The 144,179-nt window shown below is 36.2% G+C and overlaps 1 protein-coding gene across 1 annotated transcript; it reads right to left on the bottom strand.

The window, feature by feature from the left end:
- Positions 1 to 56,107: 56,107 nt before the first annotated feature.
- rtn4r (reticulon 4 receptor) lies at positions 56,108 to 97,421 on the bottom strand. Its single transcript, XM_088618217.1, has 2 exons — positions 96,750 to 97,421; positions 56,108 to 58,194 (listed from the first exon to the last, which is right to left on the bottom strand). Exons 1-2 carry the CDS (start codon positions 96,769 to 96,771, stop codon positions 56,777 to 56,779), a joined length of 1,440 nt encoding a protein of 479 aa, XP_088474343.1. The 5' UTR covers positions 96,772 to 97,421; the 3' UTR covers positions 56,108 to 56,776.
- Between the last annotated feature and the right edge of the window lie 46,758 nt (positions 97,422 to 144,179).

The raw sequence follows: 144,179 nt of genomic DNA, 5'->3' as shown, positions 1-144,179 counted from the left end.
GAATTTGGAAAAGTATTTAATACATGTATTCTTTATTAAAATAATAACCCTTACAAAGCATTTTCTTTTATAATACCATTGGCTATAGATAGTGGAAAGTTAGAGAGACTGGCAGTGTGAATAAACAGTGAACAGAACAGGGCAAGCACAACAAACACAAGTATCCACACACACACAAAGCATGCATACACTCTGGGATTCGGACACCGGAATTACAGTACAACAACAGGATGTAATAACCATAGTCCAGTTCTTTGCAGTAATGCACTCAAGCCTGAAGTCCCACAGTGACCTGTGTACATATTCCTGGGAGCTCTGAAGCTAAAGTGTTTGTCAATGCACTTTGCAAAAGGATGTATTAAAAATGCAGTAGGCGGGTAATGTGCAAAATTTTTCAAAACATATAAAACTGTGTAAGAAACATCACAAAAATGATCATAAGGGACCAGTTATAAGAATGCATAACAGTAAATGGAAAATAACAGCATTGCAATCTTGTACAAGGATGTCAGAAAGCCACTTTTAATTGAGAATACATAATTTCCTTCTTTATTCATATCAAAATAATAAACTTTGCATTTTCATGTTAGGAATAACTCTTTATCATTTTTGGTGCATTCAAATGTGTCAATTTTCCTTAAATTTAGTTTACTGTGTTTTATATTCTCTGATCTGATATTTTTTCTTACTTAAATATCTATAATTTTTTTCATTTTATAATTTGCCCCAAAACAAAACTTTGAATTTAAGTTTTGCTTAATGGTAATATTAAGACCATAAAAATTAAGTAACATTTTTAAAAATTTTTTTTTTATTTTAATATTTTCAAGTGATCTGATTTTTTTTTTGCTTTATTCTCATTTTCTTTTGCATTGACTTTTAAATTCTAAAATTGGGTTTGATATACAGCTTCTTGTGGCCTCGGGACATCTCTTTACAGTAAAACCTAAGAAAATAGCATTGACTGCTATTAGAGCAACATGAATCTGTTATTGCATCAACACTAATGTTATTTTACAGGGCAGGAAATTACATTTGTTTCTTCTCAAGACACAGTTCTCGTAATCCTGACACTTTTAAACTTAATTTACGTGTGGGTGAAGAATTGTCTGTGTCGAGGGTGGAAAGATTAATCATAAATGCAAAAACTGCCATAAACCTCAAAGGTCCAGTTTAAGCTATTGTTGTAATTCGTGGTGTTCTTCTTCCGGCTGTTTTTTGGAATAGAAAGAAATCCATACACCCTAAGCAATTATTCTGGAAATTTAGCTATGATTCACTGCTGGGTATTTTGATCGTAACAAAACATTCTATTACTACATTCTGCCAGACAAAATATAAAAAATGTTTTTTTAATGGAATTCTGCTCACTCTTTTGGAACAAAGAGTGAACCTCTGGATCATTATGTGACCATTTTCTGTAGAATAGTCTGTGCTTTCAAAAAGCATCTTAAAACTGAGATTGTTCACTTTTTATTATTCTTGCTTAGGAATAGCAGCTGCAAAGCATATAATACAAAACATAGCTGAATATTGCCAGCTCCTTGGTTACCAGTAGAAAGCCACTTCCTCTTTGTTTCTGAAGAGTATATTGCCTGAAAATATCAGAGCATTTATCATTTTTGCTACTACTACTTTTTATATCAAGGATATATTAACTTGTTGGAGAATCAGAAAACATCCACTAAATTGACTCAATAATTTCAGTCATTCAATGATGAATAAGTATCTCGGAAAATACAGAGTTAGTTTGTGAGATCCAGAATGATCTGTAATGTAACACACTGCTTTTCATTTAATAAATATTACATTAATAAATATTTAAATGGGTGTTCATTATTTCACTGATTACTCATATCAATCATTTATGAGAAGGATTATATTTTTGCAACTATGTTAGAACAAGAGAATAACCAGCAGTAAGTCACATTCTTTGTGAGGCTTCATCATCTTGAAGATAGTGAACCAATTGGCACTCCCATGTAAGTCAAGGAAGAAGGGTTTCATCAGAGCACTGCTTGTAATCAATGGAAACCATCAGAGAGTCAAGCCTGATAAAAATGGCACAGCCAGCTGTGATTGGTTTCCCAAAATGATGGAGCTCAATTTGCAGATTGACACCTACTGTACATTGGATGAGTATTAATCAACTAGGGTTTTCCTGACATTTTGTGAAAACAGTGACCCATATGACCTGTCAGCAACCTATGAGCTTGCAAAGATGTCATTGAGAGTTGCGCTTCTCTTCCAATTGGAGCAAGCTCTACAGTGAGGCACTGTGAATCACCATGCTGAATGATGAAGGTCTCTGACAGAGGAGTGTGACTGCTGGTTCCCTGTCTTCTTCTGCAGTGCAGGTGTTATACTCCAGCAGCAGCCTTGAGACTTAGACAAGTGGCAGTTTCACATTGGGTGGTACTGTATGTACTGTACTTAAAATCGTTGATTTAAACTTTCAAAAAACTAGGAAACAAAATTGCATCAATTTAAGAAATGTAAAAGATTATATATGGTATGGAATTTAATCTTCAAAATTTACAGTAGAGACATTGACTCCATTTAGAGTCTTGTAATTATAATGTAGTAGTAATTATAATGAATTCTGAATAGCAGGGTAAATATTTCCTAGACAGCCATAGCACACAGGTGTAACTGCTTACCCCTGTGGGCGAGTCACAAAAAAGGGCTCCTGCATTAAAGGTTACTGCTGAATAATGAGATATTGTGTTGTCCCAAATCAAGTGGACACATGGTGGTAGCTACTGTAGCTGGTTGCGAGGTCCTGCTCCAGGCTAGACCTTGGACAGAATTCTGTTTTTACATATAGGCTCACTCTCTGACTCTGTACTTTTAGGCAAAAACATTAGACAACAGTTGTGGCAGTCACATGGTTCTGTTAACAGCTAGCCTAACTGTTTCAGTGGAGAGTGCTGGTACTGATTGTGTCGCTGTCCTGGGAGATGCTACTTATCATGAACAACTTCATCTCACTACATTCCAACACTCAAAGATCATTAGATGTTCTCTGGCTGGGCCAACAGAGATGGTCCTCAATGAAGAATCTACCAGAACAGTTAATTTCGTGGATTATTAATAAGCATTGCCGCTATTAATATACTGTCATGAGTGGTGTGTTTAGGTGTGTCTCTTTCCTGTCTTGACCTCTTTGTGTGGGTTTGTGTCTCTCCCACTTACCTTAGCTGTATCACAACTGGCAACCCAGCAGGTGAGCCAGGCCAGTACCTGGATGGGAGACCTCCTGGGAAAGCTAAGGTTGCTGCTGGAAGAGGTTTGAGGGGGATCAGTAAGGAAAGTTCACCTTGCGGTCTTTGTGGATCCTAATAATTGGCTTCATCACTATGGCTGTCATCGCATCATCCAGGTGGAGGCTTCACTTTGGTGGTGGAGGGGAGTCCCCATTATCTGTTTAGTGCTTTGACAGGAGTGTCCAGAAAGGCACTATTCAGCATACAGAATTTTTAAGACATTACATGATACTGTATGTAAGAAATTATTATTATTGTTTTATAATTGTTATTATTATTATACGAGATGTAGATTCCCACCCACTGACATTTTCAGGTCATTATTAGACGACATGTTTGATACCTGTTGGTTAGCAGATCTGCAGTCAGAAAATCCATTCTGTGGGTGTCTAGAGACCACCATGCCACTATATAAGACTTGGTTGTATTCATATACAGTGATTATCTTTAGAATGAAGTACACTCAGGCTGGAAGATGGCAATCCTAAAACTGTATCTAATTGGATACCACGCCAAACCTTGGTTTTGCAAAAATATCTTTGATTAGCCTCTTTCCTCCCTCTTGTTTTATTTGGCTTTGTGTTTTTCTGTGGGTGTGGAGGTGGTGGTCTCTGTATTTCTTTTTAAGCGTTTTTGGGGAAAAAAGGACATGAAGGTCATGAAGAACATGGCGCTCTCCTTGGCTTGAGTTAAATGGGCAGTCAGTTTTCCTTCCTGATACCTATTAATGAAGAGACAGGTGCAATGTTCACGCTCTGCTTGTCATTCAGCCTTTTAAGGCATGCTTGCTGCTTGGCATGTGTCTCTGGACTTTAATAATGTGAAAAAGAGGCTTAACCTTCAAATGCTTGAGGTTTCATATGGCTTAGAGATCAGTGTTTACAGTTGCATGCAGCTGATGTTCTGAAGGGCTTCTGTTTAAAATTGCTGTTAATGCAATCTCACTTAAAAGGGAGAAGTATACAGTATTACTGAAGGCAGTTACTATCCCCTGCTCTTCAAAGGACAGCAAATATGTCCTTTACATACTAATAATCAAGCATGAGAGAAAGCATGTGTTTTAGCATGTTGTTTTAGCAAACCTCTCTCTAAACTACAAGTGTCAGTTTCTGCTATTTATTTTTACACTGGGTTCCATGGAAATTGATTTCTTAAAAATAATCAGCATTTCATCTGTGGCTCTACTTGCTCTGTTATTCTTTCCCCAGTAAAATGTTGAATATGACCAGCATCGTTTCAAATAAGTAGTCATTGTCATTGAAGACATGAAAGGTATTTTACATGGATTACATTTAAATTACTGCCATTATCACATTCTTTCAGAGAGTGGTGGACAGCAGGCGTCCTCTCTATCTGTAATTCAAACTCCTACCACCCCAGTCTGAAAATTTAATATTGTTAAAGGGTTCATGGGAGGAAAATGTAAAATGATTGACATCTTTCCAGCACGTACTGAAACCTATGACTTAATTGTCTACCATCCAAGCAACCTCATCGTTCAGGTTTTTGTTTTGTGAGGTGTTTTTTTGAAGTATTGTGATCGTCCCTCGTTTTACAAAGAGTATTATATTTTCAGGAATCTGATTTCACTAAAAGACTCCAAAATCATTGTTGAAGGCTGTCATTTTTCATTTTGTCCACTCTCTTAGTGTAGTGATCTTTATAGCTTTTAAAATTATTATTAAAAAAAAAATTCTCTCAGTACATAAACACCGTGTTTTGCTTTGTTTCCACCATCAGATCTATGAAACGTTTATGTCATTCTTCAGCTTTGGTTCAGTGCTTTGACACTTCTACTGTAAAGTGCACCGAGGCTAGAAGAGGCTTTTCTTGTGTCAATATGTAATGAAAGTGTGACTGATGGACAACACGGTGAAAACTAGAAATAGGACAGTCTCAGTCTTAAAAAAAAATTAAGAATGACATTTTTTAAGTATTTCGAAGGTTTGAAGCATGAAATTGAAGCTGCAAATATTGCACCGCATTACATGTTTGTAATATTCCATGATAAACAATTTTCACGTAATTTTGTGAGTGCACAGTCGATGAAACACACTAAGAATGTTTTAATTATTTTGTGAAATTATAAAATCATTAATAAATGTAAGTTGTGATTTATTTACGGATCAAGTGGTTTAAAGAATCAAAACACTTTTACTATTATTAATGGTAGAAAAACATTTTTTGCATCATGCCTGCTTAAATGATACATGAACATAAAATTTTATTAAACTTTTATAAGGTTAAGATTTTGTGTATTTTATCCCCTAGAGCTTCTGTCAGTAATTGAAAGAAATCTCGATACACTCATCAGACATGGGTCATGTACTTGCAAAAGCAGAGGGTTGATTTAATCTTTTCTCTGTTTTGTAATTAAATGGCTGATTATCCTTCAGATCCCTTGTTGAAACTTTTCACTGCTTATGCTGTTGATTTCTATTTTTTTAAGGAGTAACACCCTTTGGGTGCTGTAAAGTCCATTAAACGTTCCTGCCTTAAGCTAATGTTAATCAGCTGAAATATTAATGAAAAAACAAAGTTGTACTATTTAAACAAAGCTTTGATGTTTGTATTCATATGTCTGAATAATATTGAGAAACCCCAGTGATTCACAGGAATGTTTAAACTAATTGTTTTTCACTGACCTCATTTTACATTTTATTAAATTGACAGTTATAGCAAATTTTAATTTAGCTTCAAAAACGTTTACTGTAAACTGTCATTAGCTGGTGAATATTCACAAGGACCAATTAGAACTAAGAACGGTGTTTAGTTGAGGGTGACTTCAGGTCTAGTATTCAGTGTTTGTTTCTGTCAGTACTGAAGTTCAATGAAGAACTGGTTAAGCAAAGAATTTCTTAACAGAATAAAAAAAGCTAAAACCAAAATCATTAATTAATTAATTAAAGCTCATCAATTATATATTTTTTTGTGTTAATTTTAATTCTCCCTTGCTGTGGGTCTGTCCAAAACAGTTTATATAAGGTTGATCAGGCCTCATACTTTTATTTTAACTTGTTTAGCCTGTTTTATACAGGAACTTATAAGTGCTTAGGCTGAAGGACAATGATGAATATCACACAATTGACTATTGTAGTAAAAACAAGTGAAATTGCATGTATTATGTGTTGTAATGGATTAATAAAGTCTTAACTGACAATTATTACCTGATTTTAACCAGTCTTTGCACTGTGAATGCATATTGTTAAACTATAAAAACAATGATAGAAAGCTAATTAGGCAGTGTCCAATCTATTCCAGCTTCCAACTACTGTATGATGCCTAGAAAGGACTGGCTTTGGTAATGTGTTTGACTATCATGCTTATCCCCAGTTAACTCTTCTCCAAAGTAGAATGACAGGATAATGTACCCTCACGCTGGAAAGAATAACCAGTGTCCCATGGAGGGTTGTAAGTTTAAATCGCATTTCCGCTAGTTGTGCTGACATTGAAGTGGATTGCAGCCACCGTCTGGACACCGTTTTCCTCATTAACGAGTTGACCTTCCCGAAATTGCCTCTGACCTCTCCATGCCACAATCACCACTGTGTCCTCCTGCCCATGCCAGCCACTGCTGCTTGTCAATAGAACTGCAGCCAGCACTCAGAGTCAGAATGTACATTTGCTGATGTCTTGCTGTGCACCAGCAGGCTTACTGGCAAGGAAAAAATAAACAGTCACAGTTTGGAATGCTGCCATTTTTTTTTTCAGAAGCACAAATTCCTCTGCAGGGCTTATTCAAATCAACTCATGGCTTTTATGACACTGTGCTATCGTGGGGTGCATTTTTAAGCACGTTTTAAGCATTTAGCTCTTATTGCACTGACGGACATTTAATGGAAATAAGAAACACATTTTCTCAAAAGAAGAAATTGCAATAAATAAATAAATGAGGACACTATAGGATCCTTACAAAATTCTGATGGTGAGACAAGTCATTCTTTTTAACTTTTTTTATAACTTAGAATCTGCAGTGGCAGAAGAACAGCCCAAGGTTTAAATCACCTAACATCTGCCCTGGTGAATATACAGTATGTACTGTGGCACACACCAGATATTGCTTGCAGTTACTTTATGACTGGAAATCTTCAAGCCCCTGCCAAGACTGTTTTACGCTAAGTTGTTCTTCTCGTAACAACTGGTCTGGATTGTGAAATGGTGAAGTCAGAAAGGGTGAAAGACTCATTCATTAGTGCTATCACGGGTATTTCACTGATGGATGTGAAATGGATGTGGTCGCTAAGAACACAATAACAAGGCTATTAAAGACATTTCCACTCTGTATCTCTTAGTTGCAGTAGAATCTAATTTCATACTTACATCAGTAACTATGGAATAGTTATGGAAATAAATGTTAGACAAATGGATGCATGATTACTCAGTAACAAATAATAATCATCATTGATAGAAACCATTCTTTTTTCAAAGATTCTTCTCTGTTTGCTCTACTCTTGAAAGAAGAGTATGTGTAGCAGCTTAGCAAACATTTTTTTTATCTGGAGTACTAATCTATTTGTAATATAGAATATGTATTTTACTTTCATTGATTAAGCTAACTAAACTGAAAGGTGAGCTTTCTGGGGAAGGTTCCTCGTACCCAGTTAAATACCCCCCAAAAGTAAACATTTACAGTATGTTTAAATGTAAGCCATGTACTCAATAATTTATAGATGACAGACAGTACTAGCACTTAGCAAATGATGGACAACATATGTATATTGTGAAAGCTTACTAGATACCTTTTTGTCATTAATAAATAATACATACCATACATTTTTACTAATAAGGCATGTTTTAGTCATGTACTGTAGAATGAATTTACTTGCAGTCAACAAACTAAGATTCAGTAATAAAGTAAAGTAAATTATCTTATCCAAAAAAAGAATGAAGCTAATAAGTTAATAATGTGAAGCAGCTAAATTGCATTTCAATTTACTAGTCATTTCCATTTTTGAGCATTTACTAGAGGGCTGTTAATTTGAAAGGATACCGGATGGATTATCTATACTATTCAGCTATCTATAACTGGGATGGATGGACTGTTCTTATCCTCAAATCAAGTTCCTACTGCCGATCTAAGTAATTGTTTCTCCATTGTATTTATATGAGGGATGTTGGTAAGCTGTGAGGTTTAGATAGTACTAGTAGGTATTGTTCAGATGTTATCACCTTTCTATTAAAATAGACCATTAAGGCAGCAGAGCTTTAAGAAAGTATTAATTTAAGGAGCGCCAAGTGACCATTGAATTGAAAAATAGTGTCTCACTCTTAGAATATTATGTATAGCAAGTCAGTTTTTGATAAGGCGAGCTGCAGGGTTTTAATAATTTGTTTTGATTGGTACTTTTGGTAACCCCCTTGAGAAGTATAACAAGTGTCAAATTATCTCCACTTTGTCACATAAATGATTAAAGGCTTGATGTGATTCAAGACAGGGCATGAAGGCTAATTGCTTTTCAATAACAATTAACCTCACACAATATCACTGAGGATGAGTACAGCCATTTTTGCAATTACTTTTTTGTCCACACTTCCAAAATAAGTTTAGTGTTTTTGTTTGCTACTTAATTAGTGTCTTCCTGGTCCCCGCTGTAGTATTAGAGTGTGCAGTACAGGTACAGTACATCCTAGTAGAATACTAGAGTACAGTTTATAAAGTATTTCCACTGGACATAAAGAAGCAAACCTAGGGCCAAACATTTTAATTAGTATAGCCAGCTGTTGAGCTCCACAGTTTTAAGGAATAAGGTGTACCTAACAAAAAATATAGTCTATGCTCTAGTAGAAAACTGTAAGAGAGAAAATCATTTTATACAACAGAACTGCTGTTTAAATAGGAGAAAAAAAACAGGATCTTAATAGTTCTAAATACAGTAAAGGCCTTCTATAGGGAATTTAATAATGTCAACTTTTCCAAAACTGGCTGCTGTTTTTAAGCAAAAATAATGAAAATATTTTGGTCAGATTTCCCTAACCCAGATGCTTTTCTTGCCATTACAATCCAATTTTTAGTTTTGTAATTGTACAAATTTAATTTTTTTTTTTTTACAATTTTTCCATTCCCTTGTTAAATTCCCAATGGCATTCCATGGTCATTGATAAATTAAAAGTCAGCACCCAGATTCCATTTTTCTGACATGATGATGATTGTTTGTTAAAAATAAATAGCTGGCATGACACTAAAAATAAAAAAAAAACAAGATATTGGTTTCATTTTGCTTTCTCTCACGTACCAGAGCTTAGGCCTCTTGCAATAATTCTTTTTCCATGTATATTCCTCCCCACAGCTATTCATGTATCCAAGTATATTCCTGCCATTTGAAAACCACATTGGACCAGTAAAGCAATATTGTTTTGGCCCTTTGCTTACAAGAACAATCTGTTCCTACTGCTTGTGATGTCTGAGCTCCGCTCATCGCCACTTTAGGTCTGGAACTCACTCAAACAAAGCAGAATTATTTATGAGAACTCTGAAATTTGGATGTAACATTTCCTTCTAATATAAGAAGAAGCGCTCACACTGCACCATTCGAACAGAAGTGTGCTCAAGTGAATCATTAAAAGGGCCATAAAATTTAGCAGTTCTACTGTCTTTACTAGCACTTGTAAAGGTTCATGGCTTTATCGCTGTAGAGAAAATGCAATGTTTTCTTTAAAATGCAAAATACGGGCTTAAGTGAGCCTCCTCCTTTTCTCTTTTTCTTCTTTAAGGTGTTTTCTTAAAAGTCATGTATAATATAATGTGCTTATAAATTGCAGGAACCTAGACAATAACATCCGCAGTATGCAACTCGCTATAAAGCACTTGACTCATTTAATACAGTTAATTTTTTATTATTAAATTTCCCCAGAGGTTTATCTTTTGATAGCTTTTTTGTATTGTCATATTTGTGAAACGTTTATGAAGCCCTCTAAAAGAACATGCTGACCGACAAAAGGAAAAAGGTGATTGTATTGAAGTGTAATTTCACCAAATGGATTATTTTTCTTTGCGATATATGTATTCTAATTATAGTTTGAAGTCATCAATGGAGTATTGACTTAATTATCTTTTTTGTGGGAGACAAATTAAAATTAGTCAAGTCAAATATAGAAACTGAAGGCTAGTGTTGAGAGACATACAGTAAAAGATACTATTACATCTGGTATTGCCATGACTCTGTGTTCTTTAATTTAGGAAGGGATTGGAGATTCCCTTTCATACTCAACACAGGAACTAAAATTAATTGTGCAAAGGTATTTTGCCTTTAGCTGTGCATGTAGAACAGTGGTACTAAGTATGTTACCGAAGTAATGTCACCCCCTTAAAATCTAGACAAATTCTCAAATGTTGAATGTCAAATCTAGGAGAATGTCAAATTCACCTGAGGCATACTCAGTGATTTGGTGTAGAGCGATTGCCTGTGAGGGCAGAGACCTCAAGGCCAACCCAGAACATGCTCGAAGAACTATAGAGCTCAGCTGGCCAGTGAACTACCCAGCAGGAGTAGGAAATTCCTTCAGAGAAAAAGGGTCTGGTCCTTCCTATTTGACAAGGTACAACTATGACCCACTAAGACCAGTACACTGGAAACCACTAATCATCAGATAATATTATGCACAGTGATGCTGAGAAAAGAGCTATGACATAAATGCAGTCACTTTATATGATGGACATGGTAAACTTAGAACTGAAAAAAAATCCTGAAATGTTGATCAATGTTCTTTGAAAAACATTGCTTTTGCTTGTTCAGTCATGAAAAGAGGACTAAAAATAATTAAATTAGCATCTGAGTTTTCTTGTTTAGAAGTTTTAGGCTAATGCTGTAGCCTCTCCTGAAGGGATAAAACACCCAGAAGGGAAAGAAAAGCTGCACTTTAATTATTAGCACCATTCATTGTGCTTCATAAATTCCTCTTTTTATTCAAGATGAAATAATGTTGCACTGGCGTGTTGTGAAAGCCTTGACTTAAAGAACATTTTGAAAATGAAATGAAAAGGCCATAAATACAGGAAGAGAGGCACACAGCAAAGAATCTAGCTCTACTTTGTGCATTTATTTGTACCCTAAATACATATCAGACGTGTCAGAGGGAATAATTAAAATTGTTTTTTAATTAATTTATAGTTTCACATGTTTAAATTCAAAGTTGTCCTATAAAGCAACGTAAACATATCCTCTGTCATCAAGCCATCATCAAAGGGGCAGATATTACTGTACAGTACATGAGTGTCTTAAGAAATTAAAATAAATACATTTTTAAAAGGGCAGAGGTAACAATTCTGAATATGTCCTTCTTTTGTTGCTTCCGTGCTATTGATCCTAACACATAGTTAAGCCACAGTATGAACCCAATGAATTGTCTTCCATAATGTGAATGTTGATTCATACATACTGCAAGTAACGATGTCAAAAGAAGTACCTCATATTTCCAGTTTTGACTTTAGCTGCAATTTAATTAGAACTTATGAGCAATTTCATCTGAAAGCCAGGAAACTAACTAGGATTTGCTTAAGCTGGGAATCTACTGCCCCACAGCACTCTAAGCACATAAGAGATAAGTGGATTTGTGCAATGCAACTGTCAGCATTAAATGCTAGTGGACATGCTTAGAAGAAAATAATAATGAGAAAAGTGGCATTCACAAGTTGGGAAATGGGGGATTTTTATTAGCATCCTGGAAAAAAATGCCTTCTTCGTGAAATGTAATGTTCCTATCCACATACAAAATAGATATGAGGAGTACTTTATATCCACACACAGCATTCTAAATTAGTTTTTATTTTTGACAGAGTTAGTAGGCCTATTGATTTAAGGTGGTCTGTCAGAGGATTCAACAGGGCAAATTCATAGATTGCACCAGAACTCCAACCTACTGTATCTGCATTTTTAACTCATTGAATTTCCCCTCATTGAAGCCTTTTAATAGAACTTTTAACCTTGACAATCCAGCGAGGCATTGACACAGCAGAAAGTTCCTTTCTAAAATTTCATATCAAAATTCTGGTTCTTCTGTGGACCCTATATTGACACACACAGCATCTCAGACAGGGCTGCTAGCATTACCTTTTTGGAACAAGAGAGGAGAGAAATTGTATCCTCACACTTCATGCCCTCACAGCCAGGACCAAAGGGCATAAATAAAGGTGCCACAGATTTCAGGACCTAGACCAAGAGGAATTTAAAACAATGAACAGGGGTGAGGCTAACAGACGACCAAGACATGTTGTGGATGCTGAGTCAAAGAAAGGGCTTTTAACAGGAGTCTTAATGGGGGTTCTTAGATCATAAAGCTACTAATAGCTAATACAAAGCTCTAAATGGCCTTTTCCCATCTCTAGCTTGTAGCTCATCCCTTGTACCAAGGTTATAACCTCCACTCCACACTAGTTCCATAGGTTGCGAACTTTCCTCAGTGCTCTTCAAATTCTTCTTCACAGCTAAACATAATGGAAAAAACAATCTTGATGTTTTTTGTTTTTCCTCCATTTACATGCATTCATTTGCCTTTGAAAAACTGATTTACCGTACCTGACCCAAGAAATAATTCCAGTTATTTTTAGCTTCGTGCAAATCCTTGTACTAAAGCATAAACCCTTGATTTGAAATCTCCCTTTCACTTAATTATTAAAAGTTTAATTTCCTCACTGCAACTGTCATATCACTTGCATTTCGACCTCTCGCCAAAGTATACAGGGAAAGGATAAAATTAGGAGATGAAATGCTTTTTTTATCCCACACACATGGTGACGTTTTGACAGCATTGTTTTCTCAGCTGAGACGAAGGCGGAAGCACAAAAAAGAGTGGGCGATTTGTTAACGGCTTTTATACACAGACAGAAAAGGATGCGCTCCAAGGCTATTTCTGGTGGGGAATAAGGCAGATTAATATGGATTATTTTAACCATGTTTTAAAGCACTTTAATCTACATTTACCTCCTGCCCCTGATTCTGTAAACCGGGAAGGCATCGTAGCGTAAATACCAGATACTTTCATTGTGTGTTACAGTGTTTCTCAAGCGGAAGGGTGTGATGAGATGAAGTCGTTATGTAACCTTTCAGTTTCTATCTCTGGTGCATTAAGAACTCCTCATCACTGCTCCACTGCTCCTTTTTACCTTCCCTTGGGGACCCTGTTCATTTATCCTGTGATTTTCTTTGTTGTCAAAACCCTACACAGTAGATGGATCCCAGAATTACATTTTGGTTAAAAAAAACCTGAATCATGACTTCTGCTGTATTGTGATTTGCCATGACTGCGAAGTTCATTAAAAGAAAATAATCCCCTTAACAAAACAATGGTTATCCCCTTAGATCCCCTTAGACCCAGTTAGATATTTCCAGATTCCTCGGCTAGAATCCTTTTTCTAACACTTTACAGTTTTTAATACAACATACTGTATATGTACGCAGCAAAAATGAAATGAAAGGTACAATATGGGACCTAGAAGGTGGCCCTGCATTAATTATTCCTTCTTGGTATTAATTTCTTGTTAAATGTCTCCTATCCTACTCCTTTCCACAATAAGGATGTACATTTGTGTAGAGTGATATACTATATATAATCATATCATATAGTATAGAATAGAATAATATATCATAATATTCTATCTGTATTATTGAAGGTTTAGACCAAGTGAGCAGAAAACTATTAAACACACATTTATTAGAAATTATATCAAGTGCCAATATCTAATAATAACTATCTATTGCAATAATGTTGCCGTTAACATACTTTGAAGAGATCAAATGGAGACACAATCCAAATAAATTATATTGCTCCAGTTTAAAATATTTAGTTTGTATTAACCTTGAATCTTGTGAATACATACAGTAGATTTACAGTATATGCAGTCTAGCAGCACATTACAAAACATACTGTATGCAACAATGTGATTGAATGGCTATAACTAGTAAAATCCCCATTGATATCAGATTACTGCCAAGTGGGTCCAGTTGAAGGAATAACCCTGACATAAACAAGAACATAGTGCGTAATTCTGCCAGAGACCCATCTATGACAATAAAATAAGAATCATCGTTACGTGTGCGTTCCTTATATAACTGTGTGGATGTTAGTGACCTGCAATGAAAATGTGTGTATATGCACGGTTTATTAGAAAAATGCATAATTTATAAAGATGAAAGAGAATATTAGACTCAAGAGCTCTCATCATAAAGAAGTCTCAGTGAAGTAATTTTAACTATAAATCACTACTATTGTTGACATTTATTCCGAATCACATTGCAGTTTTTTTTGCATTGTTCCAGCTCATCCAAGATTAAAAAATCTTTCATCTCATGCAACTACCAAGTGCCTTTCTCCACTTTTGCAATTCATTTTTCTTAAGGGCCTTTTTCATCTCTACCTCCAGGTTCAAAAACACCCCTATGCATAGAGTTGCTTCTGAGAAATGCATTACATATTCCCCAAAGTAATAAGCAACAGAGCTTTACAGTACAGTGTGTGTAGGAAGATTGCAGCAGATGGACTTGGGTTGCTCTGCAAGAACACAAGAGATGCATAAAACAAGTCCATATATAGAGGCAAGGACTACTGTTCTTTTTTAAAAGCATCATTTTTTACTATTTTACATAAAAGCATCAAATCTATATTGCCATGCTGTTGTGTAATGCATTTAAAATTCAATTAGAATAACAGGATGCAAAGTAGAGAGGGGAAGATTCCCATTTCAATTACTGGCATGTCTAGCTCTAATTATCTTTGTGACTACTTTGTTTACAGCCTGTGAATAAATGTTGTGATACATTTCAAAGAGGCCTAAAATAAGCTTTCTTGTTTGCACCACCATTGATTCTCCTGGAGGAAGGGAGCTCTGGAGTCTATCCAGAAATATTCTCCATTAGGAAATGAAACAAGTCTATTTGCACGTTTCTGTGCACAAATGTATGGTATATTGATTTCACATATACTGTACATGCATTTACAGCACAAATGCTTGTATGTATAGTATACACTGTAACAATGTGAGTTTACTTAATTTAGCAATTGTAAGAAAGACGTTTATTGTTAGTCACTCCTTTATGCTGCTCCAGAGCTGTTGTTAAGCCAGGTATTGGCTTTGTTTGCACTTGAGATTTGTTGAGGAAGCTGTGATGGGTTGAAACAGTTTGAAATGCAGATTCTTCTGAAATCTAAATCAGTCTGAGATGTTCATAGAAGAATTGTTTGTTTATTTGAGTTAAATACCCAGCATACTGTTTATTATCTTTCCAGTACAGCATATCTATTGTACCTAAAGGGGTATTGAAAAGGCGAGGCCCAGTGACACATTTGTTGTATCTTTGCAGCCCTGGACCTGGTGGGGTTTTATTTCCATGAAGTACATGTATTTATGCTCTCCCCATGGTTATGTGGGTTTCCTCTGGGTGCTCAAGTTTCCACCCATACTCCAAAAACATACTGGTAGGTTAATTGGGTTGTGGGAAAATTGGCGCTGGTGTGAGTGTGTGTCTGTGTCTGAAATAGATTTAAAAAACCTAAAATAAATTTCTGGAAATGCCTTGAAAAAAAATGTAGCAAGACTCAGAATTGTTACAAAGAACTTAATACACCCTTGAAATGAAATTGCTCAATAATTTTAAATAATTTATTGGCATTTCGTAGGGTAAACAATAGGCATAGAGATATAAAAAACAGGCCTATTTGACAGTGACAAATTCTTAAAGACATTTTATTTGCTGTAGGAGCATGGTTATATTACATGGTTACATTGGTGAAAAGAAAGCAAAAGTTTTGTTCTCGTGCTCAGGAATAAATATAAATTGCATCTCAACCAGCAATGCTGTATTGTGACCCAATACAAAATGTGGAAATGAAGATGTGTCCAGTAGATATGATGGCTATATAAGTGTATTAGCAGCTAATCCCACCTACAGCTATAAAGGTGACTTACAGTGTATATGACTTTCTTTTAAAACTACAGTTAACTGAAACAAATTTAGACGTGTCATAATACGCCACAAGAACTTTGAGCTGAAGGCTCAAAGCAAGGAAGGGTGTGAATTTGAATGACAGTCAACAGGAAAGCTGCACAAATGTTATATGTACTGTAAACAGCTCAGTAGCGTTTGCAATAAGACCTTCACATGCTACTGTACATATAAATGGGTTTAATATACCTGTTTTGCTTAAGAGACCAGAGAGGACATATTTCAGGAATTTCTACATTAGTATTATTAATTTGGGGAGTATAATACATGAATAACATTATCACAGTCCCTTGAAGAGTAACATAAAACAGAACTGAGGAAATGGCAGCTGAGTTATGCAAGCATGGTTATGTCCTGGGTAAATTCCCAACAAGATGACACTCGGAAATATTTAAACACATACTTTACTTGTATGTGGGGGAGTCTTGTTGTGATTGGGTAAGTGAATAGAGTATGTGTAGCAGGTAAAAAGAATTTGACATTTAAAGCCTTCTTGCTCTTGAAGCCTTTTCACTTCTACATAAATTATTTATGTGACCTCTATGCTAAATGTTAAGGTCAGACTGGCCACTTGCACTGTCAGATTTGTTATTTCGAATTCAAAGTGGTGGTGCTTTCTCTTGGAAGAGAAAAGGAGGGAGAAAAAAGCAGGAATAACCTGGGTAGTGTATGCATCTACTGTATAGAGCTTTGAAGCTGAAACAATATTAAAAAATAACTGCTGATAAGGTTAAAACAAATTATACACACAGTAGTATGTTAGTTTCAGAAGATGTTAAAATTGTCTTCAAAAATACAAAACTTTTACATTCATGTTTTATTTACATTTTGTCTATTTCTGTACAAAGATTTTCAAGCAAAAAATCAGTTTCTCAATTTTATTTTACAATTCCAGTTAGGTCTAGTCTCTCTGTTTTGTTTTGTTTTTTGTAAGAAATTAATTTGAATTTAGTAAAGTAAGCTTTTTTTGTGTTAGGATAATTTAATAAGAACCAAATAATTTGTTTAGTGTAGCCAATTTCCAAAAACAAATATTTGCATTCCATCTGTTTTGCTAAGCCAGATTATCCAGCTTTGAAGTTTTAGCATCAGGGTTAGGTTTTATTGTAGACAGACAGTGGTTTATCAGTACTTGTGCAGTATTTTTGCACCATTCATTTCTCAACATGCTGGTGTGTATGGGTATCATAGCCAGTGTAACTGTTGGAATGTAGTTCATGAGTTCAGCTATTTCTTTTTTTGGCTTTGTTGCAATTTGACACATCCATTAAGCAACTGTCTATAATAAAAGCTTCCTTTATTTTCTTGATCTGCCAGAGTGTGTATTAAATTACATGAGAACAAAAGAAGAAACAAATCTTCTCAGGCCTTGCTGTGTGTAACTGCATGTGTAAACTTAAATTTACGGATCTTTTAAAATTTAGATGGGTTTTTGAATGCATGTGAAAGGATTTCAGGCACTTCTGACTGTAGAGTGAGAAAGAGAGTTTGAAAAGGAACTGGTTAGAGTAACAATTGCTTGTTTTATGTTCTGTTCTTTTAGAGTACACAAAATGTCAGATAATGAGGGACATTAGCACGTCAGCACTCCAGAAATAGAACTAGACTTACTTTTTAGCTTTGACGTTTTACAAAAATAAAAGCTCTTTCTATTCCAGAAACGCCCCACACCTGGGCTAAAACTCCTTCTTGACGTTTAAACTCTTCTCTCATTTGACAAGTCTTTCTGTAAGCAAGAGATTAGAGCACCTGCCTGTTGTGACGAGCAACCCTAATCTGTCACAGGGTCTTTTGCAGAATAATTTTGAAGTCCCTAACCAAAAACAAACACCTTTATAGATAGAAATCAAATGAATTTGTCCATTAGTTTAAAAGCAAGACTTAATCTGTTTTCATGAGGCAGATGAATGTTGCTACATTAAAGTGACTATGTAAGATCCTGATCATTAGGCTGCCTTAGGTATTTAGGTACTTGTACTGTATGTATTTTTGTTTTTTACAGATTTCCCATGCAGATATGACAGAGTTCTGGAAACACCATTTAAATTTAATTGAAAGGTACAATAAATCATCTTATGTTTCCCTAACCAAGCCAAATAATAATATTCAAGACATGCAATAAATATCTTGTGAATGTGTTTCTAACAACTAATTTATTACTTTGGCCTTAGAAATAAAAAAAAAAACTTTTATAATGGATTATAATTCCATCTCATCGTTGACATCTATGAGGAATATTAATTTCTGAGTTTTGAAGTTTGGTGAATAAAAAACTAGGTTTATATCTGGGATTAAAGGGTCCTTGTCATCTGTGCATGAATTCAACTGTTTCAAATCCAGTATTATTTCTATGAGTAGATTTTACTTAATAGCTTGGGAAATTCTGAGTTTGCTAGTTTTCCTCAAAATGGTTGGCCTCTGATGTTTGAATTGTAAAGCACTTTTCTATCTTTCCTTATAAATTATTCCTGATCTTAGGCTATGATTTCTGAGATGCACTTAGTAGAATGTCCCAGTTCCAGTAATAGACACTTAATATATAATGGCTTTTTGCATGTTTCTGAGGCATTTTTAATAAAGATGCTAAACTGAAATACTATATACCATTGAAAAATTTAAGTTGAAGACATGACAGCTCTTTAAAGCTTTTTAGATTCTCCAGCTTAAATGATGAATTTGTTTTAAATACAGTATAAATTACAAGGTGTTTATAAATCATGAACGTGGTAAATGATGGATATTTTCTGTTGAAAGGTGCAGAACAGTAATCCAGTGTTCTCAAACACTCCTGAAATCAACCACTTCTAATGCAGTATTGTACTTCATAACATTTTTCCATTCAGGTCATTTGACATGCCAGTTAACCCTTCCACCAAAAATAGTTTTGTTCAGCATTTCTCACATTTAAGAGACTGTAGACTTAGCTACTGTTAGGATGCATGCAGATAGGTTGGGAAGCTGGAATTTAAAGTGGAATTGCTAATAGATGAGATTGTTACCCACCATAGCACCTGTATTGTGTTAGTCCTTAATCCATATCTTGTGAGAATGTCTCCCTCTGACATTCTGAATAGAGTTTGCTTTTCCCAATACTCTGGGTATCATTGTCTTTTGGCATCTGGATATTTTTTTTCCTCTCTCCTTTGAAAATGTCCACTTGTGTTTGTGTAAGAAGTGTTCACATAAACTGCTTGTGCTGCACAGCAGCTTTGTCTAAGAATCTCAGCTCTTTGTATTTGCTTTGCAGTCATGCAAACTAGAATACAAGTTGAGTGCTGCTCACGAGGAGTTTTATACTGTAAGTTCCATGTGAAGATCACAAAGCTCCTCACTTCTATTCCAACATCATTTTCATGCATTGGCAGACATTTAGCATTTAGCAAGTGTAAATGTACAAATCTTTTAAACGTTATACAGTATGTGTGTTTGTATGCATGTACTGTATAAGGCCTATAGATACTTCTGACTGTGGTTTGTGAATTAACTACACGTCTCTTATTTCTTAGATGCTTCTAATAACATGGGACCCTTTTGTGAATGAGGTTTTTTGAGCTGTAATGGATTACACAATAAGTCAGAAGTATAAAAACATGAAATATTGAGTATTGCTTCTGTGGTTAAGTTATCATCTGTAATATCAATTTCTATTGACAGTATCAGCCTGTTCTGCAGACATTTTACTTTAATTTCAGAGTGTTTTGTGCGTCTTTGAAGTCTCCAAAAACAAGTGATTCAGAATTTAAAGCTTACACACATACTTAATATGGACTAGATGGTGTCTAAATGTATAAAGGTAACAAAGAAAACGGTCCTACCTCCATTAATCATGCTGACAAAACTCCACCTTTTGCTGAAGAGAATGAGAAAGAATTGACAATATGATAACCATGTACATTACCTTCAACGTTTCTTGCTATCTTATCTAACACTTTTTATGAATAAGCACTAAAGATGTGAATTAATGCCATGCCATCTCTTCAAAAAACGAAATTGCTTTCAAGATGTTAGAGTTCACCATAAATTCTGTTTTCAAACTTTTTCAAAACTATTTCTCGTTATTGCAAGGCCAGAGGCAAAGTAATTTTACATTTCATATTTGTATTCACCTTTTATTTAGTATTTTTCACTCATGGCGAATGAATAAAAGAATTACTCTTCCTCTAATATTTGAAATGCAATGTTTTTTTTTTCCAATTCATTCAGACCAAAGTCGTTACAAAAACAAATTGGTGTGTAAAGGCATGAACTGACAAATGACAACAGGGACAAAAATAGTGTTCAGCTATTTTTTAGTGTGTCCTTTTTGATGGAAAAATGATGTTTTGCAATTATGCTTATTAGAGACAGAAAAGGATTGAAATAATCAGTTACAAAATCTAATTAAAAGAGCAGGCTATTTTTCTAGCAAAGAAAAACACAGATGCTTCTGTTTGGAGTTACTGTACTGTTCATCAAGTTTTCTGAACTGTTCATTAAGTTTTCTGAACAATTAGTATTTAAGTTTGGTATTAAATTGGTATTTAAGTTTATAATGCCATGTGAGGCAACCTGAGAAAACCAATCTCTTGTTTGGTTCCAATAATGTCTTTGTCTTTTTCACTTGGTTATTAGTTATTTTTATCAATATTTAACTATTAATACATTTTATAAAATTTATCATAATGGAGCAACAAAGTGCAATATCATTGTGTTAAAAGCACAATATCGACAAATTACCTCCCAACACACACAGTACAAAGAGCTTTAGAGGTCTAGAAAATTAAATAAACGAACCTACAGTGCCCAATTAAGTGTAAAGTTTTCACTGAAGCTAGATTTCTATCTTTGACTTGAAAGAAAGATTTGAGTCGTGCTTTAATTAAGGCAGATGTAAACCTGTTGATTCTACTAGTTAAAGCTGATGAATGGTTCTAGTCAAAGATAATTGGCTTGAACATCTGTTACCTTATTTCCTCTAATTATTGATGCAACACCCACAATTATTTGGTCTTTTTTCACATTGAAAAATAGACACTTTTTGGGCTTTCGGAACAGTTCATATTTTTCTAAAACATTTTACAAGAGCATTTGTACTGTACATGTATGTGTCTCCTCGATTCTGTCAATTGGATACATAGCCTTTGGTTCAGTTTCTCACTCATGTCTCAGTCTCACCTTCTAATGCGACAAACCCAGAATATTTTGCTGCCAAAGGCCCTGACATCTGGTTTTGTTATAAATAAAGCTGAGTGTGTTCATAAGTTCTAAATCTATGGACTGTTTGCACCAAGGCCTTAACTTAATCTGGCACACAGCAATTCTGACGCTGGAGAACTTAGTAGGATACATTGCATGTAATGCTTGGTTTAGAAATATTCAACAACTTGATTTATTTTATTAATAATAACATTTAGTGACATTATAAGAAGACGCGTATAAGAAAGGCCACAGACGAGAAGTCATTTGACACATTACATTTCTCTGGTTTCTTATTAAGGGATCATATGGAATCTGCTTCAACAGTATGACTGGGCAGCTTCACTACTGACACCCAGCACTCTGTGTAAATTTGACTCAGTGCACTGCTTTGCAGTTTTCACTTCTTGCCTTTTTTTAAAAAAAGGAGAACTGCAGACCCAGTTTCTCAGACTGCTTATTAAATCTCAGTAACAAAATAAATTCATTGACAGTATAGAAAAAACTTACGCATTTCGAATGCAGCACAAAAGCGTGAACTTTGTGAAACTACTGTACTGTACAAGTCGCCATGTTGTCTAAAACTTGCACCCGAGTTCCCACAAATCGCAACATGATGAGGCCCTTCCTGCTCACTCGTCACTTAAATAACCAATGTAATGCAATGTAGCAGCAAATAAATACAGTTTGAGCAGCAGACATTTCACGGCAGATGATCTGCATGTAGTGTTAACGAGTAAGTTAACAGCAAAACTGTCTCGAAGAACAAGAGCAATATTTCTATTGGATTCAAAGACATGTATTCACAAGCCTGCTTGTTTACAATGTCATAGGTCCGCGTACTGTACGTCACCGTAAGTTTCGTTGCCTCATTCTGAATTGCAGAACATGGCGCTGCGCATACCTGGAAATGTCATCTATTGTGTGGTGAAAATTGGATGTTTTAACAAATTACTGTGTACTGTACATCTTACTATTATTATGGTTTGAAATGCTGATTCTTTCTAACCCCAAAATATGAAAACAGCGTTAGCAGTTCCCCTTTAATTACTGATCATAAATTGATCAAATTATTTCACTTTATCAGTTCTTTTAAGGATTTTGAATGCTTGCATCGGTTTCCCTTTAAATCAGTGTTGAAGACATTAGTTTCTTTGAATTTATTTATGCATTCGTTTTAAACATGGACATGTTCCATTCTTGTTTTAGAGTTCATTTTTTATGTACGTTATATTTTATATAGTAGTGAGCATTTTTAATATGTGTGTGTAATCTGGTAGGAACGAGTGACCTTCCTTTCTCCTTAAATAATATTCAGGCTCCAGATTATTTTATTTGACACAGGGCTAAAATTAATAATAAAAGGTTCTTTCAGTACTTTACTAATTCAAGAAACAGTAAAGTTTTTAAGTAAAATGTGTCCAAAATAATAATGGGAAGCCTTTAGAAGATGAAAGAGAAAAGGCTAATGTAATTTTACTCAGGTGTTTAACAAGGAGGAGATCAACACTATACCTTAGGCCATATAAGGACAATGTTCTTTTTCAAATAGTAAGTATAGTAGCATTAAGAAGATAGAAGTGTTACAGGGAATAAAAGCATTTAAGAATAAAAAGATATCCTGGCCTGATATTCTTCCAACTGTGCTTAAGAAAGAAAAATTAAGCAATCTGTTGACCGTATCACAATGTCTACCCATGTCTTGAAAAGTGCTAATGTAGTGCCCACTAAAGGTTTGTCATAACGGAAACAAGTTATTATAGAAATACTGGCAACCATAAACAGAACTCAACTTGAGGATCACTTGTTAGGTAAAAGGTTTCTCGAAAATCAGCTACAGACTTAGGAAAGGCAGGTCTTGTTTAACTCACTTGTTAGTTCACTGAACAAGCAAAAACAGAAACAGACAGACACAGAGCACATGATTTTATATATTTACATTTTAAGAAGGCTTTTGATAAAGTTTTTCATAAAAGATTAATTCTTAAATTCCATGTAGTAGGCCTTCAAGCTAATGCATGTATTTGGCTTGAGAACTGGTTAATGGGTAGAAGAGTACAGATACATGATGAATGTTCTGATTGGAGGCGATAAAATTAGTGCTGTGCTACTGTACATACATCTGAAGTAGGACCACTGCTCTTTCTAATTTATAGCAATGGGCTTAATTAGCAGTTTATTGATTTTGTGATTAGAAAACATGATAGAAGCAACAATGAAAATGTACAAAAAAAGATTTAAATAGAATTCAAAATAGGGCAAACATCTGGCAGTTGATGTTTTATATATTGATAGCAGGTAGCGGTAGCAGGTAGCAAAACCTGTCATTCAAGACAGGGGCAGTACCCATGGATTAGAAAATCTCCAATATGGTGCACACTACAAGAGTGCCAAAACTTAATCAAAATAATTATAAACTACAGTAAGTCTTGTTTTTTAACACAGCAAGGTTATGGCAACTATAAACAGAACTAAACTAGACGATCACATGTACTGTATGGCAATAGGATTCTCCAGGATAGAATGATACTGTATAAACACAAAATGGAAAACACTTGAACGATTACATGTGTAAAAGACTTACAGTATTTTTTTATGCTGGCACGTTATTGACTAGAAATTCTGAGAAATTTGTTCTTCTTCTTAAGCTGCGAAACTGGGTATAAAGAGTCTCTGCGACTACCAACAGATTTGAGCTACTGAATGGCCTCCTTTTGCTCACAACCTTCCTTCTGTTCTTATTCCAAATTCTGCATCTCAACCATAAAAGAAGCAGTATGATTATTTTTGGATTATTTACAGACGTTTTGGTCACCCTGTTCTAGCATAGCTTAAAAGTAATCTTTCCAAAACAGGTGTCTTTTTTTTTACTTTATAAAAAATCTTACTGCATATGTAAAATCCTGATGTTCCTGTAGCAGAGCACATTCGGCACATATCTCAGTATAGGTTCTTTGTTGCTACTTACCTCTCCACTTCAGTGAGATTTTTGAGCTCATACATTAAAGGAAATCCTGACCACTTGTCTTGAACTTTATTTGTTCTTCTTCTTGAGCTGTAATACTGGGTACAAAAGGTCTCTGCACACAACTTTCCTACTGCTCATGGTTGAGAACACTGCCTTAGCTGAGTAGCAGAAATGCCATGAAGTGACATTTCTAAGCTTTAATAGCTTATACAGAGAAAGCTGTTTAATGCCTCATGAGTAGCACACATACTGCACACCACAGTGACTATGTGGTTTAAAGCCCCATCTTTTATCTCAGAGGTAGTTGCTGAATTCTCAGAGTCTTTTTAATAAAAAAAGTAATACAAATGTTTTGTTTTTTTCAAATTACATTAAGCTCACTGTAACTAAACCATAACTACACCTATTCAACACCTGGCTAAGATTCAAATATACCTGCCATAGACATTCAATTCAATTTATTTTAATATAGTGCCTTTCACAACAAGGTTGCCCCAGAATATAGAAGGTGATGTGCTCAAAAATGTATAACGTGAACATTACTGTAAAGAGAGCGGACCTTTGTTGTTTTAGAATTGTGTCAGGAAATTAAGATAATGTGGTTTACCCACAAATAAAAAATGAAAAAATGAATAAAATTTTACAACTATTTCCTTTTGTGTTTCCAGTAACATTAATTCACATTTTTACATTATGAATATCTGTGCATTTTGCAAAATGGCCTTAGGACAGCCAAACTAGAGTGAAAAGAGTTGCAATTATGTTCAGTGAGCTTATTTTGGTTTTAAGAAAATGTATTGCTGTATTAAACCCATAATATAATATTATACCTACTGAAGAACACCCCAGAGGACATTGTTTTAGAACACAAGATTGTATTAATTGAGAATGTAAGAAACAGAATGAAAGTTTTTGTGAGCTAATGTGAGGTGACTACAAATACTGCACCCCTGACTGAAACAGATGAATAGCCTCAATTTAGGCAACAGCAGGAACGTTGTATTCCTCAAACTGTCCTTTTTTGGAAGGTTACACAAAAAGGATGATATCCAGGCCATCTTGTTCGACTCACATTTGACTTACTGTTTCTGTTTCTTTTCTTTTTATGTACTGTATAAGTGACAAGTGACAAGTGTTAAGACTTTTCCCCATGACAATGACTGGCACTATGGGGACACCATGTTGTATTGTAGAAATATTTACTACAGTACAACATAGTATCAGAAATATTAACCACGATATTGTACAGTATGGGATGTAATAATTAAAATAACAGGAAATGACAACAAAATAAAGGCATAAGTATGGTATAAACATACTATGGAAAAGTATACCACTAATAATCTTTAAGAATGGTAAGCTCTGACCCTCTTTAAAGTGGAGTCCCATGCCAAAGTTAAGCCAAATCATGGAGCCATCTCATACACTACTACAGAAAACGCATATTCATTTACTGCAGAAAAGGTTGACAGGTACATGTTTTATTCATACCAATTCCAGTTGGGGACTTGCAATCACAAAGGGCACTCTCTCTGCTTTCCCTATGAAGTAAGCCTGGAAATATGACAAAGAGTGGATAGAGAAAATTTTTCCCATACCAATCCAGCTGTACACTGTGCCTTTCCCCCAAAAAAGCTTTGAATTAAATATTAATGCAGAAGACTTGTAACACATCAATCCACAATGAGATTTGTTTCCAGTTTAGATTGGAAACCAGCTGGGGTCAGTGTACAATGAAGGCAGTTGCATAATGGACGCATGTACTCTCATCATGTCTTCACATCTAACAGAATAGATATGTATTGTTTGAACTCCATGTTCAAAATGTGTTTTGGAATGAAAGCATTTTATATACTGAGTGAAGAATTTCTCCTCACTTGGAGTATTTTTTCCATCTTCCAGTCTTCTACATACAGTATTTGTTTTGTCCCTTCTTTTAATTTTAGTTTTTTTTAGGTAATTAATTTATCTATCCTTCAACTTAATTTGATCTGGATGTAGTATTCCTGTAAGTCAAAAGAATACAAGTCTTTGAAGAACAGTTAAACCCTATTTTTTTTAATTTTCACATTTTTTAAATCAATACATACCATTCTGTCCATGTACCATTGTATGATATGCTTTTAAAGATGCTAAAAAAACATCAATTATCCCAGTAATCTCAGCAAACAGAGAGCAGAAATGATCAAATTTAACACACCTTAGCATCAAAAGCTTATAGTAAATGAGTCAACCAAGTTTTCAGCTGTTATCTGCACATTCCTAGTGATAGGTTTCATACCTTTTAAGTGATTCACATAACTCAGAACTTTGAAAATCCATGTCGTTTTTCCATGCTTTTGCAGCAGTTTGTCCGTCTGTAGTCCTTTATTACTGTACATCTTTATTTGAAATGCTCTATTATTCACAGTATTCCCCCGATTACACATCAATGTCCAGAGGCTTCCTTCCTGTAAAGACACTAGAAGGTGATCGTTTGTTGCAGGAACTGAAAAGGCACACAGATGGTGTACAGTATTCTAAATGACATCTAGAAATTAGCGCTGCCAGTTGCACATAAAGAAGAAACTAGTAAAGTGACTTGCTGTATTATGGTATGCAATGACAAAACATGGGAAATGAAATCTAACTGGACTTCAGAGTTGACAGATTTGAAGTGTCAAACGTTTTACATTATTGAGGCATGCTTTTACTGCAGCTCTGTCTTTTCAAGCCAAAGCATTACTGCTAGGTGCCCCTGGTGTACAGTAAGTACTGTACTGTGAGGAACTATTGACAGTGCTGTAATGCAGTACTTTGTTATTCCGTAACTTACAGTTATTAAACAAGGCGTGGTATAAGACAATAAGTGAGGAATAAGCATGAGGAAATTCCATCCAGGAAATGTGTATGCATGCACCGAGTGGAGCGTTTTAATTGTCAATTAGAGAGACGAGCAGAGTAGATGAATTTTTAATCACTCGCATACTGTGGATGAACAGGCACGGCCTGTAAATGTGGGCTGGAATCCGTTCTTAATTATCCCTCAGCTCAACCACCACTCCTGTGCACGAGCCTTTAAATTTTTAGAAAAATAATAGCCAGTTGCAAGATTATTGCAGGGAAAGTCATGCTTGATTTGAGGATGGGCTCTCAGAGGGATCAGGATAAAACCTATGTTTTAGCGGTAGGGACTCAGATAAGTTTGCTCGTGTAAAACTTCCCCACTCTTCACTTTTACTCTTAATATTGCCATCTTAAAAGATGGTCTAAAGGCTCTTTATTTTATTGATTTACTTCACAGTTATCTTAATAATTTTACTTTTACTTTTGTTTTTCCAATTTGTGGTAAAACTTTGACAAACATTTAGTCAACACATAACTAAATTTAACTGAGTATTACTCTAATTCACTATTTTAATGTATCATTTGTTTTCATTATTCAAGAAAAAATGGTTAGTTTATCAGTTTGTTTTCTAACTATGTTATACCTAAATGCTATTTAACCTTAGCATTCTGCTACAGTCACTACACCAGTTGTAAAAAGATCAGAGAAACCACACCTCCTCAAGGTAGTTGTCATGAAACCATCTGTTTTGTTTCACACTTTGATCCTAAAGCACAAGCCGTATCAGATTATGGTGGCATAGCCTTTAGGGATCTGTGCTAGATTTCATGTGCTTATTAGATACCACTGGACAGGAATCTAATGTTTTTATGTCTTTTCCAAAGTATGGCACCTTCTACAGCACAACAGGCTTGGAAAGTCTGGAGAAAGTGGAAGTAGCCAGCAGCCGGAGCACCCTGCAAAACACAAGTGACAACAAACTGAAGCTCAGCAGATGTGAGCCTGGCCTGTACCTGGATGGCAGACCTCCTGGGAGAGCCAAGGTTGCTGCTGGAAGAGGTGTTAGTGGGGCCAGTAGAGGGTGCTCACCCTGCAATCTGTGTGGGTCCTAATGCCCCAGTATAGTGACGGATACACTATACTGTAAAAAGGCACTGTCCTTGGGATGAGATGTAGAGTCCCCATGACCTGTAGAGTTATTTGAGTGGAGTATGTAGAAAAGCACCACTGCATGCAAGGGAGATCCCTAAGGGGATTCGAGTTGCTGATGTAAGTGATATTGGTACTATTATTATTATTATTATTATTATTATTATTATTATTATTATTATTATTATTATTATTATGCCACCTACTGGTCTACCAATATCACTTACATCAGCAACTTGAATAACCTCAGGGATCTCCCTTTTTATAAGATCAGATGTTCAAAATAATTCTCTTGAAGTAACTCTACTGTTCTTCTCAACTATAGGAGGGGCACCAGTACAGTAGTATTACTATATAGCTATTGATTGAACTTGTCATTTGTTATGAGAAGTTTAAACCAAGAAACATACTCACCTTAGCCAGGGAAGATGTACTGTAGTTATTTGAGTGAGGAAATATAATTTTAAAAGTATGTCGTAAGTCATTCTTTTCATTTGTGTGGCGTAGTGAAGTGGAGGCAAAGTAAACTTACCTTGGACAAGGAAAGGAAAACAAAATCCTGAAACTTTAACTGGTGACTAAAGCCTTTTGATACAGCTAATAAAAGTATTGCAGCAGAATCAACGCTCTGAAGAGTATTCCATAATAACATTTTCAAGTGCCTCATACCATGAGTATGTACTCATCAAGAAGACGAATGGCAGAATAATATTAAGTATAAGTACAAAGAAATCTATGTAGAACTATATTGTGCAGATAGTATTACCAGCATGTGCAATCAAACTAATAAAATGAAAATAAGGAAACAATAATGCTGTGAGTAGAAAGATAAATCCCACATAGATGGAATAGAGAAAAAATACCTGAATATATTTTCACTCCAGTTCTGACCCCACTCTGTTATAACCTCCACTCTAGCATGTAAATGAAGTCCTGCTGACCTCCAGTCAGCAAGCTGCCTGAGAAAAACAACCAATGTTAGCATACCCCAGACATACTAACATGCATCTCCTTCTGTATGGATGAACCATTTCTCCATTTCGAATGGAATTTCTTAAAGTCTGGAATCTTATACTTGATCTTACAGGGTAGCCCATCATTATCGTGCAGTGACACATCACAGAAACAACAGTTTGTTTAATTCTGTATTATTATGGACTGTTAACAAATGCCTTTTTAAAAGTTTTTACACCACATATTAAAGTGCTTAAGTAAGGCATTCACAAAATCCTAGAATAATTATAAGAACTCTGTAGTTTGATCACTCTGTAGTTTGAGCAGCCATATCAGCATGGTCATTATTAAATTAGTGTTGGGAAGAAAGGTTCTTTCTCTGTATAGCGTAGGTACAGGATCTCTGGAACAATATTGGCTTTACAAAACTTTTAATTCTTGTCACCTCTCCTACCTCCATTTGGTAGCAAGTGATTTCACAAATTCTCTGCTAAGCACAGAAAACCTGCCTCTGGTCAATTTTCTTTATGCAAGGCTTTCCTTCATGCAAGAACACTCCCTGAAACATATTCTCTTCAATTGCATTTTGCCACCGTGTAGAATAACTTCCTTTCTGGCTTACACTTGCACTGAACACCAGTATTTGTTGACAAGCCTAGTATGTACTGTATCTATGATTATGCTATTGTATTTTTGTAATTCTCAAGGAATAGCTTAGACAACTCCTGACACGTAATGTCAAGATTATTGATGAACTAATGAGAATACATCAGCTTTCTTATACTGTACCCACATAAAACCTGCCAGTGTTGCACTGTCATAGAAAAAATCTTCAGACACCAAATTATAATGCATATTCAGAACTGAATAAGCTTTCCAAAGTTCTCCACTGTTCTGAAACTTAATGTAGCCTATCTACTGTCTAACATTTGACCTATTTTTCAGAAATAAATGTCAAGAGCTTCCATGCTCTCTTTTAGTTGTAATCTTTTTTCCAGATGTATTATAGTGAGAACATAACATGTCTAGCAAGATCCAGCATCTTTCATGACATCGCAGACTCCAGCCTAAGCATTGCCATACTATTGTATAATACTTGGAAACATTTTTTTCAACCTATCACAGTACCACTATTTTACCCCATTATCACTGAAATGTAATTACAAGCACTGCTACCAAGCACTTGACTTTCCCAGCTACAGTATATGAACAATTTGGAGGCTAAACAATAAACTGTTTGTGATTCTCGCAGTAGACAGATCAATGAGCTCAACATGGGCAACAAAATATTCACAGGACCCTCGAAACCAGCTAATTGTGCCAGGTTAGATACTGTAAACAGTGGTAATATTCCACACTGCTAAGGAAAAGGTGTGTTCTTCAGGTATGTGGGGATATTGGAGATAAAGGAGGAATACAAGGCAAAGGAAGACACTGCACTTGCAAAGGAGGTAACAGCACTTGGTACAGAAGTTGGTAACAGGTAAGGGGTAAAGATATGGAAATCAAGGCAGTGAATTCCAGGAGCACAGTTACATGTTACTGGTATTCGATTAAAATATAAAAAGTCTTACATTCTTACTTTTGCTGCAAAATACTAATTATATTCTATAAATGAAAAATTTCCATTTATAGATTCCCAAATACAGTAAATGTCACTCAACACACAGGCCAATCACAATATATCTTAATTTACACAAAAGAATAACAAAACAAAACAGAACTGTTAACTGTTTTTGTTTAATTGTTTTAGTGAAAGGTGAGGAGCGTTTTAAGCCTAAAGTTTGAATCTTTTTTTACATAACAGATGATTGCAACACAAGAATTATATCTGCGTTTTTATAATCCAGCAGGGATTTCGTACAGGTGTTAAACCACATGCACACATTTTTCTGTGAAATAATTAAAGAAACGCCATTAGCAAATCATTTCAAACAGATAAAGTCTATCATGCCACAGCCTTTGTGAACTGCCAAACTGAGATAATTATATGCTTGAAAATTGAATGGATTTCAGGGCAGGTGTTAATGCTTTTGAAACTGATCACTTATTGTTAGTCACTCCACCGAAGGAGGATTTACAGCTACATTAAAAGCCTTAATTAAGTCTTTGTTCCAGTTGTGCACCCATCCATATAAGGACATTTTCAGGAAAGAGTTACTCTTTTTGAAGTCCTGATCTTGCAAAAACAGTCATCTGCGAAAGAACTTTGGTCAGAGATGCATGGCTCATGACCTTAACACTCTCGTTTCTTCCTTGCTTTATCGAAAGAATTTGTCGGAAGACTTTGTCGGAACATAACAAGATTACTCCAAAACGGAGTCTAAAAAGAGTGTTTTTTACATCACTCCAAACATCAGTTTACAAACCCCACTCTACTGCCAGGAGAGTCCAACAAGTAAATGCATACATTGTGCAAACTCCTGCATTTAATCACTATGCATTTAGTGAACACAGGTGAGCCATTAAGCGTTTTGAAGTTGGCTCTGAAGCGGCCTCTAGTGGCAACTCCAACCCCCCCCCACCACCACCCTTGAATCACTGCAACTTTTGTAGGGCCATCTGCCACATTCTACATCTTTTCCCAATACTGAAAATCTTCACTACATACGAGATTTTAAAATCCTAAGTTCCTGCTGCTGAAACTGCATTGATCTAAATTCATATTGACAATTGTTTCATGCATTTAATCAAAGTGGAACCGCATTACATTATGAACTCTGTTATCAACAGATGTTTGTATTTAGTGTATATGTGCGAAAGATACAGTAAACCAGCCAAAATGGAAAAGCAAATGTGCAGGATCAGCAGGTTTTAAAATGCTTGCTGCTTGTATTCTGTAGCTTTTTGAGTGTGTAACAAGTCGAGGGTAGTAGCTTTGTGTGAAGTGTGTGTCATGCATGTATTTTTAACATATTTAGAGTTGTAATGAGCGTGTGCACATTTTGTGATGGGCTGGCATTCTGTCCAGGGTGCATCTTATCATGCATTCGTTGTCCTTCAGGTACTGTAAGACTCCAGCTCAACGTGACTGAGCAAATATTAAAAATGAATGGATGTAAGGTTATTACACATTATACGTACGCCAGCAGTCATATCACTCTGCAACTCACAACTGGCCACCCACTGAAGCTAGGCAAGTGTGAGCCTGGTCAGTACCTGGATGGGAGACCCCCTGGGAAAAACTAAGGTTGCTGCTGGAAGAGGTGTTAGTGGGGCCAGCAGGGGGCGCTCACCCTGTGGTCCATGTAGGTCCTAGTATAGGCCCCAGTATAGTGAGGGGGACACTATACTGTAAACAGGCACTGTCTTTCGGATGAGACATAAAACCCAGGTCCTGACTCTCTGTGGTCATTAAAAAAAATCCCAGGCCGTATCTCAAAAAGAGTAGGGGTGTTACCCTGGCGTCCTGGCCAAATTTCCAATTGGCCCTTGCAAATCATAGCCTCCTAATAATCCCCTATCTATGAATTGGCTTCATTACTCTGCTCTCCTCCCCACTGATAGCTGATGTGTGGTGAGCATTCTGGCGCACTATGGCTGCCGTTGCATCATCCAGGTGGGGCTGCACATTGGTGGTGGTGGAGGGGATCCCCATTACCTGTAAAGCGCTTTGAGTGGAGTGTCCAGAAAAGTGCTATATAAGTGTAAGAAATTATTATTAATTATTATTATACTGCTTTACCTGTGCTTTAACTATACATTCTAGTGGTAGACCTCTCAACTTATACTATTAAGACACTATTTTTATATTTAATAGTTGGAAAAGAATCAGCATTGATGAGTGCATTTCAAACCACCATGAAAGTAAAATGTACAAAATAACATGTTCATTACAAAATAAAGGAAATTTCCAGGTATGTGAACTGCCATATTCTGTGATTCATAATCGGGCAACCAGATTTCCAGACATGAAGTGGCCCTATTATATCATATTGTAAACAAACTGGCTTGTGAATACATCTCTTTTAATCCAACAGAAATATTGCTCTTGTCTTCAAGACAGTTTTACAAACAAATACTACTTACTTGTTAACTCTGCTTGTAGGTCACATTGGAACATTTCTGCTGTAAAACGTCTGCTGCACAACCTGTACTTATTCACTCGTACATCGCATTACAATTGTCATTACAGTGACTAGTGAGCAGGAAGGGCTGCTTCACATCTCAATTTGCACAAGCTTTCAAAGTTCACAGTTTTGTTCTTAATTCAGAATTTGACACATTTTGTGATACCGACAGTTAATTTATTTTGTTATCAAGATTTAATAAGCAGTCTGAGAAATTGGGACTGCAGTTCCCCTTTGACCTGACATTGCATGTCAGTGTGTTATATACTTACCATTTCTAAACTGTATTTCTAAACATGTTTCTTTTAGAACAATATAAATAAGAATGATCTGATATGGTTGAATTATGAGAAAGTAAAAAGAATGCTGAAAATCTCACTGTCATACATAAGTGTAATGCATTTTCTTATTGTATATTAAATGTCGATTCTTTTCTGGAAAAGACAAAGTATCATTCTGCAAGCATTATGCTTTATATTGAGAAATAAATGTTTCCTAACCGTAGTTTTCAGTGTAAACAAGAGGGAGAGCTTTGGGACAGTGAAAGATTTCAAACAGTTCACTAGAATGGAGCATTTTACTCTCATTAACCTTTGTGAATAGTGCAATCAGTCAGTTAAAAAAGACCAACACCAATGTGTCGAAAATATTGATCAACATGTGTCTGCTCATCTTAGTATTGAGCATGTTCCCCAGATGAATATGCAGACCCTAGGGACTGGCAGCCCAGAGAAATGTCCCTTGCATTCTCATTGTACTGCAAAAGTTAACAACCTACTTTAAGGCATCTGTTTTGTAAAATATTGATCATCTTTTATTATTTATTAATCTAAGTCTTTATCTGCCTTCTATAAGAACAAAAGAATCCTTATGAATTAGAGGAGGCCATTTGTCCCATCTAGGTTGTTTGGCTGCTAATGAATAATTGATCTGAAGATCAATTTCTTCAAAAATGTGAGGATTCTAGCTTTTATAACATACTGTAGTTGGGCAGCATGTTCCAGACTTCCACAACTGTTTGTGTCAAAAAAGTGCATAATTCCTTTAGGTTTTTAAATGCACATCTCTTTAGTTTCCACTGTGTCCTTTGGTTTATGTTTCACTGTTGTCTTTGAAGAAAAATCCACTGGGTTGGTATTTGACTTGAAAAATAATAGTGAATTTGGAGAAAAGGAAGATATTTATTCATAAAAACTCTCAACTGAAAACGTTTTTTGTTTGTTTCAGTGTTCCTTGCTGCAGTTCACGATTTCTAATAGTTCTGGTTGGATTGGCTGCTTAATATAAACGAATGATGTCTGAGTTGTTTGCAGAAATTATTAATTTCTTTTGTTGACCCTTAAGTGTTACATGATAGAGGAACAAATAGATAATTATTTTGGTTCTAAGGTTTCAGGCAGGTATGGAAAGGCCTTTTGCAATGAATTATAATGAAGAAATTGTGTCTTTAGAATATGGCCAGTGTATAATAAGCCAAACCATTGAAGACATCATCAACTTAGCACATTTCTTTTTCTACAGATTTGCATCTGAGATAAAAAATCTTGTTGGCCTCTTCTCTTTCATCATTATTGCTAAAACGTGTCATAGCAATATGTCCAGTCGTACAATATCAACATTTGGACTCTGACAAAGTGTATCGTACCAGATTTATCTTAGATGAATTGCCAGCTGTTGATAAATCTTCCTGTACTGAAATCAATGGCTCTCCTAGTGATTAGATAAGGGACATTTGAAGAGGATTATGTATGTAGTGACTGATGATGGGCAGATTTTTTGGCACTTTATCTCTTTCATTCCATTTATCCCTGCCAGTAGTGGTGGTCTGGGGACAGACTGGACTTCATTGACTTCATTAAAGCAAGCCTAAATACTTCACACATCTAATAAAAAGAACAATTTTCCTTAATTCTGTAAAAGAACATGGAATGGAGTTGTTGATTTAAAGGGGGACTGCAACACTATTTTTATATTTTGGGGTTAGAAAGAATCGGCATTGAAGAATGCATTTCAAACTACAATGAAAGTAAATGTTCACAGTAACATGTAAAACCTCTGACTTACATCACAAAATACATTAAAGTTCCAGGTATGCACAACACCATATGTAATTCAGTACAAGGCAAATATTGCTCTATACTTTATATTGCTCTATAGTTTTGCTGACAAATACAGGTTACTTGTTAACACTGCATGTAGATCACATCAGAACATTTCTGCTGTAAAATGTCTGCTGCACAACCTGTACATCTTTACTCGTACTGTACATTCCATTACATTAGTCATTGTGGTGATTAGTGAGCAGGAAGGGCTGTTTCAGGTCTCTTCTTGTGTGAGCTATACAGCACTTTCATAAAGACTCATAAAGACTGCAGTTCCCCTTTAATTTATGAGTCTCACCATGTAGAAATAAGGACTTTATTGTTAAGAATCAGGTCCACAATACCTGCTGCATGCACGTTTTGAATGTATGAAAATGATTATATTGTTTTGCCTTTCAAATTCACTATGAGGTGTCAATTTATATTCACTTACCTTTCAAATCCATTCTGCATGACCTACTCTGCAAAGCTCTGCTGCTTGGTTTTAGGGATTAATTCAAATTACTGTACAAATGCAGTGACTATTAGAACAGTAAACATGCAACATGTAAACAGCCATTCCTCACCAACTGCAGATCTCACTCATAGATAATCTTCATATTAAGCACCAGTCTTTGGGACTTACTTTAATTTGTCGTGCAGTGATATTTTGTTCATATGTTCTATAAATAAATATATTGTAATTATTAAGGAAAAATCTGCAGATTATGCCAGTTATTGATGGGTGCAAACCTGACGAGTTTTGCCTTTGTGTTATTTTAACTTATTCTTGTGCTTGATTGATCATTCGCCGGTTATGCCCATCTCTCTCATTGAAAATGAACCGTGTACAATATTAGCTTATTACCAACATCAGAGAGGCTTGTTTATGAGAAATAAAAATGGGACAGTTGCGCCAGGAAATAAGTGTAAAGGAAGTTAATGTCCAGGGTTGAAAATCAAACTTCCTTTTTACTCCAAGATAAAATAGCTGATTGGAGAAGCAATCGAAATATGAAAGGGCTGTCCTGTTGGAATCAAACTGTAGACATATTGGCAAAATTAGCGGAAAACAGCAGTTATTTCAAGTACAAGCGGTGGGTGGTATTTGAACATAAATCCAAATCTCAGTAGGTGGCCTGGCAAAAATCATGGCAAGCATGGGCGTGTTATTTACTGCTGGAGAGTAAAAGGTGACCTGTTGATCCTTAAATGAAGTGGGCTTTCTATAAATCACATTAAAGTAAATTAAATTATGTAAATGTCCCTTAGGAGAAATATTTAGAAAAAAATACCTTGTGGATTGCTTTACTTTGAACATGTAAAAAAACAAAATCTTAATTACCAAACCCTCCTTGATTCTTTTAAAAACTTTTGGCTCTAATGTGACATCTTATGGTTATCTCTTGAAAGCTTTGCTATTGGGTGGCTGGGGAAAGTAACAATAGGTGTTCTTTTCAAGTTTTGGATTGAATTTGTATTGAACATTCAGGAGAGATGACCCACATCTCAGGTCTGACTCACCTCTGCTATGCTAACTCATAATTCTCCATGATGTCACTTTCTGGAAAAAAAAATGCTTTTTGCTTGTATTTGTCTTTCTGCACGCCTCCTCCATCCTGTCTCCACCTGTGTACTTCTCACTTTGTAAAGGGGCTCTAACTTTCTTATGTCTGGCTCCTCAAAAAGTATTCTTGAACATACTGTATCTTCTTGTTTTGTGAGCCTTTATTGTTACAGTATATAATCTGAACATATCGCAGAGAAGAAGACTGTGAGCAGTCTGTGACACAGATACGTACGTTTTACTCTAGTGCCAGGATTGACTTCAAATTCAGAAAGGCGTTGATGAGCAATATAGGTGATAAAATCGACAATTGTTACCAAATATCTCTGGGCTGTATGGTTTTAACAAAGACATCAATCACTCTCAGTTATGCCGATTGAGAAGTTTTGTTTTCCATTCATTTAAAAAGTGTCAGAGAGTGGGAGTGATCTCTTACATCCTGCCAATAAGGTAAATAACTTGTGAGGACTTTTTTTTTCATTTCAAGTGGGCGAGCTGTGTTTCTGGTGTGAAGGCAGAGTGAAAATGCTGGATGGAGTATAAGGATCCCCAGCACTGACAGATGGTGTTTGAAAGAGACACTGAATCACCGTTGAATCAGTAAATTTAGGCACTCTCGGAACATTACTGTTGAAAGTCATGCCAAATCATGAAAATATGTAAATAGTGAAGTCTGGCAAACTGTGGAAAAAGATAGGGGCAGGTGTTTTCATAACTGGTAAAGTAACGTGTAAAGAACAGCAGGACTTAGATTTAGAATGTGTTAAAAGAAGGGAAATACAACAGAATAAATGAGGTTATTAATCAATTGAAAAATACTCCTAGTACATCATACAGTATGTAGAATTGCTTCTCTCAGATAATAACGGATATACATTGTTAAGCACTGTGCATGTTCTATAAAGATATCATCACAGAGCAAGCTTTGCTAAAGGTCAGAAAACATGAAGACTGAGTATTTCCCTTTTCAAACAGGATCAACAAAAAACAGAGAACAGCTGAACATTTAAAAGTTTGTTTACACGTTAGAGATTACAAAAACAGATGTTGTCTTTTATGGGTGATTGAAGTTGAACTCCACTGGCCTACACTTCCATTTTGTTGTAAAAATGTGCATCTTTTTATCTCTTTATTATTTTTAGATTGTTAATGCATTTTGTTTTTAAGAATATCTCTTTCAGCTTCGACCTGGGACATCACATTGAACAGTTGCAAGTGATTTAGCCAGTGTTCTGAGCAAATGCAAATGTTGAATAAGACACATTTGCATTTATTATTTCTACTTTTAATTGACCAGATGGCATTGACTTTGCCTTCTGAAGATCTGGAAAAACTGTTTTTGGAAACATACCAGAGATTTTCTGATCCCAAAATTTGAAGTGATCCCTTGAATTGTTATAGAGTATTAGAAGAAGCCAATGTTCAGCTGATAGAGTGGTGCACATTCTTGTGTTCTGTGATTTATTGCATTGTTGCTAAGAAACGTCATATAAGCACAAAGTTCGTGTACAAGATGTGGAAGCCACAGCAATAAACCTTAATTTTCCCCCTTAGTACCTTTTTCCCAAACACATTTTGGCAAAAAAGAATAAGGTAGGATTTGTGTTGGCTGTTTCGGGTAAGATAAATTAACTCAAAGCTGGGGATGTTGGGTAGTTTAAAAATAGCATGGCTGCCATGTTAGATTAATGGCAGTTACCTTTTTCCACTTAGTAACTCAAGTCAGCTTTGCAAACATTCCACTTGTAGAAAAATTCATTTTTTCATTATTGGTTGGAGTTGGTTTGCCAAGAATGCATCCTTCTTCAATATCATTTTACTAGAATCTGGGAGAACCGGAAAAGTCTGTGAAGTTGTGTGTGATTATTTTACAGCTGTACATTCATATATATTTAGAAGAACATAGGTTTTTATTTTTTCCAACTTGAGTATTTCCAAGAGTACAGGGATTAAAGAATGTGGACAATTTGTCCATAGGGAAGATGTGGCTTCAATATTTTTGAAAAGAAAGAAAATTTAATATTCTGTTTTTGCTTCATCTTAAAATGTCAAAGATGAGGAATAATTTACAGTGACCTGTTCTGATCCCATGAGTAATTGCTTTTGGTAGAGGATAAACTAACTCTAACAATCACGTAACATCTGAGATTTCTATTGATTGTAAAACATATATCATAAAGCACAATCTCTATAAATAAGAATCCACAAGCTAGAATACATTTCAGATTTAAGATGGATCTTTCGGTAGTATTATTTTTACACCTTTATTGTTTGCTGAAGGTCGAGAAGGAGTTAGAGGTATATGATGGATTCAGTTGTAATTAGAAACTATAGACATTTTATGAGAGAATTACCTCAGAACACAAATGGAAAAAAAACATTATATACACATTTTACAGCAGCATTCGGTTTTAAGGACATAAGGATTGAGATAGGACACATCTTTATTGTTGCACATGGGTTCATTAGTATTCCTCTCAGTATGATTTAACAAGCACAAGTATACCATGCTCTTGTTCTGAGATCAGAAAAATCTTCTGTGGAGATGTGAGAAGGCAGCTTATGAGGTGGTTTAGAGAACAGCTCTTTTGCTACCAGATTCCTGGCCAAGGAATGCATGTTTTATTTTTTATCATATTTACCTTTTGATTTTGCACAATATTAATTATCAAAATTCTGATAACATTTTTTGGAAATATTGTAAAATGCATTGCTTGTGTTATCATTGTGCAGATGTGGGTGTGATACATTTATGAGACGTTTGTCACTGACTTTATTGACCCCTGAAATTCCAGATGTTTTCTCAGAATCCAAAAGACATCTATAGCAGATCAAACAAATAAAATGGAAGCTGTGCAGGTTAAAGGAATGAGAATTAATCAGTTGGCAACATTCTCTGCTTGGAACATTCCTTTGGTTTCTGTCAAAACAGCTGTTTTATAGATAGAATATCAAAACCATCATGTTTCAGAAGAAACAAAGAGAAACAAACTATTGAAAAGAGGAAGCCATACTCCCATCTATTTAACATCATAAGGAATTTTTGTGCATCAAGGGTAAAATATTCCGTCTTCTTATTTGTTTATTATCAATATTTGATAAACATCAAAATTGGAAGTGCTCACAAAAAGACAGATTAAAAAATACAGTAGTCCGATTGGTTGTTCTGTTTGAAGTGTAAATGACACAAGTCTGAACTGAGTGGGTTTAAATGTAAACACACACAAAACTGTCAAACAAGACACTGAAAAATCTTCACCAGCACAATATGTCATGAAGTTTGAGGCCACTAAAGGACAATTGCATAGCAATCGATCCCCGATCTACTTTCCTCTTCCTTCCGCCCTTCGATATGACATACACTTTCGCCAGAAAAGATATGTCAGTTTAAGAGCCCCAGGAAGACGGCAATATGTGAGAAAGTGGAAGGAGAGAGAGAGAAAAAAGAGCTGTGTTAAGTTTTATTGCTAGGGACAGCTATGCACTAAAATAATATTTAGGAAACCTAAGCACAAAGTGAGCTTTCAGCTGGCAAACCAGGTGAAAAAATTGCTGCCTCAGATGATGGATAGAAACAGCATGCTTGGTAACAAGAATCTGATTAAAATTGTGGGTGTAGACATGTTCTGGGGAAACATCGAGGGCTGCTGGGCAGAGACTGAGTGAATCTGTGCAAGGTTAAATCAAAGATTATGTAACAAGAGACAGACATTTTGGAAGACATCTGTAATTCACAAAACAATATAAAATGTTAATAAAAGCACAATTCTTATCTAATTTTATAGAGCAAGAGCCAGTTTTTTCACCCAGCATTTTGTTTTTTTCTTTTCTTTAGTATTGAAACTCTAAACAGCCCCCACAAGTTTTACTCATGTTTATGGTTTCCAGAAAGGATTTTTTAATTTTGTCCTAGGATACATAAATCCTTTCTCTTCCATATTATTTGGGACATGAGAAATCAAAATCAGCCTTTACCTAATTGCATTATATTTATATGGTGTGGGAATTGTGCTTTTTTTGAAAGGACAAAGATGTTTTCAATGTGGCAACATTTTATCTGAATTTGAGACTGCTTCAGTGGTACAGTGGTGTGATACTTATGTAAACTCATAGACAGTATGTGCTATGTAAAGTAAATATGCTCAACTATGTCAAGAAGATTCCACTGACATAGAGTTTATTCAACATTATACAGTACATACTGTATTCAATCATTCATTGAATTTAAATGTTTACAATGCTTACATTCTGTAGCACCTTTGTACATAGTTCATGTGTCAAACATGAATTCACAATAACTTTGGTTCCAGTATTTGGATTGTCTAAATTGTTTGCTTTTGTGTTGTGGAAGATTTGTCACTGTACTATGTATTAGGGAAGGTTTTTTAAGGTTTCCACTTTTAATGTGGAGTTCACCTACATTTTCCTTGTTTAATTTATTTTGTTAATAGTCAACATAAACCAAACACAGATCCAGAATAAGAAACAGAAAAATAAATCATCCCTAAGCATTTGTTTCAGAAGTTACAGAGATCCAGGGTTTGCTAATATGATTTCAGCAAAAAGGAAATGAGAGACATATTTTTTGTGGTGTACAATATGATTAACTTGTTCTTCAAGTTTTAGTACATAATAAGCCATATAAATGCCATCAGGTTGTATTTACTTCTGTGTAACTAAGCAGGTACAATACTGTCAAGAAAATTTTTAGTGGCAAAAAATAATAAATTGGCATTTTAGAGATAGATGTCAACAAGCTAGGGAATGTACAGTAAAGCAATATGTTTACAAAGAGATGAAGAGAGACTAACTGGGCTGAAAAAGGAAACTCCGATCTCTTTTACATCATAATGAATTGGTGTGCAACAAAATGTAAGTATCGAATGCTGTTATTTGTGACCAATTTCTGATAAACTGCCATATTAAAATGGATCACAAAACTGCAAATAAAAGAATCTAACTGAATAACAGCAGTGTAATGTGCTCGATACTGCCTGGTACCTCCACTTAATTAAAGGTAGAATAGCATCTTATTTATGACCATTCCTACATTATCCAGAAGTTATGCTCAAGGTAGGCTTCCTAGGTTATTGTAATTTGTTTCAAAGGCTAGAATTTACACTGTTCTGTTCTAATCCAAAAATCAGATTTCTACTGAGAAGTAAGGTAGACCTTAATATGAACCTGATTTCTGTGATCCAGGCTGATGATCTTTTCATATCTGTTTTCTGAATACTGTAAGTGGTTTATTATTGACAGGGTGTTGTTAATGGAAAGGATATTTTAAAGTGTGCAATAACAATCAGACAAAAATTATAAGCTAAACTTTTCTTAACTACACAACTACCATGGGAAAACAGCAGAATTAAGCAGTTTAGCAGCTTATTTCCTTGACTGAAATGACTTCTAACTATTCTACATGCAGCATCTTACATTAAGGGTGAACCCTTCTGGATTAATTTTTACCACATTGTGTCAGATATATTTTAATGTTGACCAGGCAATGCTGTGCTACTTTTCAAAGAATCTAGTTCATCTGTAATTACAGACGATTAGTCAATGTCTGGCGTCTACAAGTATCCTTTGTGTAATCATTTGCATTCCACCTTTGCCGACCGCTCTGCATTATCATCGGTGCTTTTCTCTAGTTCGCAAATACATACTCTTTGTATTTTGAAAAATATACTTCAAGCACAACTGCGGCCTGATGAATTCTGTCTGCGATTTGTTCATGATGCTAGACATGTTTAAGGAAAATCTGTTGTGAAAAAAAGTTTAGCCCTGTTTTTATTTCATTCTCTTCATCTACACTCTGTTTAAACAATGCGTCTGATGAATCATTCCCCAAGTGAAGGAACAGAAACCAAGAATACTGTAAGCATTTTTATTCACCCGAGATTTGGCTGAATTTGTACTATGTTTTAAATATTACGTCTGAAAAGTGCAATCCTCTCTTAAAATCATTTTTAAATGATCCTTGACATTTTCTCTTTCAGCAACAGCAAAAAACATATGCCTGAAGGATGAATAACAGAGCTGCAGTATTTGACGATCTTTAAGAAATGTGTAAACTTCAACAACAGGCTTGAAAAAGCTTTGAAAATCTGAAGTGACTGAGCACTTGAGATGTTTTTATTGTTTATATAAGTTGCACATCACAATTTCAGTTCTTAATGCAGGATAAGTTCTGAAAAATTCTTTGAAAACTAAAGTTCAGACAGTGCTTAAAATATAGTGATGAGGAGGAGGATAAAGAGACAGAAGTAGACTTCTTTAGTTTGTGAAACTTTGTGTGAGTTTAAATGAATCCATCATTACAGGATAAACTATACTTAGGTTAATTTAATTTTCTCTTTTGCAATACAGTAGGCAGGAATATCTATTATATTAAATGTTAATTATTTTGTACCTTTTTACATTAGAAACACTACGTTCTTTGGATATATGACTAATCTTCAGGTTTATGGGAAGAATTTAAGTTTCTTTTGGAAATACAGTACAGGAAGGGCAGTAAGGGCTCCATGATTCTACCATTGCTTTGACAACCATCAGTCATAAGCTCCATCATGTATATGTTTACCACTATTCATTTTCTGAGTAACCAACTGGTCCAGTAATGGGTCGACAACCGGAATTGTCATTCTTATCTGCGTATTTTGTAAAACTGTTGCATTCCTAAGTTAGGCTAAGGGCAGTGCCACAGTTAATGAACAAATTGCTTTGTATTCAGAGTTGCTTCAGAGTAAACTGGTATTCTTTTACATTAGATAACCATTTAACTTGTTTGGGTTTTTTTTTTTCTCCAAATTTATGGGTATAAAGGTTTGCTTCAAACATGATTAGGCAAATTGTTTAGTAGTGACTGACACTGGAACATTCACATTTTAATTAGTTAATATCCTATTTGTTTAAAAGACAAAAATTGCAGGTGACAGTAATTACTTTGCCAGCTGAACAGCAGCTTTGCTTAATTGTTAAATGGGTTTTTTTTTTTATGACATCAGGGGAAAAAATAATCGGGGACACTACTCCAGTCAAAATGGTTTGCCAGTTTCTTTCATCCTTGTATGTGGAAAACAGCTCCTTATCCCACATGCACTGAACAGTGACCTTCTGGCTTGAGTGCCCTGCCTAACACTGTCGATGCAAGTGGGATTTGAACTCAGAACCTTGTGAAGCTCCATGGTGAGCCACACCTCTGATGCTTGCTAAACCATAGACCTTCTGTAACTCTTGATCTTCCTGAACCAAACTTGAAGTCTCTCATATCTAAACTATGATCCCAAATGAAGGAGTTAAGAATAAACCACTGCCTAGGTGATGCTGATCGGCATAACTCTGATCTTTAATGTGACAATTCTTGACCTCCCAGGAACCACTGCTTTCATTTTTGGAAAGAATGGACAGATGAGCTCAATGATCCCAGAAATCCAGAAACATTCACAACCTTTTCGTAAGCACTAAAATATTAAAATGAATTTGCTTTTTTCTCCGCTTTTGAATTCAGAAGGGTGACATTGATGAACCATCTGTTCATTGTACATTGCTCTGGGCAGCCACGTTGATAGGGATCATAGTGTTTGCTTTGACACCCCTTATTTAACAAATGCCACCTCAGCCAGTTCAGCTGAATAATTATTTGGTTTTATGGTTATGAAGTCATTGGCTTGCCCACTGAGGCTAATATAACACTGACTTTTAGAAGCTAGCATAAAAGCAAACAAAAATGAGTTAATCAGGGTTTTTTGTGCATCTGAAATATTGGCAGTTTTGATGTTAGTGCACCTGTGTACCTTTCATACATGGGTGTAATACAGAATGATTATTTTCTACATGTAGGAAAAACTGGAAGACTTTTCAAGGTTTTTTTTTTAATTAAAAAAACATAGGTCTGCACTAAATAAGCTGTTTTGGTTTTTAGGTTACATATTTTTATAGGTTTTAAGATCTAATATTTTGCCATAAAATGTAGATTTCATTATCACAGGAGTGACATTGATGATGGCTAACTCCAGTTTACATAGGTGCTAGACTGAATACTGGTATATAAATTATATTTTTACAATATTCATGCAGGTGGATTTTACTTTTTAAAACCTTGCCATCAACATTTCAATACAATTCCAAAAAATTATGCCTGAATACTCTACCAAACAAACATCAGTATCTTCTCAAAGACCATGGAGCTTCTTCCTAATGGCTAACAGTATTTCAGTTGAATGAAAACCCCAGAGGCTGGAGTAGTTTTTTTCATGATGGCACACCATGAAAAGATGCCACTATTGTTTGCTCTTTCATTGGGTCTCATTAACACCTCAAAACAATTTAAAAAATTACCTGAAAGCACAGGAGCAACATGATGTTAACACATTTCTGGAGGACCAAACACAATTTTGATGTTAAACAATTAACTGCAAAACACATTTCATACATTTCAAGTCCTTTGTTTTATTGGCATAACAATTTCAATAATTTCAGGTATACATTATAAGCCAAGTCCTTATGACTATATACGAATGACTGTATATCATATCCTAGTTTACATACTAGAACTTAATACTAATGGAAATTTAGAAAACCTTAGTCTGTACTTTTAAATGTTTGTAAATTCCTAATTCATGCATTACAAGTAGCCCTTATTAGACATTTATGTCTAAGAAATTAATAAACAGCTTTTATGCATTGTTTTCAAATAAAAAAAAATTATATATTCTTTTCTATGAATACCTATTCACCTATTCAACACTTTGTTTTGTTTTTTACACTTGTTTTACAATCAAGAGACTTTCTGTAAGTAAGAATTCTATTGTACCAGTACCGGTTACATATGGCAATAAAGTTCAAGTTCAAGTACAATTAAATATTGCTAATGTATGTAAAGATATCGATATTGATATTTTCCTGAACAGAAGCACTTTATTAGTGATTTTTTATTTATGGTTTTTTGAAGGGTAGAGAAGGGCTTTGAAGAAATGACAGAGCAAAGTTCACTTAACTCACAGGATAAAGAACCAATGCAGAGAAAAAATGGGCGAGACTCAAGGACGAAGTGATTGCCATGCAGGGTAATTCATCCCAAAGGTGAGTGAAGCCAGATTAAAAAAAGCTGTTGCCACAGGGATTTAACAGATCAATGGAGCAAAATATTAGGAAAAAGAGTTTTTAGTTATAGAAAAAGCGGCCATACATCAGCAAAATGGGTGAGATACAGTTTGAAAAAGAAATAGAAATGCAAAACTCAAATCAAAACAGTAAACCCTAAATGCACTTGAAAATATTCGTCTTTGATACCCCAAACGTAATAGATCAGAGGGAGAAACATAGTGTGCAAAGCTAGTAAAAAGAACATTTTATATTACTTGTGAGGACACTGTGACAGAAGCAGTTGAGATGTGATCTGACACATTGAGGCAGGATGTGGTTTCAGACGAGCATTTGGACTTTATCTACCATCCTTAAACAAACAGCAAGAGGAGCACAGTGACCCAGTTTGTTCTCTTACTTTTTCACCCTCTCTGCTGAAGAATCCTACTGTATATTCAAGGCATGACACTTGATTCAGCATGCCTACTTTGCTGAGAATAAAAAATGTTGTTAACAAGCTCCCTCCCAGAATCTGACTACTTCTTTCCAATAACATTTTCCTGTATTTACAGGGAGATGAAATCCACATTTTCAGAGATACCTTTCATTTGTGTGAGCAAAAGGTGAGTGATTGCAATGTCTGCATTAGAATATAATATTATACACAACTATATATATTATATATATTATTATATATTATTTACAATAAAGTCAAACAGCATAAATAAAGCTTGGTAATGTTTGTCTGTATGTTGCTATAAATGTTTTATTAATGACATGCATATTTAATATGGTTAGCAAAGTAGATATACAGTAGTGTTAATAAAGCATTACATACAGCATATTGAAAAATTTAAATAAATTACAATAAATGGTAAACAATACAAATAATGATGTGAAATGGCTCTCTGGTTTCACCATAATCCAAGTTGTTTTTATTAACTTTTCTGTGCTGAAAAGTCTCCTTTACTAAGCTTATAGCCTTGTTTTAACAATCCTCTTCCTCTGACAAATGTGTGGTAAGTATAATATTCTAACTTTTATCTCTGCTGTTATTCTATTAATCTGGACATTTTTTACACCTTAATTAAATGTAATAAGGCACAACTTATCATGAATTTAATATCCAAACCCATCTTACTTTAATGTTTATGCCACACAAAATAAAGCATTGCCATATATGTATTAACTATTTACTAAATAGAAAAAATAATAATATGAATAATTATCAACATACAATATTGTCAACTTTTGACAATTGATGGGAAACAATTTTTCATAAGAATCGTGTAATTACTTCACTGTTCACCTTTGTTGTACACTGAAATATGCATTAACCCAAGTGGAGAGAACACCTTTCAATGTTGTGTAAAAGCAAAAGGTCTTGAAGCAAAAATTGAGAAGAAATTAATCTACCAGTGCAGCAATCTCCATTCATTTTATACCCCACTGTTCTTTATTTTTGCATACAGGGTGGAAAAAGTGTAATATCATGAATAATTTACAAAAAGATTCTTGGAAATTGTCAGTTTCAGTAACACACAGAAAGGAGTTAGTTGTGACAACTGCTGTCATCCAGTCAGTTTGATTGCTGCACAAGATTTGATGAGGGAACAATCTAACTTCCCCTATGGAGGAAAAGTATATTGGAGTATATTTCAAAATTGATGAAGCATGTCCATAAAATATAATAGAAGAAATCCGTTTGAAAATCAAAATTGTGAAGTGGGTGTAGTATTTGATGAAATGGGCTTGTTTTCTTTGTTGTACGTTTATACAGAATATACTGTACATACTGTATATACAAAATAGATGTTTTCCTTGGTTGTTCTGAAATGACATGATCATTTCTGACTGTGTATGCTACTTAATAAAAATTCAGACCACATTGAAAATCTAATAAAGCAGTGAAAATTGTTGTAGACCACTGTATATTCTGCACCATAAACACCATGCTCTCATTTGAAAATTATGTTGGTGGTGTCCCTTTCAGTGCTAAGGTGAAGCAAATTCATTGCAGCTGTCGCTAGCTAGAATGGTTTTTGCTGTATTTAATATACTTCTGAAATAAAACAAGCTACTTCTTGAATGACCGAGAAGTCAGTTTCTCTGTTTCATCTGATGGATGGCACCTCCTATAGATCACCGTTGACTGTCACTGTACTGGGTAATTTGGAAATTCTGGTGGAGAGGGAAAAGTGCCACAGACATATTTACCCACCTCACTTATACCAGCATTAACCAGTCACACTTGCCAGTATTAATCAGTGTCCAGCCTGTTTACTGTTTGAGAACTAATGGCATCAGGCCTGTCTGTGTGTTGTCCAGGGTGTATCCTATCTTGTGCCCATTGCTTGCCAGGATAGGTTCCAGCTCCCCCGCGACGCTGTTTTGGATAAAAAGGTCAGAAATTGGGTGAATGGCATCCAGCTACAAGGTGTTAAATAATGCATAGCCCCAAGTGTAATATGCAAGCACTAATTGTTCCATGTACCCGTAAAGATGTATTAATTCTTCTTTGAATTAGCACAACAGGAAAATTGTAACAGTATGGTTACTAGATGAGAAAAAAACACTAGTAATTAACTAGAAATAATCCACTATTTCCCACAACATGGCATGCAAAAAAGCTATTGATAAATAATGCCTAAATAGAAATTCTGTATAATGCTGAAATAACAATCTACTAGAGGTAAAACATGCAGTGCTTGGAGGATATTGATACAATTAATCTTTTTTATTCCCCTGAAGCTGATTTAATCTCTTCATGTAACAACCTTTGTCAACACTTGAGCTCCTATATTAGCTGTTATCTAAATTTAAAAAAAGAAGATGATTTGTCAATGCTTCGTAACAAGAAAATAATGAGCAATTTCAGGATTTCAAAAATGTCGATATACTGTAGACAAAGGCACTTGCAATATATCAGGCTTTTACCTTTCATGGAGTGGTTTAAAATAATTGACCGTAAGATTGCTTGCTCGCCCCCCATAACTGTTTGTAAGTTGTGTTGTGTGATCTATATGTCCACCCCTCTGTGCTGCCGCGGGCCACACCTCCACCTGCACTCTGGCCAAGGAGAAGATAGTCAGAGCCCCTGGCTATAATGACAGGTCATCCTGCGTCAGGAGCTCCAGGTTATTTAAGCTCTTCTTAGCTTCTCTTCGGCAATCTGCCATTGTGTCACTTGCACCCGTATTGTTCCTGCCCTGCGTGGCATTCGCAGACCACTGGTTAGCATTTCCCACTGGGATTCTCCCTGCCTTTGCCCCACTCCCCGTCTGCCTGAATTCTTCCTGTAGCCCATCTGATCCCGTATCGCTGGCTGCCTGGATTTTCCCCATCTCCTGCCTGTATCCCAAGGGGGGTTCCGTGCTTGGCTGTGCTCTCCTCCACCGCCGCAGCCTGCTGGGTGCTGCTGGCGGCTGGATCTCTGGCTGGTGGTAATGCCAAGTGTGGCTGTGGGGTGGTGCAGTGGCTGCCTACTGTCGGCGTGGGTATGTTCTGCTGTGGTCGCGAGTCGCCTCTGCTCCCCCAGTGTCCACCTTGCACTGGGTGTGGCCCTTCTGGTCGCCCTGCTGTTAGTGTTGGCAGTGAGGTCTGCTGCTGGATCGGACTCATGGTCCTCGTATGATGTTGTTGCGGGCCTGGGGCCCTGGCAGCTCAGCTCTGTGCGTTGGAGTTCAACACAGCTGCCAGCTCTGGGGATCCAGCCAGCCCTTTGCACTCTGCCTCAGCCTGCCAGGCCCTCTGCCTGCTCCGTGTCCTGACCTGCCCATGGCTCAGCTTGGACTCAGGAGTAGGCCGCTCTGACAGCGCACACAGTGCTCACCCCGATCTGTGATGTGTTTGCTACAGATCGCCCTGATGGAGCGTGGCCAGTTCACCCCGGTCTCTGGAGAAGACCACCCTGAAAGCACGTTTAGTTTTGCGTGTTTCCTAGCAGACCACCCCACTGACATGTGCCCTGACCTGTCTGGTGCCCTAGCTCTTGGGTCCATAACACCTCCTGGGCCCCCCCCACCTTCCATCCTGGTGGGCAAAACGACATATTCAAGTATCTAAAAAGTACTCAAGTTTAAATGATTGAGAGAGTCACTATATTTCTTTTGTATAAATATGGATTAATGGAAAATAATTGATATTTTAGCCCTTTTCTATTGACCTTAACTTTTTAAATAGATTATAATAGATTTAAATAGATTATAAATGAGTTTATCAAAAATTGTGTTCTAATTATACAGTACCTATACTATGAAAAGCTATTGGACATCCAGTAACATTTTACTGTTTTAATATGTTTTGATAAAATGGGTATAACGTGCTCCTGGTCAGTTTCAATATTTTCTCTGACAGAGCCTAAGTTGTCTTGTTTTATGCACTGCAATAAATCACATTAAACAGTATTTGGATTCATATTTTATCTGCTGAGCAAAACAATCACTGCATTTCCAAAAATTGTTTTCTTTGCCAAACACCTTATATTGAAACACCGAATGCAATTATGTAAGGTAGTGTGGAGAGGGATGTTATTGCTTCATTTATCACCAAGATCAAAAGATTATGAATGCATGAGAAAATTGAGAAAGCTGGTGGTTTTGGAGGCACTGACTGAGACTGCACAGGGAGCAGGGAGAGACCTCTGCCCAGGTACTATTGCTTCCATTTTTGGTGTACTGGTCTTCAGACTTGACCAAAGACCCAGAGGAATACTACATTACCCTTCTGGTCTCTGCAGTGTGTCGGGGGAAAAGTGTGCCAGCGTTGGTTTCTCTCTCAATCATGTCAGCTTCTACAGATTAGCCTGTGTGTGAACTAGAGTGCAGATCAGTAGAGCTGACCCCAATTACCAGTAGCTAGAAAACAGGCTCTGATAGGTCTCTGGGTTGAAAGGGTGAGTTTGTGCAATGACAACCATTTATTTTCTGTATTCATTTTTTTGTTAGATCAATAAAGTGACAGCTGCATTGCTCATTATAAATTCTGGAGTACAAAAGAAAAAAACATGTCAGAGTCTGTGCAGGTCTGTGCATTAATTTACCACTTGCTTTATATTCAAACAGAAGACTGTGGCTCAGTGTGTGTGCAGTCAGAAATCCTGATTGCATCTTCTTCTGACTAACTTTGGGCACTCCTTTGACAGTGAATCGTGCTATGGTTTGATTTGGTTTCAAGTTCTTATCCCAACCTTTTTTATCTACAATCCGACTGACATGAGGCCAATGGTGAGATTCTGTCAAGAGACATTAAAAGATTTGAAAGGATTAAATGTGTGTGTGTGTACAAATCATCAGGACAGAGTCCAGTACCAATCCCCTGTCTGTCTGTACACTTGATTGAATGAGCATGCTAAATGAAAGGAACACCCAGACTTCAGTTTAGTTCCATTCTACATACATCAGTTGTGATGCTATTGTGAACTCTGTGTTCATGTATGTGATGACAACATTAACCAACATTTATTCCCAGTTGCTTGGCAGTAGGTACCTTTTTGAAAATAAAAAACCTATCCCCTACTGAGCTTTCATCAATCCCCTTTTTGAATATTGTTTTTTAAAGGGTGGTGTTTCACAATAAAAAGAGAGCTTTAGAATTTACCAGTCCTACATTTTCTGTTTTTCAGCTGTCACATGCCTTAGGCACCCAACACATGGACATTCCCCTAGGCATTAAGCTGACTAGAAGACTATAGGAAATGACTGAAACATTCATGCAATAAAAACAAAATGCAAAAAATGAAAAGGTAGATTCGAAACACGTATTTCTATTCTGCTGCTTTGGTTCTTGTATTTGTGTGCAGGTGAAATGCTTAGTGGAGGCATCAGAAACTGTCATTGACTATGGAAATTAATTGCATAAGCTAGTCGTGCAAAAAGAAATGAAAAAGACTACATAACCTTGTATCTTCATGTAAATGGTCTTGGAGAAAGGATAGACTTTGTGTTTCACAAATAATTAACAGTACATCCAAACACAGAAAGTTATACTCTAATACTGTATATACTGGTATTGGCTGGTGTCTATTATGTATTGATGAAAGACTTCTTACATATTTTCTTGTTAATATACTATAATATGAAATAACAATCGATTAAAATTATTGATTGAGGGATTCTATAAAACTCATATTCAGTGACAAAATCTAGCCAGGTACAATAATTTTATGAACCACCTGCTCAATGATGAGATTACCATGATCTGATTACTAGCTCCATTTATGTCTTCCCCAACTTTGTCTAGCTGTCTATAGACATTTGCAAGCGCTGAAAAATATTGAGCATTTTGTGCAACTGTAGTTACTTTGGAGGCAGAAAACCAATAACAGAAAAACCTGATTTGTATTGCAGAGAGTTGATGACAATAGAATTGATCGTAATCATTTCATCTACAAACATGACATTGAGCAAAATAAAGCCTCTTAGGAATCTTTTTAGGTTGAGATGTCCATAAGCATTTTTGAAACACAGCCTGAAGTCCCCTTGGCATTAATGGGTGCTCTTAACATCTGAGTTATTTATTCTACCTTCAAAGAAGCCACAGATTCATTGGCAGTGCAGATACTGTACTTTGAAAAGATGCCAGCTTCACACAGAACATCTAGTACAGGAACATGTCACTCTTCAACAAGGCAGTAGCCTGGGGATAAGTATAGGTAACTAAATGTAAAGCACCAGGGACTTGATTTTAGGCCAGCCTTCACTAGGAACTGGGATTCATTTCAACATAAAATATTGTTTAGTGGCAGCTGGGCCATCTGTTGAAAATAACTGTATTTCAACAGTTTTTAACTGTGTTTTAATTGTCTGAGAAATAGGAAAAAGTTTATTTGGATATATTGTATGTCTCTCTCATTCTGGACAGGCCTAACCTTCATTTCTTCAAAATATATATATACCGTATATGAGTTTATAACGACACAAGGCAGATTTATAAGGTCCCACTCCTCTGTGAAAAGTCGAGAGCTAATAAATATCATGCATAGCAACTGCATGCCCATAAAACCATTTTCCCTGTAATATATATAAAAAATAAACGTTTCAGTTTGTCATGCATCAGTCATCATTTGACTTCTGCTTTTAGAATTTTCCTTTTTAAAGTTTTTTGTTAAGATGTCCATGATAATTCTTGTACCCATTTCCTTTTCAGATGAGTAATGTTAGTGAACACACATACAAAATATTTGTATCCTGAGAGCTTTTTCTAAGAGGCTGCAGGGAGACAGCATCCATTTATTAATACCGGCCAGAGGTTATGCAGCAACCTAGACTGACAGTTTCTCATTAAACAGGAATGCTGTTCAATCAGGAAGTAACACGGCTCATGAACTGTCAGAAATAGTTCTATAATGACCACAAAATGTAACAATAACAATGATGAAGATTGGAGTTATTATATATATATTTTTTTTTTCTTTTACCCTTCATCTGAAGGAGACTAAGCATAAGGTCAAACATTTCAAAAGCCCCAAAAAGATAGATCATAAATTTAAATTAAAAGTAAACTTTTATTCTATTTTTATTTTTTCAACACATCTTAACCCTGGTTTATAAAATGTACCTGTTCTTTGCTGTCACTAAAATACCTCTTGCTAATGTGTTCTAGAAATAATTGTGTCTGCTTGCTGTAAGGCTTCTACGTAGCTGTATCATGTTTTTCAGAATCTACAGCATACTAGGTTTTAACTAGGCCACATACTTTTTGGAAGTTATTAATATTTTTTTTTTAGAATTAGTAAGTATAACACACATTTTAGCTCATGATTTCAAACAGTTTTTGAAACCATCAACATTTCCATAAGTTAATGGTTCATGTGCAAGGGATGATTTTCCTATTAAATGATTCTCATGTTCATCACAACTGGCAACTAGAAAAATCAATTGACATTTAAAAGAAAGGCAAACTATTATTCTGGTCTCAGTTTTGGGGGGAAATTTTAAAAAATATTTTACAAAAAATATGTATGAATAATGACACGTGTGCAAAACACTGCTATGTGTTAATTTTTTTTTTAACAAAACGTTGCATTTTTATTGTCTGAGATTTTACAATGCAATGTGGATAATGTTTGCAGTAGTAAATAGTCTCGCTTACTGTGGTTTAGCTTTCCTCACTTTGCTTGTAAAATATTTAAAAATCATGTCTGACAGAAAACCAAAGCTTGTCAGGTGCCTAATTAACCACGGGCCAATTTGGAGCATGTAAATTGGCATTCTTGTTCCAGTGCATTTTTAATTCTTTCATTTTTTTCTCTGTTTTTTACAGGTTAATTAGTATTTCACTAAAATGCCATTTTCTTTTTCTGGGAACAGGAACTTTAAGCTTCTTAAGATCGAGCGTCACCCCATTTTCCAATTCAAGAACTCTTTCCTGCTTATCAAGAATAGGTAGACGATACAATGTAGAAATATAGATTTTTTATTCCATTTTGTACTATAATATCTTTATCCTGCAAATTCCAGATTTTTATATTTATATCTGTCAACTCAAGTTCATTTTCTTTTCCTTTACACATTAACACAAGATTAAAAATATCTGCAGTTAAAAACTGGCATGGACAAATGTCTTCTGTTCAGAGAAGTTATTTCAAAAAATACAATTTCAATTTACCATTATTTATGGTAGATTAGTTTGCATTTCAGATCTCATTTTTTCAGATTCTCATTTTGAAGAGATCAGTAGAATACAACGTGCCATAGATAACATTTTAAAACGCATAGCTAGAATCACTTACACACAAGTGAGACATCAGTGATGTGAGGCAGTTGTATGTAATAGCAATTTCATGGTTTTAGTTGGTGTTTATCTGTTGATTGTCCTTGAATATCCATAGCAGTTCTGTGCCCACATTTATTAATGTGTCAGTTTTGTCCCATTGGTCTATGGTTTATTGCTCATGGTATAATGATATGATAATTATATAATTGAACATAATCAAGAAACATTAGATGTTCATTTTAAACAGGTTTAAGGAATCATATATATTTATATATGGACATACCTGTATCCATTTTCAGGTAAGATCATTTGTTCTTGCAAATGTAATGGAATTACTAACAACAAAATCCAATTAATATAATTTCACCAAATTGAGTCTTCATTTCATCCACTGATTTGATCATCTAAGTATTGTAATGCATCAGTGTAGATACAGTCAGGCTGTTAATAGATTGAGATAGTTTTGCTGCACAATAAAACAGTAATATGTTATATCTCTATTATAGTATAATACTAATGTGATTTAAATACAATCTAACATTCTACAGCTAATTTCATAACGGAGAAGTTCATATCTGTATCTTCCTATGATATTTTGCACATCTGTCTAATTATATTATTTTTGGGAATGGGCAGTTATACAGTATATTTATCTAAATACCTCTCAGTTTCATAGAAGAGATGGAGACAACTCTCACAGAAACATGCATTTTCCACCCTCAGGCCTTTTCTTCACACTGTAACCCTCGCCGCATCTGTCCACGGCAGTCCACAAAAGTGGTGCTTTCTGATAACGGTGAAAGATCACAGGAATATCGCAGGTACAGTATGTACCCTGACTGACTTGCAAAATATGACCATTTGTGCTCCACGCAGCTTGGGGAGTCCCAGCCACAGTTGGTTAATGGTATTGCTCAGACTCAAAGTGGTGATGGCCTATACAGCATGACCTGCATTCCACAAGGGTGTTTGTATTGTACAAACTGCTAGGGAGAACCTTGTTTCATTCGTTTCTCGAGTGTTTTCTATGAGATTCTCCTATGCTGTTACTGCTTATATTGTCTTCTATTATTTTATTCAAGGTTGAAGGGTGGACCTTTCAGTGTTACACACAAAGCTCCCACAAATTTCCTCTAGTGTTTTACAAATTCTTCCTTCACATTTGTGAATTCTGTATTTCATTCCATTTTTGTAAGGAAGGCCGTTTTAATGTTTCAACCTTGTAATTACTTTATTGTTCTTAAAATTGTATTCAAACAGCCATCTTCATTCTCTCCTTGGTTATGGAAAAAAATAAATCCCGTAGTATGCACATCTCTAAGAAAAGAAGACTTTATTTATAATATATTTATACTTCTACACAAGTAAAATAAAATGCATATCTATATATACTGCAATCTCAGTGAACAAATAGACAGCATTCTTTTGCAGATGCTACCCATAACCACGGTGTGACAAAAATAACCCAAATTAAAAGGAGAATAAACATCTTGTTTTTAATCTGTAGTATTTATAAACATAAGAACCCAACACAGCATTGAACAAATGCATCACTTCTTGCCAAAAATAAAAAATTCTGCCACATCTTTAGGTTCAAGTAGGTTTCCAAACCCCCAAAACATTCTTGGTTTAATAAGCATCTACATGGTACATTTGTGTTCCCATTTGCTTTGTCTTCGGTAGTCTGTCACATCACTGTGTTTGCAGCATAAGCCTTGAAAGGGAGGGGGAGTTTCAGAAGTGCAGTTTAGACACAGTACATAGAACAGAAACAATTTGGGCACCAATTAATTATATACAATAGATTTGATGTATTCTATAAAGGCATCCAGTTGTATTTTTTGTTTTAGTTGAACAAAGCTTCTCTTTTCTCTTAGGATTTACAGCATGTCCCTTATTTTCTCTTTCTGTCAGTTTGTGGAGGTCACTGCAGGTTCTAAGAAATTGTCATCAGCAAGAAAAATATGCAACGTCTGTCCCATTTCCTAACAGATGGTTAAAGAGAACCAAATGATGGGCAGGAAGAGAAGGTTCAGAGCCCAAGATGTAGACCCTTTGCTTTTGAGACACTGGGCATCTGGTTTTGGCTTTTTTGAGCACTTCTTTTTCTTCCTTGAGGGGGCTGTGGAGGGTTCCAGGTTGTCAGTGTAATCTGGTTTTAGCTTTCCCAAAGGATCGTCCTGCGTGTTGGAAAAGGTCCCAACAGGATCGTCATTCAGTCTCTGTTTGTTCCGAGTGCCGTTCTTAGTGGGGTCTACATCCGGGAACTTGGGTTTTGAGATGTTCTCCTTCTCCTTGAGTGGGTTATTTGTGATTTGCCGGCTGTTGTAGGATGAGGGATCTGGCAGGCCCTTGCTCGAGATAATGGAGGACTTGTCACTCTCCGGAAGGCAGCACCTGGGCGACCCTTCTCTTAGTGGAGTCTCAGTCGAGGGTAGTTTGCCAGATCGGGTCTTGGTACTGAAGATGCTGGTTCGGATTTGATGTGAGTTATCTAAGCACCCTTCCAGATCACTGGCCTTTAATCTTTTGAGATCCTTACCAACAAGACTTGCTGGAACATGGCACTCCAATTCAGAGCTGGATCCTTTAAATCGTTTGAACCAATCCCATAGAGATCGGGCCCTACAATCACAAATCCATTGATTACCGTTCAGACGCAGGTATTGGAGCGACACCAGATAATCCATGGTTTCCCCAGTGAGCACAGTTAAATTGTTATTGAACAGATAAAAGGTTGTCAACTTTCCCAAGTCATGGAAGGCTCTCCGGTGCACAGATGTCACCCGGTTCTGGTGCAACAACAGACGATCGAGACCGATCAAGCCTCTCAACATGTTCTCAGACACTGTCTTGATTTTGTTGCCGTGGAGAAAGAGATAGGTCAGGTTTGCCAAGTCTAGAAAAGTGTCATCATGCAGGGTCAGCAAATTGTTGTCCTGGAGGTACAGGTATTGTAGAGAAAATAGCCCTCGAAAGACACCAATGGGCAGCTCTGATAACCCACACCTGTGTAAGTGCAAGGTGTGCAGTCTTGACAGCCCCCGAAAGGCTGTGGGACTGATGATCCTTAGGTTGGAGTTGTCTCCAATGTCCAGTTCTTCTAATCGCTCCAGTCCATAAAAAGCACCAGCCTCGATGTGGCTGATGTTGTTGGAGTAGAGCCAAAGCACAGTCAGGTTGTGGCAAGAACTGAAACTGGTAGACTTCACCACTGTTAGCTTGTTATTCTGGAGGAATATTCGTTGGCTGCGAATGGGTATCTCAGTGGGAATGGAGGACAGTCCTTGTTGCTGGCACGCCACTGTCGTTCTAGGTTCACTGTAACACACACAGACCCCTGGGCAGCACTCCACTTGGGGTACAGAATTCAGCCACAGCACCAGGAATAGGAGTCTGCTTCCTGAAAAAGAGTAATAAATAAGGGTGGTAAGGGTGGATTAACAGATGTTTCAAAAGAAATTCATTTTTACATGAAGCCAGAAAGGTTTAGCAAATGTTGGTTATCCTGGAAACAATATGTCTCCATTAAGACCTGATTTCACTTTCTGAACTAAAATTAAGTAGTATTTCTGTGTAGACCTCTTTTGTTGTTCTTCTGTAATTACCAAACTACTGTAATATAGATTTGAATATGTACAGTATAGTATATCTCTAATATAGATTTGAATATGTACAGTATAGTATACTGTATCTCAGTATTAAAAGTCCCATCTCTGTTGGCACAATGTAAATAGTTCTAATAATGTGCAATTGTGAATTAAAAGAAACATTGAGTGTATATTTTATACGTAAACCATTTCTGCAATCAATAAAAACTCAAAAATAAGAAATTCATTTAATTTATGTACTGTAACAATATGCTCCCATGATCATGTTCTGTACTACCATTGACTTGAAATACAGTATGAAGCTAATGAAATGTTCAGTATTTAATATAGTGAATTGAGAAATTGGATCAATAAAAAATATCTATATTGCAAACCTAGGAGAAGGCTATGTAAAGGAAAGATGAGTTAAGGTTTAGAGATGGAAAAATGTCTTTATTACTCTATTTTTGCTGAATCAGGAATAAAAAGTTAAACTTTCTTTTAGTTTTCTGTTTTTAGATCTAACGCTTGAAAAAAAGAAAAAATCAATGTTACAGGGGCATTGTCAAGTGACACAATTTTATATCTGTTCATATAATTGCCATCTTCAAAGACGTATGGTGAATCCTGCTAAAAAGGAGGAAACTTATCTAATTTGAGCCTCAATTAGCTGAAGATGAGAAACCTGCACTGGAGATATTCTTATTTTTTGTTCTTTCTCACTGCGTGACTCTGCAGACATCCTGCAAAGGGAATTGTGGAAAAGAGTTTAAAAATATCTCCTGCTGCTATTGGCTCACACTTGAGGAGTCTTCTTTTATTGGAAAGACTAAATTGTGTGCAGCTACACTAAAGCATACTTTTTTCATGGAGAATATCGCAAAAGTTAACTAATACCATACATTTGTTAAATCATTTTTTCCAAAGCCTCTGCTTTATAAAATACAGTTTATTATAATACAAAAGAGAGTGCAGTACCGTTCTCTGCAGTGGTGCAGTCTGCCTTTAAAAGGCCAAACTACACATGATAATCCCTGTTTTGGGAGTAATTTCTCTTCACTGCTAGGTGAAGCAGGTGTACGGAAAGTGGACGAGTGAAAGCACTATGAAAGGCTGATAAATTAAACCTGGGTGGGTTCTCTGCGCAAAATTAGCCCAAGTTATTAGAGCAAATGGAAATAATCACATTTGAGTAATGCTGGCAATTGACATTTAGCCTGCCATTGGAGACAAGTTGCATGTAATGCTTCAGTAGAGTATAGCATAGGTCCAGGGGAGGTTAAATATCCACTTTGTAGGAGCTGCACAGTAGTAGCATGTCTGGAAGTATGGAAGGATTTGAACACTAAGTGCAACTGGAAAGGAATGCAGAAACATGTATCTCTCCACAAGGTATAGTACAGCAGAACCTTTTACTGGAAGGTTGATTCACATATTGCACTGCATTCATTAACAGCTTCAGAGAGAAAAAAAAAATAATTACGTCTTGTCGGGGTTTCCCATCAGTCTATTTCACTGCCTGCTGCTGCCTTACAGCCCAGCTGTGCTGTCACTTGCTTTTACAAAAGTGCAACCAAAGACTGACAAAGACAGTATTACAGTATTGTATTACAAACAACATGAAATACAAAGTTGTTCAAAAAGAGTTCAATAATTTTATGAATGTCACAACTATTGCTATCGATACAATATTAGTAGGGGGAATTGTTTGGCTGCATTTTTCAGAAAGGTCAGTTTAAAATTTTGGTTGTAAACAACTATACACTACTAGATGCCCCTGACATCCATGGGTTTTCACAGTTTGACTAATTGGAGACTTATTGTAGACCCTTTCACTTCTTAAATCATTTTTACAATTATGCAATGTCTGGTAATGTTTTCTTTCATGAATTTGACCTTGACAACCTAAGTCTTTCACAGTATTGTACAGCTAACCCTCTCTCCCTACCTATTATATCTTTTGTAAAGAGCAGAAAAAGCAAAGACAAAATGCTAGACAAAAACCTATGTACAGTGCTATAACGATATTATACTATACGTGTATAATTTAAACTAAACACATACTTTCTGCCTTTCACTTGCGAGCTATAGTCCTATAATTTTATCCACAGGAGTTATCACTTAATTTGACACTTAGTCTCAAAATCTCTGAAGCCTGAAAAAAGCCATGTGTTCTCCAGCTATGTATTTAAGTGCTTATTTAATAAAACAGAGCTGCAGGATCAACATCATTAACCCTCTACAGAAATTCAATGACGTAATAATTATCCTCTTCTGTTGATGACCTCTTCAACTCTTCTTCCTGCTCTTTAAACCTCCAACTACTTTTCACATCCTCCGTAAGAAATGAAAGACAGAAAGAAATGTAACTGGATTAGTGTGGATTAATCTAGGAGGATGATACAGATCTCATGCTGTAAATGCTATAAAATGGCCTAACACCTTGAGCTCAAAAACAGATTCTCCAAACCAAGGCAAAGGGAACATGAGCTCTGTTTAAGCTGAACTTAAAGTAAACAGCACCTGTAAATCATTCATTGTACAGTAATTAATGCCCAAGAGAGACAACAATGACTAATTTTGTTCCCTGAATCTTTTATCCTTGCTCTATAATATAGGTGAATTTGTGCATTTCTACTTGTCCAACATAGCATTTAAATAATGGTTTATATGTACTCTCTTTGTCCCTGTCTGTCACACCACACAGCCTGGGCTTGCATACTTGTACTTAATGTCTGTCTAATTAAGAGACACAGATAAAGAATCAAACAACAAAATCGTTTGGAATACAAAACAAAAATGAGTAATCTGGTTTATAGGAGATTCCAAAGACAATCAAAAGGATCATACTAAATACTGTAGAGAGCAAAAATGAATATTGCCATACCTTTCATCACTTTAGAAGAGCAAATCTCCCATCATTTAGCACTTGTGTCAGCTCTTTCTGAATACATCCCTTGCTCATCCTGATAACGTGCTTCAATAACACATCCCACACATCTTTTATTTCAGAGGGGATGAGATATGGAGGAACCTCTGGCCTGATGCAGACCACAGCTGTGTGACAGAGTTTGGTCCAGCTTAAATCAGAATTTAACCCACCTTCCACTCACAACTGATCAACTCAGTAATTGAAATGACAGTGTTATTTAGTATAGGCTAGCAGGGTGGAGCAGTTCTTAGGGTTCTGGACTCATAATTGGAAGGTTATAGATTCACTTTCCAGTTGGAACACCTGTTCCAATTATAAAATTCTAACAATGATTTATGGAACTTCACCTGAATTGTGCTAGTGAGGTAACAGGCTGGGTAAATTGATATAAATGTTAGTTATTTTGGATAAAGACATCAACCAAATAATTTAATGTTAAGGGATGATTTAAGCTTTCAGGATTTTTTTCTTTCATTTATGCAATGGAAACTCACCTTGAAGTATGCGGTTTTGAGTTGCAGTTGGCACTTGACTTAAAGTTCTGATTAAATCAGGGTCTTAGGTTTTATTTCCTGCATTACATATTTATAATTTGAATATTACCATTTACCTTTTTCAATTGTTCAGATTTTTTTCCTTTTTTATTCCATTTTCTTTTGCCCTCAGCTTGTTTTGGACATGTCTCCTGCTTATCTCACTCTTTTAGAATACCAGGTTTACATTTCCTCCACAGCACCAAATCAACATTCTCTAGAAACCACTGCTGAGCAATTATCGTACCCACATCTTCCTTCCTCTTCCACTTAAACTAATGTGCAGTCAGAAAATAATAATGATTCACATACCCTGAGTTGGTCACAGCTCATTTTCAATGGCCTATGCTTTACTTTGCCAAATCATACAGTGTGGGCAGTTTTTTTCACAGAGATGCAGATATAATCTTTGGTAGTTTTCTCACCAATGACCCGCAATGCTGTAGTCAGAGAAATGTGCTACCTAAGAGTCATTGCATAATTAGCTTACTAAGTCACATTTTGGAGTCTTAGCCATGCCATACTTCACACAGCAATACATATTTCATATGTATGGGGTTTTATTGCAAGATGTGGTAATAAGTGCCTAAGAAATCATGTTTTCCAAGTGATGAACAAGATTGATGTCCATTGTCAACAAAGGTCTAGCTATGCGTCTAGTGAGCTAATGCATAATTCAAGTAGGTAGCTGTGTCAGCATGCGTTAGACATCCTAACCCTAACACCTGAAGAAGGCTCCACAGCCAAAACGTTGAGTCTCCTTTCTTTTCAGCATGGCATAAAGGTTTACGTGCTCCTAATGCATAATTCTATTTCCTCGCATTTTTATAGTACTTTTCATCAACCACCATCTACTTAGGTGACACAATTCACCACCTTTATCTGCCTGCAGAACAAGGCAGGGAGTGAAAAATGACTCCACCAATCGAATTTAAGGGGACATTTTAGAAAGGCCAATCATACAAGCCCAAAGTGATATTGGGAAATTATCACCCCTAACAGTACTTCAGGACTTTTAATAATCAAGTAGTCAGCTTAAAATCTCATCTAATGGATGACATGAATGTGCTTTAAAGCTGTCATGTGAATTTGTGGCTTTTCTTTGACAGTCAGTCACTACACATTCTGTGGTACTTTTCTTAAGCTTGTGCATTATCATTATCTGAATTGACTTCCATTTCTATAAAAAAAAGTAGCTTTCACTCCTCACCCCAGAAAAAACTGTAAAACTATTATCCTTAATACAGTCCAGGTTTTGTATTATAGCAAGGTTACAGATTACAGTTACAGTTTTTCAAAAGGCACTCACATAATTACTTGGAGGCTTCAACACATTGCAGATCTTAAAGAAAATACATGAGCAGAAAATATGTCTGTATTACATATACAGCTTGGTTTTACTTTCTGAAAGAATATACATTTCTGAACTGTCTTTGTCTGTTACTCTGTCTAACCTGATTAAAATCTTATCCTCTCTTTTTATTGCTGTAATGATGTAATCACATTTTATAAGATGCATAAATATACTGAAATGAGAATCTAACCACACATCATTTGGAACCATATGAACTTTAGATAAATTCTGTACGGCAAAAAAAACCCAAAAATATCTACACAGGCTACTTGCAAGTAGCTCATAGTGACAACAAGAGTTGAGAAAATATGTGGTTTTCATTTGTTAAGAATCAAAAATGGTAGAACATGTATACCTCTTGAAAATTTAAGGACATTGTCTACATAAAAAGTAGTAAAGGTCATTTGAAGAAGCTGAATGTGTAATTTGCATTTATCTCTCAAAATTGATGTGTGGTGAAGTGAATAGAGAAGGAAACATTATTCCTCCTCCATTTTCTATACCATTTCCTATATGATAAAGGCCCCATTTGATTTACCTCAGCCTGTCTTGCACTTCAAGAGAAATTTACTCCACTGCATAAAATGAGAAACTCTGAAGTGTTCAGCAAGCCTGTACTTTTCCATTTCAGCACCTTAGTGAAGTAATTGATTTGAACAGATCGGCTGCAGGATCTGGCCTTTTGCTTCAAATACATTGTTCTCTTCCGAAGTATAGCACTTTTCTTGTTAATTAATAGTGCTAAGAAAATAGTAAAATCATTTTTACTAAAATGAGCAGGTTCTAATTCACATTAAAACACTTTTAATTTTATATCACATAGCAGTCATAAAAGCATTTTGTCTTGCATGGTAAAATGATACCACAGTGTGAATGAAATGCACTATGCATCACATGTATTATCATGTATTATACAGTAGGGCAACTGCACAACTTGATTAAAAAAATAACACAGGGATAACTACAGTAGATCTCTTGTATCAAAATTTTGCTGTTAGGAATTTCTAATCAGCTACTGAAGGTTCCTTTCTGGTAAAGATTTTAATTCAGATTCTTCAAAACGTGATATCTATTTGTAAACCTATTTATTGTCGAGCAAAAACATACATTGATTTCTATTCTGACGTGGATTGATAAAAGTAAATATCAGCATAAAAGTTAAAAAAGGCATTATATTGTAATTACAATGCTGAATTTTCTGAATTGTTCTAATTATGACTTACTGATAAAATTATTTTTCCCAAGTTATCTAAATTCTTCCTTTCCCACTCACTCTCAATTCCTCTACTGCACACCCTAGCTCCAAAAACATGCATATAAAGTACGCCCACGTACTTCTCTAGATGGGAGGTGCTGGAGTTCAGAAGAAACTGAATAATTTGCTTCCTTTTCCTCAGTTTGAACATTTCACTGTTGCCCCATATTCCAGATGACTTTTGTTTTTAGTTTCTGTAAGAAATACTGTATGCTTTTAACACTTATGCTGATTTGTAAAATTAATTATCCTTGAGGCGATAAAACTATATGAGGCTTCCGTTCATTTGGATTTGTAGAGTGAATCACATACTGTATGAAAAAAGAAATATGTGGAAAAACAGCTAAAGTTTAAGCCTGGCTATGTTTCAGTTTGTCAGAGGCAGCACTGATATAAGCGTCTAAAAATATCTTATCAATTAAGCTGTCAATTCAATGAAAGACAGACCTTCCGAGATAAAAACAAACACAGTGCCAGTTGAAAGAGTAGAATTGAAAATGTCTCAAATGCCAACTAGAACACAATTAGAGAATTAGCTTTAGAGGGATCTGCTTCACATCTTACATTGGGCTTCTGTAAACAGATGGCTCATAAATAACTAAGGAAATCAGAAACGTGAGTGACAGAAAAGAGTGCAGATTCACAACTTTACAAGAGCATGGCTTTCTGATCTGCTGTACTCATCTCGGGGGTCAAAGAAATTACCCAGCCAAAGTACTGAAGCTAGATGTAACTACATGTCCAGTTTGGTAAGAGGCACAGCCAAGAACTCTAGGCTGAAACTCCCAATTTACATTTAATTTTGCTTTTGTTAAAATCTTAAGAAGAAACTGGTCACATACATTGTGCCAATTCATGGTCATGGAATTGAAGCTGAATTTAAGAGTTAAGAGGGCATGTGAGAATAAATGAAAATAATTAGTATTAAGGGCCTATATTACCTTAATGTACTGTATTTTGCTCACAGCAGTTCTGTGTAAGGTTGAATGAACAAAATGTCTCTTTTTCCATCTCACTGCTGGTTTGCTGTTTGCTGGTTTCAGAGCCTTCCCCTGAAAATCTTACCAGCTGTGAAACCTGCCACAGATTACCTCAGGGGTGTTCAAACCTCAAGCATTTATTCTCTTTTGTCAACTCCGTTTGTTAATTGTTGTGTGGATGAAGCCATCATGTGTAAGATGCTGCAAAGATGTTGAAAATATATAAATTAATATAACACATCGTTAGGCATGGTGTGCACAAAACAAATTTGAAACATGATGTTGAAAGCCTGTGAGCTGAAGGCTATAACTTTATTGATGAGCTGAAAAACGATTTTTTTAACGATTTAGTGTAGGCCTACCACAATGCGTCATAAGAATATGGTAAAGTGATTCACTTTCCGATAATACCCAGAAAAATAAATTTAACAATTAAAGATATCCAAGAAGCAAAATATTTTGCAGCAGTTTATTGTTGTGGCTGTGAAAGTTACAAGTTTTTCTTTCACCCATTGAGACCAAATTAAGGGAAACTCTAGCCATGTCCCTGCAAACAGTACAAAGTGAAACAGCTTTTCCTGGCAAGGAACCATGTTTTCTCGGTAGTGGAACAGAATGCCTCAAATGCATCAAAAATAAATGACTTGGAAAAAAAACTAACTTCTTTTTCTTCAGGAAAGTAAGAGAAAACGTGAGTGTGCACTACTTTAAAGGAGGAAAAGCTTGCTTTTTTATTTTGGGGTACATTTAATAGCCACTCTTTGTCCTCTCTTGTTTCACATCCTTGTGCCCGTGTGAAAAAGTGAATGGACTCCAGATCAGACAGGCTTATAATGTGTGTCAGTGACGATCATCTCAAGCACAGAAAGACAAGGGAGAGGCTGAAAAGAACACTTTGATTAATGAGGCTTACAATACTTCAAAAACTTAACCAAGTTCACCTCAAAGTGAAAGTCAAGTTTTCAAATTTGTTGATCACATCTACTCGCTAATAATCTCTGCAGGAATGTTTAATTTGCACACCTTACTCTTAGGCAGACGTAACAACTTCTTCATATTGCTCCACCAACTCCCCCTATTTTCATTTTTGTTAATACGACTGTTGTAATCTAATTATTTTAGTCAAATAAAAAGTTACTTCGGTGAATTACATGCCAGTTTTGTGTGAGTCATTGCTGTGTGAAACTGTACCAGATTTTGTTTTTCTTTATTTTTCCCGGTGATTGAAAGCAGATGAAAAGGAAAGATGAATGTGACCATTGCTATGCTTGGATTTGATTGGCAACCTGGAAGCAATGACTTCTGCTAATGGCCTAGATCTGTCACTGGTGGGTGTTTTAATGAAGGTAGCAAATAACCGACTCATAGAAGCTAACTTTGTTTCCAAAAGCACTAGAACATAATTTGTTTCTTAATGATTCTAAACTTTGGAAGACATATGTAATGTGCACATACAGTAGTAATATGAAAGCTTCTTCTGCGTTGCCCTGAATAGATATGCTTCTTACACTTTGATAACCTTTGCCATTTTTAAAAGAAACCGCATTGGTTAGCAAACATTGTTTGATCTGATTGTTTTATTGCTCCCTGCACTGCAGCAGAAAATAAGGGCTAATTAAGTACGAATCCTAGTTACAAAGGGAATCTGCTTCTTTTGTGGGGGAATGAGAATAATGTACAGTAGCAAATTGTCAAAAACTCTGGTAAGCGACTCCTCCTGTTTCAGTTTTTTGCTCATGGAACTGTTTAGAAGGTACTCTAAGTAATTATGTAAATATATTTAGAAAGAGATCTGTTAAAGGTCTAAAAAGCTGGCTTTACTGTGTAATTGTAACAAGAGTTACACTGTTATTCAGAACATTTCCTTCAGAAAATAATTCAAGATGAATTATTTAGCTGTACAAGCACATACTCTGCTCAGAGTGGGTGAGAGTTGAAAAAAAATAGAGAAAGCCCATGTGGCCACTGAGACAACATGTGAACTCCACACAGATGGCTCTCCATGTCACACTTGAACCCAGGACCCAAGCACTGGGGGGCAGGATCAGTACCCACCACATTACCACGTCCTCCTTTTCAGTCCCATCTTAAACGAATGCGCCCAAAAGACATGCATGCACTCAAGGTATGCTCACCATTAAAAGGTCTTCTATGAACAAAGAGAACTGATTTGATGGATTGATCTCCAGAAACCTGTATTAATAACATCATCATTTCCAACACTTAATAACATGATTACATAAAGCCTTATAGCTGTGGTTTTCTCCCATCAGTTATTTGCAGCTAAATGTGCCTCATTTCAGAAAACGAAACATGTATGCAGCCTTACATTTAACAAAAGGCGATGCTTGCTTGAAAGAATGCTTCTATTCCCCAGCTAGCACAGCAGCTGGTTAGAACTGGTTATTAATTTTTGAAAAGCCTGCATTGCAGTGGGCTCACAACAGATGTGTTAAAAATGATCTCGTTTAATGTCTGTGGATCTGGCATTTATAAAAATGGAATAAACACACACACACACACAGAGACCCACTAGAATGCAGTCACAGATTTTTAATTGCGCAGGGGAAATTAATTAAAATAGTGAATGCCTAAATAAATGCAAATGATTCTGCCCCATCACTGGGAGTTTCAAGTTGGTTATGCTCCCATAAATGATGCTGATCTAAAGCCCTGAGAATGTAAAACTGTAAACCATTTTTTAAAATAGGTACTGTACTAATATATTCTTTACTGCATTCCAGGCAGATAGATTGAGAGATGTGCACACATTATGGAAAGATTAATTTCTTTAACATGTGAGAAGGAATAAGAATCTCACCTCATAGCTTGGTCTACTATAACAGTATTGTTCAGGTGCATACAACATGTAATCTATCTGCTTTAAGCAGGGCAAATTGATTCAAAATGAGAAACAAAAGCAAAGGCATATGAGAATAACACAAATAGGCTGTCTGAGTCCTTTCAGTGTGTGATAGATTACCTTGAGTATCTTCTCATATTTTCTTTTATAAAAGGAGATTAATATTTTTCTTTCTATAGCCTCTGTCAACAGTTAAGAACTGTAAATTGCTTAACAACTCTGCTTTGTCGGTACTGGCCAATGCAAACCTGCACAGTGGAGGGAAGTTTGCATGTTCAGCAGTGTACTCTCATCAGAGATATCCTCTGCCTTTTATGCTGCTTGTCACACAGGAGAGTTAACCCCAGCTGGAGGTGTGCTGAAGTTCTCACTAACAATGCTGCAAGTTCCCAGGGGCCCCACATGATGAGAATACCCTGGCTCACTCAAGCTCACATTACCCAATTAGGTGTCACTGCTGGTAAATCTCAGTATGAGCGCATAGAGCAGACACAGACGCATGCAATATCTGGGCTATACAGTTCAACCTGGTCTCTGAATGAGTGCCTTTGTGGCTGAGAAGCTCTGTACGTATTGTCTCTTATTTAGTCTCTACATCTCTGTTATGCTGACTGTTAGGAAAGCATTCCATAGAAGAATGTCTAAAAATAACAAATATATACAGTGAAAGGCTGTAGCATTGAATTGGTTACAATATTTTATCTGTCCTGCCATTATCAATATTGAGGCTGGCAAGAAAGTCCCCAAGTCATTTCCAGCCTGGTAGAAAAATGCTGATGCTTGTACATTACAAGGAAGCTAAAGAAGGTCAATTGTGCAATAGTCTTTGCAGCACAAAAATGCCCACACCCTTCCCTGATTACAATAGCCCTGAATTTGACAAGAGCTATAATTCAGAATTTAAGCATTAATATAGCAGCTTTTTTTCTGAAAAAAAAAGTAGCTAAGCTGGTGAAATGTTTACGCTGAGACGATTACTGATCATTTAGCACACAATCACATGTTACATAATCCAGACTCAGGAGGAAACCTGAAACAGAACCAACAAGGGAGCAGCTCAGACCTGAGTTTCACAAAATCCCCTGCTGTTTACGTTCTGAAATTTAGAAAAAAGAGTAGTTATCTTGAGGCTTTATTGATGCAAAGGAATGTGATATTAATGATTAAGACATTTCCACTAATGCGGAGGAGCGTTACAGAGCTTTATTTCTTAATGAAGCCAGAAATCCAAGTACCCTGGAGGTAAACTTCTGTGATAGAGCAAGGAACAATCTTCACATTTGTTGCAAGCTTACAGTATACACTCTTGTGCAGCTTGCTGTCTAGAAAGAGTATCTTTTAGGTAGGAAGAGAGGATCCATTTTCTTAGTCACTATTCTGTAAGATGTTAATACAAGATACTGCAATTATTTCGTGACCTCTTATGTAATGAGAAAGGAGGAGACTAATCATGCATTCTGATCTTTCTATTTTATGTAGAAGACAAAAGGTCATGTGATATCAGCAATTAACATATTGTTTTAATTAACAAATGTTAAAAATTGTGTGCTGACACTTTCAAATCAATGTTTACTGGCATATACTATATTTTACTACATAAATCCAGTGCTTTGAGGTCATGAGCACATCCTTTCAATGGCACAAAAGTAGCTTTTGAATTGCTAGTATGAGCTTTTTTGCTCCATGTAAACCGCAGTCAGCTCTTTATTTAGCCCACAACCTTTCGGCGTTCCCATCTCTCCAGGGGAAATGAAAGAGAAATTCAACACTCTTCTCATTTCCTCACTGTCCTGTGGATTGGTAAATCTTTGCCACAAGAGCATATCACTATGTGTTGCACTGTAAATAGTGGATGTAATTTAAATGTGATATAAAACAGCAATAGAGACTATAATAGAAAATGTATTTAAAAAAAACTGAATCACTAAGCTCTTTGTTCTGACTTGTCAATATCATAACCATGGGTCATTATTCAGTTTCTAAGATATGAGCAAATTATGGAAAAAAAGCTTCAGACATTTCAGAACTTGGTGTCAGGTTGTAACACACAGACAGCAAGCTTAAATTCAGATGCTTAAATTAAATCAGTGAACCATGATTTTATTCCAGAGGAAAACGTGGATTTCAGAGCCATCTGCTATATTTTGATGTCGCTGATCCTGATGCTCTAAGCCAGCAATTACAAGGCAAAGCACTCAGTCATCCTAAATCTTTGGATTGGGCTCTCATAGTGGGGAGTTTTGGGATTTTCCATACCACACTAATTTATCGAAATGACGTTTGTGGACTCTTGGAGAATGTGGCTTTTTGCCATAGATTCTCATCAAAAGCAGGGATGAGTGAACTACGTGTGTTGACTTTGCTGCACTCAAAAGATGCAATTCTTTTTACACCTCACTTCAAGATAATCCTCTCCTGAATCACATTCTCACTGAATAAAGAAAAGTAGTGCATTATTTACCATGTAGTTCACTCCAGCCTTGCTTGAGTGCCCTGAGCTACAGTTCCTTGCTTTAGTCATACTAAAGAAAATGGATTCCCTGAAAAGGGTAGTGATAACACTGGGCCACTGAACTCTGATACTTCTGAACAGTCAAAGGTACCCCTCAGTCTCATTGCTGTGCTGATAAGGAACTTCTTTACATCATCTCGTTATTGATCTATTGCCTTTTCATTTAAAGAGCATGTCCCGGCTTTCAGTCTCTCCTGCCGGGAAACGATTGGCTTTTATCTTACGTGCATACAGTGGCTTAAGAGTCCGCTAATGTGAAATTAGCTTGTATATCCTATTGCTGCAAGGATTGTGCCTACAGTAAATAGATAGCAGAATGCCTAATACATAAAGGTATGACAAGTTTAACAAGCAGCTACAACACAGCAGTTTGCCTCACTGGCACCTGATAAGAAAAAATTCTCACAGCAAGCAATTTTGTGCCAGTAAATTCCACCCTGGTGCAGGATCTAACTACTGCCAAGGTTCAGCTAACCACAAGTGGCGTCTGAAGTCTGCTTAGATATAGAAAGAAGATAAATGAGAAAATGGTATATGCATTAAGTTATCTACATAGCCTCCTGTGAAGAAAATCTCTTCACTGCTCATGCTACACACAGAAGTGAGCATTAGTTTGTTCAGAAGAACTAAGTATTGTATTCATCTACCCAGTATTATAATATATGAAATTTCATAGTGCAGAAAAAAACAATTTCAAACTTAACAGCCTCTCTGATTTCACCCAGTAGCACATCCCAGAATGACAGAGAACTCAGCTACTTGGAACACTTACTTAGTGCCAACCAATGAGGCTAAAGTACTTAAATGTATACTGTATATATCTCAGTAGTATGCAGATGTATTAGAACATGCCACAGCTTTGAATACATTTTAAAATGAAATCAAAACAGTGTAACAGAAAAGTTCCTCCATGGAAAATTGTGTCATCAGACATTTATGGATGATGTACAGAGCTAATTTAAAAGGGCAAGGACTAGAAATGCATATACACAAATAGCCAAATGCATGAAACATTTTAAAAAATTGGTGTATGTTATTGTCACAATAGACATTGAAATGGATTTGCTTAAGCACAGTAGGATTCCATCCTATCTTGTCTGTGTAGAAGCAGATTGGACAGAATAAGATTTTCCAGTAAGAGTGAGACCACAACATTTTCAAAAAGAAGTATTGTTTTCATTTGGCTTTATGTAGAATAGGTTTTCACTGTAACCTTTACATTGTGGGGGAAGATTTTATTTTTATTTTTGTTGTAGGGGGGTGGAGACAATGGGCTGATCTGGTACCATTCAGCATGTGTGTTTACATGATATTTGGGGTATGATTTTTTATTATTTTGTAAAATTGTTGTCAAATACTAAACAAATCCAGATATGCAGATAATACTTAAAGTGAACCTGTATTGGCCAGGGACAGAACGACAGTACTCTATCCAAAAATGCCATACTGTAAACGTTTTCTCATTTACACAACACTACTAAGAGAAAGCACGGAGAGAATAGTTATTGTTACCCACCCCCTGCCTTGACCAATTTCATGTCTCTTCTCTCTGATCTCCTATCTAATTATCTCCACTGGTATGTAAAACTCATGACAATCAATAGGTAGAGTTGTTTCAGTGTTGCAATGGATCACTGGACTTGCTGTAGCACACTTTTCTGTAGTACATTTTTTTTCAAATGATTATTTCACAAAGGGCCAGGAATGAAGTCTACAGGCACACGCTACATTTAGAAACCTAATCAAAGAGGAATTTTATTGAAGTTCTCTTTATGTCTTAGAAGCACAACAATAAACTGTGACATTGAGATTTATTCGATTGCTTACTTCTTGAAAAGTCTTGTGATCATTTCCTGTCAAACAGTTAGAATAGAAACTCAATTAAAAATGTAAAATGTAAATGTAAAACACACAAATATACATTTTATCTAAACCCCCAGACCAAAGTAACGTAAAGTTAATATCACTTTGAGATTTTCGGCTTCCATATATAATACAGGATCATAGAAATATAGTGCGAAAATGGTTTCCTGGTCTATAGATTTAATTTAATACAACTGCAGTTGCATTATCAATATAAAATTACTAAAATGATTGATCCAAGATTATTTGTCTTTTTTCTAGCTTCATAACTAGCAGGCGTACAAACAAATATAACAAACATGTGTGATTATTGTGGGAAATAATGTGGAAGCACAAACTAGCTGGTAGCAACAGTATTAGTCAGAAGAGGGTTCAACTCAATTAAGCAAGAGGGATATGCAATCCAGAGTCTAGGGTGCATTGGTTTGCTCAGAGCAGCAGGTGCATGAATGAGCCTTGAACCCTAGTGAGAACCAGGGTAAGAAACTGAGTGAGTTGCTAAGGTATACACAACACACCAAGTGTTCAATGCACTAAAATAATAATAATTTCTTACACTTATATAGTGCTTTTCTGGGCTCTCCACTCAATGCACTTTAGAGGTAATAGGGACTCCCCTCCACCACCACTAATGTGCTGCCCCCACCTGGATGATGAGTTGGCAGCCAAAGTGCACCAGTACACTCACCACACACCAGCTCTCAGTGGGGAGGAGAACAAAGGAATTCAGCTAATTCATAGATGGGAATTATTAGGAGGCCATGATTGGAAACACCCTGTAATTTCTAATGACCACGGAGAGTCAGAACCTTGTTTGTACATCTCATGTGACGGACAGCACATTTTTTACAGTATAGTGTCCCCATTACTATACTGGGGCATTAGGGCCCATAGACCGCAGGGTAATCAATCTTAGTTTTTCCCAGGAGGTCAGCCATTTAGGTAGTGGACAGGCTCACACCTGCTTAGCTTCAGTGGGTTGCCAGTATTAAAAGAAAGGGGAATACTATTACTGTTAGGTATGCAAGTGGTGTTCCACTCAAAGTAATGTTTGTCTGCCGAGGGGAAAAAGGGTATTTATGCCTCTTAAAACAAGTATCTATGGCTCCTTTAAGACGGATGGTTTGTTTGGTGCAGACAGCGTGTTGGTGTCCAGAGTCCTATGTTAGATTCAGAGCAGCAGCCTCATCTTATTGGATCACTTTAATTTTGTACTTGTATTATTGTTTCCATAAGTAATTTTGTTCTGAGATTGTTTCCTTTATTGTCTGTGGTTTGTTTCATTAAATAGGGCATTTGTTTTTCAACACGCCTTCAATCAAGGAGATGCAGAAGTGTCATAGTCTGAGATCTCATCGGATTTAAATGTGATAGTTGAGAAAATGAAAAATCATTTATGAATCATAGCTTGAAGTAAGGAAAGAAATCACAGGAAGGATATCTATTGAATGGAGTGGCTGTTTGTACTCAGCTATCTTGGAGCTTCAACCTTTGTCAATAAAAAATGCTGCTAGAACATTTTTTTATAATAGTGACTTTTTCATGTGCATAGTACTACAAATAAACAGCATTGCCTTCATATCGAGAAGGTAAAAAATAATAAAAGTAACCTATGTTTTATTGTTTACCCACACATTTTCATAAAGCAGAAAAGAAGTTTAGTACATGGATCTGAAAAACTATTAAAACCATTTATGTACATTAAACCTTTTTTGCCTTTACTACCATTAATTGTGCAGTGTCATAAGAGCAAAATTGTTTCTTTATATAAAAGAATTTTGAAAGAGGTGTGAAGTAAATCAGAGCTTGTTTTGGATCATTACATTATAATGGCCTTTAATGTTTTACATAAAACATTTGCCTTCTACACTGTTAGAAGGCAAAACTACTGTAGTTGAAACAGAAACAGAAAACTTTAGTCTTAAGCCAATCAAACAGATTGTTAAAAATGTATTTTTAAATATTCTATTTAAAAAAAAAAGACAATACAAATATAAAACTAAAGGGAATATCATTAATGTTGTCTGTTAGTCCATTCTGAACGGGAAAATGATGATTATGTTTTCAGCCAAAATAATAATTTCACAAGGCAGTTAACCTGTACAGTGTGTCCTTGGTTTGTGAAAGAAACAAGTGCAAGTAGAAAATGCAAACTCCACACAAAGTCGGATTCAAACTTTGGAGCCACCAAGTCAAAGATAGATTTTGCATTATTTAGATAGAATATTTTATTGACAATGGGCAGCACAGTGGCACAGTGGCTAGCATTGCTGCCTCACAGGGCAGGGTTCAATTATGGATCTGGGGTGTTAATGGTGTGGAGTCTGTATGTTCTCCTCATGTTCGTGTGGGATTTTAGCCAGCAACCATATCACCCTGCAGCTCACAACTGGCAACCAACTGAAGCTAAGCAGGTGTGAGCCTGATCAGTACCTGGATGGGAGACCTCCTGGGAAAAACTGAGGTTGCAGCTGGAAGAGGTGTTATTGTGACCAGTAGGGACACTCACCCTGTGGTCTATGTGGCTCCTAATGCCCCAGTATAGTGACGGGGGCACTACACTGTAAAACAGGTGTCGTCCATTGGATGGATGTAAAACCGAGGTCCTGATTCTCTGTGGTCATTAAAAATGTTTCTCGAAAAGAGGGTGTTACCTCAGAATCCTGGCCAAATTTCCCCCTGGCCTTTACCAATCATGACCTCCTAATAATCCCCATCTATGAATGGGCTTCATCCCTCTGTTCTCCTCCTCACTGAGAGGTGGAGTGTACTGGTACACTATGGTTGCCTTCACCTGTAAAGCACTTTGCGTGGAGTGTACAGAAAAAGTGCTATATAAGTGTAAGGAATTATTCTTCTTATTATTAATTTATTTTGCTGGGTGCCGGGTGCTCAGGTTTCCTCCCAAAGCCCAAACACATAGTGACAGGTAATTGGATTTGGAGAAAACTGGCCCTGGGGTGAGTGTGTGCCCTGTGATTAACTGGCATCCTGTCCAAGGTGAGTCCCACTTTCAGCCTCTTGCTTGCCATTATAGACTCTGGCTGACCCTGAATTGGATGAAGTAGTTAGGAAATGGATGGATGGATTATATTGATAACCCTTTCTACTGGTGAAACATCTTGTTCTTTATATTTCCAGACATGTCTATCCCATGCCTGGAAAACTTATGGAAAAAATGACCTTCATTAGAAATTCATTTATTTTCTGGCATGCTGTCAAAACCTAAAGCAGTGGCAAAGACATTGCTATTCAATGAGGTCTTAAATGTGAAAGCACTCTCTTTTTAAAAAGGGTCATGTTTATGGTAGTACCATACTTCACTTATAGAGTATTAAATGCCAACTTGTGTAGTTTGAAATAATGTTGCAGCTTGCCTGTATCTCTACTTTTATAAAGGTCCAATTTCTTTCTTTCTGTATCTTTTTTTAAAGGGGCAAATCATGTATTTATTCTCTAAGAAATGTAGGTTTGATAACAGAAAGCAGCCTCAATCAGTTACCTAATGTTTTTAATTCTTATAGTGAATATTGAAAGTTCTGTATTTCAAAATTATAAGACCAACAGAGGCATCAGTAAATGTAAAATGTTGTATATATATTTTATTGGGTAGAAATAATTACTGCTTTTAATTTATTTGGTTGAGTCATTTTGTTAAACAAAATTATTTGATTCTATTTGCTGTGGATCATAAGATATTGAAGTAGATATGGTAAAATCAACTGTGTTTCTGGACCCATCATTCTCCTTTTCAGATGCTTCAAGCCTCTCATAAAGACATATATGTATTTCTAATTTGAGCATAAAGGTATAAGAATTCTCATTTTTCCCCACAATCAAAATGCTAAGTAGCTTGTTCACATTATTTATAGATTAAATTAACACACGGAGGGCACCAGACATTCCATGTTGGATGTTGCAAGTCTGCAGGAGTCATATGTCTTCCTTCCCTTTCATTATCTACTGTGGTTCCAACCACCTATCAGGTATAAAATAACACAAGCCTGCCCCCTAGTGTTCAGACCAATCCCCTTGACACAACTGCCTTGCAGTCAAATGATTAGACCTGGGCCAGCAATTATAACTTTTAAATCTCCCAACAGAAATATTGACAATGGTTAGCACTTCTCTAAACACATGAACCATAAAATGCTCAAGATTTGTGATTTTATTTTACATTTTTCATTATGGTAAATTAATTCCAGATTGTTAGTATATGTGTAATGTAGCAGCAATACAACAATGAATGCATCTTTAAGGTTTCTGAAACATTTACTTGCACGGAGTTAAAAAAAATGTATTTTATGAACCGCAAGAATCTTATGTAGATTTCTCAAAAATTTCTAACTCAAAGTCATCTTTATTCTTCATGGACCCTCGTACATTTTCCTACACTTTATCACAAATCAAGGTTTTATTACTATATATTACTGTTCAGGGATGATGAGTGTCCATTTTTTAATTTCATATTTGAAGACATTATCAATTTCTAATAGAATTGATTTATATTTTATTATTGCTTCCACTAAGAAAAAGGAAACAACAAAGAGGATGACAAATGCTACAGAACATCAGATATACTGTATATCAAGATCTGTGCCTTCGTTTAAATGTATAGTGAGGCTACATTAAAGTCTAATCCTTGTCCAATCTTTGTCAGACATCACAGTACTCACAGTACTGATTCATGTGAGAAGGAAATGTCTAAAGATACTTTCAAATGAATGAGGACACTTTGTATTGATGGCAATCTGTATTTTGATATAAGGAAACTTTATGTTGTCACTGAGATGCAGATGTTTGCACATAGAAAACTATAAACAGGAAATCTCCGGAATTCAGTGGTGTCTGAATTTGGAGGTTATTATTTCACACTTCTGTTTTGCATTTTTATGTAAGCAGCGTGGAAAAAAAAGCCCACAGGCGTGCAGAGGAGGAGGCTCTAGGGACATCCAGGGCTCATTATTAAAGCAGCTTAAAATAAGGCCTAGAAAATCAGCATGCACTTGTCTCTCAGGTGAATTAAGACTCAGCATTCAAAGGTCTCTCCTAAATGAGACACAATCCCCTTAAATGTTAACCCCTGTATGCTTAGCAAGTATCTGGCTTGAACATCAACATGCTGCATCCTGTTTTGAATCATGTGCTGTTATTCCTTAGGCTCACTTTTGGCCGAAAGCTATATTTTGCAACAGCAACAAAACCCAGTTTGGTACCAGGCAATCGAAAAAATAAACTCTGCTATTGTTATCTGGATTCGCAGTAAAATAAGGTATTAATAAAAACCGATTTATGATTTTATAAATTGAACAGAAAATTCAGACATTTGGTGTGGTTGTTGTGCAAAATACATGCCTTCCATATTTTTGAAGTTGACATACGCAAAACTTAAAAGCTTATGCCATCAAATTAAAACCCAAAACATTTATTTATCTATGTAAAAAACAGAAATGTGCCATGGTCACACCGAGCCTCAAATTCAAAGAGGTTTATAAATATGTATTTCAAAACTGCCACAAGAAAGATAGATATATATATTTATTTATTAAGGGTATTTCCTAATGATAACTCAGAAGAAATGAGGTAAAGAAAACATCCTGAAATGTAAACTATTCTTAAGATTCAGTATATTGTAAATCCTAACATGGCTGAATGAGTCTAGTATGGTAGCAGCTTTTTTCCCACCCACTGAACAGGTGAAAAATGAGTACATGTGTTTTTAACAGTAGTAGGTACATATCCATCAATTACACTGAAAGGAACTTGGCTGGTCTGGCAGCTTCTACATTGACATCTGTCTTCATCAAACATATCCTTTAAAAATGCACAGTTTTCCTTCTTGTCATTTATCACCCACTTCATGTTCAGCTCCTCAAGGTATGTATTTCCCTGCATTTGTTCCTTAATTGTTTCATGACACCCTTAAACAATCCTAGAGAGATCAGAATGCAGGCTGTTTAACCATGTTTATTCTGTGTCATGCAGAAAAGGTGCAGAAATGCTGGGAGCAAACTTCCCTTGAAAGAATCCAGGTTATTTCATTTCAAGTGTGGTTCTTTTGCTTATTGTTTTTTTATGAAAAACAGTCTTTGTACTAAGGTTTGACAGTTTAAATACCATCTGGTGTTTGACCATATAGCAAATGTAACTTACTATGCAATCTATTAGCTTTCTTCAAAGAGGCACATGCACTTTTATTATTATAGGGAAAGCAGAGCAATCTCAATGTCAGTGAAAGCCCAAAGTCAATGAACAAGATTGCTCAAAGAACTAGTTCAGTATTTGTCTTTCAGTGTGGAAACATTCAGTTCTAACCTTCACCAAGAATGCTGAGGTCTGCAAGTCAGCCCTAAAACTACACTAAATTAAGCTATAAACACTATGTATCAGTTTTATTTCACTCTTGGAATAAAGGTTGAAATAAACGTAATGATAAAAATTCAGAAGCAAATTTATCACAAACTACAAATCTATTCCATATCAGCCTCAAGAAACATGTTGCTTTACTTAGAATTTTGCAGTAAGATGTTAAGTGCAACTTGATTAAGGTTCTGAAAAGCAATTATTCATAACAGGATTTGTTTTAAAACCACTTTCTCTTCCTTCACTCTTTACTATCTCTGTTAAATGTTTTAAATTAAGCTTTATGATACAAACCACTCCAAAACACTCACCAAACCTTTTTTCCAAATGAGAGGTTTTGAAAAATTCCCATGATGAATAGAGACCATGTTCCTTTTAAATCGGGCTCTGGCGGTAGAGCATGAGACTCATCATTTTAGGGTTGTGGGTTCATGTCCCACAGGCACAAGGTTCTCTAATAACCCACACTGGGCAGCAGCAGTATGGGGGGACTGTTTGGGGGGTATCTGTACGTAAGAAAGGCCTGGCAATCTACTTCCGTATCTTGCTATGAAAAACTCTATGGATAGTGACGGTGGAATGGTCCATAGGGTTGCCATGAGTCGATACCGACTTGATGGCACTCAACCACCACCACCTTTTAAATCAACGACATTGTAACATTGTAAGTGTTCAACTGCCATAATTAGTTCTAAAAATGATTTCATAAGGTGGGTATGATTCCTCTCCACTCTAAAAGACTCTAGAACAGTAATATAATACATGAACTAAATGCCAATAATACACGCTTGATTTTATTGTTTTAGTGTAAGTTGTGCTTAACATTCACAGCTGCCCATAGAACCGTGCGTGTATTTTTCATATGTATGAGATGTACTGTATAGTGGCTAAATACTATATAAATAACTATTAATGATTGCGAAGACCAACTCAATGGACTTACCAGGACCATTCACAAGGAACCCGCTGTTAAGTATTGGAATATGGATAAAGTACTGTGATATTATAATCAGGTTCTTTTTATACATATAATGCACTGTGACGTAAGGTTATAAAGAAAAGAGTGCATTTATTTGTACCCTCAAAAGGACAGGAGGTACATATCCATACACAGTATATAGTACAAGAGATGCACTAGGCACAAAGCATTAGGAATATTTGGAGAATAAAGCTTTAATTGTGATTGGGTTACATAAAGAATTAACAACTACTGTATATGAAATCATTTTAATATATTATTTTGTTAGGTACTACCACCAGTAGCTTATTTTTACGCATAGTACCAGGTTTATTTACCCTTTTTCTATTTTCTGTGTTCTTATAGCAAATGATGTAAATATAACTGGTATGAATTGGGCAAGATTTTATTTTTTCATTTTTAGGAGGCACGTTATAACACAGCCCTTTTGGGTCTACCGAAGACCTCTTTGACAACAGAGAAAGTTTACAAAATAGCAAACAAAAAAAACTTTAACTTATAACAGGATATGTCTCAATGCTCCCAGAAGCACTGGTTAACCTTGGCACTACACATGTAACACAAAAGCTAAGTCAATTTAACCTCCCTTAGAGAGCTCAGTAGGAGGCAGTGTAGAGTATTGGACAAGTCTCCAGACACATAACTGGTGGGCTGTGGGTTCAAGTCCCCGCTACAGGCACTGCTGTTGTACTTCAAGTGAGGTTTATATTTAGGAAACTGAATTTCAAGTTCAGATTTCAAAGACAGATGTAAAATTGCATCAATGTGAAACAAAGCACAAAACTAAAATGCTAGCAGAGAGATATAAAGGATAAAATCTACCCAGCTCTATTAACCAACCTGCATTTGCTAGGGGTAGGATCTGGTGTGAGGAGAGTCACATGCTCTCTGATCACTTAACACCATGGAAACCGGGATAAGCTCTGGCCTATTGTGGTTCGAATAAGATCTACCTGCAGTACTTACAGAGGTCCGTAGAGTTTCTGAATAGGTCTCTAGCATTATATTGAATTTATTTACATGTGAAATTTACATAATTTACATCTACTATCATCACATTGAAATACATTTGGGTCTTAATACAGAATAACCTACGTTGGACACCACTTTGTATTATCACTATGCCAAAGGTACTCATTTTAATGAGGCAGGACATTTTTGTACAGAGAGAAAGTTTCTAATTCAATTATTAAGCTCAGGTGGCTTTTTTTAGCTTTTGGATGTGAAACAGAGAGAGCTATCTCGGTAAGACACCAAGCAGATGAAGTGGCCTAGAGTGATAAGGTGACTGCACATTCTGATCTCACACTACTGTCAGAGTCAGACAGCTGTTAAGAATGACACTCATATTCTGTGGCATTTGGAGACCAGATTACTTCATAAGAAAAAAATGAAAGGGTTTTTGTGTTTTGGAGAGTACGTTCTCCTCACACTTCTTATGATGGCCAGTTAATGTTTCTGTTCTCCCTTCCCTGAACCTTAAAAATGTGTAAGATGTCTGTATTACACTACCCAGTCTGCATAAGAGACTTTTTTCATTCTCTGTTTTGTTTTAGTTTGCTTCATAAATCATCATAAAAGATCCAGCTATGAATTAAAGAAAGCTGCAATAGGCAGGCATGTACAAGGTGAAGTATTGTTTATAGTTTAAAGCAAGATATAAAACCTACATTTATGGTATTGCAAAGTTTGAAGAGTAAGTGGGATTAACTGCAGATATCTATTCAAATACCTATCAGGAAAATTTGAACAATTGATATCAGGCATGTTTTATGGAGATGTTCTATTTTTCAATGAGATATAAGGATGGCACATAATTTTCATCACTGTTTAAAATACTGTTTTAAGAAATTGCTCACTCAGCTGAATATATAGGTTTGTTAATATTTTTCTATTTACCATTCCAGGAGCAGAATTAGGCTACATGAGCAGAACCCTAGTCTCTATGTCCCTGTTGTTGCTGCTCATCACAAGTCAAAAATAGATCTGAGAAATGCTAAAATGGGGGACAAAGCTCAAAGCATCCATTTTAGTCAGAGCTTCATAAGGAGATCATTAATAAAGAAAGTGGAGGATAATTCACCATCAACAGCAAATATAATATAGGAAAGTGTGACCAACCACATCAATGATTCTGTACTCTCTTGCTCTGCAGATGGTCAGTTTATTATAGATATTATGGTATAAAAACACATGTGACAGATTCTGGCACAACAGCCCCAGCAATTGCAAGGGCAGAGAGTAATGTCACACCGTCAGGAAATGGGAAAGGTGAGATTTCTCAGGGGTGATGTTATTTTCTAAAGAAATTCCCAGCACCACTTTTGTTTTCTCATTCAAAGCAAAGTTTGATGTAATTTCGAAGGATGGTCAAGCATTTCTATTTAAAATAATCAGAAATAAATATTTCAGATGTTTATACACTAAAATAGAGTTCTCTTCTGCCTGTAAATCCCAAGATCTTTATTAGACTTGAAAGCAAACTTTTTACAGCTCAATCCCAGGTTGTGTAATGGTACTATGGAATGGTTAAGGCCCTCCACAGTTGTAATGTGGCCTTTTGACCTTACAGCACAGTAGGGAAGAAAGTTGAAACTTGAAAGTCAGATGAGATTAACTGCAGCTGACAGATCAGGAGTAAAATCCATATTATACTTGTATCTGAGACTATGTGTAACAAAAAGGACACTGCTAATAGTTTAAGTCTAGAAAAGCATAATAGAAAGACTGATAGATGGATAAAACTAGAGATGGGTAATGAGTTAAGCAGAACGATAATTGTTGCAGAAAAAAAATTGTGCAGTCAAATGCAGAGGCTCTTTAACAGAAGAGAAAAAAACATCAGAATAAAGATAAAAGGCAACTATATTCAATGCATTTTCTCCTTGGAGGATTTTAAAGGTCTGCTTAGCTCCCAGTGCAGTAGATGAATCTGGTCCTATTTTTTGGTTGGTCGTGTACCTATGAAAAGGATGAGCAACAAAAAAACTGGCTCTATTTATTTATGGAAGGTTTAAATGTATTTATCTGAAAGCCATGGTCAAAATGTGCCCAATTAAATCCAAGCACGCAGCATTTATAAAATATGAATGCTAATTGATAGAAAGGAGATGATTGCAGAATGTGCTGTGAAGGGAACTGAATTTATTAAAAGGTGTTATTTATGTCTATCCAACATGAATGTGTGATACAAGAAAAAAAAATCATTTTAACTTGAAACATTATACTTAGGTGAAAAACAGAACATAAGTTCTTCTCCTGTCTCTTCTTATGTTTGAAATATTAAACACCTGCCAAAAACTAAATGACACCAGAGGGTCTCTAAAGGCAGTGGTTATACAAACACATCACTTTCCTACAGCTGGCTTTTATTAAACTCTAAAAGTTTTCACCTTCAGTCCTCAATCCATATTAGAATTCATTCAGCTTCCACACCTGCTTAAATCCTGAGAAATGCCAGGCACCAGCAGTTACCTTATTACAAGGGAAATGAAGTATGCTTCAATGTAATTTTGCTTTTAATGCACACCCAGTTTTCTCCACGTCATCTTAATCACACCAGAGTGCTATGTATTCAATTTTTGTTATTTTTAGCCCACTTTTTCCGACAAGTATAAGTAATAAGATCTGACTATTCTTTAAAAAACGTTTAAGGCAAAAGGACTCTAGTTCTATGTTAATATTTCTTGGAGGATGATATCTTATTGAGAGTCTAATTCATTGCTCTCTGATTGACTTCTGCATGCTGTCATCCACTAGAATGCTAGACGGGACATTTATTTATTCCTGTTGTGTTAAAGGACAGGTTGTTTTACTTTTTGGTTGTGCTGTTTTGAGTATTCCATTGCATGATGGTTTTTTTTGTTGTTGTTTTCATATGCAAATTACATGACTGCTATCATCAGCACTTGCGGAGATGTATAAAAGTATTTGTTTTCAGTAGGGCACATCCCACAAAGCTACAAATTTAAGTGAACAGATGTGCAGTGAGACTAAAATATATATTGCCTAGAAATATTTTAATGTTGTTTATATCTAGATACAAAATTTACACATGCATTCCTCTCACCATTCACTATTTAAAAAAATAAAATAGTTAACCAGTAAAAAGTTAAATGACTAACTCCTACATTTACATTTGCCGTTTTGCTTTTTATTTCTTAATACAAATCTTGCTTGAAGCAATGAAATTACCTGTATGTCCTCAAAGATCTGAGTTAAGAACTTCAGAAATCATAAATGATTGTTACATTCCAACTCTCAGATGGCAAAGCTTACATAAAGAATTACAATAAAAGATAAAATGAATGTATATGTAACAGTTTCAGTTCCTTTGCCTCTGTCAAAGAAATCCATCACTTAGTAATATTCTAAATTCTGTGGCAAATTGGGGAATGTGGATAAACTGTGATTAAGTGTTTGTGAAACAGCATACACTGAACATTAAGGGGAGATTCAAATTAGTTTTTTAATTCACTGAGTAAGCTTTGAGGTCTGTATAATAGCATTTAAAATAACTTATTTTGCTGCCAAGTTCACTGTATTTGCAGAATCTGTTTTTCATCCCATAGCACTGAAATAAGACATGACCAATTCAGTTTAAGCCACAGACAAATACACAAAATACAAAGCCAACAAGCTTGCAGACATCACAACTACATCTGAATTGCATTCTTATCTCTAATTGGTTTATGCTGCTGGTAATTTGCAGGGTTTCAGTTTTACATATAGCTTTTGACACTTAATTATCCATTTAATTTCATGTTATCGCAAATTATCAGACTACATTATTGATTTCTTCATCAGTTCCTCAAGAAGTAGTGTCTTACTGATTGATAATAGGTTTAGCTGGTCTTCCGTTGAATCTGAGGAATTGCGGTCACTTGGAGTTTTTGATTTGTGGCACATCTGATGTCTTCTAATTACTTTAGGTCTGTGTATGTGGCTCACCAGTGCTTTTAAGGCTGTATGTGACATGCTTTTGTGATTTTTCATCTTAATTTAAGAATTTCATCGTAATAATTATGTTGAATTCAGTTATAGTATCTGAGAGGTTCATCAATGCTAAAATAATAAATGGTTTTGCTCCTACATTTCAAAAGAATGACAAATATTATTTGCCTGAATTTTAACTCTGTTTTACCTCTGAATATTGCCTATGTAATCCTGTTTTAATTTCTGGGTTAAAAGCTTTAGAACAAAATAGTAAAATAACCATGTGGTTGTAATTTCATTTTAATGTACGGTACTACAGTCTCACCTATAGACTGTAGGTTTTATGAAAATGGAATCTTTTGCATAATTAGTAAGACTATGTTCCTATCATTTGATCAGTCATCAACTAGACTAAAACGAGGTTTTTAATGTTAGGATTACAGTATAACTGCTAATTCCCAGACAAGTGCATGGTGCTCCATGCTCTAATTTGATTTTGATTTTTTTTTGTTTGATAAACTCTTCATTTTAAAACCTCTGAACTCACATCATTGTGGTATTGAGTGTAAAAGCTCTTCTTCTGTGGAAAGTGCAGCTAATGGACTTTTATAGACTTAATAACGGATGATATTTCACTACAAAATCTATGGTTGAGATTCTCTTAATTCTGATGGATGGTAGTAACACTTTTGGAAAACCTATAATTGACTCAGCCAATTTCCAAGAAAGCACATAATAATTTTTATAAATACAGAAACAGTTGTAGAAAATGTGTTACAATAGGAAAATAATTTTGAACAGTTACTGAAAGTATTAGTACATTTGTTTTACATTATGTGGGGATTTCTGCATCTGTTTGCATGACTCTTTGCTCAGTTGGGATATATAGTGATTTTCTATTCCACCAAACAATTCTCAAAGTTTATTGGCTGTGTGTATTAGGGTGGAGCAAATCACTCGGACACAAATGCGTAGTGTTATTAGGTACATTCTTATGAACTTTAGCCTGGTCACTGTCTCCCCTCCCCCAGTTTTATCTCTTTCAGCTTAAAGTCGTGTCATTTACCAAACCGCTTTATACCATAAAGCCTACCCAGCAAGCAACGAGCGCAAGGCAGAGTACACCCTGGACGAGCCACCAGTCCAATCGCAGGCCAAGTGCAAGCCAATCATCCGTGGGGGCAATTAGGAGGCCACGGTAAAGGTCGAGGGGGAAATTTGGCCCCAGTGGATAACTCCCTACTCTTATCGAGAAATGACAGGGATTTTTAATGACCACTGAGAGTCAGGACCTCGGTTAAATGTCTCATCTGAGAGACATCGCCTGTTTACAGTATAGTGTCCCCGCCACTATACTGGGGGCATTAGGACCCACCCAGACTGCAGGGTGGGCGCCCCCTGCTGGTCCCACTAACACCACTTCCAACATCGACCATAACCTCCCAAGAGGTCTCCCATCCAGGTACTGACCAGGGTCAACCGTGCTTAGCTTCAGTGGGTAGCCAGTTGAGAGCTGCGGCAGCTTAAATAGTTTCTGCAACCATCAAAGATCCAAAAAACAGACAAAACTCATGAATCAAATAGGAATGACAATAAGAGCAGGGCTCTAGGCATATAACAGGAAGGTTGCGGGTTCAAGTCCCGGGTGAGGGGGATGCTGTTGAACCCTTGAGTAAGGCTGCTTCAGCCCAAACGCCTGTTGTACAAATCTACAATGGTTTGAAAAAAGCATCAGCTGAATAAATTAATAATCATGTAAGGAATCCTTTCTTTGCCTTGCCAAGCATTCATTCATTCATTCATACAATTGTTTCATTTCATTGCTTAAATGAAACAATTGTAAAATAAAAACTGAATGCCTGGAAATACTATCTTAGGGGCAAAAATTAGACGGGGAAAAAACTCTGCTTGCGATTTGTGATTAAAACAGTAGGAGGGTAAAAGCTATTTGTTCCCTAAAACAAATCCCTTCTAATATCTCGCTCATCAGCTTTCTTTTACTTTCCAAACAGTAAATAGGGCTATATGTTGTATTTCTAGACCTCTAGAATTGTGACTGGAATGTTGTGGGCTCCCAGAAAAGTACTTCACTCATATTTGTTCAGAAAATGGCTGAGTATTTAAATAAGTATCATGTACAGTAAGTCACTCTGGATAACCGTGTTACCAATATCTAAACATTTGGTATTTACAGATATTAATGGGTTTTTACAGATATGAACTACTCAAGACATTTCTGGTCTATGTATACTGTATATGCTGGTTTTGATAGTGCTAAGGATTTTGTTTATGGTATATATGATATGCAGGCAATGAGGATTCTTGTGGTTTCTTTACTGCTAATTTGTATGTGGTTTATAAACACAGCTTTTTAAAAACACCTCACAAACTAGGAACGAAATACAATACTTCCATACTTCATATGTCCATACTTCAAAGGAGATGATGGAAAAGATTCCCTTTCATTTAGGAATTGTACTTTCAAGGCATGAGCCTTGAGTTGCTAACAAAAAGCTATTTGAATAACCACATTAAAGATTCATTTGTTACCTTAATACTTTATAATACAACTTTATAAAGAGTTGTTTCATGTTCTTTGTTAAATTCACTCATAATGATTGGATGCACTTTGCCTGGCAGACAAATCTTAGCACATTTTAACTGATTTTTAGAGATATTTAACAAAGATGTGAAAGTGAAAAAACAACTTATCTCATCCATCCAACCACTGACCGGCAGGCAACCGGCACAAGGCGGGGTACACCCTGGACAGGGTGCCAGTCTATTGCTGGGCACACACAAACACAGACATGTACACACTCACATCAGGGCCAATTTATCCAGAAGCCAATTAACCTTCCAGTGTGTCTTAAGTGTGTGGGAAGAAACCGGATCACCCACTGAAAACCCACAGAAAAACAGGGAGAACATAAAAACTCCACACAGATAGCATCCCAAGAATTGAACCCAGAGACCCCAAAACTGCAAGGGAGCCATGTTAACCACTGTGATCTCATCTTTTTTTTAAACAAATATCTTTGTCATGGCCATTATAAATAAAAATTGTATCTCCGGATTATGTTGTCCAAGACTGTCACTTATAAGACAGAAATGAAGACAGACATTCTTAATAAGCTAATTGAGGCAATGAAAAACAAACTCACAAGGAGCTTTAATTATGTAAGGCTCAAAATGTCTGCAAAAACTTGAGCAGCAACTTAATACAGAAGAATCTGTTCATTTAAAAGGGAAAAGCTGTTGCCTGGGAACTCATTTCTCTAGAGAAAACTGACTTTTATGAAAATGAATCTCACTGAGGAATATTAGCAGCCAAACCAATACAGTATCGTGACAGTGAAATGTCAAGCAAAATGGATAGTGACAAATGTAAATGCAAAACGTAACTAATTCAAGTTATGTTAAATTAACATACACACTGCAGATCTCCCTCATTACAACAGTGGGGTTTCAATCTTGAAGGCTCTCCCTCCACTTTGAAGTACATTTCATGCCTAAGATTAAAGTCACACATACAAGCCTAAAAAATAAGAATTCTAAGATTTAAAATAAAAGGTGTTTTTGTTCAGAGAAAGAAGGAAGAAAAGTAGTTAACTATTGCAAGTGCATTCTGCTTTGTCATAAATAACCTTCCATGAAAACTGGATTGATCGCCTCTTCATTCTGTGCTTTATTACCTAGTGCATGTTCTAGCACAGGAATACATCATTCAGACTTTATGTGCAGATTAGAATGGAAAAGTTGCATTTGAGCTGCCTAATACACTTGGGAACAAATATTTATCTCTTGAGGAAAACCGTAATATTGTGGTTATGCCAAGCCTATTGAAAAAGATCCATATTCTATTCAGTTCCATCTACTGTATTTATTTTACCCCTCATGAGCCCTTGAGATTACAGATATCATTATAATGAAGGCCCTGGCAAGATAGCAACAGTCACATTTAATTTCACAGGGTCTGACATCCATACAAGATAATCAACACTTACAGTATAGTACAGAATTATTCAATATACTGACCTAAGGGAGACTAGAAGACAATACAAAAAACTCCTAGATGTCAGGATCTGAAGAGATATCTTTTTTCTTTTCTATGAACTTTTTTCTGTCACTTTTTGCATAATACTGCTTTGGGAAAAAGGCATATCGAGTTATTTTAAAGTCAGTGAAATCCTAAGAAATGCACTTAAAAAAGAACTTAGATTACCAGAATATTGATTCTTCTTGGACATCTTAGAAGTGGACATCAATTTCAAAGCATCTGTTATCATTGTGGCAGTAATGCTTAATATAATAGGGTGCTCTACATAAATGTTTTATACATATTCAACAGATGTTTAGTTTATAAAGTATTCATAAAGTAATGTAGATAAGTAATTACAATGTAGTAATAAGGATGTCTTTATGTAGGTTTTTTACTTTTTGTTTTTGATAAGTCATTGCTATATTTTAATACCTTGTTACTGCTTTGTTAATACTTTGTGCTGTAACTGCTTTATTATCTTACCATTAAATATTGTATGTGTAGAGCATGACTAATACATCCATAATTAGCACCTCAGAATAAAGTTTTACCAGGAGTCAGCCATTGTCCATGAGAAACACCAAACCACGCTATTTTCTTCCATAAACCAAAACCTCTGAGGAGTCTATAACCACTTATCTCCTTGGCATGTTGCCCAAAGAGTATGGGGTGAAAAGGCTGTACTTCGATGGACTCTACATTCAAGGATCTGTTATGCACATTACACAACAGAAGGTTCAACAGTTGAATTGTCAAGGCTTTTCTCACAAACAGCAATGATCTTAGCTTGGTTTTCCATTTTACAACACTCCTCCAAAACTACAGTTTGAAAGAATAATCTGAGCAGCTGTTTCTGTGTTAAGCCACTGACAGCATTTGAAGGCATGAAGAGGTGGAATAGTGGAGCACCATGATTGGCTGAAAACTGCAGAATTGCCTATATATATATATTATTGCCTGTGCTTGTACATAAGCCATAACTCCAATGCCCTTTTGTGTGAATTGATTTTATTTGCCATTAAGAGTTTCACTTGTTTCTTATAGGGATTGATGGTAAAGTGCTACACAAACTGCAGCACCATTCTTGCAATAGCTATCCATTAAGGCACTGTTCCTTGTTGTACATAGCAAAAACTCCAGACTCTGCAATTTATCAAAATCTCTGAAAGGCGATTTCATTTAATACAGCAGCAATGCTTTGGAAAGTTATTGCAGAAGGTGATTTAATGTCAATGGACAGAGAAAATTATATAGCATAAATACTACCATCCATACAGTCTTTCTTCAACAGTTCAAAGAGCTTTTGGCCGAACTCTGTTGAGAGATTTAGTGTGTGAGCCGTTGAGATACAGATCTGCTGGTAATGCGCGGGTAAGGGAGTGATAGCATGGCCATAAGGATGTGGCCACCAGAACAATCCATTCAATGGAATTAGCCAAAGAGCTGCAGCAGGGCCAGTGATAGGGAGGACAGAGGGATTCAAAGAGATGAATGTGGGAAATAGGGTTTTGTTACCCATATGTTATACCTAGTTAGCTGCAGATGAGCTTTTGTTCTCAAACATACTTTATAGACTCCAGAGTGGTATTTCACTTCAGCTACAATTCAATTACCTCCAAACAGCTTTCAGTTTCATTTCCTCTACGATTGTTTTTCTGTGAAAATCAAATATTCACTTTTCTATACAATTCCAAGTGTATACACTTTCAACCTCAATGGCTTATAAAACAACTGAGTTACCACCCGTAACACCATAGACAGAGACAACACTCGACTGAAATGCTGACCACACCTGCAAGAGACTGTTATACCACAATACACAGGACCGAGCCATGTGAATATTTATTAAGTCCTTTCGCAGCACCACTAACCCACCCAATGACCCTCAGGAAAGATGTGTTTTGATCTGAGAATCAAAGGAAAACCAGTCCTGTTCCATACACATATGAATAATTTGAAGAGCAGGTGCAGTAAGACCCATCACACTTTGCTCTAGAATGAATTCTTTCTTTTCCCTTGACAAACAATGGTCAACTTTAACAAACATATAAGGTACTAATTGAATCCTCATGAAGATAAGTAGAGGTTTAATAACTCAAGACTTGGATGAATTCTTTAGGACCACCTACAATAACAGTAACTACACCTTTATAAAACATAGCACCATAAGGAATCTTGGCTTGAAATATGCTAATAGGGAACAAACGAAAGATGAGTATGAAAAATGGACTTGTGATTTACCTCCTCCATTAAAAACAGAACCATTGCAGAACTGGATTGTCATCAGCTCAGAATTACCATTATCACAATTTTCTGTGAGATCCAAATGGCAACTGGGCAGTTAATAATCATTGTCACCATTGAGGAAAAGAGATTATTTGTGGGAACACAGACAAGAATCTTTATTAAATACTTTTTACCTCAACTTCGCCCAAATCATTAATTTCTCCACTTGCCTGAATAAAGGTGTGACTGAATGACTTTCACTTTGCTTACACACGGCTGTTGGCACATAGTCCTTCATGTTCCTGCCAAACACACTCCTTAATAAAACAAGATGAAAACCAATGAAGGCTTCCATTGTTTTCTGGCCTATGATCCTTTGAAAGTTACCCCCAGATTCCCTACCCTTAAAAAGGAAAACAATAGGTTATCAACCCTACAAAAGCTTCAGTAAGCTACTTAATTAAAAAGGCCTGGTTCTTCTCTGCCTAATTAACAATTTATTACCCCATCAGTCAGTTTCTCCACCAATCAGTTTAACAAATGCACCCCTTCGTCCTTCCATCCCCTCCCTCCCATTTCCAGCAGATTAAATGATTAAAATTTCATGTGAGACATACTGAGGTGCTGACAAGGACTATAGCATGCAACTGTTCAGGAACAGAGGATGCATTTAGTCCTTCAACAATTAGCTTTAATCCAATTGACTGTGTCCTACTAATGGATATCTAAATGAGTGAGAGATGGGCTAGCTCAACAATTAGTTAAAAGATTTATATGTGGCACATTGGGGAGATCGTCTAAATCTGAATAATCTATTCTCCTGGCCTGTTGTACCATTTAAAAGCCATTGTGAACTCTATCCGGTTCAAGTTAACCTCTACCTAGATTGATTCTGCTGGAACTCCCTACTTACTCTCTGTCCTTTCTGTTGTTCTTGAGCTATTTATAAAATCCTGTTCTTAAATCCCTTCAAAAATCCCATGAGAAAAGGCACCATAGGAGTATTTTAATCTTTGTTGCTGAGTGGAGATTAGGTTTTGTTAAATGGATTATAAGGAGGCCACTGACAATGTAGTGGATCTTCAGGATACAAATAAATCTCCTGCTGTCCGAATGCTACACATCACAGCTCTCTCGTTTTTAAAGCACACTCAGACTTTTCATTATTATATATCAGATGTTTTAAGTTTATCTTTATTATTTTAACAAAACATTTGCTAATTTTATTTTCTCAAAACATGTTCTCACCATGTGCTGCCATTTTAAATTCTTTATTCAGAAATATTTTGGAAAAAGGATTAACTGTGCTTGTGTTCTGCTTTTCTTTCTTTGACTTTTATTAACAATTTTATTTCTGTTGCAATAAATTTACTTGCCCTAACTCTCCAAGTCATCAATTTAATAACTCCAGCATCCCTAAGAACTAATTCTGAGTTTGTAGGCCATATCTCTCAGGTTTTCTAGATATTAAAATAAAAATGTGTAGATTAGGGTTTCATGTTTTCTTTCCAGCTGAACTCTACATAAGTTACATAATTGAAGATTTATTATCCTAATCAAAGGATTAGTTTGTTTTCAGTTCCTAATCACATTAGAGCTTGCCTTTAAACTATGGCATTGCTTCTATAATTTAGGGTCTCCAACTTTAGATGAGAAAAAAAAACTTCAATTAAATAACTCATTAGTTCAGTTGGGAATTAAATTAAGTGAAGACCGTAGCTAAAAGGAAAACCAGCTTGTGTGTGTGTTCGCAGGTCCAGGACTGAGAATGCCTGCTTTAAAATAACATATTTAATCCTGAAAAACACACAATAATTCACACATTTCTAATACCAGTAGCAAACTGCTTGTCCCCAAGGGAACAGGAATAGAGAACAATTTTCACGCACAGATCTAGTATCTGATGATAATCAACGTTTCACCTGTTAAAGCCTGACATCTTATCTGTACACCTTCAATTAAAGGTGCCTCCTGAACACATCCAACACCTTTATCAACGAGAGTAGAATCCTTCAGGGAGTGGTATAGGAGCACTGAATGATTTGTCTCAAACGGTTCTGCTTTTTAATTCAGTGAATGTATTTTAAACAACCTGGTTCTGATTGAAATAGTTTGGAATACTCAGGCAAGTGAGAGATCCCACCTTATGAAAAATAAAGGGGTGCATGATCTGATACACCCTTGTTGATGAATTATGCCATTTGTACTCATATGCACTAGTCTAGCAATGGATGATCTGTTTTGTACAAAGTCCCCAAGAGATTATTATCTGGGATGAGCACAATGGTGCTTGCAGTACAGGCAGTAGAGGTTACATATTGCAGTGCGCTGATAAATTGGTTGTAGTGTGGGTTCACATCATCCTTGGACATCAGAAGTTATCATTCAGTATAACTGACGAAACAAATGTGATCAGATGTAACATTAAACGCGAGTTCTTCCACGTGCCCCACATATGTCTCCTTATACTCTATTAATAATAAAATGTTAAAATGTGTAATTGTTGTATTTCCCCACTGTCATACTGCTGTAAGCTATAGCATATTTCAGCCAAGATTTCTCTAATACAGCTGTGCTACCATTAGAACACTGCCTTCTATGCAAACAGACAGTCACACCTGCACAGAGAATGGATATTCTCTCTGGTGTTGTTTAATGTTGATGTAATAAAAATACATTTTATTACGTTTTTATTAAACATACAAATAAAGAAAGCCTTGCATCTAAAAATATGATTGCAAACATACAGTACATGTTTTTTCATGTACACTGTACCAAAAATGTCAAATTATACTTCCTTACTACATGTTTATTTTTTATATTTTTTAAACTGATCCTAGAAACCAGACAGGAATGGAACTGATACTACAGCTTCAATGAAGGGTCTTGTCAAGGTATATTGTCATATGAGAACAGTTCAGCAGTGCTAAACACCCTAAAGCCTCTAATATGGATTTTCAATATACAGATTTGACAATATAATGACCGAATGATCAAATCTGTAACTGTACATCCCAGACTTTGACAGCTTAAATGCATAACAAGATACAATCATGCCCTTAGCAATAATGGGTCAAACCATAAAATAGCTAGATACCATTGCCTAATTGGCTTATATACTTAATTACCATATATGGTATTGGTACAATATTTCAGGTCTGTATTGATGGCTGCAGTGGCATTATTAAATTTAATATATTGTAATACTAATACAGTACTAGTAAGTAGTAATCTAACAAGGTCTCAGCATTATGTGTACTTGATTTGTTTTTTTCTTCTGCTGCATTGGATTGTTTTCAGTAAGTGTTACTCAACTTGTGTTGTCTAGCGCAAGAAATTAAAACTGTTTTTGCTGTGCCCTTCCCAAAGGGTCATTATTTGTGATGTGTCTAAAAAACAGAAGATGGTATGAACCATAGTTCAGCGTTTCATTTAACAGCAGTGTGTGAGAACCTGTGGACACATGACCTCAGGAGATTTACACTGTGACTTCCAAGGTTTTCCAAAAGCTAGTCGTAATGCATCTTGCTAGACAGCTTTGGAAAGATGTTTTCAAAGCAATTTGCTCATAATTAAATGGATTCAGCATGCTTGTGGTTTTGCAAATTATTGTTAATTCTTTAGTCTGAGGTGGGAATCCAGCCCTTTCCCCCATTTTATGCAGCCAAATACAGATTCAACCAATTTAACAAATGCCCCCGAAAGGCATTCAGGAATTTTACGATTTTCAAATTCATTTTTCTACTTAGCTGTTTGGGCCTTCAGAATAAATGTAGGCATACAATTTTTAAACAAGAAGTTTTTTTTATGGCATATGTTGCCGCAAGCATCTAGGAAAGCTGTAATACATAATGACTTGCAAAATCCCTTATTCCAGAGAGACAAACTACATTGTATAATAATTGGAACCATTTTCTCTTTGTTTTTGTATGTGGTTAATCTGTAACTTTAAGGATTACTATAAAGTTTCAAACAAAACTGCATCTCTCAATCTGGTTCTTAATAAGGCATTGAGGGCTCAGACCTTCATTTTAATAAAATAGCCACTTCACCCCTTTTCTAGTGGCATTACTACGAATGATCTAATGAAATAGGTTAGAAAGAAGATCTCATCTTCAGACTTTGAATAAGAAATTAAACGTTTCAATAAATGCAAAGAAAATCAGCTGCTGCAGTGAATCGTGCTCGCTTTTTACAGTTTTAAGTCGAGCATTTAGTGCAAATGATTTACTTTAGATAATAATGCAGGGATTCTTTTCTTTCGGATCTGCGCTCTGATGTTCGAAATTAGGTATCTCGTCTAACACAGAATGGATAAAACGAATTTAAACTATCATCCATGTGTTCCTTGAAGGACCTTTTCAAATAGACGATTCCCCATACATAGATATTAAATTGAAGTCTTGAAGTGTGTGTGCATCCGCAGAAGATTCAATAGAATTTCACATGGGACGTCAAATATCTGCTCAGCCGTTTTAAAATGCCACCTTCGTCTGTACCGGGAAGATACTGGGGATAAGCCGCTCCTATCTATCCCCATCGGACTCCAGTGTGCTACCGCACCTTCTTGTGCACAATCCTCAGCCCTCAAAACAAGTCGCACAGCCCAGGTACCTTGTTAAAAATCCTCGGTAACACGGAGTTTTGTGGTTGTTTTTGCTTCGTACCAAAACACAGTGAGCATTGATAAGATGGGTTTTATGCATACTAGCCGGCGCTAGACGCAAAAGGGGGCTTAGAAACTTGAGACTAAGAAACACAGAAAGCTGGCTTCGAGCCACAAGAACGCACCTAGCGATTTGGGCTCCAATTTGTGATGGTGTAAGATGACTCTCAGGCTGCTGGAGAACATGAAATGCATAAAAAGACTCTTTGAAGAGGCGTGTCCATTCTCAAGAACATTACTGACTGCATTTATCCGCCAGAAATTTAAATCTCACAAAACAAAAATGCACACAAAATACTTTCATGCCCCTGTATACGCGTTTTCACCTTTGTGCGGACTGGCTAGGTATCAGACTTTTACAGGCTCCACAGAAAAGATCTGAATGTCACAGCACCACTTAGAAAAGAATAACGGAGTAAACTGAATAGATTGCCTATTTGAAAGTCCGTGTGTCTCTGCAATGTTTTTACTGGTAGTTTCAACATCCTGGAAAATATTTATTCGTTTTGGGAGCAAGCATGGCAATTTAGTTATCAGTGAATACAAACAGCTTGACTTAAATAATTTAGAATTATTCACAGTGCAGTTTGCTTAGTTCTTTAATGGTCTCCTTTTGCCTAAGGCATTTGAGAGAACTGATGTGGTTTTTGAAAAAAAAAACAAGGCTGCTTAAGCTGCTAATATAATTTTTATGTTTTTATTGCATTCAAGATACTAATCCGAAAACGTTTTATGCGTCTAACTGCTCAAGCAAAGGTGGGTACTGCATCTAACACCACAAGTAAAAAAAACCTTAACGCAGACATGTTCCCAACATTATTCAAATAAGTTTTTGAATGACATTTGAAATGCAGCGTACACCTACCTTCTGCAACAGTGGTCTTCATTTTTACTAAAATAAATTCCAGCTGAAGGCACCCTGTTAACGAAAACAAGATACTTGATTTTTGTGATCTTTGACGGAAAAGACGCAGTTTAAACTGGAAATAACGCCAAATCCAAAATACCGGTGATCACTGAGAACCGGTCCATGAAAACTTTAGCCAAAGGTTTGCTTATAGAAGCGGAGCGGAGAACCAAGTCTCCCCAGCGAACTAAGATCAGTCATTTGGGGAGCGCAAGGAATACACAACTACGATTTACATCCAGACGGAAGATCCCTTTCAGAAAACAACCCCCCTCCCCAAAAAAAAGAGCGAACAAAAAAAAGAACAACAGCAGCAGCAATCCAAGGTGTGACAGAGCCTTGAAGGAAACTGGGAGAAGCCCAAAGCAATCCACGGATGCTGAAACGCAGATCCTGCCGTCCCCGGTCTGAAATTCTAACACAGAGGTATCCCAAAGTACGTGTAGCCTGTGTCTGTTGAGGGAAATTGACTATAATACTGCGCGCTATAAGCTTTTGCATGGGATTGCAAAGGAGGAAGTGGGAAAGGGGGGGGTGGGCTTGTGAGTGGGGAGAAAAGCAAAGATGAATGTTTTATGGGGCTGGATCAGGGATTGAGAGCTGATGAATGTTTTATGGGATCATGTGGTTTGACGTGAGGGGAAGCAGCCTGGATCAGATTTGCACAAAAACAGAAATCGTGTGTAAAAAAAAAGAGGTGGGGGGGAGTAGTGAGAGAGGCGTCAGGTCAGGTGCAGCATAAACTGAGGGAGGGAGGAGAAAATACTTTAAAACACAACAGGAGTATATCTGGACGCGGGCAGGTGCTCAGGTGAACCTACGATGATGGATTAGAATCCGTTTAGGATCTAATTAGCCCTGGAAAAACTTCTTAGTGTTGAAATAGACTGAGAAATTAACAGCCAGAAAGCTAGAAAATGCGATGATGTGGATAGTCTTTTCCAACACTGGGAAAGAAACCGCCTTGTCATTTTTTGTAAAGTGAATCTTGTTTTTAATTCAAGTTTCAGACGAGAAAATCAAGATAGCGCAGCCCATTCGAGTTTAGCGTTTTGAGTTGCATTGTAATTTGGGAAATAAGCGGCTTCTTTTAATTTCTAATATGTAACACGTGAAGGGAATCAAACAAAATGCACTGAAAATAAAACTGTAAAATAATGAGCAGCTCGCAATGAGGCGATCAATACTTCCAATTTGTAATATTAAAAAGTGAAGGAGGGATGCGAAATGAAAGCTTGACGCACACCAGCGGTCGAAGCTGCAGAGACAAATTCGATCCGTGACTACCAGCTGCACATAAATTAAGGGAAGCCTTAGGGCGGTGAATAAACTGCGCAGTATTATTCGTAAGGGAGAAACGCCACCTAGCGACAAAGCACTACTGTCGCGGTTAAACACAGTGTTATCGTACAGCTCACCTTTCTCAAGTACATTTTTTTCACCTCGTTATGCCCTTTTCATCTTAAATTACGGCTTTGATTAAATCTTTTGTGCCATGAGTGCAAAAGAGCTGATAGTAGTATATATAGTACTCGAAAAATTGCTTAAACAATCATGCCACCCCTATAAGCAATACTTATGGCTTGCCGTCGCAGCCTGAGGCAAATCATTTTATTGGTACATTAGCAGAAGCTGAATTGACATGCTATTTCCCCTTTGTTATATTAAAAAGGGAGATGTAACATGAGTTAGCATATTCCTGCTCCGAGGGTGTCATTTTACGTGTAATATGAAACATGGCTCTAGCAGTGGCAAGAAAAAAAAAAGGATTCACTGACCATTCATGCACTTCAGGTCTGTTTTGGTATCGGATTACAAAACTAAACAAGAGGGTTAGAAAATTGAGAAATTATCAGTGGGGAGTTGAGCCAAGTAATGACAAATGGTTGTGAGTCTGAAGGCAGTATCTTTGTTCATTCACTGGCTGGCCCTGTGGTCGTGGATGATTGTCTTCTGTGGACCTGAAGGTGACTGATAAGCTCAAAGCATAATCTACACACACTGGCAGGTTGAGCAGAGTGTTTAATCCATACTGGAGATGTAGATGAAGCTTTTAGCAACTGCATGGCTGCTAAGCAGCACTCACGTATTGAGAAATTGTCAAATGAGTTTGGACTGCACAAAAACCATAGCTCTTATCTAAGCAGGTATTAATTCCAGCTCCATTGTTATTGACCCAATTTCTGACTTAATTGTGGAAGCTTGGCAACTTTTCCTAGCTCTTAAAGGGCTGCTGATTTAAAAAGGCCTATACAACTGACTGGAGTGTGTCCCTCCAGGACTGGGATAATTTTCAGGTGTTGGGCACACCCAGTATTATAGATTAGTCTGAAGCCAAAATTGTTACATTAGTTCTAGAAGCTCAATATGGCAAAAATATTTGGGAGATTGGAACTCCTGGACTCACAATCGCATTCTATTGGTGCTTTCCTATCGCCCTAACACCCTTTCTTCATGAATGACAACTACCCCATTTTACAAGATGATCCCTCGACTGGTACCCTCTTTTCTGACCACCACATCAACTCATATTACGGACCACCTAATCTGCATAACCTTCTTGTTCACAGCTCCTTTGACCACCCACAGCAATCATCCACACCAGGCACTTTCCCCTGCAACAGAACCTGTGGCATCAACTGTAAAGATATATCTAATACCATGCCCATTCAAGACCCCACTGGACAATTCCGTGCCACACAGATTATATAATGTACAGTATTTCCAGCAACCTAATGTACTGCATCTCATGTAGAAAATCCCCAGTCATTCATTGGTGAGACAGGTAGAAGACCGGGAGACCGTTACAGGGAACATGTCAGATCTGTGAGGATCAAAGATCTCCCCAAACCGATAGTTCCCCCTTTCACTTCTAATGGACGGGATCTTTCTCATCTCTCTGTCTGTGCTCTCACAGAGGGGTTTCAGAACTCCTACTGCAGAAAGACATCTGAAATTAAAATTATCCTTAAGCTTGGATCACACCTTCCACTTTCTCTCAAGTATAAACTCATCTCCTTCTAAATCCTCGCTATTCATTTGCAGATTTCGGCTTTCCACACCTACCCTTCTGTTCTCCCTCAGTTTTGAGACTCATTCTCACCTGCTTTCTGCTCATTTCCTCACTGCTCCCACCCTTTCCTACCTTCTCTTTTTTTCTCCTATGCCTTTTTGTATCTGCTTTCCCTCTCTCCCTCACACCTGAAAAAGGCTCCACAGGGCTCCACAGCCGAAACATTGTGTGCTTTTCTATACCTTTCAGCATGGATTAAACCTTTACCTGTTCCTTTATAGCCTTCACATGCTCATGCAGGTAACTGCTAACACATATGGCAAAAATGTCAACCTATAGTAAAGCAGTAATGGTCAATAACAGCATTTGCAGATGACAGGTGCTAAGCATAAATGGAAAGGGTGAGAAGGTTTTTGATCATTGATCATAAAATAATCTTTTATTAATAACCACTTGGACAAAGCAGAAAGTGGTGAGAATCACAAGGGGCATCTGACGTGAAGGTTAAGCAACAGCTACTTACAGTTTTAGCTAAAAGGAATGTATTTTTGTTTAACTGAAAGGGTCACAAGTATTCAAATCTTTCATAATTTTCTAGTACAGTTTTCTGAAAGTAAATCAAGTTCTGATTGCTTATAACTAATCTTCCCCCCATTCTTAGAAATAATCAAACAAAATGACACCAGAGGCTAGAAGAGTTTCTCCACCCTGGTTCTGGAGAGCCTCTTGTTTCTGTTCTAACTGAGCTCTTAATCTGAGGTTAATTGATCTGTTTAAATTTAACTTCTTCCTTGTTTAGATCTTCTAAACCCTGTTTCCGCACTTGGTCTTTGGTCTCAGAAATACTCTGCTGTAAGTCTCTTGATGCGGAGAAATTCAGCAGTCCGTTCACTCTTCAGCTACTTTCATTAATCGCCACTTTTAAAGAATTTATTAATAACTACTTTTATTCTGTCTAAACAGCCCTCCTAAGTAATCATGTCTAGTGGGAATGACCCTGTTATATTTTCAGGGGTGACACCATTCAAGTTTTTGTGAACTGAACAAACTTTCTTATCCATTAGCTACCGATACTTTCAACTAATTGATTAAGAAATCAATTGAAGTGAGAAGCAGAAAACAGAGCTGACCTCCAGGATCAGAACTGGGACCTACTGGATTATGATATAAGAAAGATTGCAAATGAGAGGAGGCCTTGCAGCCTGCCTGGCTCAGTTGTCTCCAGGTATGTTGTCAATCGTCAATCTGATCTGAGAATCTCACCCAGTCATTTCTTGAAGGATTCCCTCTAATCCAATACAGCAACATAGCTGGGTATGTTGTTTCATGCAGCCACACGTGTATAAAGACGGGCCTCTTGTGTTTGGTTTTGAAGGTACTCAAGAAAAGATGTAAATAGAAAAGACCATTGGGTCCTTCTTGCTGCTTTGATTGCCAGTAGCTTTTTGAGCCAGACATCTATTACAGCCAATGTGCTTGAACACTATGGCTAAATAGCTTGTTCCAGACATCAGTAGCCCTTTGTGTACAGAAGTGCATCCAATTCTGAATCATCAATCCAACTCATAATCCTCTTAATTTATGCTTGTGTCCCTGGATCCTCAGCTACGTTTAACCCAGTTATTAAATAATACTAAAAGTGAGCATGCTTCCCTATCTTTTCATGTCAGTATACAATGGTAAATGTGCATTAAAGAACTCCTGCTAAGAAAGTCCAGCTATCAAGCAAAACCTAAAATGCATCCTTTATCGCATTTAATCGATGGATGCTTATTGTAATCCACATATATAATTATGAGACGAACCATAGCATGTATGTCTATGCTTAGTGTAAATGATCCAATATTTATTTTTGCAGGGTAGTTACAGTATTGTGGCAAAATGCCCCCAAACCTGTTTCAGTGGAGAATGGAGACACTGTTGAGGCAGGAGGCAGGTATACAGCTTCAGAAGGCAGGGTTTTATTGCCCCTTAGGTCACAGGAGTGTGCTGTTCTCTTGGGAGAAACGAAAAGGGGAGTGCAGCCTCCCATAGTTTGCTATGTGGTTCAAAGACAAAGAAAACTAGAGCTGCCCCTCTTTATGTAGGGCACAAGGAGGAGAAGCTGCCAGACAGAAGGCAGGGGGCAATACCACAGACTAATTTTCTTGGGGGTGGGGACACTACTGTATTAAAAAGAAAAGTTCAGACCATCCTCTGTCACAGATTCCTGTTTATACTAGATGTGATGTTTTTGTTTATTTCCATTTCTGAGAAGTAGCATGAGGGTAGCATGCAGGAATGAAATCTGAAATTTAATGGTTACTTATTTCCCCTCTATATTAGAGTATAATCTTACTGGAATGAAAATTGTCAGCAGTGTTGAGAGCTTTTCTTTATGCTTATTGAGCATAGTCGCACTATAAATGAAAACTCTGTGACAAAATCAGGACCGTTGAGGAAAATGGAAACTTTTTTCTGTGTAATCTGAACCCGCTGTAAACATGACCCTAGTCATCATTTATAACATGTGAGTGATTTTATTTAATTATATTTTCTTTTTAAGTTCCTTTGGTACTAATTAAACACTCTGATTTGTCCACGCCACACATAGATAGAAAAGGTTATGGTCGTTCATTTGCATTAAAGCAGTCAAGGTCATTTTTTATCCTTTTATAATACAAAAACAAGTAATCTATAAGCAGGTAATCAGGAAATGTGCTTTGAAGGGTAATGTGCTGAAGACTGTGACAATAAAAGAAGTCACAACTAAATAAGACCAAGCACTAAGTATATAATAATCTATAATGCAATCTTGTTTTGGCACACTATACTAACATTTGGCACTGGAAAAGTGTCATTCTCTATATTAAATTAAATCTGTGCTACATTAATTAAAATGTTTATAATCATTTTGAAGCACACAAATCATCTCTTAAATCCAACATTTAATCTGCGAAATGTTGAACTTAATTCATTGATTTTCTTTCAAAATTCTTAAATGTTTGTTCTCTCTCCACATGTATTTATAGTGAATTAAAGTTCTCTTTTTATCAGCTCCACCATTCCTAAGACTGGAAGTTCATTGCATTAGCCTCTACAGCACACAGAATGGCACGTTTCAAGGCTGAAGGTTTTGGGATCCTAGCCCTGTCGTCAGTTGATCAGAGGGAGAGGTCTGTAAATCAGAAAAGGGGATCCTTTTTAAGAGAAAGAACTTTTTTTATGGCTGCAACAACATGATAAATGACGGAAGTGGCCAGCGTAGTTGTACGAGAGTTTTTAAAGCTATCCTGTAGGTGCCAACTGTTAGAGAAACGCCAAAAAAAAGTCTAATGAGAGGAGGGTGGGGAGCCTTTATCACTGCCTGTCATGGGCCCAGCTGTGAAAGATGAAATCTCCCACAGCACTAAATGAAGCTAGTCAAAAAGGCTTTCCAATTCAATACTGGGGATAGAGGTTAAGCAGTTTATCACAAGACTGTGTTATTAGTACTGTACTGTATTGTTGCCAACTTGTTGTCTGCATAGGGAGTCCCCTCTGATGAAGTTCACTGGCAAATGTGTTCTCTGGAAAAGCACTTCTTGTAACATGGCTCTGCAGGCCTTTACTCAACAAACCTCAAAGATGTTTTTAAGGTGTCTCCATGGCTCCATTGACAGATTTTCTAGCAAAAACTATATATATAAAAAACAAATTCAGCAAAATAATAGCTAGAGCAGGAGTGGTTTCACTACTCTCATTACTTAAAGTTGCTCCAAAAATAACACTCAACTAATAATTAGTCCAAAATACTACTACTACAACCCTTTAAGTATACCTTTATATGCAAGACCTGATGAGCACTACGTGAAAATGCACCCATTCCAAACAATGACAAAGATCAGTCTTTACAAACCCGCTTTGGCGTCCCCTAGTGGAAGTTTCAGATTCCAACCGTCATTTCACGGGATAACCTGCCACACGTCCTAAAACTATGCGGGCATAGTATTCACTCGAGTCCCACGACAGTTTCATTATTTCATTTTGTGAGAACATAACACTCGAAAGCTATTGTGATCTGTAAACTGATTTTACGTTCGAAGAAAACGAATATTAATGCTTCAAGCCTGAAGGTCCATTGCCGTTGCAATCCAATGGAAGCTAATTGCTTTGCAGCCTACAGGCTGGGAAGACAATATATTTGATAAAACTGTCTAGCGAATGTGTCCAGACCTCATTAAGTTATTGGAATACAGACAAAGAAAACTTGTTAACATTAAGCTGTAATTACAAGGGCTCCAATTTCTCTTTCTTTGTCATTTAATTAGATTTTCAAATGTTGCATCAAGTATAGGTATAAATAATTTAACCGTTCTCTTTTTACTTAAAGAAATCACTAGGAAGAGTATCTAGGTTTTGCATAATATGAATTTTTAAATGCAAAGTACTAATAGAAAAACATAGCACTGTTTCATATGCAGATTGTACGTGCTGTTCACCGTGGTAAACATTGTGATGGTAAACATGGTAAAAATTGTATTTGTATTACTGAATGACCATAACTATCCCCAGTTATAATATCTGTATTGTTTTTGCACAGTATGCAGAATTTAAATATACATTGTTCCATAAAATATGAGCTAATTTGTCATGCTATTAACAGAGTAGACCTTCCAACTCTTGTCCTTTTGTTTCTATTCAAAGTCCCTTTATATCCATCACATAGTCCTGGAGTTCTGCCACGCTAGGCTGCTTAACTCAGATCAGCCTAGTGGTTATTTTGTAATGTTGTGGACATATGCCTGCTGGGATACTTAAACTGAGCAATGCTTTGAGCCTGACAGTACTGCTGGATGTGTGATTCCTACTAAAATAAAAACAAAATCTGTATTTATGGTAACGCTGCCATCTACCCTTCATAAAGTAAACAAACAATTACAGACAAGATTATTGTATAGGAAACCTAAATATTGTGCTGAATTGAACAAAGTAATAAACTCATATAATGGATGGTATAGTATGGATTTTTATTAAAAAAAATACTGACCTTTGCAAAAGAAAATTCTGCATCCAATGACATGTTTCAATGGCATTTTATTGTCAGTAATTCCCTAAGATGAATTGTCCTCTTGTTAAAATAACCCTTATAAGCACTCCAGGCACCAGTAGTATGTCACCATCTTTTTTATCCATTTTGTCCCAATCATCTTCTTTAATGGATTTATTCGGGTTCCCCTAGTAATTTTTCATTCGCCTGATAAACATATCCAGTAGCATTTTCAGTGGAAAAACCCATGTACAGTAGCAATGTCAAGATCTATTCTTCAGCAATTTTGGCACATATGGAAATCACATATATACTTAGAATTTGAACATTGACTATCTACTATAGTCCTACTTTTCAGCAGCCGTTGTAATATTGCTGACACTAAATTTCCTCCTGAATCCTCTCCCTTTGTTTATTTTTTACATACTGTAGCTTTGTTCACTTTCTTGCCCAACCATTCGGTGATAGATGTTTTTCATATCCATTTTCCTATTCTCAAATTAAACAGTGGGACAATCAGGAAACCTTTTAAAGTTTTGCTTCATTTTATAGCAATACAGTACCCTCTAGAACTTCTCTAGAAAACTAGATGTCCACTACTTGATAATTGTTGACCAAATGATTACAATGTTGACCAAATAAAATCTATCATCATCTGACAATTTTACAAGTTACTTATTATGGCCTTGAAAAATAAATCTTTTGCGTTTGTTTATTTTCTAAGATGTGTGATAACATTGTAGTCCAATATCCTAAATTCCAATGTCTGGTTGTAATTTGCAGGTCAAAAATTGCACTTTATTCTGAGATAAATGGGGAGATATCATTTTATGTTAGGGAGATGTTTATTGAATACAGCAGTGGTTTGATTGTTTTGTGAAAGAAGTGTATTTCCTTAAAAAAGAAGAACAATCGGCTTCTTCTGTAAATTATTGTTGTATAACATGTTGCCACTTGCTTCCATACATCACATCAGATGCAGGATTATAGTTGATCAGTATTATAGGGATTGAAAAGCATTGTGACAGCAAATAATTACAAATTGTCTCTGTCCAATACTTTCCAATGACCATGTGTATTATCATCATACATTTCTGTATTTATTTTGTATTAGACTCCACACTTTTATTTACAAGTAAAAGTGTCCTTAGAGAAGACAAAGTCAATATTTGTAGACACAAAATGAGAGTACAGCCTTGATACTGTGACTTGGTGCTTTCTGCAACTTCAGAGCAACTAATATTTCTTTAAACCGCCTATAATTTAAGCCTTCAAGTAGCAAAATGTAATGCATATACACAGAAAATCATGCAAAGAACAAATTCAATTAAATTCGGTTAAAGGTAGAGAAAACTCATTTTGACAAAAAACACCAAAGTCAACTTGACTTGTGATGCACTTTTTCTACAGACAATGTGTGATGGAATATCATCCTTACAGTGAAGATGTTTTGTATATTTACCTGTGTTTTCCACAAGCATTAATAAGCATCAAATGGGTATATATTTAGCTTCATTTCGTGAAAGATAAATCTGATGCTTTGAAATCTGAATCATTACCATTTTATGTGTGGCTCATGAACTAATTATATGTTGGGAGTTTAACCTTTTTTTTGGTCTCAACATTAAAAAAAAACATTTGGTGCTACACTACAGGAGGTGTCATCGTTCAGATTAGATTGTTAAATGCCATCCTGACTACTTGGTCTATAAAGATCCCATGGCACTGTTTGTAAGATTAGCTTCTACACTGCATCTGCACAATCTGACTTCCTTATACTTTCCCTTTGATTTGAATTTTGAAGTCATTTCTCACCTGATCTGGTGTGTAGGAGTGTTGCTGATACATTGTGGTGGCCATACATCCCCCAGGTTTCTGCACTTCAGTAGTGGAAAAAAGGGGTGCTCCTCCTATAAGACAGTAAATCCTAAATCAATGAAACTATGAAAGATGATTCTGTTGGGCTAGACTGTACAATAACCCACCGATTAAACTGTAAACGAAAGATTGGGTGTTTATTTAATCTATTATTCTGGCAAGAATTATATTCATTCTTTTTTAATGTTGTTTATAAAACTGTACATTTTTTATGATTTATTTCGCATTATCTAATGTAAATTAGTTTTGCACATATTCCTTTATTACTGATTGCTAATTACCAACAGACATAAATGACATTACTGTTCATACGTCTGAAATCTGTGTGATTCTTAAAAAAAAGTAAGTGAGCGCTGTGGACTAAAATGTTGTAAAAGGTCAACGTTTGCTATAACTGCTTCCTCATGGTTAGATTGTATATATATATAGAAAAAATGCTGACATATAAAATAAAAAGACATGACTGCCTGGGCCTAAGGCAGCTGAAGGACTCTGAAGTAAAGCTATCTATATCATTTAATCCACTGCAGATCTTGCAATCTGATCAGGACATTCAGTTACCCTGGGGGCTCTGAGGTGTCTTCTAAGTCTCACCACCATTGACGTTTTATACTCAAACTAATCTGTTAATCCATAATTCACCGGCAATAGAGCATATCAACTCAACTTTTATTTTGACACCTTTTATGACCAGAGATATTGGACTCAGGTAGGAGGACTAGATGTGGGTATGAAATGGATAGGAGAGTTATATGTGGAAAGAGGGGTGGAAGAGGAAAACATCTTTTTGAAATCTCTAGTTTATATTGAAGCTATTCTTCTTATTTTCTGCTGATATAGTATCAGTAGTTCCAGCAGCTCTTCTAGTAAATTCTATATTCTGATGCATTTTTTGATGTGTTTCTGTTTGACACTATTGCTGACTGCCCACATTTTTTTCTTTTAAACTCAAAGTTCTTGAGTTTTGTTTTGTAAAACTTTTATGTTTTGTGTATCCATTTATTTTTCCTAAATTGTGTATTCCAAGGATACAAGGCTACAGACACCAGCAGAGGGAAAACAGCAGGCCTCAGAGTCTCAAGCAATGCTTATTTTACAGTTTGTGCCAAATATACATCATGCATAATGCCTTCTAGTGCTGTTTTAGGGCTTTCGAATGTGCAGGTATTGTGCTCAAGGCAGCTTAAGTGATGCAGGTCAACAGAGGATATGCAGGGAACCAGCTGTGAAGAGCAGCATCAGTAGATTCTTCAACGCTTAATTTCCTTAAGTCCCTCTCATTCCATGTTATTTAGGTTTCTAATACCCCTCCATAGGAGTTTAAGCCGATTAAAACAAGGCTAAAACTAGAATTAGTTCATTTGCTGTTTTTATTCAATTTTATCTTTTCCACCTTCAGTCATTATATTTTGATATCTCACCTAAACTTGAAAATTGCCATACATTTTCTGATCAGATATACTGTATAGATATTTGATATATATAAACAAACCATGTGCTTGGAACATAATTTATTCAGAATTAAGCCTGGTAACCATAAATACCTTATTTATACTGTCAATATGAAACACCACACTGTGTAACTACAGTCTCGGTATATATGAGAATATAAATCAAATCTCTCTATATGCAAAGACTGCAATAGGTACCCACTGTTCTGCAGCACAACTTCAATATTCCAGCTATTGGAACTTGCTTTAAATCATTAATTAATAACTTTATATAAGAACACATAAAATAAGAAGTTACACTGTTAGCTTTATGAACATTTGTGTCTGTCTGGTCTGCTGATTAAAGCCTTTTGCAAGGACTGTGTGATGAAATAACGTCCATCTCATGCCCAGTTTATTTCCTTGAGTGAGTCAAGCCAAGCTTCTCCTAATGAGCAAATATGCAACCGAATACAAAGGATTTATTGCCCATTCTTTAAGCTCAGATTTACCAGTTCATTTCTGAACGCATCTCAGTTACGGGTACAAAAATATCTTAAGATCACACTTTGCAGTTGGAACCGCCATCTGCCAAGGATGAAAACTAAAGGCATCTGCTCTCTTTGCCAGCTTGCATAACAAGTTGTCTCAAGGTCACAGGAGAGGTAAAAGGCTTAATGAATTTCTATAAAAAAATAAATGATTATATATCTAACACTACTAAGGTCAAGATTATATGAATGGTGGTCATACTCCTTTATCTCATAATTATGGAAGGTGTCAAAACAGCACTTTTCAGAAATGTAATCCTATAAGAGCCTACTTCCATCTTTTTGGCTTTGGGACTTGGACTAGGATTCTTTGAGGCTGCTGTCCTGAAGCTTCTCTAAGAATTTTGTCTGCTAGTTGGATCATTAGCTTTCCTAGGCATGCCTGGGTACTGACAGGGGGTGTGATGTGAATACTGATTCATTGCTCCTGGTCATGATGCATGTCTTACTAACCTCTATAAATGGGGAATCAGTACAAGTACAAGTCCTGTGTGTGTCTGTGTGTCTGAGCAAACTATGCAATGCATCCTAGAGGACTGCCCAGTTGTCTGCACACCCTCAACACAGCTGGACCAGAAGCTATCGCTGGGCTCAAGGACTATGCAATCACTAAATAAATAACTTCCATCTGACCCTCCATCTTTATTTGGAACACTTTTCCTGATGAGGCTCATGGATGGCCCTAAGTAATTCAGATTGTGATTGCAGATTCTGCAAAACTAGGCTTCTACCACAATTTCCAGCAGCATAATAGGGTGCACAATTCTAATATCCTGTATAAATATCTCTGTATCCTTGTCTCTGAACTTGTTTTACCTGACTTCCTTCTGAGACTGGGACAGTCAGGTTGAAGTCTGTTATCTTCCACTCAGATCCCGGGCTTTTTGTGAAACACACATTAGGTAGTTCAAAATTATGAAATCTATATAGTTAGAAAAACAGTTAATTATAATAAACTTCACAACACTTCTTACCCGTAATGTCACAGTTAGGTCACATACTGTACCTTAGTCTATTTTATGTGCCTATAAGATGGACATCAAATAAAAAACAAACAGAAAGCTGAGTCTGACCTGGTATCTGAAGGAAAACAGCACTAGTCTTGTTTAAATGTAGCACTGAGTATCATGAAACAAGGCTTATTTTGAAATTGTCGATGTGCTTGGAGAAATAGATTTGGGGAAGATGAATGACCAGGTTTCACAGGATATAGTCTGAAAAAATCCCTGTCCAGGGGCTGTGTTTAGTATACATTTATTGGTATGGTAAAACACTTCAGGATACACTAACAAAAATATTTTTATAATTTTAGCTCATCATTTCATATATTTTAATTTTGTTATAAAATTACATCACTTGATTTAAAAATTGCCATTATTATTTTGCCCCTAACTCAGCCAGAATTGTTTCATAGTATGATTACAGTCTAGGTAGGACTCTAATTATGGATATTGTTTCATTCACAATGATTAAGGAACTTGATAACCTGTTCCCTTGTAACATGTTCCAAAAATCCTGAATAGTACAGTAGCTAACTGTACTCATCAGTCAAATGTTATGAACCTCTGCTGAATAAGGTGTTTTGTCTCTGCAAACAGCTGGAACCATTCAAACTGGATGTGGCACGTGTTCCACAAGGATTCAAAATATTAATATCCTAAGCCCAAACCATTCTTTCAGTGGGATCTCCATGCATTGCAGTGGTGATAAGGGTAATGGTGCATGCGATTGAACTGCATGTCCCACTGGTTCCAAAACATTTCAATAAAATTGAGATCTGGGGATTGACTGAGAGTGTATTAATATGCGGGTGCACGTGTTTGTAATTGTTTTAGACTGCGGATTTTTCAAAACTCAGGTTATTATAAGGGACTATATACAGTATGTGACAGGCAGCACTGTTTGTTTAATACAGATATTTAATTCTCTCTGAAATGACCAAAAAACTATTCTAAGAGATGGACTGAGCAAGTTTAATAAGTCTTTTCAACCTATCCAGCTAAAGCCGGCCTGGAAATGTTGATAATTGTGACAAGTAGAGTAAATCATTTGTTAAACTCAATAGTTAGGTATAGGGAATGAGAGAGAAACAGGAACGCCACAGCCCTTAAGAATCATTCTGGTCACCCTGGCGCTAGCTTGTTATTATAAATTTGGTCCTTTGTCTATCACTGTGTCACATTGTCTTTTTAATACATTAAAATAGGCTGTCAGAATGTATTATCACCTCCCGTTACAACCTGATATGACATGAATTCAGTACAATCATATTAACTTGGCCAGTCATTACAGGGTGTCATCTATATTCTTTAAGGGGAAAAAATGGCAACAAAAAAGTCTGTGCAGAGTCTTTCTATTGATTCTGATTATAATTTATCTCTGTCCTTTAGGAGCAAGATTTGTATGTGACTTACACACACATTCTCCATATTTAGCACTAACAATCAACTCGGTATCACATTGAGTCTGTCAATAGCAGGTTATATTACTTGAGCAGGCGGAAATCAGCCTGGCCATGAAAGCCAAGGTCCCTTTGAAGTGGTGTGATGAGAACTCAGATTCTGTACGTCATTCAATCACCACAGCTTTCCCCTCAGTCAATATGGGGTCCTCTGTCAAGCTGTTCCCTACGTTTATAATTACCCTCTGTTTGGCTTGATGTTGGTGGGGTGTGGGGATAAGGACTCATCAAGAAAGGTCAGTGTGAGCCCAGTGGATGTGTTAGGGGAGGCTAATTAATATGAACAATTAGAGTCTAGGGCTTTGCATTATTTATTTGAAAGAAGGAGACAAATCAATGGGAATGTAATGTGGAACTTAATTACTTAAAGATGTTTCCTATCCTAGGCCTGGCCTAAATCTCACTTTTATAAAAGAGAACAAATCCCTTGTCTACATCAATTTGATTAATTTGTGCTATTTTTTAATTTTGTTTTAAATAGTAAGTTATATACATAGTATATACTGGTATTTAAGAGCTTTATGCATAATGGAGTTTTCAGATGTACTGGTCTGCTTCTTGAAAAAAGCCAGCATGCATTTGAAGAAGAGATGAGATGAAAATACCTACAGTAGTATGCAGTATAGCCGATCACAGAGATGTGCAGAATTCTCTCCACACAGATCCCCAGTTGTGTTACCTAAATAGAATAAAAGACTAGAATAAAAGCTGAGAAACAGTATACTTGTGAAATGGCTTTTTCATTGAAAACTGAATGAGATTTAACAGGGTCTTCTAAAAGTCTTTTTCATTATACTTCCTGACCAAAGACATGGAGACGGTGTTAATGCAAAAGGAGTCAGAGACTCTAATACACACTTTATTTATTGTGTTTATTATCTTTCTGTCCTGAACTTTCCTGCCTTTCTCACATGTATAATGAAATTCATAATACATCTAGAAAATTATTGTACTGGCTAGAGTTACAGGCAGAGGGTACCAGATGTACCTCCTGGAGTTAGTGGATGTATTTATATCTCCTGTGGTCCAGCCTAGCAGCAGTAACTATCAGCATTATGAACTGTTCAGGTATGAAAAAGGCTCTACAGTCCTGAGGAATTAACCCTTACATTTCTACTGTATCTGTATGGATGCATATGTGTGTATATAAAATATACCACTGTCATTAGAATACATTTCATTTAAGAACAAATTTGAAATTAGAAACCAAGAGGTAAAAAAAAACCTTGAAACCCTATTATTTACAAGAGATACACAGATTGACATGGCTGAAAAGTACTCTCAATCGGACAAAAGGTAATCATTTTAAATCTTTAGAATCCAGACACCTATTTGTGGCTGTCAGCATTGTTTCCTCTGTGAGAAATGAAAGCTGGAAGATTAACTGGTAGTGCGTAGAAGGGTCAGACACAATTGGTTCCCTGGGTGTGGGTTTTCACTAAAAGATAACTTTGATTTATAAAGGTGACCTGCACTTTTCTCATTACACCTGGAAAAAATCAGGTCACACTCCTTTCAAAAAAGTGGGCCAGTGGCACTAATGGGGCATTACAATGGTGACACTGCAAAATAAATGGTCCTGCACGAGCATTAGCTATCAGTCATAGAATTTATACCTTCACATACAAAAGTGATGAACCCTGCTGACTCGGAATTCACTGTGTTATCACAGATTAGCCCTTTGTAGTGGCGCAGTCTACAACCGATTCACACCTGTACTGCCAAGATGTATGACCGCTGTAAATAAAGTAACAGCATGTCTTCTTTAATTCAAGATGTGTTTGCTAAGTTCATTTTTTGGGGTTCTGGGGTGGCATGGTGGTGCTGTGGTTAGCATAAGTGCCTTGCTGTGCTGAAACCCGGGATTCAGTGCCAGCCCTGGGGTGCTGTCTGCTTGATGTTTCCTCAAGCTTGTGTGGGTTTCCTCCCAAAGTCCAAAACTATTCTGAAAACCATCCCATGTGTGAGTGTGGGCACCTCTGTGCTTGTGGCTGTTTGCCCTGCAACAGACTAGTGTTCCATCCTGCCTGTATCATGCGAGGCTCTTGCTCCCCAGTAACCATGATTTGGAAGGCGTGGGTAGAAAATGGATGTTTTGTGTGTGTCTGTGTGTTCGTGGGCTTACTGAATCTTAGAGCAGCTAAGTATTAAATTATTTTAAAATCATAAATGTTTTGGGTGTCATAACATTCTAAATAAATGAGTATATACAAGCGTATACACTTTTGTTTGGGGATAATGCTAGCAAGAATACTGGGACCATCTATTTTCTCCTCACTGTGAAGAAAACAAGAAAGCTCAAAATAATACTCATTTGCAGTTGAAAAGGAAAAGATCTGTGCAAAATGAAAAATCAATACCGAAATTGATACTGATCTCATAATCAAAGAAAACTAAACTGAATTCAGCTTGTTTTAGAAAAAAGCTTCCCAATGTCTTGTTGATTACTGAGGCAATTATTCATGAAGAGTGCAGAGAAAGCAGGGTGTTTGCTTTGCATTAAATATCTTTGATCTTTTCCTCGGCTTTGCTTTCATATGGCTTCCGTGTCAGTACCCAGGGTACCCCCATGACAAGATGGAGATCATGGAATCACGGCGAGGAAATAAAAGATTCATTAGAGGACAAACCACACTTAAACAATGTGTAGTCCCTTGTTTAAATAAAATGTTTCCTGGATTGTAAATATTTGTACAAAGCTGCTTCCTGTATTGTATTACATTTTTTGTTTAATAAAACAATATGAATAGAAAACAAATAGTCTGCTTTCTATTAACATGACAGCTGTTAACATAATTAATACAAAAATAAGTCAGCTGCCACTTTAGAAATTGTGATGTTTTTATTTATTCTGTGATATGGCAGCACTAAAATAAGAAAGTTGTCTGTGTATATAAATATAAACAAGATTTTCCTGCTGTGTAATTCTAAGAAGCTAAAAAGAAGGCTTAATCTGATTAAATATGTCACATTTACATTTATAACTATTAGACGGGCTTTCAGAAGGAAAGTTTTTCCAACCTGTACTTGTAACATATAGTATAGGTGTGAAAATGAAGATATACTGTGTACTGTAAAGGCAGACAGCAAAATTAAGTAGCGACAGGGGAAAGGATTTTGAGGTTTTACCACATTACTCTTAATTTAAGGTAGTATTTTTAATTAATTCAAGTAGGGAGCTGTGTCAGCAGGCGTAGGCTGCAAAGGAACAAGTAAAGGTTTATTCCCTGCTGAAAAGAGAAGAAAAGAAACACAACCTTTCGGCTGTGCACACCCGAAGAAGGCTCCACAGCCGAAACATTGTGTTTCTTTTCTTCTCCTTTCAGCATGAAATAAACCTTTACTTGTTCCTTTTTAATTGACTGTCAAATTATATCTGAAACACTTTAGTGGGGTTTAAAAAAAGGATTGGTCTTTTTCAGGAACATTGACATTCTTTTTCAATTTGCATTTCCATTTGTCTGGGATAGCAGAAAGATCAATTATTAAGCATTTTGGAGTCAGATTTTTGTTTGCTGGGCAATACTTATAAATCTATTACAGAGAGTGCAGTGTGAGTCTGGCAAATGTGCAAGGTACTGTCCTGTAGGTACTGTCCTGTCCAAGGTACTGTCCTGCAGGGCTCCCACCGAGCTCTGGTATAATTCCTGAAACTTGTAATTAGTATGTATTGACAGGGTTCATTATTTTGATCATCTAAGGAGAAACAGCTGTCAGCTGTAATCTGTCTCAATTTGTTTTTCTTTAAAGAGCAATTTTCTGAGGATTTAAGTAGAAGCAATTGAACATATGGGTCCTAGTACATACAGTAGCAATCACCATTCTTTAAAAACGTCTTAATTCTTAGAAGCTCTGGTGGCAAGAATCTTCAGTGCAGGCTGTGTAAAGACATTGTGAAAACATTGGTGATAGAGACTGTAACTTTCAATGTAATATAACCCTATTTTGTATGTTTATGTGCAGTATACTAGTTTCCATGTATTTTAGACAAATACACAACATTGTGTTTTAATTGCAATGTAATTGCACTTACTTGAAATTATTATTTGGTAACATGCAGCATGCAATTCAGAATAAGAAACCTTAGTATATTATACTTAGTATATAATATCATATTTTCTGTGTTGAATGATTATATTTGGTGCTGATAAACTGAGGTTTAATTGACATTATAATTTTACATTCAGTCCTTTTACTTATAGTTTATTACAATAGCTATTCAGAAAAGGTTACACTAAGTTCAGGTATTTACCTGGGAAGTACTGGGAAGAAACAAATACTTTTTTGTAATGTGAATCAGTGTAGAAGTGATTAATTATTACAGCAGTCTAGGTGTTAGGTCAGGAAAACTAGTGGGTTACAGCAAGTATGCATCAGATGATTTTTTATAGGATGATGTGTTAGATTCTGGATGCTGAAGGATTTCGTCTGGATTCTCACTCTCCAGCCATTTGAAGGAAAAAAAATGTTGCAACTGCTGTGCATTGACATAACATGAAAGGAGGCTGCAGTTATAACCTGAGGTGCTTCTTCATAGAATGATGGAGTATGGCTTTGAAGGTGTGCTGGTTTATTGATTAGGCGAGCAGTCAATATCCATATGCCCAATTAAGTAGGCACTCCTCGTGGTCAATGGCCTAATTGTCATGCCTTTCATGAGTCTTTTAATTTAATTAACCTCCCTCCTACGTGATGGCCACTTCTCAGATTTTTCTTTGTGATTATCTTTGGATTGCTATTGCTCATGTGATATCCAAGACAAAAAAAATCCCGGTTGATCACACTGCCAGAATGGCATCTAGTAAAAGTTCTTATATTTTACCTTCAAAGGAGAGAATGTTGGAGGACTTTCAAAAGATATTTCAAAACTGTTGAAACCGTTGAAATATTAAAAATCCTGGAATGTGGATACAGAGCTACCATTTTATTTTTTAGTCTCTTCTTAGAATTCTGCTATTTTAGTTCCAGTCATTCCTCCCTTTTCTCTTCTTTTTTCATGCTTTCTCGATGGAGTTTTAATCATATTCTCATGGCTTTTTTTTGCATAACTCTTCTAAATACTTTTTTCATTTATAATTCTATGTACAGTCTTGGTTGCCACAGTGCAACAAAGATTCTTCCAGAGAAAAGCGACCACATACAGATATTTATTGATATTTAGTAAAGGTGTTGTATTGATGTAAACTACAATAAGTATTTTTACATCAGTTTAGTATGTTTATTGGAACCTTTGTATATAATTTTTAATAATATGTCTATGAAGTTCATAGGCCCAATTGTGCACACTGTCATTAATTAAAGAGATAAAAAGCCATTAAAAATCTTATTTTGTCCTGTCCTGTTTTGTTTGGAGTCTAAGACAAACTGTAGAAATGAAAGGAAAAATAGTATTTAGAAATATTATCATTGCAAATATACACTCAGTACTGAATATCTTTTAATGTGAGTCCCCTGCATTGAAAAATAAAACACAGCATAGCATCCTGGGCTCAAAAGCCCTATAGTGTTTTGACTTTCTTGTGTAATTCCATATAAAAAAACTTATTTTATTAGTAGGGTTGCTGCCTCCTAGGTATTTCTATGCAATATCGAATGGGTCAAATAAAACTTCAAGGTCTGTTCTTGAAGGAATTGTGTGTTGAATGCTTTGCTGTACTGTATGTAGGTAATTAAATTCTTGGATTTCTGTCTTGCTGATTAAAAGTGTGCAAGAGGAAAGGACCTTTTGAAACGCTGGCAGGTTTAGGATATATTTATGCAAGCCTGTCAGGTTGCTTAGAGAAGCTTTTTTTTTTAATACTGTCCTATCTCATTTATCTGTGGAGCTCATCTGTGGTTGCCTTGAAAAACCAAAGGTCATTCCCCTTTTCAAAGAGAAATACCACTGTGTTGACTGGCAATTGATGATGTACAACTTCAGTTGCAGACTCTTTCTTAAAAACACAATACATCTGCTATTTCTGAAGATTTATCCCTGGAAATATCCACAGTATCCTCTTAAACATGAAATGGGTAAAACATTTTAATTGGATTTGTGATGGCAGGAAAGCCTTCAACCAAAATGGTCTTGTTGGCACTTCTTGCCACAGTTCTTACCAAGGTTCATACCAGTTGAAAAAACAAACAGAATCACAGCTGGAGTGTAAGGAAGAGACTGGCACACTTCTCACAGTTGGTGCTTGTCTTAGCTCAGCCCTTTCCAACATTAATGAACTGTTCTACCTCCAGGACATTCAATAGAGATGAAGGAAAATGCAATGAAAAAAATCCCTTTTCTTTTCAAAGCAGAAATAGATAGCTGCTGGTCTGAAGTATAAAGCTTCACTATTCTCTTAAAAAATATGATCTTAACCCTGTGCTTAGATACACTGTACTGTACGTACATACAAGTGGGAAAAAAAGTTTTTTGCATTGTACACTGGATTCTTTTTTAAATCATTTCAGAGTTGTACGTTTTTCCAAATGTATACCCTGTAGAAAGTTGTGTGATAAATTAAAAAAATCAGTGTTGATGAAAATCATTTAATTTGAGTCCTTTAATGGGCTAATTCCTTATTCTTCCACTTCTGCCAACTGCTTCTTATTCTAAACAAATAGTTTTTTGGTGTTCACCATTATATGAGCTGGGAAAATGTGGGAAATTTTATACTTTAGAATAGGTCAACAGAATAGATGTTAGTCACAATTATTTAATAAACTTTCAGTCTAACTTTCAGAATGACTTACGGAGCCATTCATCTACAGTAAATATACATGTATAATATGTATAATATTCATTTTGTTTAACAAGTAGGAAGTAACAAAACAAATTCTGCTCATACATGTCTGACATTAAAACCTTCACTTTATGTTTATGTATCTTTTCATCCCCACTCCCAAATCACTCTAATTTATAATATTAATCATAAACATTACGTTTCACAAGTTGTTCTAAAAAAATGGGACAGGGTTAAAGTAAAGAAAAAGCAAATGTTTTCTTGGTCTTCATTTTACTGGGCTTCAAAGAAATACCTGCATTTCAAAGAGGATCGACATGTAGGCATATTTTCTTTTGTTTTAGGAAAAAAAAAACTTCATATCTCTTCTTCTAAGGAGAAATATCATGCATCATTCTGTAGAATCACTGAAGTGTTTTTATACCTATTAATCTTTTTTTCACTTCATCTTGGTTCCATGCTCTGCAGGGAAATCAGCGTCTTCATTATTATTGACTTCTAGTAGGAAAAAAAATGCAGTGACAGAATGAGGAAAAACATATAGATAGGTGTTTACTATAGATGGACATGGAATTGGGTACTGCAACAACACCACTGGTAACAGCGACATTGATATCCAAACCTAGCATGACACTCACGTTGTACTCTTGTTCCATACTAAAGTTTTGGGAAATGTTCCTAGCCAAGGAAAGAAGTTTATGAAGAAAGTTTTAGACTACTTTATCTTCACTCCCCTGAGTGTGTTTTGTAAAAGGAGTGAGGGGTCTTCAGCTATGTATTAACCACAGAACTATAGCTCCATTCTTCATTTTGAATACTTCTGAATTATGTTAACAGTTTTATTTTAGACTTCCAAGATGATGATGATAATAATAAGTTAGTAGTTGTGGTATTGTTAGCTTGATTAGCATAATCTTGCTTGATCAGTATTTACAATTACAAAGTACTGTAGCCCGTATAACTCAAGAGTACTAAAGAAGCTTAATTATTTTAATATTACTGTGAAGCAGTCCTTCAGTTAGAGTACAAAGCCATGTATAAGTTGTAGATATTAAATCAACGATTGCACAAAGGTCCTTTTCTTCAAAGAAAAATGGATAATAATCCAATGTTCTGTATTCACTCCAGTGTGAATCAAGATCTGGGGTTTGACGATTTCCCTAAGCACAGGAAAATTTAATTAACAAATTTGTTAATTCCCCTAACTCTTAGCCGTACATTTCATTTGTGTCACTCTCATTCTGCTGTTCCTGGTGCTTGGGGAGTGTTGCTGCTGCGACCTGTGACTTTAATTACATGGCCGTGCCAGGTCTTTTCTTATAGAACGGAAGAGAAAGGTCACAAATGGCCTTTTCAGTAGTACTGTTCACAGGCACTCATCAAAAACAATTCAAAACTGTTTTGCAAAATGATTTTTGAAATAGCAAAATGATTTGCATATTTTAAAAGTTTCCAAAATATACTGTATATGGTTTTACTTTGTTACATTTTAATCAGGCCAATCAGTAAGCACTCTATCCTATCTAGTCCTACATATCATATAGGACTATACATCCTTAATCGATTCTCCAGTGGTTCATCATGGGCTGATAGTGTAGGGGATGGAAAGGCTTAAGTCAGCAGGGCTACCCTTGGCCAGCTGTCCAACTGAGACATTTGCAACCCATAGATCACCTGTGCAAGTCCTTGGGCTGCTAGAAACCAGAAACATTTCTTCTTGTTTATCAAGTTTCTGTTCATTTTTACATTGTTCTTCTTTATAATGTCCTCTTGCAGATACTGCATTATGATCTCTTCTTACAGTAGCAGCATCAAAAAGGTAATTTGCCAGATGTTTTAGGTTTGGGTTTTTTCTTTCATTTTGGGTTAGACCAGCTCAAATGTAAGTTAACCTGGTATAACCCAAATATAATTAAATTTTACTAATGTTAATTAAAAACATTTCAAAGTCATGGTTGGTAAATATTTTAAAGTATTTCTGTTTTCAGTTAGTTTATATTTTTAGTACCGTATTTTCCTATAAGGTTCTAGTAACTGCTGCTCAAATGTGGGGGTATTTCCTATTTTTTCTTTTGTCTGTGTGTTACCAAGTATAACTATTACTATAATTACACCAGCTCACTCTGTGATTGGGTATTGGAAAGCATAGTCTCTTTTCTGATTTTGATTTGAAATAAGATAGGGTTACATAAGACTCTGAGCAAACATGATGACTGCTTCTTCATTTGCTGGGAAGCTGGATGCACAGCAGATTTTTTAAAGTCACCTCTTTGCAAAGTGAAAACGTTGGGAAAGAAATCATGAATTTCTGAATTTTAGTAGAACAGTTTCTGGGAATTGGAACTCATATCAATATGGTCAGATGCTTAGCTGGTCAGGATAGAAGTTCAGTATTGGGTTTTCTCTTATTGAATGCGATGTTACATAACTCTAAACTTCTCTTTGTTCTAGTTAACTTCAGATGATTAGAAATATAAAAATATAAGAAAGGTTACAAAGAGAGGGTGCCATATGTGCTTTTATAGGGTTCGTTTGAAAGGTTGTTATTAAGGCACGCAGCCATTTTTTTTGGTGTCAGCATCCTGCAATGTGTTGCTTTACAAAAAGCCAAAGGATTTCATTAAACCTGTCATTCCATTAGTCTTAATCACGGGCCCTTGTTAATCCATGCAGTCACCCATCTGCATCTCAATTCTAGAAATTTATACAGTATACATATGAAAACAATCTAAAACATTAGGAATTAATCACACTTAATTAACTAATTTCTAGCTGCTTTGTAGTCAAATACATCAACAATTACTAATCAGCCTTGTTGCCTGTCAGTATCTGTGCGTTTTTTTTTTAAAAAGCACAAAAAAGTTCAGAAAATACTAATATTTTGTCTGCATTGTAAGCAACTGTGTAACTGATATTCATTTAATCGCAATTCAAATTCCACTAGGTTAGACATGCAAAATACTGTACAATCCCTTGTGCACTGTATTTAAGCTTCTACCGCTTTTCAAATTGATGTGTGTCACAGAAGGGCTATATCCTCATTAATCTGTTTAATCCAAATGTAATTGCTTCTTCCGTCTCTCTCTTTAACCTCCTAAAGCATCCATTTTTGTGCTGTGCTGTGGTAAAGAGGATGCTTTTAGCTGTTTACACCAACCACGGTAGCACATGTTCGAAATGGAATGAAGGTGTTGGTTTACTGCTGTACTGAAGAGAATACTCACATGACTGTGTTTGCCCTTGATTTTCCTGAAAATAGAGTGAGTGAAAATAATAATCTACACTTTTGATCTTTTGTCCCCTTTTTTTATTTCTGCAAAGCAGTATTATTCCCTTTATTTGCAAATTATGGACCGATCTCCCCAAGAAAAAAGCCCTTCTTATTTTCAGGCTGTGATCACATATTTATTTTTTTCTAAAACTAACCAAACAAATTAAACATTATAGACAATGCAAATACTGTGTTTTGGGGGGGTAATTGTCATGTTGGATTGTCCTTTTAATTAATAAATTAAATGTCAAAATATGCATTCAGTGTGTTTGCAATAATTACTTTTGTACATGCTGCTCAAATTGTTTAAACCTGGAGAAGCCTGCAGAGAGAAACAGCTTTCTCTTATTGTACCACTCTGCTGCTAGCATTTTGTTGCTGAAAGCAGCAGAAGTAGAAAAAACTACAGTAAGTTTGTTTTCCAAGTTGAAGTCAAAGAATGGTATTTCTTTCTGTTAAAAAGAAAAGGTCTTTGGCAATCAATAGTAGGTCAGTCCATGATGGATGGCGCAATGTTTACTAATTTCAACTCAAGACAAATTATTCTGCACCAAATCTTTTAACTCAAAGAGGTTAGTTAAAAAGAAAGACCGGAGCCAGGTTCAGAGCATTTCTCTGTATATTAAGTTCCTTATTCATTTTTTAAATAATCCCCACAACTTTTTAGTTTTCAGTGTTGTACATTTATCATTCTGTTCAAAGTTCGAAAGAGGACAACTGAGGAAAGCCGATTTAACATATTTCTGCTACGCTAACCCCATTTGTTCTAAACTCTGTTAGTATTCTAAACAATCTGGCAATTTTTTTAAGGTAAAATGAATCAGATGGCTGTTTTAAAGCTCAGAAACACTTTCATAAATTTCAGAATAAACTCAAGGAGAATTGTTACACCTTATAAAATATTTTATTACATTATTATGTAGAACTCCAGATTTTTAGAAAAACATTTGCTGGGAGAAGGGAGCTATTTCTTTTAATACACATTATAATTCTTTATCAATTCCAACTAATGTACATTTGAATTTTGCTGTATTTTCTATTTGCTTGCTATTTGTTGATTTGTAACAAGAAGTATACTCATTCCTCAAGTAATTAAGCTTAGAGCATGCTGCAATTCCAACTGAAATAGTTTACATTTCAGAAGAAGGTGTCACATGGCAAGGAATGTTTACCTTTTGTAATCACTACTAGGCACAAAATGCAATCAGTGACAATTAAACTCTGTATAGAGATTGAAGAATATAGTTTAAGTGAGCTATTCTTCTCTAGGCATTCATTATACATTAAGAAATTCCCAAGTTTTGTTTCAGTTGTCTGTCTTTATTTGTTAACTAACTACAAACCCTAAGCAAAATGTTATGGTCATCTTTTCTTTCATGTTAGAATTCATAACACCAAAACCATATATGTTTGTCTAAACATATATTTGTACCTTTGAATGTGGCCTTAAATGAAGCTTGTACAATTTGCACATTTTGTTTCATATGCAACATTCTAAGTCCTTGAAGTTACACAGGAATTGTATTTCTAAACATACAGTAATCACTTCTTTTCTATTTGAAGAAACGCTTCCACTTGAAGGAACGGATTCCATGGATCAGGTGAAACACAAGATTGGTGGTAACTACAGGGTGTCGTTGTTTCAGCAAGTCAGACACATTCTTACTGTATTTGAAGTTCCATTTTGGTATCAGCAGTACTGCTTGTTCTGTCACAGGCTTTGAAGGTCATATACAGTATACAGTATACAGTATACAGTATACAGTATACTAAAGATGCATGTATGTTTGATCATAAAAGAGAACCATGAAATCTCACCCCATTTGAGCAAGCTACTGTACCAGTATAACAAGACACTATGCTGGAAATGTAATTAATTTAGAATGTTGTTTTCTGACTGAAGCACATAAGGACAAAACATTCATTATCTACAAGTACACATACAGTACACATGTGAAATTATTTGCTCGTTGACCAATCCGTCTGTGAGTCAGAGGTATTTCAGTCAAGTGCCTTTATGAAAGAGAATACAATGCAGTATGTTCAGTAAGTTTATACAGTACAGACTCTGCAATTTGTTGTGGCTGGGCTGTTCATGTTCACAGAATCTTTTAAAGAAATCAAAGGATGATTTAATCAAATCTGTCTTCCTAAAAAAGGATTAATTGCTTCTGCAGAGTCTGTCACAAGACTAGGACTTACATGATCATGGGATGTCTCCAGGCTTCTGCCCCTAGATGCTCAAATGAGCTCATTAGAAGTTAATTAATCACTTGTATTGATCTGTTGTCACTTTTCTCTGCTGGGCTCAGTAAATTCAAGGGCTTGGGTTATACATGGCTGGCTATGTTATGAGATATTGCTTTCTTTTGGTTTCCTGACTTGCCAGTAATCTAGGCAAGGGCGTCTTGCTATGTCTCAGCACAGTGTGAACATTGTGATACTAAGATACAGACTAATGCACAGTTAGCTTGTTTATGAGTGATGCTAGTGTCCAATTGTCAGTTCATCCACAGGAGAAAATTACTTCTTGTATCTTTTATTCACCACACACAACAGCCATGGTCTATTTGTTTTTTACTGAAACTACAGAAGCACCAGGCAGGTGTGGCCAGAGCTTTAATTGACCACTGGGATGCTGAATGGCACACTATTCTAATTTGTAATTTGAACAAGGACTTGTCTAATAATTTTATTAAGTTAAATGTCTGCCTAAACCTTTATATAAATTGAAGATTACTAATGAGGGTGTTAAAACTTTCATAAAATAAATAAATAAATGTACTTCCTCGTATTGAATTGCTATATAAACAGATGGTTTTAGCAGATACAGTTGTGCTATTTCTGTCCAAAAAGGTTATTGCTAATCCAGATACGTATTCAGAAACACGAATGTTTAGGTTTAGGTTTGTTCTTTCATGAAAATATTAACAGTGTGGAATTTTCATAATTTCTTTTTCATTTCAACTAATGGTAGATGATTTAAGCTTTGGTTAAACCTTTTGTACATGACTTGATAAAGCCTTTCCTACAGTATACACTTTGAATGACAAACATGTTTAACATCTGATGAGAATAACTGTCCTTCAAGACTTAACAGTGTAAAAAGAGCTTTTCAGTCAGAGATTAAACACGACACAACAGAAGTGCCGTTTTTTATCGTTCATTTCATTTTTACTCTTTCAGAAAGCCGTTGACATTTCTAGGGACTGTCTGTGACCTTGTAAAAAAGAACAGCGCACCTAGAGATGTTTTTTCTAATTTCATTTCATGTACTGAAAATCAGAATTTCAGAATGGCTACAAATGAGAGAGGCCATTCAGTATGCTGCTCATCACCAGTTGTACGAGGAAGAAACTACAGAAAGAGATCATTTTAGACTAGCTAGTCCAACCTATTCTTACTAAGGACAGAGTCAACCCCAGAACCCTGCAGGTTCAATGCAGCAGCTTCTCGTTTCATTGTGCTGTCTTGAATGCTTAATGCATTCAGCAGGTTACACATCCCCAATATGCCTTTGCACTTTTCCCCAAAGTCACCATGCTTTTCACCCAACAGGGAAAATGCGGTTTTAAAAAAGAGGATCTTCAGTCACACATGGTGAGTGTAATAGGTCAGTCCCTCTAATCCTAAAAGTAATTTCGACATTTTTAAGTCCTTATGATTTAGTTGGTAGAGTTCTGTAAACTCCATGGCGAGTTGTTGTGTCCATTAAGGAACTCTGCCAGTTCCATTTTCCAAATAGTTTATCTTCAAGCAACTTTACTTATTTTAAGGTTCACTATATCAGTTCTGTAGGAAATATATTGAATGATTTGTGTCTTTGAAAACTATAGTTGTGCATCTGGCCACACATATTTTGGAACAGCTGAGTATTTGAATCATTTCTTATTGAGTACAGTGGAACCTAATTCATGTTGGTGAGCTGATGTTTAATTGAATGAAGGCAAAGGTGGATATTAACACATTTAGTCGACAGACAGAGGATTGATGGCCAAACATCTTTAATTATGCTTTTATTTTTTGCTAAAGCACTAGTGTTCAACACAGAATTGAAAATAAAAGACTAGAACCGGGCGCTTGTGTGGTTTAAATTGTGTTGAGTCTAGGTTGAACCCAATGATCCAGACATTGCAAATCTGAACCAGAGACATGTCACTGACTGACTGTGACAGGGGTTCCCCTACCAGGAGGACCACAATGGGCTCAGCACCACTGGAGCAGAGATGGGATTAGTGAACCAGGGCTCATGTTAAGGGACGAACTCGACCAAGTGTGGGCAGGTTGGAGAAGCCTCTCTGTGCTTCCTCACTCTCTCCATGGGGGTACAGAGGCAGCCACTGTGGAGAGCAGAGACCTACTGCTACCAATAAAGCTAGACATTCTAAACTGGGAGGGTACATAATTCTAATTGTAAAGACCAGAACTGAACTTATTTAAAATGACTTATTTTATAACAACTGTAAACAGTACATTCTGTGTCATAAACAGGCATTGATGGTGCATGCTAGGACCTATTATACCACTGTTATTAAATTAGTTAATTATAAGCTGTCTTGGAAGTCTCTTATGATTTAAAACAAGAAGAAATAATTGCATCTGATAATTATTAAATTTACATGTGGATGTCAATGTGGAATTATATTTTTAGCTTGGTAGGAAGTCCAAATTACTCTTCCAGTGCCACCCCAAATTATAACTCCTGTTGTCTCTAAGAATCTTTATGGATTTCATGCTTAATCGTATCTTCACAAAAGAACTAATGGTTATTTAATTGCTTGATTATTTTCCTTCATAAGCTGCTACAATATTCCCCAGAATTCAGAATATTTACGTAACCAAATCATTTAAAACTCTGAAAACAAACCTGCAATTGCACAGAGAAGGTGAACTGGCAGGGAGAGCATAGAATAACACATGTAGTGTCATGCTGGCTCCTGGGACGAGTCATTTGACCAACCCGAGGCAACACCAACCAATCTTATTTTAAAAAGATTATTTTAAAAACCTGAGCTCAATCCTGTTAGAAATGGTATACTGACTTCACCTCGGTCTTGGATCTTTCACATCATCACATTGCCCTCCCAAGTATTAGATCTTGGGGACTGAAATGGGCGATATTTACAGAGGGAATGTGATTTTCCTCTGCTAAAAACCTATTAACACAAATGAGGCTTGGCAGAGAGAAACACCTGCAGGAGGAGAAAGATGACTTGAATGTTATGTAGTCTTTTGAGGCCCTGTACCTCAGTTCACATACGCAGTGGGATCAATTATTTAGTTTAATGCTTCTTCTATTTTTTGGGGGGTCCAGAGAAACTCAGACAGTAATCTGGAGCTGCTATGAAAGTGTATGAAGTCTATGATGTTTCTTAAAATTGGAAAATGGCCTCATTTATGCTTTTCCACATTTGTATGCTACTGTAATCTCTGTTTGAGTCACAATTGAGACCTTAGTTTAGAAATGTATTCAGCATTTTAAAGTTTCATTTCATGTATCCATTTGCAGAAGTTTGGGAAATCTCCGAGGCACTGTAGCCCATGTAATGAAAACATTTGCTTCACTTGTTTAAGACCACTCTTGAATGATTTAACTCACTTCAAATAAGTGGACTGATTTCATTAGTAGCACTTCCTTCACTTTTTCTGAAAAGAAGTATTATTGTTGAACTTTAAAAAAACTGAAATTGGGCATGTCCAAGTGTAGGGCACAAAATAAAAAAAGTGTTGCACACATAAATAGAAAAGATTATGCCAATCAAATTATTTAAGAATTTTAAGTAACTAGTAAGTTTGATATGTGTACTAGAAGCTGGTAACTCATAAACCTTCCAGTATCATATAGTGTACTTTCATGTCCACATTGACAACTTATTGTTAACATGTAACCTAATAACTCTTAATTATTTTAGCACAATGTGTTATGTTTTTTATTCATTTTTAGAAAAGTACTTGTGATTAAATTGAATAAAAAGCTTTATAAATTCTCCAAAGAAAGGTAAAAAAAAATTCTAGAAGTCTGTGTTAAAGTTTATCATTTCTCTGGGATATCCTCTGCTGAGTAATGTTTTTCTGAACAACAGCCGCAGGTACAGCATGGTAAACTTGATAGATGCTCTTTTCAGGATAAGTGCTGATTTTGCTTCTCTGTCACAATCTTTGTTTTCCTTAGACTAGATATGAAGAGTCATATCACCAGGCTTATTAAGCACTTTCAGCTGCTTGACTTTGTCTTGCTGTCTGTTTTTTAAAGACGAGACCTAATAAGTACAATGTTATTTCTGGAGTTCTACTGTATAGTAAATCTTAAAATATGCTATTAATACATTTTCAAAGAAACAATCCATCATTCTTCATCGCCATTGCATTTTCATTCACTATATCCAGAGGGTGCATTCCATTTTGTACCCAATGCTTCTCGGGACAGGCTCTGGATTACTGTGAGCCTGAATTGGATAAAGCAGTAAGAAAATGTATGGATGGACAGTAATGAATTCAAAAACTCCCAAATTAAGACTTGTTCTCTAGTAGAGAAAGGTTATCTTAAATACATTGAAGAACACTTCTGAAACCAATAGTGAGAACGGTTCACAGAACCTCATATCTTAGGTATAAGACAATCATATTTACAGGAATATACTTTGATGTTCTCCAAATCACCGAACCCAAATTCATTCTCGAATCTTTGTATCACACGATGAGAATTCGATTTTTTGTTAGCAAATGTTTTGCTCTATTTTTTGTCTAATGTCTCTGTTGTCAGGAGTGCAATAGAGATCTACATGTCCCAGGTGAGCCTGCAGATTTGATCTCGATACTGTAACACAGGGTTAAGTAGTGACCTGACCTACTGTATGTGCAGCACACTACTTCAGATGTGATGTAATGACATTGATTATTATGGTAAACAAGGATCATTTTATTAGGGGCTTTTACAGCTAGGATTTGTAAGTTACTGTACAATTTTTTTCTCATCCGTAATAATATTGTGATCTTTCAGAACTGTAAAAAGGTTTATGTTGAAAATAATCTGAAACTAAATATAAATAATATTAAATTATCTCATTGTAAAAGACAGCTGTGGATGCATTACCAGCAAATAGCTCTATAGAACCTCAAATGGCTGTTACAGTGTTCTAATCATCTAATCAACACTTGTATTCTCAAGGTAAATAGGAATAAATTAATTGCATTGTTTTGATTTAGCTCATTTCTTTGGTACAGAGCTACAGCTTAGTTTAGATTTGTTCTGCAGCCTCTATGAATTTGTAGAACACGTCAAGAAATATTTAAGAACATAATACAAATTTAAAAATAGCACGCTGTAAGCATGTCAATAATAAGTCCTGCACATACAGTACAGCACATATAAAACTCTGGAATACATAGGTATTATATAGTTTATTCCATGCAAGGAACATCACTTTAAAATGAAAAGGAATCCTAATTTGGTGGACCAAGAGTCTCTCCAACTGATTCTGGCAAGCTACATCTTTCTCATTTCATGTTGCCAATCCCTAAATCCTCTCTACATCTCAGACAGAAAGAACTCATAACTCCAAATTACTCTCTGAGAAAATTAGCAATCAGGAGAAGGCCTGAAGTTTTATACCTCACATATAAAAGATGACTGTAGCTGCTCAAAAGCCCTAGGACCTCTATTTTAATAGCCAAGGTGGGATTAGCCTGACAGTATTGGAAAGACACCACAATCTGCGGCTGTAAAGTGCCCTGCCTTCTATTGGATTCCCTGCCAAGAGCCAGAGCCTTGTCTAATGTATCCGATCCACCTGATAAATTAGAGGGCTGACTGCAGAAGCCCTTTTGCACAGGGGCTAAATTACTGCCATTGATTGTGCGGCTTCGGCACTCGGACAAAGGCAGAGATCAGTCATCTTGTTAAAAGAGGATTATTTGCTTGTTTGCATCATGTTCTGCTGCCGCATATATATTATATATGTGTGTTTTTTGCCGGTTTAATTGTGAGCACAGGTCTAGTAATTTGTCAAAGCAGAAGACATGGATCTTTTGCTGGGAGAGAAGGGGACAGGGCAGGGGTGTATATGTTGCAGTTTTGCAGATTGATAATTATGTTGGACTTTCAACATTTTGGGGACTGGCCTTTTACCGGCAGTCATATTTTGTTTGGCTTTTCTTTCCATTTTACTGTTGTGATTTAAAAAAAAAAAGTGGGAAAGGCACAGGAATTACAGAACCCTGACAAAAGCTGAGCGAGACCTTGACGTAATTTTACATCTTATTTTTTGTCTTGTTTTGCGGGCTCAATGCTTTGTTTCTGTTTCAAAGTAACAAAAGAATTCAGCTTGAGGATTTAAGGTTGATTAGGGGATCTGTTGTCAATCTATATGATATTGGTTTCTCCATCCAATGTTCTGTATATATGACACACTCAGGGACATTAATTTTTTGTTTGTTACACAGAATAAAGAAAAGAAGTGTAGGGGCCAGGCTAGAAAGAAAAAAAACAGGAAAGGATTTTATTAAAGCTGCGGTAAAAATGCACCTAGAGGATCCTGACAGTTTCTCTGTAGCGCCTGCTGAAAGCTGTCGTAATTACCACATTTGACAGCAACTACCACTGCACATTTTAGACTATATTTAACAATGCAATTAAGCGCCATGTTTTTTATTCTCACATAAGATGAGAAGAGGAAGGACATTTTTATTTTTCAGCAGATCTGTGTCAGACAGAAGCAAAAGACGCATTTGTAATAATAGAAAACATTAATGGGAAATCTGTTGTAAACCCTGATCAGCTTTGCAATCCATACTCAATTCCCTGCGTGCTTTGTTCCTTAGAATAAAAAAACAGAAACATATTATACTCAAGAGTTTGTGCCATTTCCATCTAATTACCATGAATGAAGGTTAATCTCTGCTTTACTGTATGTACGTGCTATCAGCATTCCACCTCACCTACCAGCCAAAATACAGATTTTCCTTTCTACTTTCAATTTTACCTATTCTAATTTATACAAACCTCTTGTTCTTCCAAATCCTAAGGTTCTGTCCTAATATGAGTATTACAGCTGAAATATGTTAAATACTGTTTTACCTATTTTTGCATTGAGAAGAATTGCATTTTGATCTTGTAGACCAGAACAAAATGGTGTCATTGAAATGGAAAGACTTTTTTGCAGCAGGGCAGGATTTTTGTATTTATGCTTCCCTGGCCATTGATGTTTTTCCCCTGCCTTATATTTCACCATTTTAAACAGCTGTGTTTATTTCTTTATTTTCTTGTAAGACGTTATACGAAGGAGAAGCACAGAGCAGAGAGTAATGTTCACAGCATAGCCCAACATGGCTTTGACATATTGGAATAGAAAGTAGCCTTTCCCAGCGTTTCTCTCAATTTTCTCTTTGCTCAGAATTGTTATTTGTTCTCTTGTGGGACTCGGGGAAGGTGCAATAGTTTCTCTCCCTTCCAAATTAAATTTATAACAAGTGTATCAATAACATCAGCGTCTGCCCTGCTCACTGCAGATGTAATTTGTCGACAAGAAGGCGGGCACTGGGTCTCTCCTGTCTCTTCTGGACGAATGAAAAATAGGTGCTAGCCATGACAAGTAAATATTGCTTTTTAAGTGAATAGAAATGCAAAAAAAGAGAGGGAGAGGGTGGGCAGTGTAAGAGCAACTTCTCTTATCCTGAGTGAAGTGGCTGCAGTGTGATATCAAAGGTCTCACTGAGCTGGAAAGAAAATAAACTACTATGTGGTCCAGCAGTGACAGAGGTTACCATTTTGAAACATTTGCCACATTTGATTAAGAGATAAGGGTGTGACCGCAACCATCACACCAAACACACCACCACATGTTCATGACTACATAACAAAGGGTGCAAAGGACAAGAGGTCATTCAGCCCATCTTGTTCATTTGGTAGTTAAGTAGCTAAAGAAGGCTAAAAAAAAACAGACTGAAAAACAAAAACCCTGCTGGCACTAAATTTCATAAAGTCACCGAGAGAGGAAGACTGTGTTTGAGGATGATGGCTACTAAATACTGAGGGACAGGGAAGATGACTTCTTTTCATCACACTCTTTTCATTGACAGTGAAAGGCATGTCGAAAACTTCAGCTTCACATGCAGAACAGCTCCACTTTATCCAGGGACCATATGCGCCAAAGATTAAGGAACTGGGCTGGGATTAAAAGACTTTATAGTTTTATACAACAGAGACCTGATGAAGGAATCAAGCGATCTTATGTCTTTAAATGAACTGAATCATTTTAGAAGCACTATAAAGCTCTCGTTAAACACTGAAATATTTTTAATTTTGAAAAGCAAGAAAATGTGCTTGAAGTTCATTTACCAAGCTTTGAAGAGTGCTAAAGGAGTATGAAAATTGTCACTGTGGTCTAATAATAATTCTTGCATTTACATAGCACTTTTATATACTGAAAATCAAAAGAAAGGGCTTTACATTTAGACTTTGTTCCCTACATGGGTGGGTGAAGCAATTTTGCTACAGCAGCCCCACCACACAGCAAATCTGGTAGAGAACCAAGAAACTATTTTAACTGTTGAATTAAGGGGGGACCCTTAAAGATCATGATATTTAATGGCTGCAACTTAATGTTTCACACGCAAACAACTAGAGATTCTCCCAGATTCACCCAAATTTGATTACACCTTTGTTAATTTGCTTTACACTAGGCATATACACAGTAAGCTACACAGCTCCGAAGCACTATATGTGTAGTGATAGTCAACATATCACACTACTTCATGTATGTTTATTCATGCTCCATACAGTCTGTCATCTGCAGTGCCTATCTACATCCATTCCATTAGAGAATCCTAATGCTTTGAGATGGTTTAATTACCTTGTAGTTAGAGGCTTTAAATCCTAGCATTATCAGCATTGTTCTATATTTAAGTCTAAACTGATATAAAGCTGCAGCATTTTTTAAAGACAGGCCAGCAGAAAAATGAGATTTTATGAGGAAGTGTACTGGCACACATTTGCATTAATAGCCCTTTAAAAGAATCATTTAAAAGATGATTGTATAAACTGTGTGTTAGATAAACATTGCTATTTAATACACACTATAACAATAACAATAGACCTGAAAAAAAAACTAACCAAGTAGACATTAACTCCATAAATCTGAAGGGTAATATACTTCCTTGAGTGGATGGGTCTTGCTGTAGATGGAACAGATGTTAATTTGAAACACTTCTAAACTTCCTGCTCAATTCTTTCTGCTGCTGTGAATGGTGTAAGTCAGAGGGTCATGTCAATCCATATTTCTTTTACTGCTTGGCTACGTTTCCTTTGTATGGTTAGTGTACCATCACTGATAAGCACAATTTATTGTCCCAAACTCCAGGGATTAACCTAAACTCCTCTACAGTGTATCTGTATGAGCCAAACACTATTATATAAATTTATTTGCTCAGCTGCAGTGTTGCCTGTATGATCCTTGCGTTTATGCCAGGGACACCACCAAGGAAAACCTTAATTCCATTCCTAATCTAAATAGATTCTGCCCATCATTTAGCTCCCTTTCACTCCTCTTTTTCCTATTAATATTCACTGCCTTTATGTGTTCAGCTCTGACAGTCAGCTCCAAAAGCACTGGCCTTCCACCTCTTGTGAGATGAGAATCTAAAATGAAAAGTTTGCAGTCATCAGCTTCACATTATGATGAATGGTACAGTATGAAGAGCTTACACCCCTAATTTATTAGGTGTGATAAGAACAGTCACATCCGATCCCATTTTTGTGTAAATGTTAAATCACTAAAACAACAATTGCAATGTTGTGTTAAGTTCAGAATGACAATTCCTAGGAGGTGCTTTTAATCATGCCACCCGAACAATGGCCAGGCAGATGCATTTCTAAAAAGCTGGTTGTCCCTTTCATGCTCAGCCAACCCACCGTTCTCAAAAAGGAGAGAGAGAGGTTGGGAGAATCGAAGCAATGCCATCGTGATCACACGAGCAGATCAGAAAGAAATACCCAGGGATCTAGGTTAATTAAAACTGAATCTGAGGTGCCTGCCACTGGATGTGATGTGAAATGCTATCCCATCTGTTACGGAAATGATAAAACCCTTTGGCTCTTGTCACAGACCGGGGGTAATAGACCTGGTGCTGTGGCCTAATTCTCCTGAGAAGCTGTTCTGACCTTTCACAGGGTGAGTGTGCTTATTCTGCTGTATATTGTACATTGATTTGCATATGTATACATAAATGTACAGTATGTACTATCTCCTGTAAACCAGTTCAAACATTAATTTTTACACGTTCACAGTACATATCCTTCTTCATGGCATAATGTATTAAGAATACAATGCCAATATTTGCCATCCCAATTCCTTACAATACTGGAATTGTTACTATTTTCTCTTGTTATTCTCTTTATTCTTTTATAGAGTTGTCGAATTTGTCAGGTAAGTCTGTAATTGGGTAGAGAATCAATGGTTAAATGGCTTAAGATAATAAATAGATCCTGGTTATGTGCAGCACTCAATAAAAAAATGATTAACAGTGTGATAAATACTGAATTACTCATCAGATCCAAATCTTTTATTGTGCTCATGCTTATTGTGAAATATATCCATCAAGGAGAGAGAGTCATGCGTTTGGTTGTGTATGCTCCTGTACACAAGGTTTTAGTCTACCCACTGTTTATTTATTTTGGGGATTTTCAGAGCAGTCTCATGAGGGTGTAAGGACATACATTTCTAAAGGGCACTACATTGCTGGAGAATGTCTCCATAAGCTGGAAGTCAATAAATCAACACAGATATTGCAAAAGCTCTGTTGAGCTTTTTCTTTCTTTATCCCTTCTGATGATTTAACAAAGAATCATTCTTCTTAAAAAAACATTAAATATACACAAACCTCTTTCAAGATGCCTTCTGAAAATGGGTGAGTTCAAAAAATGTTTTTACTGCAAGGAATTTCAACCTAGGTCTTCAAAGCTACATTTTATCCATTAGGCCACAGTGAATTTTGTTTTAATGGCATACTTGAATCATGCAAATCATGATGATGCCTTTTCTTGTCATACTGTATATCAAATAAATAAAATCCATATTTTTGAATTACTATATGCAACTTAAAGCTCTTATTCCTATTTGTAAGGGGTCGAATATGAAAACAGGTTCAGAATGGTGATGTTTGCACTGCAGGCGTTTGCTGAACTCCAAGCATTGCTGTTGGGAAGGAGCCCAAGAAAACTATGGCCAGCTTGAGTCCACCCAATCACAGCAGCACTTGGCCAGTCGCTCAGCCTGCTAACAAAACTCAATGTTCTTTCTTTAAAAAAAAACAGTGGTGGCAACAGAGTGGCACAGTGGCACTATGCACTTTTAAGATGGAAAAAGTAAAGACCAACAAGATGATGATCCACACTGCACACTTTTTTAAAAGTGCTTTTTATTCCGATGCCTTCTTTATTCTTCAATTATTCATCAGAGAAGTTTTTGTTTAATAATGTAACATGGCTACAATTATGAATCTAAAATTACTCTTGACAGTAAAAAGAAAAAAACTTTCAATGCACCATCACATCTTACATCTGGACAGGGATGCTAGAATATAAGCATTTAATTCATATTTGCTGACTATAGCTAGGTTTCCTGCATACAGTTTATAGAGGAGTACACGTAGGTATACAGTACTTCAAACTTCTGGAGACTCTAGTGATCGTGGACAAGAAAGGCTGTCACTTCAGATATAAATGAACAGGCAACACTTAAAATCAACAGCTTTATCCATCTGTGCTTCTCATTTACAACTTAAAAAAACAGATGTGAGAATCTTTGACGGCAACCACACTTGTCACTTCATGTTCAGCATTTTGAGAAAGCCAAAACATCTAATCTCTGTTGAAGCAAATGCATTTATGTTTAGTTCACAAAACTAATTTTAGAAGAATATGTGTGGATATTGGTCATGATCATATCTCAAAACAAAGTATTATAATAAAAACCCTAGAGACCTGCAAAAAGTTTTGAAGACTTCTGTGGACATCCCAGTGTCACAACCTACTAAAGCAATGTGGCATAACACATTTGAACAGTAACAGTTAGTACAGGCCATGTATCCCTAACACCGCAAATACAGTTTGATGGTTATTGTACTGTAGTTTGTGCAGAAACTATTCTTCTCAACCCTTTGTGAAAAAAACACTTTCTGATATTTGTTTATTCTATCCATGATAGAATGAGGTTTCATACCAGTGGTTTCATACAGCCAGATTTTAAAACAATCTTAAGTTTAAGTTTTTAACTTTAGATATGATAGCCCAGGACTGTAATAGATGGAAACCCAGATGATGGTACAGCCTGGAAAACAAAGGCAACAGAGGGATGAAATTCTGCTTTTCTTTAACAGAAGCAAGTGAAAAAAGATTATAATGAGAAAAACTAGCTTTTCTTTCTGGGTAAAGCTATGGATAAGTTAATCCTATCGTCATATCTAGTCAAAGTGTAAATAATGTCACTAGTTAAACATATTGAATCTTTTATAACACTTGTATAAATGTGTTGATTACTTGCCTATCACTGTCATATTGTTATAGTGTGATGTACAGCTGTTTTCACCTACTGTACATAGATCTATGCCGATTTCCCACTCTACAGAGCATGTTCAGAAAGTCACTGAAGGAATAATCTGGAATGATATTGTAATTTATTTATTAAGTCATGTCATGTCATTTGCCAAACCACTTTATACCATATGGTGTTGGGGGAAGCCGGTACACCCTGGACAGGGCACCAGTCTATCGCAGGGCAAGTGCAAGCCAATCATACATGGGGACAATTAGCAGGCTACAGTAAAGGACAAGGGGAGAAATTTGGCCCAAAAACACCAGGATAACTAACTACTATTATCGAGAAATGCCCGGGGATCTTTAATGACCACTAAGAGTCAGGACCTCGGTTTAACATCTCATCCTAAAGACGGTGTCCACTACAGTATAGTGTCCCCACCACTATACTGGGGCATTAGGACCCACACAGACCACAGGGTGGGCGTCCCCCGCTGGTCCCACTAACACCACTTCCAGCAGAAACCATAGCTTCCCAGGAGGTCTCTGATCCAGGTACTGACCAGGCTCAACCCTGCTTAGCTTTATTTATTACGTAAACCATTATAGTTATATATTTATATGGCCCGTATAATGTATACAAATGGTTGAAATTTCAGAAAAAATCGAATAAATCAAAAACTCTTTCAGTGAGCATTGCAATTTGCTTCTCTTCTCTACATTATGGTTTGGGGAACAAAAGATTTCTCTGAAAGCCTTGAGTGACGTCAGGAAGCCAACAGTTGGTGCAGCAATCCCCTTGCTACAATAATAATAAATATAGCTACAAACTGTGATAACTGAGAGCCGAGAAGCATATTGCATTTTAACTTTGGAACATGTCAAAAGTCAGAAGAAACACATTTTATGACAATATATACTATATATATTGAATTTACTGTAGGTAACTATATCTTTTGAAAACTATCCATGACAGTGTCTGGAGTCTCAGTTATGTTATAAGAAAGTTATGTGTCTGACTTTTAGGAGAGGTCAGAGTAAAAGACATTTCTTGGTAGAGCATGTATATGTTTCTGTATTTTGTTCCATAGTACTCATAACCCTGTGCACCCTTAAAGGAGATCTGAAAGAGTTTTGCATGTGACCCTTGCAAGAACTCAAAGGTCCCAGGCAAATTCATTTTTGGACAGATGATATTTGTGTGATATTTGATATTTATGTTTCAGAGGAACAATGACTCTGTACACACTCTAAAAGGAGTTATGACAGAGTCTGCTATTACTCTAAAAAACAGATTCTTTATATCTTCAGTGACACAAAAAATCTAAGGTAGAGCTGTCATAAATAAAAGACATAGCATAATGTGTTGCTTTTCCATTTTTGCTGATTTGATTTTGATGCAATACTTTTTTATGCAATACAATTTTTAGCAGAGGCAAAAGGTTAACGGTACCAGTTAAACAGAATTCATCATCTGTTTTAAAACTAGAAAACACTAGAAATACAGTATGCTCTACTCTCACTACTTTGTTTCACTCCTGATAAATGCCTTCAAGGATAGTCTGTTTTATAAATGTGCAAAATGTATAGGGCTTTTGCTTGCCTTAGGGTACTCACATATATGCTGATAAGGTGCTGAGAAAAAGTCAGAACCTATTTTAATACATTGCTTGTTGCAGTGTAGTGAATCATTGTCCACAATAGAAAAAAGGTCAGAGAAATTCACAAAGCGGTATGACAGCATGTCATTGGCAGTGCTTTTCCTTCCCTCTTAAAGAAGCTGATAATGTTGCACCACTAAAAATAAACGCATAAGCTATAAAGTTTGAAGATCTGCAACTCTGAGAAAAAATAGACTTGGTGTTAATGACATGGAATAGGTCTAGTAGCTTCCCCAGTAGGGCTGGAAGCACAAACTTGTCACAGATTGTTTCAATTCCTTGTTTTCTAATTACACAAGCATATAAGAGAAAAATATATGTTTTTGATGATTGGGATATTATAACTTATATAAGCACTTTGATAAGCCACCTAATAATAATAAAAATAATAAAAGCCTTTAAAGGCGCTATATTTTATATAGCGGCTTTAAAGGCTTTTATTATTATTATTATTATTATTATTATTATTATTATTAATCTCAACATTTAATAATGTTTATTATTATTATTATTATTATTATTATTATTATTATTATTATTATTATTATTATTATTATTGTTATATTATTATTATTATTAATCTCAAGCTGCCCACAGTAACATATTGATTGACAATCATTTCTGGGTGAAAGAGGCTTACTGCTGTTATTTTCGGATTGTGATACCATGTTTGCATCCCATTATATGATAAAATGATATACCATATAATGGTATATCATTATATGATAAACCATTAAATGGTAACAAAGACAAAGGAACTGGTGGTAGATTTCAGGAGGAAAAAGGTCAAACCTACTCCTGTCTACATCCATGGGAGTGGCGTGGAGATGGTGGACTCGTACAAGTACCTGGGAGTGCATATCGACGATAGACTGGAATGGTCTAAGAACATCGAGGCCATCTATAAGAAGGGACAGAGCCAACTTCACTTCTTGAGGAGGCTCAGGTCCTTCAATGTGTGTAGTAAGATGCTACATATGTTCTATCAGTCGGTGGTAGCGAGTGCCATTTTCTACGCAGTGGTGTGCTGGGGCTCTGGGATTAGAGCAGTGGATTCTAAAAGGCTGAACAAGCTCATCAGGAGAGCAAGCTCTGTCATTGGGTCTGACCTGGACCCCTTGGAGGTAGTGGCTGAGAGGAGAATGGTGTCCAAACTAGAAGCCAACATCTCCCATCCCCTCTATGACAGGCTTGCAGAAATGAAGAGCACGTTCAGCAATAGACTGATTCATCCACGGTGCGACAGAGAGCGCTACAGGAGGTCATTCTTGCCTTCTGCCATAAGACTGTACAACGCATCCACCTTGCGTCTGGGCAGTGGCAACATTGACAGTGAGCTGTTTCTGGACTGAACGCATCTACACATCTACTGCTACATCTGTTCTCTTTCTTTTTCTTTTTCTTTTTCTTTTTCTTTTCCCATTTACAACCGTGTTTTGTGCAATATATGCCAGGGACCTGTGCAATACATTTACATCTATATTTATATCTATATCTATATTTACATCTATATTTATATTCATATGTGTGATACGATTTTTCTGTGTAATGTTCTGTTCTAGTCTGTTCTTTGTGTGTCCGGACTGTGAGTAACTCTTGTATTGTATTGTATGTATTGTACTATTATTATATAATTTGTTACACTTTGGCTGTGTTGTCTGTGTTAAGCTGCTGTTGCACTGCAATTTCCCTCACGGGATCAATAAAGTATCTATCTATCTAAAGAACATTTTTGCATGCAGATGTGTCCCTATGTGTATAAATTCCAAGAAAAGTAGAGTCCAGAGTCAGTTTAACTGGAGGAAAAACGGTTTCTATAATTGGAGCAGTCACTACACCCTGTTGTTACATGGCTCTTTGAAAGAGACTTTGAGATGGTGCTCACCATGAAGAGGCACTCTCTAAATCCGACTAGTGGGACAAGGCTTAATCTTTGCAATGACTCAGCTGCCACTACAAAACAATAGTATGCATTGCTGTGAAGAACATCTGTCTTGCCACCAAGCACTCTGATATAATTCACTGAAACTGTCAATTTTGGTCTGTTTGAAACACACAGAAGGGTTTGTTTGTATTGTTTTTGCAGGTTTCATTTCATACACCTTGATTATTTCAATTACATACAGTACACCCCAGATTGCTTAAATTACAAACACCTGCATTGGTTTAATTTCATATGCTTCGGACTGGTACAACTGCATACTTCTGCACTGGTTTAATTACAGACACCTGGATTTATTTAATTTCATACTTCTGGATTTTTTAAACTACATAGACCTGCATTGCTTAAATTGCATACTCTTTGTGTTGATATAAATGCATCCACCTGGATTGGCTTACTTGCATACACCAGAATAGAGAATCAGAGAAGGTGGATGGAAAATATACACCTGGCAAATGTGGTGCAGTTCATTCAAATAACAACCTGTGTTTATATCGCCTATTAATGTTTAACTAGATTCAGCTCTAGAATCATATTTACAAAATCAGCATTTTGCTGTGATTTTTTGTACAGATGAAGATGCAAAGGAAAATAGAGTTACATACTGAAGGAGTGTATCTTGCCATAAAATATCTACTTTTGGTCCCTGTGTATACTTCAGTGGACTATCCGATCTTCACTAATTAACAGTATAGCTCATTTTTGCTACACGAGGTTTTGAAAAACAAATACATCTTTAATTTTCAAGCTTCCTCAAAAAAGGTGATGACTGATACAACGAATTTAGCATATTAGTAACATTTACAGCATCTGAGTCTTATAAACTCATGACTGTTCTTCACTTTACATCAAGACTCTATACCACTGGTTCCCAACCCTGGTTATGGAGAAAATCAGTGTCTGGTTTTCATTCTAGCATAGCTCTCAATCACCAATGTTTTATAATTTATCAGCATTTCAGTGCTTTCTAGTACCTATTTGATACTTCAATTCCTTTACTTTATGAATATGAACTATTTTGCAAGACATCTAAACCAAGAGAGAATAATTTTCCACTCAATACACCACAAATTCTTTGGATGTTAGGTACATACAATGCATCTGCAGCAAACTCAAGGAATGTCTGTGATATCATTCAAAGAAAATGGTCAATATAATTACAGCCACTGCAGGCACTAAGTGGTAGTCAATCTAATTTATGGTGCAGAATGCAATAAGAAATTGTATGCATTGCTGACAAAACTACAGCTAAATTGAGAGGTAACAATAAAAAAACCATCACTAAAAAGGAATTGGAATAATATGCAGGAAAAGTTACTGTGAAGAGAGGATTCTGGGATTGAAATGTTTTTTTACAGCTGTAAATGTTGTTAGATAGATCATTAAGTCACAAAGTCCCAAAATAGCAAAAAGCACTTCTTCTATTCAATCTCAGCAATAACACTTATGCTGTACCTTGCACAAAATAATTTTTTCTGGCTCACTTTTTTATGGAAATAAATAATTAATTCTCATTACTTGGCTCGTAGGGGGAGAAGTCATACCTGTTTCATTATGAGCTATCTAGATGATGTGACGATAACAAGTACATACTGAAAATATGTTATCTCCTACTGTGTCAAAATTGTAACATCTGAAAATCTATGGGCTAAAAACTGGTCATATTTCCCGCTGACAGAAAACCTAATCCAAAGTGTGATACTGTACAGGGCTGCTGGCCAGAATAGCTGCCCAGTTGGATGCTGTAGTGGTAGAAGTAAGTCCCCTCCTATATGTAAAGTCCTTTATGATCTATTGGGATTAAAATTGTTATATAAATTGAACAAATTGAGAAAATATTGTGCCTTAATCATGTTCCTATAATGATGACCAAAAATACTGCTTGTTTAACAACAACACTGCTTGTTTAACAAAATTTAAATATTGATACAATTAGGTATACAATTTACCTATCTCTCAGATCTGTCACTCCTATCATCGGTGTAATTAAGCCTCTTTTGTTGTTTTTACAGTACTGATCTTTGGGTCATAAATGAGTCATAAATAAAATGCACTTTTTATTGAAATATAACCCAATTGTTAGTGACCAGAGGCTGGTTTCAGACTATAAACTGGTTCATAGTTTCTGGCAGTTTCTCTATTTACCGATTGAAACGGCCTAATTGGGCACTGAGGGCAAATTGTAGGCTCTAACAGCCAAAACCCAGTTGCATGTGAATGAGTACATTAGGATATAATTTACCTTACGATTCCTGCTGGGGTTCAGTCTGTATGCTTTCTAAATTATGTACAGGGGAACAGCCGATAAAAATCATTTGTTAACAATACTACTGGCTCTTATATTCTTCCATATTATGACAAAGATACAATAAAGCTGAATTACATAAGCATAACAAATGATGTGAGAAACAAACTAATAGTTATGATTAATGAGACATACTTTTATCAATCTTCAGACGCAAGCTGGCATTGTGTTATCTTTATAACACTACTGGGCAACTGCTGACCAGAGGTTAAATTGCTTTAACCCCTGTCTGCAGAGGTCTCTTTTGGAAGTGCGGTGAACAGTTTTACAGTCTGCTCTAATCTAAATGCCATTAATCAAGTATCTAACTGAACATCTGTTTAAGTTTTGGAGCCCTGCCTTTCCTTTGTGAGCTGCTCGAGGAAATCGAACACATATTTCAATCTTCATTCCCTCCACTTTAAAAATACATCAGTCTCTGATTAGGAAAACTGCATGAGAAGGACAGGACTAACACTGGAGTATTTGCATATCCATATTAATAGTACTAAAAGGTTACGATCATATTGCTAAAATATTTGGTTAAACAAATACTTACTATACATGTAATGCAATATATTTATTTTTTTCTGTTTATTTTATTCTGTGTGGTCTCTCTTGTTAAATATAAAATATCATATTGCTACGTGTTGGGTATATTGTGGCTGTCTGTATTGATTATTTTATTGCCTCTGAGCCGCTCAGGCACAGGTGTGATCAAAATGGATAGATGGAAAGGACAAGATCTGTTGATGTGTCTGCACATCTACAAAGACCAGGTTATCTGATCAGATAAGCAGCCCCTACTTGAGTAAAGACACCACATGACAACATTTGAATGTGGAACTTTCTGGAAGAGCCCAAACTGCCCATGTAGTTAACACTGAATTTAAAAAACAGACCAGAAGAAGGAATAATATACAGTATATCATCAGAACAGAAACAAAAAGACCTCACTATTCTTGCTGTATGAAAACTGCATTTACAACAGAAAGATGTGGGTCTGCTTATGGGCATATAAGCATTTGTCAGTTTGAGCAATTAAATCTGGAAGGTGTGAACAATTAGAGTGTTTGTACTTCTACTGTACATGCTGGTCTGTAAATGTTCATTTGTTTTTGTTTGTGTCAGCTCGTGTTTGTACTTGTTTAATGAATTATTGTCTTTAAAGTATTGCCTATTTACTTCTCAAGCACCAAATTGTTCAATTTAAATTATTTGAGGCTGGTTATTAAACGTAACGTATTTTAAAAGAAATTTTGACAGACATCCAAGCCATCAGGTTTCTGAGCCATCAGGTTTCTGAGCAATCCCTTCATATTTGCTGTCAAAGGGAAATTCTTATTTGTAAGATATTTAAATAGAGGGCTTCTATGTATCTAGAAAAGGAATCCTGTACTGTAGTTATACTACCCTACTAGAATTTTCATATCCTTTTGTGCTGTAATTGTGACTTTACTCTCATATCAGGATTGGAAGGGTTATAGCAGTAGGAGGTCATCAAATTTATTTCCACTTACTACACCTACAAACCTCAGAACAACATAACAAGTGTCAGAGTTACTGCTATACCACTTATATATCCATTCACCCGGCGGGGAGCCAACATTAGTCATTTTTGAAATTACTGTGTGTGTTACTCATGGGAGAACAAGAGGAAGCATCTTGGATTACTTTGGGAATAAACAAACAAAAATAAAAGATGTTCACCTTTCCATAATTCATACACCAAACTGCACGTTTGACTACTGTGAAATTGTTCTATATCAAAAGTACAAACGTACAAATTATTCTGCAAACTTTTTGTATGTGGATTTCTTGCCACCTCTTGGCTCTATTTTTACATTTATTGTAATTATTTGTCACTTTACCGTCCATTAAGATGTGCTCTGTTTTCTTATAATCTCGGGCGGAGCGGTGGCTCTGTGGCTAAGGATCTGTGCCTGTGACTGGAAGGTTGCTGGTTCAAATCCTGCAGCCAGCAGAGGAATCCTACTCTGTTGGGCCCCTGAACAAGGCCCTTAACCCCAACTGCTCCAGGGGTGCTGTACAATGGCTGACCCTGCACTCTGACCCCAAGCATCTCTCCCTGTCTGTGTCTTGCGGAGAGCAAGCTGGGGTATGTGAAAAGATTAATTCCTAATGCAAGAAATTGTACAGGGCTAATAAAGCAACATTATTATTATTAATCTAGATTGCTTTAGCAAAATGGAGGTCTTATGCAGGTCTCACAACAAATTATTACTGTTGTGTTCTTGTTGGCATTTATCTGCTGTACTTTTACAATAGGAATGTACTGAGGTCCATGCCACATACAGTATAAGCCTTCTCCATATTCCTAGACTAGCCACAGACAGAGGGGATGCTTGGACTAAACCAGTCTTAGACCAGTCAGCAGGTAATTCTGTCTTAAAGCTAATTCATCTTTTGATTCTTCTCATGATGTTTTTTCCAAAGCTTCCAAAGTTGTGCTGCACATTTGGGAATGTGTACTGCTTTGTTGTCAACCCAGAACGCAAGGTGAAAAGGTCTGGATCTGGGTTTAAACCTTGTTCCATCTTGGGTTTTCCCCTCTCTTGTCAGAGAAGAAAGACATCTGTTTTCTCTTGGGCTGTTAGAGTAAAGCTCTTCGAACCCACTAAA

The sequence above is a fragment of the Lepisosteus platostomus genome, chromosome 24 (assembly GCF_059453375.1).
Source record: "Lepisosteus platostomus isolate fLepPlt1 chromosome 24, fLepPlt1.hap1, whole genome shotgun sequence".
NCBI lineage: Eukaryota > Metazoa > Chordata > Actinopteri > Semionotiformes > Lepisosteidae > Lepisosteus > Lepisosteus platostomus.
This window is presented reverse-complemented; position numbering and strand designations above follow the sequence as displayed.

Excerpts from the sequence above, each read along its gene's own strand:
- rtn4r (XM_088618217.1), bottom strand. The coding sequence starts at position 96,771 with ATGAAGACCACTGTTGCAGAAG. Across the intron at positions 58,195-96,749 it reads GAAGACCACTGTTGCAGAAG|GAAGCAGACTCCTATTCCTG; the intron begins GTAGGTGTACGC and ends ACTCTTTTTCAG.